The sequence below is a fragment of the Mustela erminea genome, chromosome 14, assembly GCF_009829155.1.
Source record: "Mustela erminea isolate mMusErm1 chromosome 14, mMusErm1.Pri, whole genome shotgun sequence".
In the NCBI taxonomy this organism is placed as follows: Eukaryota; Metazoa; Chordata; class Mammalia; order Carnivora; family Mustelidae; genus Mustela; species Mustela erminea.
In genome coordinates this window covers 61,768,398-61,888,567 of record NC_045627.1, presented here as the reverse complement: position 1 = coordinate 61,888,567, position 120,170 = coordinate 61,768,398, and the positions used below count along the sequence as shown (strand labels likewise).

General features: G+C 47.7%; 6 protein-coding genes across 16 annotated transcripts; 2 read left to right on the top strand and 4 right to left on the bottom strand.

The window, feature by feature from the left end:
• Nucleotides 1-593: 593 nt before the first annotated feature.
• UBTD1 (ubiquitin domain containing 1) lies at nucleotides 594-53,688 on the bottom strand. Of its 2 annotated transcripts, none has more exons than XM_032312493.1 (3): nucleotides 52,921-53,688; nucleotides 3,034-3,261; nucleotides 594-1,706 (listed from the first exon to the last, which is right to left on the bottom strand). In XM_032312493.1, the coding sequence occupies exons 1-3, from the start codon at nucleotides 52,988-52,990 to the stop codon at nucleotides 1,321-1,323; spliced, it is 684 nt and encodes a 227-aa protein (XP_032168384.1). In that variant the 5' UTR covers nucleotides 52,991-53,688; the 3' UTR covers nucleotides 594-1,320. The 2 variants fall into 2 exon arrangements, with proteins under 2 accessions (XP_032168384.1, XP_032168383.1); XM_032312492.1 differs by lacking the exon at nucleotides 52,921-53,688 and adding an exon at nucleotides 9,635-9,969.
• Nucleotides 53,689-53,808: 120 nt separating this feature from the next.
• On the top strand, nucleotides 53,809-87,893 carry MMS19 (MMS19 homolog, cytosolic iron-sulfur assembly component). Of its 4 annotated transcripts, none has more exons than XM_032312477.1 (31): nucleotides 53,809-53,965; nucleotides 67,386-67,434; nucleotides 69,920-70,020; nucleotides 70,755-70,840; nucleotides 71,219-71,293; nucleotides 71,704-71,773; nucleotides 72,151-72,279; nucleotides 72,370-72,431; nucleotides 77,116-77,202; nucleotides 77,663-77,737; nucleotides 78,336-78,413; nucleotides 79,158-79,296; nucleotides 79,549-79,703; nucleotides 79,954-80,032; nucleotides 80,298-80,423; nucleotides 80,804-80,885; nucleotides 81,187-81,284; nucleotides 81,402-81,551; nucleotides 82,662-82,817; nucleotides 83,668-83,767; nucleotides 84,295-84,397; nucleotides 84,719-84,787; nucleotides 85,005-85,131; nucleotides 85,606-85,706; nucleotides 85,850-85,906; nucleotides 86,043-86,229; nucleotides 86,553-86,635; nucleotides 86,764-86,928; nucleotides 87,010-87,069; nucleotides 87,340-87,440; nucleotides 87,520-87,893. In XM_032312477.1, the coding sequence occupies exons 1-31, from the start codon at nucleotides 53,854-53,856 to the stop codon at nucleotides 87,545-87,547; spliced, it is 3,090 nt and encodes a 1,029-aa protein (XP_032168368.1). In that variant the 5' UTR covers nucleotides 53,809-53,853; the 3' UTR covers nucleotides 87,548-87,893. The 4 variants fall into 4 exon arrangements, with proteins under 4 accessions (XP_032168368.1, XP_032168367.1, XP_032168369.1 ...); XM_032312476.1 differs by having other exon boundaries at nucleotides 81,184-81,284; XM_032312478.1 differs by lacking the exon at nucleotides 53,809-53,965 and having other exon boundaries at nucleotides 69,920-69,980; nucleotides 81,184-81,284.
• Nucleotides 87,894-88,129: 236 nt separating this feature from the next.
• ZDHHC16 (zinc finger DHHC-type palmitoyltransferase 16) lies at nucleotides 88,130-97,305 on the bottom strand. Of its 7 annotated transcripts, none has more exons than XM_032312481.1 (12): nucleotides 97,091-97,305; nucleotides 93,808-93,981; nucleotides 93,466-93,713; nucleotides 93,095-93,289; nucleotides 92,861-92,949; nucleotides 92,447-92,475; nucleotides 91,700-91,833; nucleotides 91,518-91,565; nucleotides 90,570-90,655; nucleotides 89,788-89,911; nucleotides 89,517-89,587; nucleotides 88,130-88,718 (listed from the first exon to the last, which is right to left on the bottom strand). In XM_032312481.1, the coding sequence occupies exons 3-12, from the start codon at nucleotides 93,706-93,708 to the stop codon at nucleotides 88,604-88,606; spliced, it is 1,134 nt and encodes a 377-aa protein (XP_032168372.1). In that variant the 5' UTR covers nucleotides 93,709-93,713; nucleotides 93,808-93,981; nucleotides 97,091-97,305; the 3' UTR covers nucleotides 88,130-88,603. The 7 variants fall into 7 exon arrangements, with proteins under 7 accessions (XP_032168372.1, XP_032168374.1, XP_032168378.1 ...); XM_032312483.1 differs by having other exon boundaries at nucleotides 93,808-93,919; XM_032312487.1 differs by lacking the exon at nucleotides 92,447-92,475 and having other exon boundaries at nucleotides 91,700-91,745.
• A 58-nt stretch (nucleotides 97,306-97,363) lies between these two features.
• On the top strand, nucleotides 97,364-109,473 carry EXOSC1 (exosome component 1). Its single transcript, XM_032312496.1, has 9 exons — nucleotides 97,364-97,494; nucleotides 97,599-97,714; nucleotides 100,274-100,348; nucleotides 102,306-102,394; nucleotides 103,990-104,023; nucleotides 104,521-104,571; nucleotides 104,702-104,786; nucleotides 105,099-105,233; nucleotides 108,525-109,473. The coding sequence occupies exons 1-8, from the start codon at nucleotides 97,428-97,430 to the stop codon at nucleotides 105,203-105,205; spliced, it is 624 nt and encodes a 207-aa protein (XP_032168387.1). The 5' UTR covers nucleotides 97,364-97,427; the 3' UTR covers nucleotides 105,206-105,233; nucleotides 108,525-109,473.
• LOC116572969 (60S ribosomal protein L23a-like) lies at nucleotides 101,496-101,979 on the bottom strand. Its single transcript, XM_032312497.1, has one exon. The coding sequence runs from the start codon at nucleotides 101,964-101,966 to the stop codon at nucleotides 101,496-101,498; it is 471 nt and encodes a 156-aa protein (XP_032168388.1). The 5' UTR covers nucleotides 101,967-101,979.
• Nucleotides 109,175-116,088, bottom strand: PGAM1 (phosphoglycerate mutase 1). The gene is made up of 4 exons (XM_032312491.1): nucleotides 115,792-116,088; nucleotides 111,946-112,220; nucleotides 111,228-111,408; nucleotides 109,175-110,286 (listed from the first exon to the last, which is right to left on the bottom strand). The coding sequence occupies exons 1-4, from the start codon at nucleotides 115,928-115,930 to the stop codon at nucleotides 110,117-110,119; spliced, it is 765 nt and encodes a 254-aa protein (XP_032168382.1). The 5' UTR covers nucleotides 115,931-116,088; the 3' UTR covers nucleotides 109,175-110,116.
• Nucleotides 116,089-120,170: the final 4,082 nt, after the last annotated feature.

Genomic DNA, 120,170 nt, shown 5'->3' with positions numbered 1-120,170 from the left:
CGTGCACACAGACGCCACAGTTCGGCAATTCTGTACTGCTCATGCAGCTCGCCCTTAGCTAAAAGAGGTGCCCTTTGGGTGATGTGCACACTTCCCCACAGGAAGGGTAGGCACTGGCTCCTTTTCCTCTCTGGTCCCCTCGCTGCTAAGGGACACATGCTCGCAATCTAAATGTGTCCAAGATTTTGCTTTCACATCCCTGAGGGTGCAGGGTGGCATCTCCAGGATTGGGGTGCATACCTCAGTCCTGAGGGCCTGGGCAGGACCCTCTCGCTTCCAGGAACAGACCCGGCAGGTTACTAAATACCACCTTCCTGGTATGTTGCCTCTGCTTTCAAAGTGCGCTCGTGTCTGTTACCCCATTTAATCCTCCCGGCAACTGAGGAAGAGGCAGGGCAAGTGGCATTGTCTCCACATTAAGGAAAACCAAGTGGGCTCAGAGATTAAGTGTTTTTCCTGAGAACCAACACAGGGCCTGGAACACTAGGAATTCAAGGCTCTCTCCTCTCGGCTGCGACCCACTCCCACACCAGAACTGGTTCTGGGGCTCCACAGAGCAGCCAGGGAGCCCAAAGTCAAAGCTAGGCAAGAGAGAAGGTAGGAGCAAAAGGCTTTATTGATAAATATGCAGATATGTCTGTACACAGGGACCTGTTGTGGGCCATGGCCGGGCTGCAGACCCCCCACCGCTTGGGTTACAGCCAGGAGATGGCCCCATGTAGACCCCTGCCACAATAGAACAGCCATCTGGCCGCCCGCCCCCTCCACCTCTGCCAATTGTGCTGGGGGCAGGGAGAGGCAGAGGCCGGCCTCAGGCTCCCTGCCCCTGGGGCTCACAAGCCATCTCCTCCCCTCCAGAGGAGTGGCACTGGGCCCAGGGCAGAGTCAGGGAGTAGGGGCAGGGGAAGGGGACAGCAGCTGCTTCAGACCCTGAGCAGAAAACCGGAGTGAGCACAGCCGGCAGCACCAGACAACAGATCTGGGCTCTAGGGGCCTCCGGGCTGGCCCCTCGTGGCTCGAACCTGCTGCGGGAGAGAGGCAGGGTGGAGTGCCCCCGTCTGCCTTTTCTCCAACAAGGCTGGCAAAGCCTGTGTGTGGCAGCACTGCTTCCTGGGTGCGGGGCCCTCGTGGCTCCCGGGCCCCCCGGGAGGCAGGGTCCCTTCATGGCTTGCCCAGCAGCCACATGGCAGGCGGCGCCCCTGAAGAAAGTGACAGGCCTCGGAGGCAGCAGCAGGGTGGGGGGACCCAGCGCTCCGCCGGGAGTCCTCTTAGCCCCGCAGAGGCCTCCATGGCCTCTCTTCCCAGGGGTCCGCGGGCTCCTCAGTCCTGGGGCGGCGGGGGCTGGTTGATGATGACCTGGATGACAAAATCTTTCTGGATCTTGGTTTCCTGGAGTCGCGTGCGGTCTGTGAGCAGCTTCCCGGAGAAGAACCACCGCTGCCAGGATGGCTCGATGCCCTCCAGGCTGTGCAGCTGCCTCTTCAGCTGCCCCACCGTGTCGGGCAGGCTGGCGTTGAGCCTCACGTCCTTGCCCGTGGAGAGGCGCACCTTCAGCGGGAACTCGCGGCGCACCCCGGGCGTGGGCTCGGGCGGCTCCAGGCTCTCCTCCTCAGTGTGCTCCAGCAGCAGGTTCACGGGCGGCGACAGGCAGTAGACGGGCAGCTGGTAGCGATTGCCCAGCTCGTCGTAGCATTCACAGAGGGTGCCTGCGTGAGAAGCGGGGTGGTCAGGGTCTGCTCGTAGAGCCCCACAGTTTCTGTCTTGGCCATGGGAAGAGAGGGGCGCATACGCGAGTCAGGGCGGGTAAGGAGGTCATCTGGGTGGGGCACCAATCCAACAGGATTAGTGTCTTTCTAAGAGACACTGGGCCATGCTTTCCCAGTATGTATGGGAGGACGTAGCAAGCAGGCGGCCATTGATAAGCCATGAAGATAGCCCTCACCGAAAACCAAATCAGCTGGCACCTAGATCCTGGGCTTCCCGGCCTCCAGAACTATGAGAAAGAAATCTCAGTTGGGTAATAAGGTACCCTATCTGTGGTATTTTGTTAGAGCAGCCTGAGCAAACCAATACACCTGTTATGGCCATCCCACAGTCCCCGAAACCAACCTACAGTCAGGTCTCTCTGGGACAGACAGCTGGGAGGAGTTCAAGGTGGAATCAGAAACACATGGGGCCGGCATCTTGGCTCTGCCAGGTACTGCAGGTACTGTTCAATGCTGGTGAATTATGTAACTTTCCATTTTTTCATTCGACAACTCTTTCCTGAGCTACATGCTGGGTGCTGGGGTTACCAGGGTAAGTGAGAAGGCACGGGCCCTACTCTCCATAGCTTCTACTCTGGTGGGCCCCAGGGGACTTCCTATACTAGGTATTGCACACAGTAATATATTTGTTGTGTACTGAGCACCTACTCAGTTCCAGGACTGGACTAAAGGTGGTTCTGCATATCTTGCTGAGTCCTAACAACCATCCTGTGAGGTGCATATCTCCGCTTTACAGCTGCAAGTTCCTGAGACTAAAATCGAGAAGCTCCCTGTCAGGGGCGCACTACCAAAAGCAGAGACATTTGTTAAAACCCAGGTCTGTGACTCTACAGTTCCACCGTGACCCTCCACTTCCCATACTTGACCGCATAAGGCTGTTATAAACTTAAATGAGATACTACAGCAGAAGCTTCTAGCTCAGTGCCCAGCCCGTACTAACCCTCAACAGAAGGGTTCTCAGATGCTCTGTGATCCCAGAGTACCCCGGGCAACTCTAGCTTGCTCTCCTCACGCTGCTTTGAGGTTGGCTGGTGCCTTTCTATGCCTTCAGTAGACAAGCGGGGACTGCGTCTCCCTTTGGTTTGTCCCAGCTCCTGGCACATACTCAGTGAGGGTTGCATGAATTAGCAAGCAAAGGGCCACCCTGGCCACCGAGCAGCTTGGATTGAAAACTCCCAGTGTGGGGCCGGCTGCAGGCTCCCTTCCACCCAAAGCGGCCTGGCGGTCCCCAGCCTGGTGGGGACAAAGCCCGGCCCCGCCCGCTCACCGTGAGGCAGGGTGATGCTGGCTCCGTCCAGGATGGCCTGGGCCAACTCATGGTCGTTGGCCTCGGCTGCATAGGCGGCGGCCTTGAGGGCATCCCAGATCTCCTTGCGGCCCTCGAAGGCGGGTGCCGTGTCCCAGAACTCATCCCGTTTGCTCCGCAGCTGCCCGTCGGTCATGGGGTAGTCGCTCTTCCACTTCAGCCGCTCCTTCTTCAGGGGCTCGTTGCGCCCTGCGCCGGACGGAAGGGACAGGCTGAGCACCTCTGAGGCCAGGCTGCACCTGCAGTCTCTCCCCCCACCTGCCCTGCCAGCACCCTCCCACCTCTGCCCTCCCCAGCAGTGGCTCCCAAGTATTCTTCGGGCCTCAAGACCCTTTCCAGCAGCATCAGGGGATTAGTCTGGAAACTCCACACACCCAACCGGGAGACGTAAACAGTTTTTGTCAGCAGAGCATGTATCGCCTCCTCCTTTGATTATAAAGGAGTACACGCGCCGTATCCTTAAAGACCCGGCAAGAATGTCCCTGTGGGAGAATAAGGGCGGCCGTTGGTGGGGCAGGCCGGGCGCTTCAAACCCGCTGCTCCTCTTGTCCACAAAGCCCGGCAGATGGGCCGGCTGTGACCATTAGAGCCTGTCATGTGCCTGAGGCCACACGAGTACGGATTTCACACAAGACTTTGAGTGCTGAGGCCACCCTCTCACTGCTGTCTGTGCCATGCTGCCACCGGGGAAGAAATGACTCCAGAATCCGTCTATTCAGAAATAACCACCGCTGACACCTGAACATATTTCCTTTTCCCCATTTCTCTCAATATAGTTGAGTCCATATTAAGTTTTTTTAAAAAGACTTATTTATTTGGGGGCGCCTGGGTGGCTCAGTTGGTTAAGCGACTGCCTTGAGCTCAGGTCATGATCCCAGGGGCCTGGCACTGAGACCCATATCAGGCTCCCTGCTCAGCGGGAAGCCTGCTTCTCCCTCTCCTGCTCCCCCTGCCTGTTTTCTCTCTCTCGCTGTGTCTGTCAAATAAATAAATAAATAAAATAATAAAATCTTAAAAAAAAAAAAACCAGACTTATTTATTTGAGAGAGAGAGGTCAGAGAGTGAGTGCGCATGCCTGAGGAGGGTTGGGGAGTTGAGAGGGAAAGAGGGAGAGAGACTCCCAGGCAGACACCCAGCTGAGCTCGAAGCCCAAAGCAGGGCTCCTCTCAGGACCCTGAGATGAGGACCTGGGCCAGAATCATGGGTTCGATGCTTCACTGACTGAACCACCCAGGTGCCCCAGTGGAGCTGATACTGTTACATTTATTTTTTTTTTTTAGTCCTTGTTACAGAAAGGACTTCACATTTTTTTCATGCCAATATACAACTTCATTTTATACTTATATTATGTCAATGTACATTCCCATGATGAACAATGATTATTTTTGTACCTACCATGTAGTTACAAAACACATTTTTTGAAAAAAACCATAACCAACCGACCAAAACATCCCTGCAGCATCTGAAGCGGAAAACAATTCTGTTCAATGTCATTTTTCTTGTTACCTGGCCCCAAGTGACTTCCAAGACAAGTGGAGACTGAGGGCAGAAGCATCTCTCAAAGGCTCCAGGAGGCTCAGACCTCTCAGAGCCGAAGGCAGAATAATCCACAGGAGGAAGATTTAAAGCCGGTGGCTTCCACTCAGACTCCGATCCTCCGGGCAAGGGGCAGGACCCAAGCTGGGGTCTGCCAACCAGTCGCCTGGTCCAGCTGGGGCAGGAGAGGAGGCTCCTCAGGGGAACACAACAACACCCACTGCCTACCAGCCTACCCACCGTGTGGAAGAACCCCCGGCAAGCCTTGTATTTCTGTATATGACCCAATCTCCCCTACTTCAGCTTTGCAACAGCCTAAGGCACTAGGTGTTTATAGCTTTTTCACAGATGCTGGGACAGGCAGAGAGATCAAATGACTTGCCCGAGGTCACACAGTAAGTGACAGCATGAAGATTCCACCTCAGCTCAGACTGAATCCACAGACGGCCCTCCTACAGGTCTGCGTGAGCAGGCCAGAAAACTCTCAAAGCCAGACATCTAATTTAAAGAGCTGCTGGGTTAGCAGAAAGAAATGCAAATCCTCTTTGTGGGAAAACAACTTTAAACCAGGCCTCAAAGAATTCCCAGGATAAAGTTCCAAAGAAAATAAATGATAAGGTCATAGTTTTTGGTTTCTCCTTTTTTAAAAAAAATCACAACATACAAGGCAACAAGGCAGTAGGAGCCAGAGCCAGCAAAAACAGCAGTCGGAAGGATCAGACTGACAAAGATTTCAGATAGGGGATTTATCGGACCAGATTATGAAATACCAAGTTTAAGAAATAAGTGAGTCCTGGGGTGCCTGGGTGGCTCGGTCATTAAGCCTCTGTCTTCAGCTCAGGTCATGATCCCAGGGTTCCGAGATCGAGCCCTGCATCGGGCTCCCTGCTCGACGGGAAGCCTGCTTTTCCCTCTTCACTCCCACCCCGCCCGGCTTGTGTTCCCTCTCTCGCTGTCTCCCTCTCAGTCAAATAAATAAATAAAATCTTTAAAAAAAAAAAAAAAAGAAAAAGAAAAGAAAAGAAAGAAAGAAACAAATCTTAACGATATGAACAGGCAAAAAGAGATTATAGAGAATGACCAAGCAGAGGTTAAAAGAACCATATGGGACTTCTAGAAATGAAAAACATAACTGACATTTAAAGGGTCTGAAGTTTTAAGTCAGAATCTCCAGAAGATACAACAGGAAGAATGAGGATGAAACAATATTCAAAGAGATCATAGAAATGTTCATTTTCTAAACTGTCCTATAAATTTAATGCAATTCCACTAAGATTCCTAACTAGGAAGCTTCCCCCTGCCCCTAGCAGGAACCTGAGAAGCCGATTCTAAAGCTTGTGCGGAAGGACAAAGCCACTCCTCGAGTAGAATGAGGTGGGAGAGCCTGCACTACCATTACCTACACAAACTATAAAGCTCTGGTGAGTGTGGTAGTGGAACAGGGACAGACAAATGGGCCAATGGGACAGAACAGAGAGCCCAGAAATAGACCAAGCATATACGGAAATGTAATTAAAATGAGAAGGAACATTGCAGAAGGTGGATGTGAGATATATATATATGTGTGTCTCTGCCCCTGGTTTCTGGTAAAGCCCTTATAATTTCCTGAGTGATAGGAATGTCTGATACAGAGCTCCTAAATCCATTGGAATTTCCTGGGTGATACAAGTGTCTTTTGTTCTAATGAAGTGGCTCTTGGTGGGCTCTATGCTAAGCTTGGAACTTTCAGCCCTGTCCCCCATTCTCTGGTGAGGGGAGAGGGGATGTAAATTGAGTTAATAGCGGGTCAGAGCTATGTGATGAAGCCTCTGCAAAAATCCGAAAAGTATGGGTTTAGAGAGCTTCCAGGTTGGTAAACATATGCATGTTCAGAAGGGTGGTGCACCCCAAGTCCAGGATGAAAGCTCTTGCACTCAGGACACTTCCAGACCTCCCCCCCGCCCATGTATCTCTACATCTGGCTATTCATTTGTATCCTTTAATAAATAAATCCTCGGTAATAAAATAAATCAGCGGTAGTAAGTAAACTGTTTTCCTGGGCTCTATTGAGCTGCTTTACCAAACTATTGAACCCAAGGAGAGGGTCATGGGAACCTCTGATTTGAAGCCAACTCGGACATAAGTTGTGGGTAACCTGGGGACCCACTCACTACTTGAAACTGGAAGCTGGGGGCAGTCTTGGTGGGTGAGCCCTTAACATGTAGGGGTCTGCACTCACTCCAGGTAGTGTCAGAATTGAACAGGATTGTAGGATACCAGCTGGTGTCCGGAGAAAATTGGAGAATTGCTTGGTGTGGGAAAAACACCCATCCAACTGGCACCAGAAGTATTCTGTGTGATCAGTAAATAAGAAACACAGGAGATTTTTCTTAATGGACTACTGATACATGGTGTTAGGGCTATAGTTTCTCCTATAAGGAAAACATGTAACAGAATCCCTCTCTCACACCAGCCACAAACATCAAAACGAGATCAACTGATCAATCAAGGGCTTAAAAGTGTAGAAGAATAAGGATACGTTGGAGAGACAGAAGATTATAGTTTTGTCCAAATGTTTTTTGTGAAAGTTTGTGTTTTTGCATGGATCAAAAAAATAGCTCTGCTTCATGATTTCTCTGGTCCTTCAGCAAGAACTCTGATCAACCGGGGTTCACAGACATGCAGCGACACCCTCAAGGACCTCTGGGTGATACAGGGTTTTTGCCCCTCCACTCGGTGACCTGATCGTCTTTTTAACTTCTTGAGCTGATTTCTGTAGTTTTCCTGTCTCCTTCCTCTTGCCCACATGTCACTTCTTACTGGTTCCGGTCTACCTGTGGCTCCTATGGGCAGAGGTCAGGCCCCCTAACAGGCTTGTAACCCGCTGGGAATTGAGAAAGCTGGTCAGTACTTTTGAAATCGAGAGCATCCGGATTTAAGAAAGAGGCTTCCTAAAGAACAAAGAGACTAGGTTTCAGGATATCTGGATATCTGCTGTTCCTGCTCAGATCCCCCCAACCCCCCACCCATCAGATTGGGTTTGGCTCTGTTCCTGACCACTGAGGATACCTACGTATAACCAGGTACACGTGGCTCTCACTGTCTCCATAAGATAAAAATAGCCCCATCACCTGAAGGGTGCTTTGCTCACATACCTGGCTTTCAGAGTCCCCTCCCCTGCATGTGCACCGCAGAATGCTTTCCAGCTATCAGAGACCCACCCACAGATGGGACACAATGCAAGTGTGCATCTTTAAGTATTAACAGCATCTGCAGTCACCCAGGATACAATGGTGTAAAAATTCCTTTTCCTGTATGCTGGTCCTCTCAGACAGCAAACACTAGAAAATATTAGAATGGAGTGGGGGGGTGGTGGTGGGAACAGAAGTAAGGAAAAGGCTGCAGGAGCCAATAGTTGCCTTTGCAGACGTCATGGCACCTGGCAGCCAGCAGGGGGCAGCCGCAGCACCTCCGGGCCAGGTGCTGGCTCCCTCCAGCTGAACGATACCCAGCAAAATTCTCCCCGCCCAGGACAAGCCTGTGTAAGAGACATGCCAAAATATCTGGATCCCTACACTCTGAGGTGAATAATTTAGGCAAAGGTACAGACGAAAACAGAAAAGGAAGGTTTTAATCCAAACATAAAAGGAAATTGATGAATATTTTAAGTTTCAGTTACTTAAAAAAAAAAAAAAAAACACGATGTTTTATAGTTAGTTGAGTCAAAAACACTGGGCAGTAGAAAGGGTGTGAACACTCTCATATGTTACACAAATTGGTACAAACTTCCGGGAGGGCATTCGGTATGGTACCAAAAAACCCAAAAATGTGCATCTTTTTGGCTCAGACATTTGGTTTCTAAGAATGTATGTGAAGAAAATAATCGCAAGTATATGGCGAGGGTTCATCTATGAAGCTGTTTAACTCGACACGGTTTTAAACAGGGAAAGCCAGAAACAAACTAAATGTACGCCAGCAGGAGAAAGGCTAAATAAAATCTGTGCGTCCGTGGCAGCCTCTGTAAGCTGACTAATGTGGAGAAACGGCCCCAAAACAGTGAAAAAAGGTTACAGAACAGCAAGTGCTCTGTGCTCCAGCTTCTGTTTCTAAAAAAGTATGTGAAATTACATATATTAAAAAGAATGGGTGGCTCAGTGGGTTAAGCCGCTGCCTTCGGCTCAGGTCATGATCTCAGGGTCCTGGGATCGAGTCCCGCATCGGGCTCTCTGCTCAGCAGGGAGCCTGCTTCCTCCTCTCTCTCTGCCTGCCTCTCTGCCTACTTGTGTTCTCTGTCAAATAAATAAATAAAATCTTAAAAAAAAAAAAAAAAAAAGAATGGAAGGATTTACACCAAAATGGTAACAGTGGTTATAGCCGATTGGCAGTTACTGGCGAAAAAAAAAAAATTTTTTTTTTGGATTATATTTTCCAAGTTTTCTACAACAGGCATTTATGACTTCAGCAAGAAGAATAATACAACGGGAGTTGTTAACAAAGAAAAAGGGTACATAAAGTTCAGTTCTACAGCAGCCACAGGAAAGTAAGGAAGAGTTTGGGGAGCTGAGAGTAAGGGGCTTTGTGGGGGGCTGGTGAGCCACAAAGCCCAAGGGTCACAGCCTCTGGGATTTCAGTTGCTGAGAGCTCTGGGCAGCTCTGCAGGCACTGCTGGTTTCTACAGCAGGAGCATCTAGTAGCTTCTACTTATGTCTCTACCTGTCCTAAATATGCTCTAGGTCAAAAAGTAAAACAAATGGTCCTTATCCTTAAGGAAGTTGACAGAAGATAGACTTAAAACACAACAAGAGGGGCGCCTGGGTGGCTCAGTCATTAAGCACCTGCCTTCAGCTCAGGTCATGATCCCAGAGTCCTGGGATCAAGCCCCATGTTGGGCTCCCTGCTTAAGCCAGCTTCTCCCTCTCCCATTCCCCCTGCTTGTGTTCCCTCTCTCGTTGTGTCCCTCTCTGTCAAATAAATAAATAAAAATCTTTAAAAACAAACAAACAAAAACACAGCAAGAGATCATTCTGTAGTCAAGGTCCACACTTGCCTGGGGAAGTACAAAAGGCCCATGAAAACAGCAGGTTTCTGTGATTATGGTAGACGGGAAACAGCAAGAGAGATCTGTGAGCAGAGAATGTAGGTTTCTGAGTACAGCGGCAAAGCTGGAGTCTCAAAGGGTTGTCTAACATACCACCTGTGCTAGGATCTCCTGAGCTGCAGGTTAGAAAGGCAGATGCCAGCGCCCACCCACTCCAGCGGACCCACTGAACCAGAATCACAGGGAACAGGCTGGGCTATGTACGTGATTCTGACAGAAGAACTCCACTTGTAAACACAGCCAACAGATGTGGAATGGCTCATCCACGCCTTAGCATAGGTGAGTTCAATGGCTGCCCCCTGAAGTTGCTGCTGAGAGCTGACCTGGAGAGGAAAGAGGGAGAAGAGCAGGAGGCCGCAGTGTCTGGGCTGGCGGAGGAGAAGGGTGGTGGACGCTGGGGATTGGTCTCCATAATGAAAGGTGTCTGGCGATCCCACGCGCAAGGGAGGGCACTGCAATGAGTGGGAGTGAACAGCAGAAGTCCTTCGCAGTTTACTTGAAGCTAGTGTGCCTCTCTGAGCCCGTGCATGTGTGCACACTACTACCACCTGCCTCCCCTGCTTAATTCAGAATGACGATGCCCAAGAGGTGATTCTCAAGAACCTACAGAACAACAACCGGCCCTGACTGCATTCTGCTAAACACCCCATGGCCTGATAGCATGCTGGCCTGTGCAGGTTTTCAGCAAGTGTCTGCCGAGTTGAAGATGGAGCTGGTGAACGCCCAGTGAATGGGGTGGGAATCCGCTGGAGGAATCCCGGCTGAGAGCAGCTGTGGGCAGGCGGGGGACGCAGGGGAAAGGTCTGCATGAGAGAGAAGCCGGGCAGTCCCTTTGTCTCTTGATATCCTACCTCAAGAGGTCCTTATTGCGGCTCTGGGGACTGGTACAACTGAGTCACTGGGAAGTGACACCAAGTCTGAGGCCAGCCAAGGGAACCAGAGATTTCCCAGGACAGTCGGTCCACCCAAGCCAGGAGACGGCCCTATTTATACCTTCGACAGTCCCCAAGCTCTCTTTCCACACTCGGTTACCAAGCTCCATCCCCAGGCCCCTACTCCAGGGATAGAGCCGACAGTGTCCTCCTCCGAGTACTGATTATGTGGCAAGTCTGGGCTTGCTCCAGCTGGTGGGAGAGAGGAGGCTCCGGGAAGGAGGAGGCGGCAGGGAGACAAGGGTCTCCCTGTCCTAACATCTGGGGCCGCAAGGGCCCTTCAGTCAGACTGCGGACTTGATGAGCTCTTCTTCCCCTCCCACCGCGGTAGTCGCCGCTGGCGCGAAGGGAGCTGGTGAGATGGGGTCAAGGATGGCATCTGGTGGAGGGACAGAGGTCAGAAAGAACATGGGGCTCCAAAAGAAGGATCAGCCCCGCTGGGGAAGGGAGCAGGCAGGGGAAGGGGGGCCCAGGTAATCCCTTCAGGAAGCGTGGTATTTTTAGTTAGACTTAGCCCAGGATGACCCTCCGAGCCAGTAACCTTCCAAGGGAAAGTGCTGGCCCAGCTCTGCTAGCTGGGGCCTCCCCAGCACGGGCCCTTCCTCCCCATTCATTCCCGCAGGCCCTGCTCCAGGGTTCAGGGAGGGAAGAGGGTGGAGCCAGTTGCTAAGTGACGTGCCAGGCTTCCTAAACTGTACTGCCACTTGGGTCATGCAGGTCCCAGGTGGTCCCCGGCAGGGCTGAAGGAACCAAGGCTCCTCTGGGAGCCCTGTACCAGGCTCTGTGGCGACGCCCGGCCCTGCAGTTCTCTGTGATGATCCTGTCTGGTCTCCCCCCCCACCCCGCCCCGCCCAACTGGGACCACCTCCAGTTCATCCCTGGAGTCCTGGGGCAGGCCCAGGGTCTGGCATGCAGCCGGTCTCAAGAACTGTTTGCCCAGTGAGCAAGCAGGCAGTTTAGGAAAAGCTGGGGGCGGGGGGAGCTGGAGAGCAGAGAGGCAGGATCTGAGTTGGGGGAGCAGATGGAGCGGTCTGGAAGAAATTCCCGTAAGCAAGAGAGTTAGTTAGGAAGAAAGGGGGTGGCAGACGGGGGAGTCCAGGAGGGAAGAAACCAGTTCCTGAGGTGCACAGAGAGGAAACCGTTGGAGGAAGAAGGGCTGGATGTCAGAAACCATGACCAGTGAGGGCCTGGAACCTTCCTGGCGACTGGAGAGACGAAAGTGTGGCCAAGAAAAATAAACCTGCCTGGAGGCCCCCCGCTTGGACAGGGGGTGTGGACAAGGGGGGCACACATAACCGCAGGGAACGTACATGTTTGCACACAATGGACACATTTACTGGGGTGAGCTTAGGGGGAGCAGGACCCTTATCTACACTGCCTTGTGCCTCTAGCCCAGGGTCCCCATTGCATGTGGCCAGGCAGGGTGAAAGGTAGCCGCCCAGGGCCGGGCACTGACCAACTCTTCCCCTGGCCCAACCATCCCTCCCCCAACCCCATCCGGTTCCATTCCCTCCTGAGAAACTCCTGGGTTGTCTGATCTCAACTACAAACAGAACTCCCAAACCCTCAGGGTCTACCCTCGGATCTAACACGCCACCCAACCAACAGCTCCTCTTCTGAGGCTGGCTGGGATTCACAAGTACAGTTAAACATTTGAGCATTTGGGAAGTCACTGTACTTCTCCTTGTTTTAGATTCATATGAATTTGAAACAACAACGACCATTCCCCCTCTCCCACCACGCTCCCAGCCAGTGCCCTTCCTGTAGTGAATATATTCCCACCTTCATCACGTAATGATGCTTGTTTCTGGTGCACCAGAGTCCTGGCCTGAACTTGAATGGTTCCACTGCTACCAGCTCTAGGAGCAACCCTGATTGCATGTGTTTTCTGGAAACTGAGTTCACAGAGAATTATGAGGTAAGAGACACATTCACAAACCTTCTCTCTACGGTGTGGCTACTCACTTACATCCGGGCTTCAGATATGGGGCTGGGGTGTTGCTTCAGCGACTGGCTGCCTGTGCGAGCACAGGAGGACAACCTCACCATTCTAACCTCGGCGTTCCCATCTGGAAAGAGGATGTAACCTCTATCTCGCAGGGTTGCTGTAAGGATCACAGACACCACTCTGTCCCATGCTTAAAAGGCAGGACTGTTGTAATTAGCAACCATGCCAAGTCAATAATGCTTATTACCACTATGCAATTAAGAGAATGAAAGGTTACTATCCTTTTTTCCCCCCTTTTCAAGCTGCTGTGATTTGGAAAACTTGGAAAACTCTTGCTGTCTTTCGTAAACTCCTGGTCTCTCCCTCACGGTGCAGGAAGATGGGGGATGGTTAAATGAGGTCACGTCTGACAGGGACAGAGAGTGGGCTCCATGTTTACCTGTTTCCCTGGGCGGCTGCAGAGCCAAGGGTCAGCACTTTCCTTGGGGCAGGAGACGGAGGATAGTGGCTAATAAATAAAACCAAAACTCTCCAGAGGTTGCTAGAAAGGTCTCTGGTATCTGGTCAGGTCCCCTGGCTACCTTGGGACCCCAGGGAAGAGAGACAGGTCAACTCTGCCACTATGCTTTCCACAGGCCTGCTGGCAAGGAGGGTCCACACGGGCTTGGCAGCCAGATGCCTGGAGGCCAAATGGCACAGCCCAACTTCTGACACTGGAGACTCGCTCTCACTGGGTGTCAGGTGCCACAAGCCCTTTACTCAGACGTGTGCCGCTCCATCAGGACAGGTGCCCCAGAGTGGGGCAGAATCCTGAAGCCAGGAGTGACTTTAAAGTCAGTCAGCCTAGCCCCTTCATTTTATAGACCAAGAAACAGGCTCTGAGAGATGAGGTGAACAGTTGCACGTCACACAGCTCTTGCCCTGTGTGTGTGTGTGTGTGTGTGCGCGCGCACGCACGTGTGCATGCGTGTGTGCGCACACAGTGGGAGTGGGAAGCAAATTCTGCCTGTCAAACCACTCCATTGCCAGTGGAAGCAGAGTTATAACTAGACTACTGAAATGTCAGGAGTTTGAGAGCAACCAATACACCAGTGGGAAAGCAGCAAGCAGAACACACATTGGGGCAGGTGGGGAGGAGTCAGAGTCTGCCCGGCCCTCTAGGTCCCACTAGAAATGAATGGAATCTCAGGGCTGGGCCCTCCCGGGACACAATGGCCTAACTGTGCACCCAGGTCTCTAGGAAAACAGCTAATTCTGCATGGCTGGTTGGGGGCTCAGTAATGGAGACCCCCCACCTCCTATCCCACACAACACCCTTGCTGGTGGCAATTCAGTCTCTGTGTGCACTTCTAGAGACGAGGCGGTCATGGTACCAAGAGGAAACCTGTTGCATCGTGAGACAGGGCGAATGGTGAGAAAGTTAATGATCTTACAGTCACCCTTCACTGAGCACTAGTTACGCAGCAGGCAGAAGAGAGAAACACAGAGGCTGAAGGTCCAAAGTTTGGAGTCAGACAGACCCGGGTCTGAACATCAGCTCCATCATAAATGAGCACAGGGACTCTGGGTAAATGACTTCAGCTTTCTAGTCTCCTCTCCTTGGAAGTAGGGAGCGGAGACATCCTAATTCTCAGGAAATTGGGAGGATTAAAGATATATGTGTACATATTAAATTAACTAATAGAGTCAAGAAGATTATATGTAATAAATCCACTACCGAACACTTCTGCTGTGGTCACCCTAGCACCCAGGCCCACCAGGCTCTTGTCTCCTCGCCTGAAGACACACATAACACGTGTGCCGGCACCACACCTGCCACAGAGCAGACACTTACTATGGTCACAGAAATTGTTTTTGCCATTATTATTATTAACGCTCTTCTTTTGACCCCAAATCCATTGGCTCTGTTCTCCGGAACAACACAGAACAAGTCACAACCTCCTTCACGGGGCTGGTGGTTTTCTCCTCCCCGGACTGAAGATCCCTTTTTCGTCTTCTGTGGTTTCTCTCTCTGTGGGTTCTCTGCCATCCCGTTCACTATCCCCTCAACCAACCTAACCTACCGGCCTGAGTGAGGTCTGCCCAGTGCCAAGGCCCTCTGGGGTCCTGCTTTCCTTGATCTGAGCAGCGACCCCTCTGCTTCCACAGCACGCACAGTGACAAGCTCGCCCAGGACTGTTGAAGCTGGAGCTAGAAAAGACCCCCGTCTCAATCCCAGTGTTCACTCACAGTCCAGTTTACCTCGGCGAGCTGGGCCTAGGTCTGTGTCTTAAGTGGGGTGAACCTGGAGTCATGATCCTTCTCTATCATGACCCATGCTGTGTGACCCAGGACATGGCACTTAACCTCTCTGAGCACACCTGCCAAATTCAAATGCCTCTCCTCTTAGCGCCTTACAGAGCCACTGAGATGCTCTGGCGAGTTTCTGTGCAAAGTGCTAAGGTCCAGTGTAACACACACACAGATGCCTGACGTCCCTGAGATCTGGAAGCCCTTTTTAATTTTTTTTAATATTTTATTTATTTATTTGATAGATGGGGATCACAAGTAGGCAGAGCAGCAGGCAGAGAGAGAGAAGGAAGCAGGCTCCCTGCTGAGCAGAGAGTCCGACGTGGGGCTCGATCCCAGGACCCTGGGATCATGACCCGAGCCGAAGGCAGAGGCTTTAACACACTGAGACACCCAGGCGCCCCGGAAGCCCATCTTTTTAAGGCTCACTCACTTCTTCATGTGGCTCAGCTCAAGACCCACAACCCCACAGCACTCTGTCTGTGGATCAACAGAGGACTCGTCTGAGCACGTTCACTCTCCCAAGCCCGGCTCAGGCCTTGCATGCAGCTGTGCCTGACTCACTCTTCCCCCTTCCTCCCCTACAGCCCGTGAATCACCAGCCCTGTCAGGCCAGTGTCCTCCCTGGTTTCCTTCCCGAGCACTGCCTGGTCGCGACCTCTATCCCCCAGGATGCAGGAGGCCAGCCCTCTTCCCACCAGGCCCCACGGGCTCCTCTCCCCTGACCCCGTGGCACGTGAGCATCCCACAGCACCTCTGAGTCACACGGCGCCTCCCTTGCATGTTCCCCATGCACAGCGCGGCCCCTGAAAATCGACTGTCCGTTGCTGGAAGGCAGGCTCTCGAGGGTAATGCAGCACAGTATATGGAAAACATGGTGCCTGGGGCACTGATTTGACTGTACTGGGGCATGGCTTGAGCATCAGGGGGGTTTTAGCGCTCTCCCAGTGATTCTGATATATGGCCGGGCTGAAAAGCACTGATCTGGAACCAGGATGCCCAGCCTGGCTGGCTGCTCCGATTGTTTAATTAGGCCTCTGAGAGAGCCTGGCAGGAGGGTGCTCAGGGAGAACCCCAGACCGGCCTGAGGCCGACCATCTGGACAGTCCTTTCAAGGCTTGGAGCCAGACTGGTCATAAGGCAAAAAGTGGATAGCTCAGGGGACCCTGTGCCTGGGGAAACCCAGCTTCACTGTCCAGAGGATATGGCCTAAGCCCTTGCATGCAGAAGGGACAGGGAAAGCCAAAACAAGAGGCTTGGGAGCCAGACAGCTTGGACTAGCTATCTCACTCTCTTTATTAACAAGGAGGGCCCCCCCCTCCTGACTCTACTCAGCCCGAAGCCTGGTCTCTCATGCCTGCATAGCCAGCACCCAGACACCTCTTCTGTAGACACAGGACTCTTTCCCCAGGGCTGAGCCACAGACTTCTGGATAGAAAATGTGCAGCTCCAAGGCAAGGGGGACAGTGGGAGAGCAGAGGGAGGGAGGGCCTATTTCCTAAGAAAATCTCCCACCCCCTCCCCAGCTGCTCTGGGCAAGAAGAAAGGAAAAATCTGACTCATCAGTGCTGTGTGACTCACAGGCCGACAAAACTTACTTGCCAGACTGGCAGGGAGGAGAGCCTGCTGCTCCCACCACAACCGGGGGCCACGGGCAGGTAAAGCCCTTCCCTCCATCCCTGCTCACCACCAGCTCCAGGCCTGGGTGGCTGGCCTGGCAGGAGTGCCTTGCTCAGCTTGGCGCCCCGACAGCCACGCCCTCCCGTGGTTGGTTTAGTGGCTTACTACCCCAAGGGGCAGGGCTGAGAAAAGTAGAGAACTCAGGTTTGGAACATCTCTGTGTTCCAAACAAAGTGACTTTGTTTTGTTTTTTTTTTTTAAGATTTTTTAAATTTATTTAACAGAGAGAAAGAGAGAGCACAAGTAGGGGGAGCAGCAGGCAGAGGGAAAGGGAGAAGTAGGCTCCCTGCTGAGCACGGAGCCTGATCGAGCACAGGGCTTGATCCCAGTACCCCGAAATCATGGCCTGAGCTGAAGGTGGATACACAATGTCTAAGCCACCCAGGCACCCTGAGAGGTAACTTTGGAATCAGAAGACCTGGTTCTGACTCTTAACTCTATGCCCTCATAGATGGGAGCCCCTTGATCTCAGTTTCCACATCCATAAAATGGGAGCAACAAGTCTTGAAGGACTATGGAGGACTAAACAAGACATTATCTATAACCTCCTAGTACTGTGTGAGGCCAAAGTAGGAGCTCAAAAGTGGCCATGACTATTACTCGGTATTAAGCACCAGATTTAGGATTAGAAAAAGATTTTTTTTTTTTCACATCCTTTCACTTAATCTTTACAGCAACCTTGTATGGCAAATATTACTACTCTCATATCCAGAAGAGACACTGAGTTCCAGGAACCCTGGGGCCATGGCAAGGATCCAGAAAGTGGTTTCAGATCCTCGTTCCCAGCCCAGTGCTTGTCTCGGACCCCACTCCATGCGCCGTCTCCCCTGGGTGCAACACACACACACAGCTCGCAGGCACAGAGGTGGCTCTGCCTCTGGCCCAGGTGGGAGGGCCTAGCTGGCGACACTCCTGACCAGTTCTGCATCAGAATGGCATTGCTGCCAGTCCTGCTGCACCTCCCACCCAGCCTGGCCTGACTTGAGCCCACATGGTGCGTCCGGAAATTCACTCACTGCCGCCTGTGTGCGTGTCAGCCTCCACCCCAGGCTGTGAGCTCCTCAAGGCAGCACCTGGTCCCGCCAGTGTTGGCACCCGAATGCCAGGCCCCTAGCCTAGAGCTGGAGAAGCAGTGCAGTCAGGCTGCCAAAAGCCTCAGATTCCAGACCTGAGATGCGAGGCCACTTATTCGCAGGAGGACTCGGGCATGTTATTTACCTCTGAGAACCTCAGTCTTCTCCTCTGAAAAATGGGGATAATAACAGTCACTGCCTTACAGTTACGATGAGAACTATGGTAATAACTATGGTAATAAGCAGTTACAACTATGGTAATAACAATCCTGGCTAATATTTATTAAATTCTTATGCCAGACACTGTTTCTAAGCTCCACCAAGAATCAAATCGCCTAGCCTGAAGCTCGCACAGCTAGGCTGGTTCCGAAGCCCCCACAAGCTACCACCTCTCCTGAATGTCAAGGGCCTGGTATGTCCTAAGTGCTCAGAACTTAGAAGCTAGTCTAGCGGATGCTCAGGAAGCATTTCTAAGATGAATCAATGAATGAACCGCTTTTGGTCTAATTTCATTTCCATGAGTCCTAATGTGTACACAGACTGAGTTATCTGAAGTTCTATAAAGTATAAAGAACAAATTGAGGAAGAAGAACAAGAACAAGAACAACAACAACAACAAAGCAGCAAGGTTTCCTCACCCCTCTACAGGAGGGTAACAGTATCCAGATTGCTGGAGCAAGAGCCAGTGATCCCAACCCTGGAAGTTCCATGCCCCTCCCCTTTCCTCAGAGAAGGTTCCAGATGGGCGGCCCTAGGCCCCTCAGGAGAAGAGGGGGAGGAAATGGGCAACGGCGCTGGCTATGCCTGGCCTTCTGGGGTGCCACTGGGGGGTGGCTGTGTGGAAGGGCCTTGGAGCCATCCAGGTACCTCACCCACAGCTGTCAATGTTGGCAAAGCCTGAGAGGCACTGGCCCCGGGGGAAGGTGGCTGAGAAGCCTCTAAGAGCTGGCCCTGGTGTCTGTATGGGGAGCAGCGAGAGGCAGGGCCCCCACGTCCTCCCACACAGCACCACCCTCCATCCAGGCCACAAGGACAGGCCCCCAAACTAGACAAGGAGAGGATCTCCTCAGCCAGCTGCAGGGAAGCTCTTTCCTAAGCAGCAAAACGCCTGTTTCAAAGAAAATAGGGAATGGCTTTCAGAGAAGCCCACTTACCACGTGAGCCCAGTAAAGTGGATCTGTTGTGGGGGGTAGGGGTAACACCCACGTGCCCTCCCCTTCCAGCATCTCCCTGCCAGCTCCACCACACCCCAGGCTCCCAGCTGCACTGCCCCCGAGGCCTCTCAGGGACAGGCGCCCTTCACCTCCAGGGCAGCTCTTTCCATGCGGCTAGGAAAGTTGTGTAGCTCAGCCCCTTGACCTGGGACAGCCCCTCACCTGGGAAACCTGTCTATGAAACGAGCAGACTGGACTAAGGGATTCAGGATGCCTTCTAGCCCTTGGACTCAATTCAGATCCACCCTGTGGAAAGGCCAGTGTGGGGCTCCTGAGGGGCACAAAGACAGCTAAGGCAAGACTCCTGCCCTCCAGAACCTCACAGCCCCTGCAGAGGACTGCAAGGCAAACCACATGTGTGATAAAGTAAGCACGTGAGCATGCGCACACACACACACGTGTACACATGAGAGACCTACAGGATTCTTTGTACAAAAAGCTGCCAGAGTTGGAGGGGAGACTCTGACAAACCCATGGGGAACCCACGGGAACCGCTTGGTCTCTCCCAGTCGTGTACCAGTGCGAGGCACGGTGGACACGCAGATGAGCCTTGGCAAGTCCCTGACCAGACGGGCTCAAATGTGGCACAGCGGTCCAGTTTGGTTTTATGACACATTATGTTTGTGCTCACTATTTTGAAAACACTTGAATGTGTAATTAAGAAAACCCTTGTAACCTGTCACTCTGTGGCACATTTAAAAAAATAAACATGCATAATAAATAAGTGATAAATGCAAATTCTGTTCAAAGAACCCCCCCACCCACACCCAGCGCCAAGCAGGGAAACTGCTGCACGCCGGAGCAGAGGTATGTGGAAAGCATATTGGGAACCGACACCCCAACCAACGGGGCCTCTTGTGTATCTGCCAAAGGGGTGGGCGGGAGCCGGGCTACATCCTCTCTGCTGCTTCCAGCTCTGACCATGTGCGACAAGGACTCTGGAAATAAGCAGGCTCCAGCTGGCTGAGGGCAGGCCTGGGGCAAGCCTCACCCTCACTGCCGCATTTCTGACTTCCCACCTCCACCCCCTACCCCCCGCAGACAGCGAACTGCCCCCACTTTGGCCTCTGCTGCTGCTAGAGGAGGCACTTCCCAGCTCCGGGCCTCAGTTTCCCTCTGGGATAATGGCGGTGGCAGGGGACATGAAGCGTCCTGGATGGAGGGTCCAGATTCAAGAGGATGAGCAGACACCGAGCCTCCAGGCTGTCTGTGGAGTCTTCAGCCCCGGTTCTCTCTCTCTCTCCCCCGCCCCTGATGCTGATGGGTTTGGCCCGGAAGCGGCCCTCCCTGGCCCGCACCCAAGCACACAGAACCCTGCCACCCCACCCCCAAGGTAACCCAATTCTTCCCGGTCAAATGACAGCTGGAGGTGGGAGGGAGGGAGCCCAAGGTGGGAAGGACAACGATGACTGGCTCACGGGGTGGTGAGGCCCAGACAAAAGGGTCACGGCCCAGATCCATTTCAACACAATTCCTGAGCACCCACTGTGTTCAAGATCCTGCTCCAAATTCAAGGAAGCTGAGGAAATGAGGAGGACACTGTAATTACCTCAAGCGCGTCTCGAGGTTTAAACAGCACCTCCTCAGAGAGGCCCTCCCTGATAATCTAATGGAAGTGGGCTCCCCTATGCCCCATCGCAGCCTCCTCTCTCCTCAGTGGTCTCTATCCCGGTTCTGCCACGGTTTGTCTACTCATCGCCCCGTCTCCTTGGTAGTACGTCAGCTGCTCAAAGGCAGAGCCCTTGTCTCTCCCCCACCGTGGCACCCAGCGCCTCACACACAGTAGGTCCCTCTGTTAGGTGAGTGAAGGAATGCATGCATGAGCGGATGAAGGACTAGACCACCAGACACGCAGGGAGGGACAGAAACCACGACTCAGAAGTCTGTGGGGACGCAGAGGAGGGAACGGGCTTATCTCCAAGGCTCCGTGGAGGAGATCTAACAAACACCGTGAGCGTGGCTTGCAAAGAGGGTGAGGAAAGAGGAGTCCCGGGTGGAGTCAGAGAAGCCTCACAGATCTGGAGCCATGGGGCAGCAAGACGGGCTGAGGCCCAGGGAATCCCCTGGACCCTGATGGGAGTCCCGCTCCCTGCCCCACCGGCCTCTGAGCCATCACTGGTGTCCACTCTTGATCGACAAAGCCAGGACTCCATAAATGCCTGACAGCTCTGTGGTGTGGTAAGCAGTGGTCACTTCTAGAGTAAACGCAGTCTGTGGCACCCATCGGACTACCTGCCTTCTTCTTTTTTAGCTTTCTTCTTCCCTGGCTGACTGGCTCTGGTTCTGAACATCTGTGCCACCACTAGGTGCCATCCCCCACTAGGGGACTGGAGAGCGACTCCTGACCTTGTCATGACAGAGACGTTTTATTATCCCTCCCCTGCATCCAGGGTCTCAAAAGAACTTCTAATGGCATTTAGATTATATATATATATTTAAAAGGAAAGGCTAAGACAGTCAATTGAAAAGACTGGTCAGTGTATAAAAACCAGAGGTCCACAGCGAGCTGACAGAATGCCAGAGAAGGTATTCTCCTCAACCTGGAAGGTGATGATGTCTCTGTGACTTGGTTTCTCAAGGCCAAGGGATGTGGCAAGAGCAAAGGTAAGAAAAATGGCCAAAGGGAGGAAGAACGAGTGGGAAAACCCAGAGTTCCCCAATCCGTAGATCCAGGTGAGATTTCCTACACTGTACAGGCCTCCTCCCCTCAAGGGAACAGTGGTGGAGGAGGGGACAGCACCATCCTGGCCAACTGAGGCTTTCCATACAGTGTTTTAAATGCTGACTTGGTGGCAGTGGTGGGGAAGGGGGTAGCTGTCAAGGAGGACTAGGAGCTTAACACCACTTCTGCTCTGGGCAGAAGTCTAGGTCTAGAAAACCTGCCAGGGGTCAGATGGTGGCCCTTAGACCTAGAGGCTGTGTGCTTCCCAGGAAAACCAGCAGCTGGAAATGAGCCCAAATTTATACAGACAGGATTAGCATCTGCAAAGGGAAAGTCTGGGGGAATGTACACGGGTCTTTCCACTGGAGGGGTGGGGTGATGGGTGTTTTACTTGCAAGGGTATGTACCTGTGTGTCTAGCATTCTCGCCGAGCACCCCTGCCATACACATCTTTGCAGTGTTTTTGCCACAAACATTTCCACAATGTAACTAACCGGCTGTAAGGCCATTCGGCCGTACAAGATTAAATAACGAAAAATAAAAGAGGGGCATTAAAAAAGACATAATGGAACACCAAAAAACTTAATCAAATTGCCATCAGGCATTTTTGCTGTAAAAGATAAAGTCATGAAAAATTTAAAAAGGGACATTCATTAAAAAGGACATCACAGAACACGAAAAACGAGTAACAAAATTAAAAAGACTATACTGTGAAATACAAAATATTTTCATACATTCAAAATGTGTGTGGAGAGGTGCCTGGCAGGGCTCACTCGATTAAGCGTCTGCCTTCAGCTCAGGTCATGATCCAGGGCCATGGGATCCAGCCCGGCACCGGGCTCACTGCTCAACGGGGAGCCTGCTTCTCCCTCCCCCTTTGCCTGCCGCTCTATTTGTGCTCTTTAACTCTCTATCAAAAAAATAAAATCTTTTTTTTTTTAAATGTGTAGATTCATGGCAATACTATGCAAATAACTGATGTCATATTATGGATTACACCTAAGCACTTGTCTTCAAAGTCTTTTGTTCATATTATTATGCTTTTTTTTTTTAAGCTGAAGTTTCTTCCTTCATTAAGAGAGGTATCAAGGTCCAAATACAGTTGACCCTTGAACAACATGGGTTTGAATTGCACAGGTCCACTTATACGCGGGGTTTATGCATGTGTGTGTGTGTGTGTGTGGTGCAGTACTGTAAACAGATTTTCTCTTTCTTATGATTTTTTTTTTAAGTTCTTCTTCTTATATTTTTTTTTTTACAAAGATTTTATTTATTTGAGAGAGAAAGAGAGAGAGACAGAGAGAGAGCAGGAGCTGGGCAGAGAGGCAGAGGGAGAGGGAGAGGCAGACTTCCCACTGAGCCTGATGTGGGGCTCGATCCCAGGACCCCAAGATCATGACCAGAGCCGAAGGCAGATGCTTAACTAACTGAGCCACCCAGGTGTCCTTAAGTTCTTTTTTAATTCCAGTTAGTTAACACAGAGTGTGACATAGTTTCAGGTATGCAATATAATGATTCAACACTTCTACATATCACACTATGTTCTTCCTTACGACTTTCTTAACGTTGTCTTTTCTCTAACTTATCACAAGAACACAGTATATACATATAATAGAGTACAGTATACAGTATATACATATAATATATATACAATATATATACAATACAGTATATACATATAATAGAGAAAATGTATTAATCGACTATGTTTTCAGTAAAGCTTCTGATGAACAGCAGTTATGATCAGTAGCTTTTAGGGAGTCAAGAGTTATGTGTGGATTACTGACTATGCAGGGGTTCAGCACCCCAAACCCCCACGTTGTTCCAGGGTCAACTGTACTAGGGTGCATAGTTATAACAGAGCTTCGTGTTGTGTTGTGAAAGCCTTCCACACCATTGTTTGTTCTTGGCAGACTGTCCCACGTGTGCTGATAGATGTTCCAAAGTTCTACGGGAAACGTGGAAGAAACGCAAAGGCTGTAACGCTAACATGTTTGTAACCGAACTTGGGTCACTGTAACTGCTGTGCTCGCGTTTCCTGGGGTTGGCTTGTGTGCAGTCTGGCTCTACACTCTGGTCCACACTTCCAGCGAGTTTATCACTGAACCGCCTTGCAGGTCTGTATATGGAGCTGTCATCATCCACTATTTAAGTCCCCACCTCATCTACTCGTCACCACATAGGCCACTAGGAGGGCCAGCTGAGGTTTACATGATATAAAAATGAGACTTTTATCAATGGAGAAATGAAACCAAACTTACAACTAGCTTCAACAGATTAACTCTGCTGAAGGCAGCTGATTCATCAACGAAGAGACTGTCAACCAGTTATTTTATTTTTTTTATGGCAAAACTGCCTTACAGTCAATTAATTACATGATGAGAATGTTTGCTCTGAAAAATGCTGAAAACAAAGAGGTCTATGGCAAAACTATCTGGAACCATGTATCGGTGCATGTACTGACTTAAAAAAAAAATTGTGTGTGTGCACATGTGTGTGTGTTCCTTAAATGCGGTTTGGTGGAAAACTTTATGAACCTTATGGGGAAAGGCAATAAAAATCCTTGTCATGATAAGGCTGAGCCAGGACCGGGGGTGCCTTCTACCCACAAGGCACCTCTAGAGAAAGACTCGAGCCATCCTGGATCCAGTAAAGCTCCCAGGTAAGCCACTCTGAAGGAGTTGTACTGCATATAAGCTGTAAGGGAGGGCAGGGCTGGGCCTTACCCATCTCAGGAGCCCCAGGGCTCCACCAGCCAGAGCCTGGTACACAACAGGTATGCAATAAAGGCTGAGACACCGACCAGGGAATGGATTACATGGGGGAATGGATCACACGTGGGGTGCCCAGAGCTCAGGTGTCCTGGGAAGAGGTGAGGGTGAGAATGGAAAAGGGACGCAACGGCAGGAACCTGCCAGGCAGAAAACAGCAGACTTCTCGTGGAGCCGTCCTCAGGCCCTTGTCTCAGGAAGGCAAGCAGCTGGGTGGCCCGGAAAGGTTGCAGCTGGCCCTGCCTGCAGGGTTTACCAGAGAAGAAGGCTGCAGGCCTGCCCGCTCCGGGACAGCTGAGCCACGGCCCAGCCCGCACCACCTGCCCTCCCTGAGACCAGTCTGACCAGGGCTTAAGATCTGTGTCAAGCAGGAGCTGAGTCAGGCTTGGGGAGGGAGAAGGGGGACTGGCAGGGGGCAGGGAAGACAGGTCAGGCCTCATTCTCTCAGGTGTGCTCCATCAGAGAGGCCAGGCAGAAGCAGCCTCCTCATCCTCCACCCCTACTCCCAGGGCTGGAGAGACAGGCAAGTTCCCATGGCGCCAAAACCCAGGAGAAGGCAAGGCCCTGGGAAGGCTACCTTGCAGACAGGAGACAGCTGATAAATGTGTTAGGAGGAGACCACCTGTTTCGCCCCAAACTCCCCACCCCCCGCCCCTGCCACGGATCCAGGCAGCTGGGCTCAGGCTAGGGTGGGGCAGCCGGGTGATCTGTTTTCAGCATAGCCACCAAACAGACAGGGAGGGAGCCCCTGCTGCTGGAAAAGGCATCCTCTCAGTTTCAATTCAGCCGGAGGTCAAGAACTGCTGAGGCTGGCAGCACAGCATGCGATGTGAGTGAGTGAGCATCTCGTCGCCGTGGCGACCCAGGGCAGCATCAGCCGGGAGCCAGCCCCAAGGCCAGGAGCAGAGCCCTCCCTGCTCTAGCACTGGCCTTGACCTTTCCAGCTGGGAAAACTGATGCAAAACAGTCTACTGTCTTCCCAGACCCGACCATGGCCCATGCAGACTGCAAAGATGCACACGATGCTGTCCCATCCTTGGGAGGACCCAGGACATGCCCAGAAAGAGGAGCAAGTCAGAAAGTGATGAAGGCCACAAGAGGCATGAACAAGGAATCACAGGGCTTTAGAGGAGAAAGAGCTCACCTTGATGGGGAACATAAAGAAGGAAAAGACTCATAAAAGCTTCTGGGGAAAAGAAAGCATTTGACAAAGAGGCAAACACATATCCTCCTGTGGACAACTCCGGCCCCACAAATGGAGAGCACCTTGGTTTGGGGTGCTCCCTCAGGCTAGCTGCTTTTCCTGACCTGGTCAGTCCCCTGCTACCTCGCTCCCCAACCCTCACTGTCCCACTTGGCTGTCTCACCCCACCTCCTGCCCGCCATCACTGACAACCCAGCCACCACTGCCACAATGCCCCTTCTGGCCTTGTCCCCACCTCAGCTCAGCTTTTCTGTCCTAGACCCATCTGGATACTACCTTGTGGTGGCAAATTCTCACCAAAATCCCATCACATTCCCCACCTGGGGGCCTGGAAACCATAAGGCAGTCTGCTTCACACCTAAGAATAGTCCTCAGTGGTTTCTAAGGTCCCCGGAAACCAGCTTCTTGGAACACCGGAATGCTGGGTGTGCAGAAAGGGCCAAAAAGGGTCAGGTTCTGGACCTGGTGCCAAATCAGCCCCAGGAGCCAGCTGAAGGCTGTGGCCCAGAGATTGGCCCCAGGACCCACAGCATCGCACAGTTAAGGCTCCCTATCCAACTGCCCTTCTTGTCATTTTTTATGTGGTTTAAAAGGTGACGGATGCTAAGTGGGGAGAAAAGTAAAAAATAGAAACATAAAAAGAGGGGCACCTGGGTGGTTCAGTTGTTAAGCGTCTGCTTTCAGCTCAGGCCATGATCCCAGGGTCCTGGGATGGAGCCCCGCATCAGGCTCCCTGCTCAGCAGGAAGCCTGCTTCTCCCTCTCCCACTCCCCCTGCTTGTGCACCCTCTCTAGCTGTGCCTCTCTGTCTGTCAAATAAATAGATAAAATCTTAAAAGAAAAAGAAAAAGAAACATAAAAGAAAGATTTAAGTCTCCCAAAACCCGGCTATAACACGTCAGGAGATTTTAGTTATTTTTCTCAATGCACAAACACACTGCTGGGACCACAGAGGGTATACACACCGCCACCATTAGTGTGTCTCTAATCCTATTTTTTATTTTCATCAGATGCCAGCTGCCATTCCAGTGGTTTGCAACCCTTTCTGTTCATCAGATTTACCTGTGGAAGTTCCATGAAAATGCAGATGCCCAGGTTCCACCCCTGGAGATCAACTCAGGAAATAGAGGAAATCCAGAACAAACAAGACACTTAAACACTCCATTGACATGTAGAAACATTCAACAGAGGCGCCTGGGGGGCTCAGTTGTTAAGCATCTACCTTTGGCTCAGGTCATAATCCCAAGGTCCTAGGATCAAGCCCCACATCGGGGTCCGCTCAGCAGTTAGCCTGCTTCTCCCTCTCCCACTCCCCCTGCTTGTGTTCCCCCTCTCTCTCTCTGTGTCTCTCTCTGTCAAATAAACAAAATCTTAAAAAAAAAAAAAGTTCAATAAATATTCATTGAGCACTCACTATTTGCTGGGCACTGTACAGGATACATTTCTTTCTAACAGAAAGCTGCATCACTCATTCACTAATTCATTCATTCATTCATTCATTCAAGAAACATGAGTGGAGCTTCTCCTATGCACAGACCCCAACATGGGGAACAGGGAAACAAAGTCAGTGAGACAGGTCTCAAAGTAAGAGCTACTAAGAAAGAGATGTAAGGAGATAAGAGAAACCAATGCATGAATGTAAGGGCCGTACTCTACAGAGGCTCAAGGGGACACAGGAGATGGGTCTCACCCAGCAGGGTGAGGTCCTAAAGTCTGCTCTGAATCGAAAGCATGAGCAGTGGTGAGTCAGGTGGAGGAAACAATATTAGCAAGACATCAAGGGTCTGGAAACCACGAACAGTGACGGCAGAATGTACTGTTCCCACCATGCAAGGTGGGAAGTGAGCAGGTCACGGAGGACCGTTAGGCCAGTGAGACAGTGTGGATATTAGCCCCTGAGAGATGGCAGGCCCGTGAAAATGTGGAGCAGAAGTTGTAACAGCTCTTTCTGGAACATGTGCATAGGGTGGGTCTCGGGGGCTAGACTGGAGGCAGGAGGGCCACTTAGGGGGGTGCTACATTAACAGAGGGAAGAAAATAAGGACCTGCACTTGGGCTTGGTTGAGTGCCTCTTACGTAGCAGGCAGTTTTAGCGGGGAAGGAGACGAGAGGAGCGGATTTGAGAGGTACTTGAGTTATACACATTTAGATTATTTCTATTTTTTCACACTACGATGAAAGTCTGCATACATACAGCTTTGCACACACTTCAACTCATTTCCCTATGATGAAGTCCTCATGGTAGAATTTCTAGGTCAAAGGTAGGGATTTTTTTTTTTTTTTAAGATTTTATTTATTTATTTGACAGAGAGAGATCACAAGTAGGCAGGCAGACAGAGAGAGGAGGAAGCAGGCTCCCCACCGAGCAGAGAGCCCGATGCGGGACTCGATCCCAGGACCCTGAGATCATGACCTGAGCTGAAGGCAGCGGCTTAACCCACCGAGCCACCCAGGCACCCCAGGTAGGGATATTTTTAAGGTTCTTGGTGTCTATTGCCAAATTGCTTTCCAGAAAGACCATATCAATTTTCACTTCCTCCAGCAGTGCACAATAGTGCTTGTTAGACCCTCTCTGGCCCCCAAAAAGAAAGGCAGCGGTCAGCTCCCATGCACCCCATTGCTAAGGACTAAATCTTCTGCATGGCCCAAACAAAATGACTATGTCCAGGAACAGGCTTTAAGACTGCACAAACAGGGCATCAGGCTGATGGCTATGTTGCTCTGGAGCTGAGCTAAGCCGGGCAAGAGGCACTCTCTCCCTGCTCCAACCCAACTTTCTGCTGTTGCCACCAACTTTCTCAGCAGAGATCACGTTATTCCCCTGCTCAAGAACTTTCCATAGTTCCTCATTACCTACAAAATAAAAGTCAATCTCCTTAGTGTGGAAATCAAGGTTTCCAAAATTGGATTCAGAGTACACGTTTCTGTATACTGATTTATTCATTCAACAAATGCCCGAGTACCTGCTATTTACCAGGCACTCTCTGAAAAGTCCTTGCTCTCATGGAGCTTACACTACAGTGGGAAAGACAAACGATGCACAGGTCAGTAAAGATATAGCACGTGCTTCTTTATTTATTTGAGAGAGCGCAAGCGAGCAAGTGCTCTCAAGTGGGGAAAGGGCAGAGGGAGAGAAAGAGTCCTGAAGCAGACCTGCTGAGCATGGAGCCCACCCTGGGACTTGATCCCAGGACCCAAGACCATGACCTGAGTTGAAATCAAGAGCCTCTCCTCCACCGACTGAGCCACCCAAGTGCCCCTATACCAAGTATTTCTATGTGTTATACTAAGTAAAGCAAGAAAATAAAGTGCTGAGGAACAGACAATGGTAGGAAGGGTGGCCAGGGAAGGCGGGTGCCAGGAGGCAGGTGCAGAGGCCAAGAGGGAGTGAGGGGTAAGCCATGTAGATCTCTCCCAGCATACTCCAGGTCTTTGCTCTGGGTCTCCTCTCCTGAAGACTCCCCTCTCGCTGAAGGGGGAAACCCCTCTGTGCCCAGCTCGAACGCCACCTCTTCTGTAAAGCCCTCCTGACTCCACAAACCAAACCTGCTCCCAGCATGCCACTACTGTCTTCCAGGCTGCACAGCGGCATCTTGAGGCCAGAGTGGCCTCTTAGCCCTTTACCCGCTGTGCCTCACATGCCAGAGCGAGGACTCTCTGTGCTGGCACTTAAAGATGGTCTGGTCTCCCCAACAGCCCCGTCCAGACCACACAGAGCTGCTCAAAGGCAGGAAATGCCTCACGTGGCATCGGGTGCCCCTGTTTGTACAGCCCACAGCCTGCTGGACAGATGTTTGCCAGAGAGGGCGCGGTTACTGAAGAGAGTGCGCACGTTACTGGCAGAGAAACATTCTTCTCTCAGTGCATGCAAATGAAAATAGTCTCACCTTTGTGGTGAGATTTTGAGTTGCCTACCCAAACCCATTCTCCCCCAACCCTGGCGAGTGGCAGCCAGCCGGACTATGTTTCCCAGCCTCCCTTGCAGTCAGGATGGCCATGTGATTATATTCCTGCCAACAGAATGTGAGCTGTAGGGACAGAAGCCAAACTGTAGAGGACCTGGGCCCAAGGACGGTGGGCATGCCTCCTCCACCTTCTCTTTTCCCTTCCACTGGTCGGAACCCAAGTGCTCCAGCAACCCAGCTTCAACTCTGCAGACAATGTCCTGTGATGGTGGACAACCCAAAGGGACTGGGCCCCAGAATGACCACAAGCAGCAGAGCTGCCCCTCACCTAGCCTGTTCAGGTCAGGGATGTCAGGGCCATCACATGAGCCAGAAAAATCAATTTCTTATTCTTTAAGCCACAGGCTCATTAGGTCCCTTGTCACAGCAATACACAGTCTTACTTTAATGAATGCACTCCTGCACAGCAATGGGACCTAAGTCTGTGTCACCCTCAAACATTTTTCTCAGTGCTGACCAGGGAATGGGGAGTTCTGACCCCCAGCCAGCCCAGTAAGACCCAGCAACGTCAGGAGAAGAGGCGAGATGAAGCCATTGTACAAATCAGGACAAAAGTTCCGTAAGAAACGTGTAAGAACCCACTAACGGGTAGAAGAGCACTGTGATGAGAGCAGGAAAAGGCAATAGCAGAGTCCGTGAGAGGGACATGAAAGACAAAACTGGTCCTGGAGGTTTGAAAGCCTGACTCCTCAGGCTCCCTGCTTCTCCCTCTCCCTCTGCCCTTCCCCCTGCTGTGCTCTCCCATCTCTGTAGCAAGTAAACAAATAAAATCTTAAAAAAAAAAAAAAAAAAGCTGACTCCTGTGGGTAAAAAATGGTTTAAGGGATACAAACCCAAGTGTACTCATGTTTGTTCTAGCCCCTCTGTGAATTTCCTCACACTCATCCTGCCGGCTATCGGGCAGAAGGGGAGAATGAATGAGAGAAATGCGGAAGGACCTGGCTCAGGTGGTCGGGGTGTCGGGGGGATCATCTTGCCAACACCATCTCCCAGGAAGGAACCAGGGAACCAGGGAAGTTGTGTCTTCGTCAGCCTCGAAGGCCGCTACAGATCAACAGTCCTGCTGTCATTTCTGAGGCTGCTTCACCCAGCACCACCTAGGCTTTATTCCTCTTCTGGACATCCACCAAGTCACACCTGACCAGAAGGTACAGCCACCACCTTCCTCCAGCGCCCCTGGTTCCTGGAATGGTCTGCCCAGCCATCCCAGCTCTGCTGGGCCTGACAAGCCCCTGACAGCTTGACTTCAATTCCTACAACCAACTCCAGTGAAGAAACAGTGAAAAAGACAGAGACCCAGTGGAGGGCCAGCACAGACCAGGGGGAGGAGCTCGGGCTCTGAGCCATGCAGAACAAGATTCAAATGCTGACCCCGCCCATGGAGCCGCCCTGGGATTCTAAGCAAGCTTTGGTTCTCAAATCTGCACAACAGACGATGCCAGCTCCCAGGGCCGCTGCAAGCAGAAACGAAAGGATGCACACGTTAGGTACTCCACAAACGCCAATTTCCTGCTATTACCCCTGGACATCCTCCTTGCTGGCCGGCCACGATAAAATTCCTACTGTTGGACTTGTCCTTCAGGATTAAGGCACTGTTGTGAAATGTCCCCGTGTAGTAACATGTCCCCCACTGCAAGGGCCAATGACATGTTTTGGGCAGGACGGCCGGCAGGCATCCTGAGTGTCTGGTTGGGGCTCTGATGTCATAGCTCCCAGGTGCAGGCAGGCATCGCTCTGAAGTGGCAGGTACGGTTGCGGAGCCCTGAAGGAGAAGACGTTCTAGAGAAAGATGACGTGTCAAGGACGCTAAAGATTCAGAGCTGGGAATCTCCAGGTGAGCAGAGCTGGAAGGCAGAGCAACTCAAGGGGCCTCGCAAGAAGAAAAACAGGAAAGGCAGAAAAAGGAAAGAGGACAGGTAGGTGAAAGTCCTCCAAAGGAGAATTAGGAAGGAGTCACCGGGGTGGCCCCAGCCCCTGGCAGCCAAGGCACTAAGCCATCAGCCCCTGGCCCTCCTCCAGATCCCTCCTCCGAGCTGCTCTGTCCCGTTCCTGGCACCATATGACTCCTGCGTGTCCATCCCCACCCTCACCCCACCAGCCAGGTATGCTTTCAAGAGGAAGGGAGCCAGAAGCTTTGACCTTGCTATTAGGAAAGTGCTCGCAGAATCTTGCTGTAAAACATGGTTGAGGTCAGAAGAGAGGCAGAAGGCACCGAAGCAGTGAGGGACAAGGTTGAGCATCTCTGGGGCTGTGTTTCCTGCCACATATCTGGGATGACTCGGAGCAGGCCCACGCACCTCTCTTTGACCTTCACCACACTGTAAGAAGGGTCACCAGTGCTCATCGCTGACTCAGATCCCAGGAACAGAAACAGGAAAGCTCCACCAAGGGGCAGCAGACCTGCTCCTGCAGAACTAGCAGGTGGGGGACCCAGAGGAGGCCCGGCTGGCCTCACCTGATCTCACTGAAAGAAGACGTCCCTCAGAGGCCACCGTGATGGGCAGTGAGGCAGCGCCTAGGAATGTGCTCTGTAGAGGGCCAGGCCTACTCAAGGAAGGACTGTCTTCTTGTGAGCACCATCAGAAGCTAGGCTTGCTCAAGGAAACTCGGCCTGAGCCCCTGTGGGTACCGAGTGGAGGGACCCCACACTGCATGAGCAGCCAGACCCCACCGCCTTTCTGGCTCTCCCAGTGCTCATGTCCTGCCATGTGCTCTGGCATTGACAGGGGCATCCCATTGATGTCCTCCAGGGCTCAACGCCAGACAGCGATCCGGCCTGCTCTGACCGCTGACAGCCTTCTGCAGTTTACAAAAGGGCTCCCACCCACATCAACTCACTTGATGTTGTGACGGGGCTCTAGAACCCTGCGGCACCCCACTGCACCCCAGAGCCAGCTGTGACCACGGGAAGTCAGTGAGGCAAAGCAAAATTCAAAGGACAATCAGCATGGTTTTGCAAACCTCTGTAGCCCCAAGTAGCCCAGAGGAAGCACACGCACCCCATCCTGAAGCCCATCTGAGCGCCAGTCTCCAGGCCAGGCTCCCGAGACCTGGTCGGGTAGTTTATGTGGCCCGATCTAAAGAGGGCCGGATAATGCTGCTGCCCAGCTCCTCGTGGAGGAAAGCTGGATCCAGCCCTGTTGCTGGGGCTTCAGGGAGAACAAGGAAATGGGACGCAAAAGATCTGGGCCAGGATGGTCCGGGAAATGTGGCTGCTGCTGCCAGTGCTCGGCTGAGGGTGGGCCTCACAGCTCAGTTCGGAAGAAGCCCTCACCAGGCAAGGGCAAGGGAGCTCCAACTTCTGTAGCCCCCACCGGATCCCACTGGGGCCAGGGGGTCCTGCAGCAGAAGCTGGGCTCTCCAAAGGCAGCCCCTTCTAATTTCAGACTGCTTTTCTTTAGGAAGAGAAATCGCCCTTACAGGGAACAGAAAAACCAGCTCCCTGAAACTTCTGCCCATGAGTGCCAGCTCTATGTTCTGAATTACATGACAAAAGCTCCAGGCAACACTGCGTGGTAGTTAAAACCTCTCCACAGTTATGAGTTTGGGAGCCAGAGGGACCCATTCCAAATCCCAGGTAGGTGATCTTAGGTGGATCATCTGATCTAAACCCCAGTTCCCTCCTTTATTAAGTAGAAATGCTAACGTTCTCCCCCTTTGGATTATCATGCGGACTAAATGAGATCATGTATGTGAGGTCCCCCAGTGCACAGTTGGCACATAGCAGAAGCTCAGTAAACGGTAATAATATCATGACCACGGCTCTTTGGGGATTTAAAGACCACCTTCCTGATCTTCTTATGCTCTGTGTTTTCTTGCTAAGGAGTCCCAGTTCTTCAAGACAAGATTTCAAGTTCCCCAAACACCCTTTAGCTGCTCTGTCATTAGGCCGCTGTGGCACAATGGCAGGGCCTATGCAACAGGACAGAAAACCTGGATTAGAATCCAGAACTGGAACTCTCTAGGACTAGCCCTCGACTCTACATATCACCTTTATCTGGTCTACTGCAGGCAGCGAGTGGTGAGGCCACTGGGTAGGCCACCCAGAGCCCTAAGAGGGTTTGGTTCAACTAAGACAAGACAGGCAGGACCCACCCAAATAGTGCAAACTGTCCCAAGTGCCCTCTAGTAAATACCAAGAGGACCGCAGGACCCAGGAAGACAGGATACTACAGTCCCCTGTGGACGACCTTGTTTCTCAGCCTTTTTAAACACACTCCCCCTTCTGATAAATACCCAGACTTCATATATATACCCCTACCCAAAACGGTGCCATCGCCCACTTGGGAATTACTATCGCATCGGGCAAGAGCTTTATCAAACTCCAATTTCAATATCCTACACTTTAAAAACAGTATATTCCTGCTGAACCTACAATGTGATTATGATACTGAATATGCATTTTCAACTTCATATATACCCCAATTCCCCAGAGACTGTGATTCTTTATCTCTCTCCCTTTCCCATTGACAATGGCCACTCATGGACAAGAATAGAACACAAAGCGCCTACCGCCAAGAGTAGAAATGTTCTAAGTCAATAAAAGACTGGGTAGAAGAGGAACTGTGGGGCATATTCCTAGCGCTCTCAGAATAGAAGGGCAACAGGACCGAAGTGGGAAGAGCATCAGTGGGAAAGTCGAGAGCTTAGGCTATTATTTACTTCTGGTTTTGAAGCTCCTTTATTAGGATAATGTCCAATTAGGACGAGGAAGATATTTTCCCAGCTGTAAAATGGGACGCTGGTCTGGGGGAGTCTACAGCGAAGAGAAATACTGGGACCCCTACTATCTAAAGGTCTTTTCATTGTTTGGGGTATGGAGAAAAGGAAAACAAAGCACAGTTCTAAAAAAGATACCACAAGGGTCGTTCTGTGGACTAGTTACCATTGCAACAGGCAGCTGGAGGAAAGAAGAACCTGAAGCAGACTGTGGGGGTCCCTGTCCCCTGTCCCCCTCCAATCAGAGGCAGACATGTCGCCACAGTAAAGAGATGGGCATGGGCATCAGAGGCATATCAATTCTGGTCTTGTTCTGCCACTGACTCGCTGGTAATGTCAGATTTTCCTGAACTGTGAGAGGATGACAATTCAATTTACCTCACCGGGTGAGTATGAAGATTAAATGAGATAATAAGTGTAAAATGCTTGGCACAGCATCTGGAAAATGGTAAGTGAACACAAAACATATTTATAAATGTTAGCTTTATTATTTGGATTACTATTATTGGTTCCCAGCAGGAATGCAGGCAGCTGGAAGGGCAGCCCAGAGGCACCTGGCAATCCTCTCATTCTCGTTTCCTATTTATTGTCACAAATGACATGACCTCTGTGGTCAAGGACAAGAACAGCTGGGTAGGCCAGCAACATGCACAGCTGCTGCGTTTTAGGAAAAGTAATACTCCAAGGGGCCTGGGTTGGAACAGAGCTGGCAGTGGAATACAGAGTCTGCCTTGGGGTGGGGAGGGGAGGCAACTCCCGCAGGAAACAGCCAAAGGGGCTGGAGGGGGAGGAGGAGAAAGCAGGAGTGAAAGACCCAACCAAAGACAGGTGGGCACAGGAAGCCCCCTTCCCAGAGACTGGAAGCTGCAGGTGAGCCAGAAGAAAGCCAGGAAGATGACAGGATGTGGGCAGTAAGGGGAAGCTGGGCCAGTCGGGAGGGAGGGGCAGATGGAAAGAAAGGACTAGGCTGCTGGGCGCTACTGGGTGAAGAAAGGTTGGGACAGAACAGGAAGGCCACGCAGGCGCTCTCCCGGGTTGACCTTGGGTCCCCTCCTCAAGCTCTCTCTGTTCCCCCAACTCTGCAGGCCCTAGGATTTCAACCAGTGTTAGGTTACTGCCACCACCGACCTTCGCCATCTGGGTCCTCTTCCCTAGGCTGGCGGCAAAACAGGATGCAGGTTTCATTTCCCCTTTTCCTGGGAACTCTGAAACAAGTGCTCTGTGGATTTCCCTACAGGGAAGAGGCCCAGAAGCCCCCCCCTCCCCAGGACAGAAATCACTTGGCAGTTCCACTCTGAAGTATGCAGTATCCGCCTGCCCAGAGCCACCCCCTTCTCCAGCTGCCTCCTCTCCCTCGCTCTCTTGCTCTCTGAAGGAGGGTTCAGCCTCAAGCCTGCCCGTTGGGCTCAGGTTGTACACACACAGCACCCATCAGGGGAATGCTGGGAAGTCAGTGGGGGTGAACTCATCCTAGCCCTTATGAGTCATTCATACCCCCAGACTCAAGTTCCAGAAAGGCAGTGTTCTCGACACTACCCCAGGTGATCTGGAGTCAGGGAGTCTGGGCTGGTTGTGGGGAGCTCGCATTAGGTCACGTCGTCCCAGGGCCAGGAAGGAAGGCTCCCTGACACCCTGGGGGGGTCACCATGCAGGCTGTCACACAAGCAGCAATCATCACAAGTCTGTCTGCATCTTCGTGAGCCTTTCCTGAGCACAAAGCAAGGTCATGTACATAACCTCTGACCTTCCCTACAATACTAGGAGGGGACTAGGAAGATATTGTTCCCATTTTGAAGATGAGGAAGCTGAGGGAACGTGGGCAGGGTCTTAGCTCCTGAGAAGCAGAGCTGGTGGGCCTGGGACCCATTCTCCAGAAGTCTCCTCATTTACCCTGCGACTTCCCTTTCTGCTGTAAATATCCTCACTTCTCCCAACCTAACAATAAGCACTCCAGCAGGGCTGCTGTGTCAGGCTAACAATCTCTCCTTCACAGAGAACTTCACAGACCCCAAGCCGTCCCCAAGCCCCGGTGTGGCCGGGCCCTCCCCAGTGCTCCCACCCCCACTTGCTGCTCGGGCGCTCCCTCTGGTTCAGCCAACTTGTCACCCATAAACTCTCTCTTTAAAGGGGCTTCCGTACCCTTGGCACTTCCACTGCTGACATGCCAGTGCCGACCCTTCCCCTTCTGCCTGAGCACTGCCAGCCTCCCAGTGGGATTCTGTCTTCTGTCCTGCCCCATCCCTTCCCTAGCCATTCTCTTCATCCTTTGAGTCCAGAGTAGAGTGCCCTCTCGAGACCCCAACATCCCTCTGGTCATGCATTCTCAGTGGCTCCCCATCACCTCCACACCGCTGCCCCACGGCTCAGCTTTGAAGGGATCTTACCTCTTACTGCCCCCTCCCCGGAGCACACACCTGCCCCCAGTCCCTCCCTGCATCTTTGCTGGAGCTTAGGCTGGTCTGCTTTCCCAAGACCCTCCTCTCTTCCACCTTTGAGGCTCCACCCTCCAGGGTCCATAAGTGTCCCCTGCCTGCAGGAGACTGTTTCTTAACACCTGTCCCACCCAAAGCCCTGACAGGGTCAGCCTCAAATCCTGTGTGATCGGGCCCTGCACCTGCGACCTATACCTGGGTGGCCCCGCAGCCCAGAGAACCCAATCCACAGGCTGCCAGAACTCGGCACTGGTGTGCTCAGTCATGCAACAAGCAGATGAGTAAGAGGAGAAGGCTGGGTCTACAGAGAGGGAAGCCAAGAGCAGATGCTCAGATGAAAGCAGAGAGGCCACCAGCCCCCGAAAGACAGAGCCGCCTCCATTCCTGACTGCTCTCCAGCCCCAGCTCCCATGAGGCCAGCTGCCTCGTTGTGATCCTGCCAGCAAACCATTTTTTCCTGAGCTAACCTGGAGGATCCTCTGCTCTGTGTGTCTGTCCAAACCAGCTTGGGGAGCCCTGTCTCCTCCCGACAGCCCCCATTGGAGGAGCCATACACTTGGCAACAGCAGGCTCTGCCAAGGGTCACCTCTCTGCTTGTCTCCTGGATGGCTAGTAGATGCTCCACATATGCCTGCTTCCCTCCCGGGGACCAGAGCTCCTCACTAAGGCCTGGAAGAACCGACAGCCTCAGAACTCCCTTGAATTGACAAGGAGTCAGGAATGGCCCCTCCCAGACAGGTCTTGTCACATGTGACCCCCACCCCCTGGCTGGAGCTCAGTGGCCCAAGCTGGAACGACTGAACACAATCCCAAGTCCTGGGAATGTGGACTTGGGGCTGGGAAAACTGAGTCCCTCTGAGTATGGCTGGGACTGTACAGGAGCACTTGAGACTGTATGGGCTGTGGAGACAGGAAGATGACCGAGACATGGAGTTGAGGGGAAAAGATCCTAACGAAGTTTTTCCAATTCCTGCTTAAGGCCTGGCAGCGATCTTGCTGTGGGGTCCTGAACAGCCCCCCGCTGAAACCCTATAATAAATCACCTTTTTTGTTTAAGCTAGATTCCGCTGGTTTCTGTTACTTGCAGTCAAGGGGTCCTAACACAGCTGGGATCTCCCTTATGCTTCTCTAGGAATACCAAGTAGGTGCTCGACAAACAAACTTGCTGAATAAAGAAGGAAAACTGGCCCCAGATCCTGGCTTTCTGATTTCTGCCAAAGGCACCTCCGTGCTCTACAAATTCTCCACATATATAATGTGAAACTCAGCCCCAGGCAACTTAAATTAAATGCACTTTCCTTGCCCGAAGTGCATTATAACCTCATTTTCATCTCTTCTTTGGGACAAACCAGCACTGAAAGGAAGGACAGGCGGGAGCAGGCCAGAGAAAACAGCCTATGGCAAGTCAGACTGGGTCTGTGCTTTCCCCATCTGCCCCACCGGAAACAACTCTCCCCGAGATTTCTGTCCCTATTCCACGGCCCCAGTCTATCCAGGATAACCATCAAAATCTCCAAGAGGTCACAACGTTTGCACCCCTACCAACGAGTCATTCATGCCAGAGGCCATCACAAGGCCAGACCCGTGAATCCTAAGGCTGGAAGAAACCCCAGAGGGTGGTCCTGCCTAGTGGTTTTCAAACTGTGTGTTCTGTAGGACTCCACGACTTCAGTGGAACCTCTTGGGGTCCCCAGTCTCTCTGGCATCAACCAGGGCAGTGCCTATTTGTTACATGTACCAAGCTGAGCGCCATATGACGGAGTTGGGAGGGAACTCTGGCCCCTGGACTCTTCCCACTGCCCCTCTCTCAAGGCTGCTCCCTTAAAGGCTCTTGGACTTGGGTAGGGCCAGAACTCGCTCCTATGTGAGTGAGCACAGGAAACACGGAGGGAGCACTGCAGACACAACGTGGTGCCCATTAGCCAGTGTGGAGTCTGAGGCCACTCTGACTACATGGGCGGAAGGGCAATGCTAAGCAGCCCGGACAGTATGGGGCTGTCCTGATGCCTGTCCTCTGCTATATATAGTTTCTCCCCTGAAATGACCTCACGTAGCAGCAAGGCTTTGTGGTGTGTCAAAACTGGCTATGCATCCCCAACTCCAGGGAAGAGAGCTCTGCTGAAGAAACTGGTGGTAACTAGGAAAGAGAGCGGTCTGTGGCCTAGGGGGATGGTGGGGAGCAAGCCTTCCAGACGACTCAGGAGAAATTCTTTCCCTTGACCCCCATGAGCAAACGGGAGGCTCCTGCGCAGTGGGTGATGAAACAGAGTCCCAAGTCTGGGGTGAGGGGAGCCCCTGCTTCATCAGAGGCTCACAGATGGCGGGGACCCAAAGCCTGTCATTCATCTGCACCGCACAGGCAGGACCAGCAGAGGCCCTCTTTGATCGCAACGTCCCGTTCACTATTCGAGACCTCCCCTAACCTTGGGGTCACAGCCCATTTGATTCTACTGCCTAAAAAAAAACCACAAAAGCAAGCAAGGACAAACACCAAATGGGGATGGGGACTCTCCCAGGGTGGTGGGAGTGTGCAGATTTTCTTCTGCGGGCTCTCTGGTGTTGTTCACACTTTTTACATAAACCCAACTTCTATAATAAGGCAAATCACATTACCTGCTTCTCTCCAACCTGCACTCCTTACTCAAATCACTAACCCTTCTGCAACTCACCTCAGTTACTCTTCATAACTGCCCTATCCCATCTCAACTCTTTCTAAAGTGTCTACACATTGCCTTTGTCTCTGCTCGTCTACACTGTATGTCTTACTTAAAATGGTACCATATCTTAATTTGTCCTTGCTCCTGCCCGAGCCTGCCAGAAGCCATCGTAGATGATAAGACATATGTGTATAATGTGGACATGGGTATGAAGCAAGATGGAAAGAAAAAAAAAACAAGAGAAATGGAATCTGATTTCCTGGGTATGATACCAGCTCCACCTCTGACTGAGCAGGACAGACCACAGACCTGTGGCTTGACCTCCCTGAACCAGTTCTTCCAGCTGAATTCCTTATTAGTGCCAATTCTCTTCTAAAAGGAAGGAAAGATCCTGATCATGCCTACCAACCCCACAGCTTTTTGAAAAATAGATCATTTCATCTCTAAACCTGAGAGGCCCCAGGCCCAGCCTATAAAACAGGTCCCCATCCATCCATACCTAAACTAGCATTGGATGATGGAGAATAGGACCAGTAGGCTGAAATCTCTCCTTGGACACTTCCTGTGGGCCAGGGCCCTTGGCGTAAATGCCCAAGGGGTGGTCAAATGTGGCAGGCGACTTACACATCTCTGTGTAAGGCTGCAGTACGAGGACGTGATGGTCAGCAGTACACAAGACATCCAGGCCCTGGATCTTCCATGGGACACATGTCACAGCAGGACAGAGCTAGGCTCAGCTTCAAAGAGGAGGGGTCAGCTGCAGATGAAAGGGCCCAGTGTAGCTCTCTTTTTACCCACTGACTCCAAAGACTGCCCATCCTGTTCCTCAGGGAGAGGGCCCAGATAACAACGCAGGCACCATGTGGATGTTTTTCAAAAAATTATATGGGGCCTTATAAAAAGCCATAGTAGCAGTAAGTTCCCAGCCAAGTAAGGCCTCCCTTCTCCTCAGGAGCCAGTACAGTACGTGCCACAAACAGGAGTACAATGGTGGGCGAGACCAGGTGAGCTTGTTCCGTGAACCTGCTGTGACAGCAGAGAGGGAAGAAGGACAAAGAGCAAATAGAGACACCAGGGATATAAACCCCGCAGTGCAGAGCATCACCAGCTCCCCATGGACCTTTGGCACTGTGTGCCATGGATCTGCCCACTAGGATGTGGCCAGATGGAAACAGGTTTCGAAAAAAGGAAACCCAATCACAGAAGCTCCAGTATTACTGGGTTCATCACTCCGTGAGCTCATGGAGGAAAGGAACCAACTCTGCTCTGCCTGGTACCTAACCCAGTGCCCAGGACATATACTGAACATTTGGAGGCAATTTCCCATAGTGCTTAAGATATAAGTCCCTGGGATAAAACTAAGAGGATTCAAACAGCAGTTCCTCCACTTTTGTCAGCAAGGGTCTTAACCTCCCTGAGCCTCAGTTTTTTCCTCTGGAAAAATGCAAGTGATTATACCTACCTTATAGGGCTGATGTGAAAATGGAAGATGCTGGTGTCAAAGATCTTATAGGGTGTTGAATGCATGCATGGTAGGTTAATAAATGGTACTGATTTCAATGATGATAATAAATGGTACTGATTCGGTGATGTGAGGTCTTGAGAAATGAAAACACCCATGTCACATGACAGTCTATTTTGGGGGAACACAGTGCATTCACTAAGTAAAAAAATCAATGCCATGAGTGATATCCTACATTAGAGAGGACAGTGTGGTATGTTTCGGAGATAGTGCATGGGGCAAGGGAAAGGAGGCAGGGGGGACAAACGCATAAAGGTTTGGTGGTCCAAAGAAGTGCACTTTCTGGCACATTCAGGGTGTGTAGTGCAGGAACTGGCAGCAGCAGACTATTTGCTACTCATGGGTGGCAATGACATCAATAAACCAGCCACACCTGTTTAGGGCCCAGAGAGCCCTGGGCTGAAATTGACAATGAGGTAGGCATTGCATGGAAGGCACGCCGAGCTGGGAATCTACAACAGTGGTCCGGAATCCCAAATCTTCCATTTCTCACTGTGTGACCCTGCACACAGTAGTTAGTATCACTAAGCCTCTCCCCTAAATTGAGGACAACCTCTCAGTGATTTATCAGGGACACTGGATGAGATGTGTGTAAAAGTACCTACAGCAGTGCCTGCCCCACAATTGGTGCTTAATAAAGTACAGTGTATCATAACTATAAAACACCTGGTTTTTTTTAACCAAGTTGCAGGGCACTGTATATCAAGTGCAGAAAAGGGCTCTGCTGTGGATGTTGATCACTTTCCAAGAAAGTTCACGAAGGAGGTGTCTGCAGTTGACAACGCATATTAGAGAAATGTGCCAGGCTCCAGGAAGGACGCCCCAGCAGACCCAGAGATGTTCTGCCAAGCTGAAGATGAGCCACAGCACACTGAGGGCACTCCCCAGCCTTCACCTACAGAGCAAGGAATGTTTGTATCTGTTTTGAGACAGCCCAGAAAAGTAGGCACTGGGTGTTGCTGGAATCAGCCAGAGTATGTCAGGGGGTGGGTGGAGGGGTGGAGGAAAGAGATTTGTAACTAACAAGAGTTCTCAAGTTTTTGTGAAAGGTTCACATTTTTTAAAAAATGAAGCTAGATTCAAGGCTATCTCTATAATAATATCACTCTTGCGCAACTTGCTTTCAATTTGCTTTCCTGAATAAAAGAGTGGAATTACAAGAATGGTAGATAACCCCGGCATACAGCGGAAGCTAGGTCCTGTGTAGGAACGTCACTGGCCTTGCATCTCAACTTGTGGGGGAAGAGGAAGGTTGGGGACAGTGGCTTACAGGGCCAGGCATGGTGATAATAGTAACTGCCATTTACTGAGTATTTTAATATGTCCCAGGCACCATTCTAAGGATGTTTTGTGCATTAACTCATTTAATCCTCATGACAACTCCACAGAGTAGGTACTGTTATCTTCATTTTACAGATGAGGAAAGTGAGGTCAAAAAACCTGAAATAACTTGCCCAAGGTCACATAATTAATGAGCTGGAGGAGCTGGAATAATGAAATGCAAACGAATATTAAATGAACAAAATACTCGTCATATTGTCCTAATTATCCACTACGAAATGAAAAATGGTATCTTGTAAATGCCCTGTTTAGAAGATCCTAGGTTTTGCAAATCAAAAGAAATTCACGGTCAGGGGGCACCTGGGTGGTTCAGTTAGTTCAGGAGCCAACTCTCGGTTTTCAGCTCAGGTCACAGGCTCAGGGTTGTGAGATGGCTCCCTGCTTAGTGGGGAGTCTGCTTGGGTTTCTCACTCTCTGCCCTTCCCCCACCCGCCTACATAAATCTATGCATGCATGCACACTCTCTCTCTCTGTAAAGTAAAATAAATAAAACTTTTTTTAAAAAACCTCATGGTCAGCCTTTGCTATACACTCCAATTTCAGGGGAAGGGCCACAGAGTGGCCCGAAGCAGATTTCCAAGGTGGGGCAAGGGGAGGCTACATTCTGCTCTTCCCAACACTCTGGGCTGACCAAGAGTCAACAGAATACATGTCCCCAAAGTAACCATGAACTTGGCTTTGGTTATTGTCATTAACAACCCACTGCCATTTGCTGGGTGTGGACACAGTGCTCATCACTTCACACACATCACCACTTGCGTGATGGAGCCCTTGGCTACCCTGAATGACCCTGCTCTTGTCCCCATCTTACAGATGTGGAAGCTGAAGCTTTGAACTGAGGCTTTCTCACCACAGGGAGAAAGCAGTGGAGCCATCACCTCTTGTTGCTTCTACCTCTCAACCACTTACCTGTTAATAACCTTGGGCAGCTCGGCAACCTCACTAAATCTCAATATCCTCACCCACAAAATGAGAAAAATGATTCCCACCCTGCCTACCTAAGAGGATGTTTGCGGGGGAAAAAATCATGTATAATACTTGTGAAAGCACTTTAAAAACTACAAAATGCTGAACAAAGCAAGAAACCACTAGTCTTATTAATTACAAAGAATGACACCTGATCCAGCAAGCACTTTGCTAACAGGGCTCTGGTTCCTCTTTTCCCTTGGGAATCTTGGAATAATTCAAAGTCTACAGAGCCAGGGCATTCTTTTCTTCAAGTCCCTGGCATCTGGGAGTTGGAAAGTAGAAGTTCATTCTGGGAGAAGGAGGAGGAAACAATGGTATTTGCATTCTACTTGTATTTCTCTTTAGGAATGCAATCTTGGCTGAGATTCTACCCCTTCCAGCACACTCAACCCTCAAACAACATTCAACAAAAATTTATTGAGCATCTACTAAGTGCCAAGTGCTTGATCCAGAACAATGGACTCATGTGGCTCTGGGGTAGAGAGGCTGTAGTTTGGGGGATGGGACATTAAAGGAGGAGGGAACAGCAAGGAGAGGGGAGCAGAGTGGCTGCAGTTCTTGGAGCTTTGCAGGCTTTATAGCGGATTTCTGGCTCCTTTTCACAGAGGTGGGTGAAGGCACCACAATAGAATGAGCTCTGAGCACCAGAATTTGAGTCAAACCACTTAATCTGAGTTCTAGCACTGCCTCTCCTCAGCATCAGGAACCACCGGAACTGATTTACTTTCCTGAACATCAACTTTCTCATATGTAAAATGGGTAGAAATATTCCCATAGGTAAAATGGGGACAATCAAATGAGATGATTGCATGACAGGGCCGATAATAAACTCACTTTAAATACAAAAAACATGTGTTCTCTTTCTCCTGCCCAGAGTAGATAAACTACACAAGAGCCAAAAGCTTGCTCCAAGATCAAACCACTTGGGTTCCAGTCCTGGCTCTGCTGTTTTCAACCTGCATGGCCTCAGGCAGGAGACATTACTTTTCTAGGGCTCAATTTCTTCATCTGTAAAAAGGTGATAATAGTGTCCACCCATAGGACAGTGGTGAGGATTAGCCAAGATACTGCAAGTGATGCTCCTGGCACATGGTAAACACCAAGGAAAGGTGAGCTGCTGCCAAGTGTGTCTCTTCTAGCCCTAAAACAACAAAACTCTGAGTCCTCTAAGATCTGGGCCACTTGGTCACCGGCTGGCTGCCTCGGTTGGACTCTGGTGCCAGCCTCCCTGAAAAGACAGGTACAAATGAGAAGCCCTCTTCGTCCCCTCACCCCAAACCCTGCAGAAGATGCTACAGCCCCTTTCCTGACAATAAGGGACATGGGTTGAGGGGCTGGAGATGGTCAGAGGTATGCATGCATACTGAGCTCGGTACCTCTTCCCTCTGGGCTCAGTAAGCAGGGAGATCTTGACCCCAACAGAGAGTTCATGGCTTTGAGCAGCAGACAAACTCCCCATGTTGCCAAGTGACTGCCAACCCTACGAGCTCCCATCTGAACCACAGTCCTACATCTCTCACATGCAAAATGGGGTTAAAAAAAATTGGTGTGCACCCCAAGTAAGACAGTGTCAATATTCTCTGGGAGCCTGATGAATTATAACACAGATCTGCTTCGGTAAACTGGAAGCCCCATCCATCCATCCATCCATCCATCCATCCATCTATCCGTGCCATCGACCATCTAATTAGAAACCCAGAAGTAAACCAAATTCTGACTGACCAAAAAAAAGATGTCAAAGAACCCACCCATCCAAGCTCCTGGACTTCCCTTCCTCTAGGGCCCCTCAGGCTTCACTATGAGCTCATCTACTCCTTCTCTAGGTACAATTCTAACAATCCCAACTGTCTGTTTCCCCAGGAAATGGGAGGGGCTGCTATCTGAGCCCCGTAGATGGAATCTTATGAAGTGACCACTATGATCAGGTGTCACTTCACACCCAATACGATGGCAGGGGCACCTGGGTGGCTCAGTCAAATGTCTGCCTTCAGCTCAGGTCATGATCTGGGGGTCTTGGGATCAAGCCTTGTGTTGGGCTCCCCACTCAGTGGGAAGTCTGTTTCTCCTTCTCTCTCTGCCCCTTCCATTGCTTGTGTTCTCCCTCTCTCAAATAAATAAGTAAAATATATTTTAAAAAAAAAAAAAAAAAAAGCAAGCAAGAAAAAAAAAAAGCAAATGAAACAAAACAAAAACCAGAAAGTAAAAAGCATTTTTGGTGAGGATGTGAAGAGACTGGAACTCTTGTCCACTGCTGGGGGGAATGTATAATGGTACAGCCGCTGAGGAAAACAGAAGGGCAATTCCTCAAAAAATTATACCTAGAGTGAACATGTGATCCAGCAATTCCACTTCTGGATATATACACAACAGAACCGAAAGCAGGCACTCAACCAGATTTGTACACCCGTGTTCACACAGGAGCACTACTCACAACAGCCAAAAGGTGGAAGCAGCCCAAGTGTCCACTGACAGATGAATGAACAAGGTATGGTGGAGACATACAATGGAAAGCTATTCAGCCTTAAAAAGGAAGAGAATTCTGACATGTGCTACATCACGGACAAACCTTGAAGATACCACGCTAGGTGAAATAAGCCTAATGCAGAAGTTCAAATATTGCTTCACTCCACTTACTTGAGGTGCTGAGAGTGGTCAAAGTCATAGAGACAGGAAGCAGACTGGTGGACACTGGGGGCTGGGAGAGGGAAGAATGAGGAGCCTGTGTTTAATGGGGACAGAGTTTCCGCTGGGAAGGAGGAAAAACTTGTAGAGATGGATGGTGGGGATGGCTGCACAGCAGTGTGAAGGTACGAAGTGTGCACAGCGATATACCTGAGTTAACGTCACGTGGATCTAAGCACGTGCTCTTTAAATGGGGAAATGAAAAAAAGAGGTGACTGTTACTAGGGAGAAGACCGATTATAGGTGGAAATGGGAAGCCCGAAAGCACAGCAGCCAGACACCATCTAGTGCAGGGCCCACTGCCCTACAGGTTCAGAAGCCCAGAGGCCTCACCCTGTTGTGAGCACAATTGTGGACCAAGCAGGATGCTGTTCTCATTCAGAGCCCAGAGCGGAATCAAGAACTTCCCCACCCCAGTGCTGCCTGAGACCCTGAGCCGGGCCATGGTGGAATGGGTTCTCCCTCAGCAATTTTCTTCCGTTCACCCTCGCTTCGTTCAGAAATAAAGGCTTTTGACAGAAAGAAGCTTTTGTGGTCCCCACCTCCGCCAAGCAGGTGCTTTGTACATACAGGTCTGAACTCCACACCCCTGAGTCGCAAAGAGGAGGTTATTCATGCTCAGTACACTTTGCTTAGAAGCTTATCATCCGTTTCAGAAAGATTCCCATCCAAAAATAGTTTTTAAACATTTCTTTTATAGTTTTGCTCTTTAAAAAAAAGAGTAAGCTTCAATGATCTGGTGGGGAAAATCACTGGCTATGGTTTTTGTGTGTAAAAATCCTGTGGCTAGGATAATAGAAACTTTAGGAGTTCACAAAATCTCCTTTCATCAGAGCTCACTTGCTTCTTAAACCCTCTCTGGGAGGTGGGCAGGGTAGCAGTCATCCCATTGTATGAACCGGGAAACTGAGGCTCAGATAGATCAAAGTCACACACACAGTTAGGAAGAAGCAGAGAACCAAGGCCTTATTTCCCACCAATGGCAGATGAGGATCTGGGCTGGGGATCTGACATTTGAGCAGACCACACAGTCACGAAAGTAATTTCAAAAACAGCCTTAGTTTATTTTATCCCTATAACATCTTCCTGAAGTAAACTGGAAATACTAACATTTTTTAAAATAGAGAATCAACCGAGCAAAAAACGAGTGACTTGCCCAAGATCACCATTCAGGAAAGGGGCAGAAAGGGGCAGAGAGAATAGACCTCTTCCCTCTTAAACACACTTGACCTTGAGCCCTTCCCTACAATGTCTTGACCCCAACACACTCAAAACTTGAAGAAGCCCATACAGTTCCTATATAGGTTGCACCACATTTCTGTGAACTCGGCAGGGAGTAGATATACCTTTATTCTCTTTTTAATAGCTGGAAAAGAAAAAGAGGTTAAAGAAAACTTTAAGTTCCTTTCAGTTCTAAAATGCTATGATTCTAAAAATTCCTCAGCAAGTTGCTCGGTAGAGAGAGGCCTGGAATCCACAGCACCCACCTTCCTGCTTCCCAGTCTGTTAGACAACCCCATCCCCACAACTAGGAATACCATGTGTGTCTGGGAGAGGGGTCCACTCTCAGATGCATGCAAGGACATAAGACATCAAGAAAGTGCTATTGCCTGGTTAGAGGACTTGACTCTGCTCTGCTGCTCTAGCCCGGGTGTCTCCTAGCAAACCAGAGGGAATTCTGTCCCAGGTATCTGAGACCTTAGCCAGGCCTGGGGTGAGAACGAAGCCAGTGTCAGGAACAGAACACAGCACTGTGAAGTTGCACCGAAGTGCCCTTACTTAGATGCGTGCCCTAACACCCACCGCACAGGACAGCAATCAGGGCTGCTCTTTCCTGCCTTTCTGTAGACCTTCCCAACTCTGCTAGACACAGTAGCTTCATCCAACTAAGACTTATTAAGCACCTATTGTATGTGAGGCACTGCTCTATGTAACAGGGAGCAAACAAATAAAAATCTCTGACCCCTCGGTAGTAGGGAAGGTGGCCAATGCCAGAAGATGGTAACAGCCATGAAGAAAAATAAAATGGGGGAGGAGGGACAGATAATGCTGACAGCAAGTACTATAGGGAATGGGACCCATTTTTCAAAGGATGGCCTCGGAGGGCCTCACTGCAGAGAAAGGCTTGAGGGGATATGGAGGAGGCAGACAAGGGAGGGACCCATTCAGGTATCGGGGGGTGGAACGGGCCATGAAGAGCACAAGGCAGCTTAAAGGTAAGCTGGTGAAATCATATCGTGTCTTGTAGGCCAACACAAGGACTCTGAATGAGATCAGGGACAAAAGAGTAACAAAATCTGACTTACAGTTCGCAGCCTCACTCTGGCTGCTGTGATGAGAACAGTCTGTCGGGAGACAAGAGAGGAAGCAGGAAGGTCAGTTAAGAGGCCGATGGCAGCTTAGGCCAGGGCTAAAGTGGTGAAGATGAAGAGACTCAGGTTCTGGATATATTTAGGGCAAAGCCGATAGGATCTATTGATTAAATGGATGTGGGACTGAGAGAAAGGGGAGGTGTCAGGGATGACTCAAGGTTTTGGGGGCCGGGGTAACTGGAAGGACAAAATCACATTGACAGATGGGAAGACTCAGGGAGGAGCACGGTGGGGGCCGGGGAGTTGCAGGTTCCTTTTGTTCTGGACATGCTAAACTGAGAAGCCCTTTATACATCAAATGTGGTGAGTACCAGCAGAACATACAAGGCTAGAGCTGAAGAGGATGGGTTGAAATTATGAATGTGGGAATCACCAGCTGTATAGCAATACATTGTTGTATGTGTTATCATACAGGATTTCCATGTATGATCACGTGTAACGTGCATGAGTATGGTTATTATCTCCCCCACCCCTAAATTGTAAGCTCCATGTGGCCAAGGACCATGTCTGTTCACAGCCAGCAAGGTGCCTGGCACTCAGTAAATATTTACTGGGCAAATGGAGAAGTTGCTCAATTACTCCCTCAAGAATAGCCACAGCAGCCCACACAATGAGAAGCGACTCTCTTGCAACTACAAAGCCAAGCCCAACCAGCTCAAAACAGGGCCCTGGGTCTGTCCGCACCAGGCTTGAGATTCCAGAACGTAAGTGGATACTCCTGGCACATCGCAGAGTCAGATAGTTGGGTTTCAGCCCTGCCACATTCTCAAAGGGTGGAGCTGGGCAAGAGACTTGCCTGTTCTACCACCTCGCTTTCTCCCTGGGGTGACTGGGGGAGGGCCTGCCTTACCCATGGCAGGGGCAAAGATAGATCTACTCAGGGTATATGTGCCGGCGGGTGGGGAGACCCCTAAATGAGTAAATCCCCAAGTATTCTTTGAAGCATGTAAGGGCCACCCAGCACCTGAAGGGGGAACATAGTCCTTCTGGGGATACACTAGGAATAACAGTTAAAAAATAAAAAAGAGGAGTGCCTGGGTGGCTCAATGTGTTAAAGCCTCTGCCTTCAGCTCAGGTCATGATCTCAGGGTCCTGGGATCAAGCCCCGCATTGGGCTCTCTGCTCAGCAAGGAGCCTGCTCCCCCCGCCCCCACGCCCCCCCCGCCGCCTACTTGTGATCTCTGTCAAATAAATAAATAAAATCTTTAAAAAAGAAAAAAGAAAAAAGAATGATAATCACAAACTTTCTAGCTAGGCTAGATGCCCTGACTAATGGGCATCATGTCTCCACTTTACCTGCCAAGTGACTAGGAAGACATAACTAAGGCCAAAAGGTGACATAACAGGGCACAGGATTTCAACTCAATAACTTCGCAGTTTTGAACAGTTGTCTTTGTGAAGATGATGAAACAGCTCTGATGATCTAGTACAAGTCCACCCCTTTCTGAGATACTGAAAGTGTGACCCGAGAGAGGTTTGCGGACTTGCCCAGGGTCACCCAACCACAGACCCGGGACTAGAACTCAAGTTCTAGGTCTCTATTGGTGGTTTCTTCCCATTACACCAGCGGCAAAGGAAAGGTAAGAGTTACCAGGGGAGCTGGGGATTTTTAGGCATTAGTGTTACAACATCAAACTATGTCTTTGTCAAAGGGTAAGCTGCAGATGTTATAGGAATGCCAGGTGCACGCTGTGAAGTTAAGAAGGATTCCTTCCCTCATACCAAACTTGTCATCCTACAGAGTTCCCCTTGGCTTTGGACTTTATGAATAAAGCTATTCATAGGGGACCTATGGAACTGAAAAAATGATACACTAGCAGGAAAAAAAAATGCAGATATATACTTCAGTAAAATATTTACATGAAAAATTCAGATGCTGGGGTGCCTGGGTGGCTCAGTGGGTTAAAGCCTCTGCCTTCGGCTCAGGTCATGATCCCAGGGTCCTGGGATCGAGCCCCACATCGGGCTCTCTGCTCAGCGGGGAGCCTGCTTCCTCCTCTCTCTCTCTCTCTCTGCCTACTTGTGATCTCTGTCTGTCAAATAAATAAATAAAATCTTAAAAAAAAAAAAAGAAAAATTCAGATGCTAAGATATAGTCGGGTTAACGTTCAACAAATATTGAGTGCTTCCTCTGTATAAGTCATTGTGCTAAGTACTGAGTGTGTGTGTATGCATGAGCATATGTGTACATGTACGGCTAGATGAGCGAGTGTGAGAGACAGACACCTAAGGATAAGACAGAACCCAGGTCCTCAAGGCTTGCAGGGTAGTTGCTGATACAAGACTGTAAACATCAAAGAAATGACTAATAATATGGAGAAGATAATTGTTAAGTAAGTGGCATAATGTGTCTGCAGGAGTTCTCAGAAAGGGGGGAGTTGGAATTGTAAGGCAATGTGCTTCTGGAAAGATACGGGATTTGAGACGAACCTTGAAAGGAAGAAAGGCTCTTGATAAGAAGGGGGGGGGAATGGCAAAGTGCAAACACTGGTGGCCTTAATTCAGGGAACAGAAAGAAATCACCCCTTAAAAAAGGACTGACCAAACTGAACAGCCTTGAAAGTTAAAGTTCTTACAGAACTGGAGAGGTGTGAAAAGATTTCTAAACAGGGGCACAAGGCTGGCTCAGTCAGTAGAACACACAACTCTTGATCTTGCGGTTATGAGTTCAAGCCCCATGCTGGGTGTAGAATTTACTTAAAAAAAAAAAAAAAAAAAAAAAAGACTGTTAAAAAAAATTCCTAAACATAGAATTATAGGGCTCAAAACAGGTTAATTTAACAAACATCTTCGGGGAGGGGGGGAACAGTGTGCAGGCATTAGGTGAATGACTGAAGATGAACTTGCCTTTTGTGGGAAACTAAGTTCAGCTTGGGAGGTGAGTTGAACTTGAGATGACAAGGGAGTGAAGCAGAGTGGAAGGGGCGGGTTTGTACAACTTTCCAAGGAAGAATCAGCAGGTCCTAGTGGCTGATGGGCTGGGAGGCAGAGAAAGCCAGCAGAAAGACATCTCCAAAGTATCAAGTTAGGCAGCTGCAAGAATGGAAGAGTAAAGGGAAGTTGGCTGAGGGGAGAGATGCAGAGCTTGCTTTTAGAAGTGTTGAATCTGAGAATAACTACATCAGCGTGTCCAGTGGGCATTTACTGATGCGAGTCTGGAGTTTGACAGATAATAGTTGAAGATACAGCGTACAGGTCTTCCCAGTGGATATAGTTGTGGGACTGAATATAATTTCTCTGGGAGGCAGTAAGAGAGGGGGGAAAAAAAAGAATGTCAAACTGAACCATGGGTGTGTACACAGCTAGGAGGTGATGTGATAGTGAGCTGCAGTGATCAGAGAAAACAAAACAAAACCAAACCAGGATAATCAAACATAGAGAAAGGAAGGGGGGGGCAGTTTCAAGTATGAGAGAGTTGTCACCAGTGAAAAATGCTACAAAATCAATCATGTGGACTGAGCACATAAATAATAAATAAGTCATTGAATAAATGAATGAATGAAAGAAAGAAAGCCCTTGGGTCTAAGAATCAACTTTCCTCAGAATGGCCAGGGCTGCCAAAAGGTTTTCCAGTGTTAAATTTACCTCCTCCCTCCACCCCCAGAAAAACATGTTTCTTCTTCCACAAGTCATCCTGTCCACCACACAGACATCCTTCTCTGCTTCCCCCATTTTTCCCCTCATCTTCCTTCCCAGTGTCCACAACCCAAGCAACACACCTTCGGTGTCAAAGGACACAGGAAATTCCAACTAGAGTTTCCACTTCATTAACAACTATGCCTGTGGCTCCTCTTACATAAAAGGATATGTAGCAACTGAATGGAAGAGGAGACTGCGATCTAGCCCCAGCTACACTACTAACTAGCTGTGTGTCTTTGGGCAAGTTGTTCAACCTCTCTGTATCAGGGCTTCTACAAAGAGAGGAGGAGTTAGGTCTATCTGGACTCCTGATCTATCTGGACAAATTTTGAAGGTCCCTTTCAACTCTAAAGTATACGATTTTTATCGTTCTCAGAAGGTCCTTGCAACATCCTCAGAGAAGGAAGTGAGTACAAGACCCGGGGAAACAAACGCCAGACCTCTTCCCAGGGCGAAGCGCCAGTATTGGAGGAGTGTACCAAGAAAGTGAGAAGACGCTGCCCGGCCCTCGCGGATCACCAAGGAGCAGATCCCATCCCCAAGGCTGGGAAGGATCCCAACAAACCCAAGCGCGATTCCCACCCCACACCCCACCTTTTCTAGACTCTAGACAGCCGGGAGGCTCTAAAAAGCCCTGCGGGAAAAATAAAGATTTCTTTCCCAGAGTCCTGCGCTGCTTTTGCCAGTTGGATTCCGGCAGACACGATCTGCAGCCCGATAATGACACAGACAGTCTCTGGAAGAGCGACAGTTCTCGCTCGCTCCGAGTTCTGGGGACGACTGGCCGCCCGCGCCGTGCCCCGACGGGCCAGCCTCCGACCCCGACCCGGCTGCCAGACCAGCGGCGCCCCCGTCCCGGGCCCCCCTCCCCTCCGCCAGCCCCGCTGCGGTCTGCAAACATTTCCTGCCCCCGCCCCCACCCCCACTCGGAGCTTCCCAGTTGGAGCGAGTTGGGCTCGCAGCCGGGTCAGCTCTCGCAGTTGCCCCAACTCGGCTCCCCCGGCCACCAGGGCTGGGGAGCGGGCCCCCGTCTGGCTCCAGAACAGCCATCTGGGAAACCCAGGCGCCAGGAGCCGTGGGAGGTCGCTTGGGAAGCCCAGCGCTCGGGCGAGGAGGGGGACAACTGGCGAGGCGCCCGTGGCCCTGCTCCCTTCCTCGTCGTTACCTGCTCGCTTGCGGGGGTGTCCCGGGGCGGCCGGCCTCTCCCGGCGCTGTCTCCCCACGCAGTTGCCCATGCTGGCTCTTCAGTCGGGCCCCATGCACCGGAGGCGGCGGGCTGGTCGGCTGCTCCGCGCTTCTGCCCCGGACGGCGACGTCCCGGGTCAACGGCTCCTGCCTCCCCGCATCGGGCGCTCCTCGATCTTCCCCCCGGGGGCGCGCTCTGCCCGGGCGCCGGCTTTGCCACAAACTTTGCGGGCGAGGGGAGTTAGGGAGGGGGCCGATTCCCCAGCACAGTCCCAGGTGGCCGGGCCAGGGGGGCCCGCGACGGTGCCCGGCCGGAGACCAGCTCCGCTGGAGGGGCGGAGAGAGGGGGCGGGCACCTCCGCAGCTACTCCCTGCTCGCTCGGGGCTCCCAGCTGGGGCCGGCCCCCCGGAGCCTGTCACTCACCTGCCTAACCCCGCCCCAGCCCGGCCCCGCTCCCGGCCGCCTGCTCGCTGTGCCCGCGCCTCCGCCGCCACCCGCCCCAGGTGCGCATGTGACCGACAGCACCGCCCCCTCGGGCCGGGCCTGATTTTCTCATTGGCTTCCCCCAGGGTATGTACCGCCCCTTGGCCCCACCCAGCCAGGTACCCGCCCCGCCACCCGTCTCCCGGGTAGCCCGGCCGGGAATTATTCGCCCTCAATGGCCCCCGGCTGCGTGCCCAGCAGCCGCCTTCCCTGCCCGCGCCACCGCCCCGACTCCAAGCCCCGCCCCTCGGGGAGGGACCGTTCCATCCCTCCCTGGAACTGCCTGGCCAGGAGCCGGCAGGCACGTGATCCAGGGAAGCGCCCCGCCTCTTTAACCTTAGCCAGGCGATTGGCTCAGGAGGCGCGTGCGCTCAGAGGCCCATCCCGTGCCACCGCCCACTTCCCCTCCCACGGTCTCTGGTTCGCGTCATGGCCGCCGCCGCCGCTCTGGAGGCGGTGGCGCCTACGGGCGCACTGTGGGGCCTCGTGCACGACTTCGTCATGGGTCAGCAGGAGGGCCCCGCTGACCAAGTGGCTGCAGGTATGGCGGACGGCGCCGCGCGGCTTCCGCATGGGGCCGACAAGAGGGGGCGGCCTCAGTACAGCCGCCGGGCGGAAGGGAGTGAGGAACGCGGTGACTTTGAGAGATGGGTCTGGGGCTGGTTGTGAGCACCGCATGCTTAAGAGCCGTAACAAATGGAGAGTCGCTTGCATCTTCCTTAAAGTGCCTTTACGCCACTCATCTTAGTAGACAGTCACTCTATGCTCCAGCTGGGGTTAGAGAGTCATTACCGAGTCACAGATGAGGAAACTGAAGCCCGGAGAGGGCAAGAGACTCGCACATCAGGCAGGGGGTGCAGCTGGGACTCAGCTTCAGGTCCTCCGGTCCAGATCCTGGTACTCCCGCCGCTAAACCACATTGTTTGGCGGAGGTTGACGTGAGAAGCAGCGTCTTCCGCGGCATCAGCTCTAGTCGCGTGGCATGTTGGGGGTGGCCGCGCGGCGCGATCTCTGACTGGCTGTCAGAGGAAAGAGGAGGGGAGAAGCCAGTCTTGGGTGGGGGGGGGGCAGTTTGAGATGTCTAGTGTATGCTCCTTAAGACTTTCCCTCCGTTTCTTGGTAAAGTTCTTGATTAATTTGCTTCGTGACTTTTTTATGTGGTGTTTGTTTTTATCTTTTCCCCGATCTCCAGTTTCCTGCTTTTGACCAGTTCAGGGATCTCTCAGTTCTCACAGCTTAATCTAGGATTTGACTAAAACAAATTCCAGATTTCCTTGGGAGTCAGAGACTTCACTCTTTTAGGGGAAAAAAAAAAATCTAAAAAGTTGAGTGTTAAGAGGCCTTCAGACTTGTTTACGTAATAGAATACGAAATTATCTCGTGAATACAAATGCGTTTTGTCTGTTTTTGGAAATTTTGCGTGCTTGGGAAAAAGTAAAAGACATTTCTCTTGAAAATTGAACATCTTAACTTTTAGAAATGTGAGAAATGAATAAAGTGAATCTGTGAGACAATACAGTACTATGGTCCTTAGCAGTTCCACTTTCATTCAGTCATCCCACCATTATTGAACACATATTTTTCTCCAAACACGATGCAAAGCAATAGGAATATAAATACAGATCAGACTCGATCTGTGCCCACCAAGAACTTTTACTGTGGTGGGAAAGTCAACCATGCAAACAAATAGTATTATCACATCTAAAAAGGGGTTGTATGGGATATGTGCAAGGTGGCAAGGAAGCATCAAAGAGCAAAAGCCTGATGCTGTCATTCTACCAAATTTTAACTTCTTACAGCTTTATATAGTACGTTATCAATGCCATTTTCCCCAGTGTTTTATTTTGAAAATTTTCAAACATACAGCAGAGAATTTCATAACAGGCACACCTACACACACCACCTAAACTACCATTAACATTTTAATATAACTTGCTTTGTCGGATATCTTTCCGTCTATTTAGATTGCGGATATCAGTACACTTCCTCCTAAATGCTTTGGTAGGCGTATTATTAACTAGAGCTTGTTTATAGTTTATTTTGGTGTACAATTTATATTCAGTGAAGTGTACAATCTTAAGTGTAACGTTCACTGATTTTGAAAAATGCACCCGCCTACCCCCTACTGTTATAGCAATGCCATTTGTAACTATTCTTTCACATTTATACATTATGAACAATAATTTTGGAATTTTCAAATTCAAAACACACTTGACAGCATGGATAAGGACTGCCAAGTACTATAAATACCTTTGTAAAATTTATATTTTTTTATGCCTGAAAAAAATGACCTAAACTGTTGTCTAGTTTAAATTTAACTCAGCTCAACTAAGACTGTAACATTAGCCCTGTTGTAATTTAGCCCTCTTGACTAGAAAAGGAGGTTGGTAGTAACATAAAGTTGAAAAGGTTTGGTGGAGTTGGATTATGCATAACCTTGGATTCCAGGCAGAGGGATTTGAATGAGCTATTGTAGGTAATAAAAATCATTGTAGATCCTTGCACAAGGGAGTCATATAATGAAAGCAAATTTGAGAAGGATTAAATTGATTTTCTCAATCTGAGATCACAGCCCTAGTTAAGGTTTTGAAGGCTGACAGAGTTTTGAATCATTCCCAGAATAAGATGTGCTTTCTAATCCAGCATGAGTCTAGTTTTGTTAGCACTAAAGCGACCAGCTTTCTATTCAGCCTCTCAAAGCAGCAGCGTGTCCTACAAATTGTAAATGCAGAAGGAACACCCTGTAATCACAGGCAGCTATGACCAACTTTGTTTTGCACCTTTGCTGTGAAATTCCTGAAGAAAGTAGGTGTCAGGTGTAAAGGTACAAATGATGGAAGAGAAATGACCCAGTAGGCTAAGGGTTAAAGACATAAGAAAAAAATTTTTTTTATTTATTTGACAGAGCATAAGCAGGTGGAGTGGCAGTCAGAGGGAGAAGAGAAGCAGACTCTCCGCTGAGCAGGGAGCCCAATGCCAGGCTTGATGCTGGGCCCGATCCCAGCACCCTGGGATCATGACCTGAATCTAAGACAGAGGCTTAACCAACTGAGCTACCCAGGGGTCTCAGGGTTTAAGACTTTTCATTCTAGAATTCAAAGGTTGCCACTACCTGGCCCCAGCCCTTATTCTCACCAGTGCCCTCCTGGACCTTCAGTGCCAGGCAGCTGCCTGGATTTGCTATTCCCTGAGTGTTTTCCTTCCCACTTCTTTTGCTAACTCCATCTTACTAAAGTTAGACCTCAGATTCAAGACCCAGCTTGAGAGCTCACTGCCTGCCTCCCAAGTGTTTCTGGTTTACTCTAGCCAGACATCATCTCACACTTAAAAATCTTTGTATTTATTTCTCAACCACTCATTTATTAGCACTTATTAGCAGACTTATTCATAAGCCCTCATTTATTAGAAGACTTGTTTAGTAGCTTTTCTGTATCTCTCTCCATATCCTATCCTATGCCTACCACCCAAGTCTCCTGGAGACTAACATAAGTAAGTATGCAGTAAAAAGCTGTGTAAGTGAATGGAATGAGAGATGTTGAAGGAAGAATCTGTGGAATTTGAGGCCTAAGTAGTTACAGGGCTTGAAGGAGGAGGAGGACTCCAAGATGACCCCAAGCTTTTGAGCCTAAGGATGAGCAAAAGAGAAGTTCTTTGTCCAAAAATGGAGGTTGGGAAGGAAGCTGATTTTGAAGAGTGTGAGGTTTGGACATCTTGAGGGATATAAATTTTCTTCCTTTCCTTTTCCTTATTTGGATTTTCCTTCGTTTTGGTCTTTATTGTATTTTCCCACTTTCGTGGGAGACCACTATTCCTGAAACCAAAAGACTGTTAAGCAACAATAAAACAGTTCTGAGAAATGTCTGTGGCATCCTCAGCAGAAAAGGCATTTTTGAGAGCTTGATTAGAACTGATTGGGATTTTTCTGTCTCCTGCTCCTTCACATCCTTCCCCCTTCCTCCTTTGGCTGCTCCAGATTCTCAAGAGGCTGCAACTCCATCAGACAGAGGTCTGATTGTGCATTCGTCAGTCTCATATAAATACTTCTTTGATGACTCCTCAGTGTTCCACATGAACTAGTGCCCTGCTGAGGGAAGTGTGGGTAGTTAGGAGGTGCTGGTAGCTCCATTTTTAAAGTAAATCTTGGACACGCTGGAAAAACTTAGGTGTACTTATGTAGGGAAAGGAACTTACGCTTGTTTTTCCTTAATGCCAGTGAGACTACCTTTAGGAAAATTAACTCCTTATTAGCTTCTTTTATCCCAGGAGTCCAAGTGCATAATTAACGATATTTCCAGATATTCAGGTATTTTTTTATTTGGGAGAACTTACAGTGTTAAGAGAATGAATCACTTAAAGTTAGTGATGGATGGTTCATAAATCCAGGAATTTTATTCCTTTTTTATGCTAACTAAGTCTCTGTTTATATCACTATGGTAACACCGAGCTTGTTAATGCTATGATTGTTTTAAAGGTCTTTCTGCTGGGTTCCTTATGAGCTCTCTGTCTGTATTTCTGTCTCCGGGCCTAACCCAGTACCTGATTTATAATAGGTGCTTAATAAATGTTGAATGAATAAATGAAAACAAATACACATGACAGTTTTGTTAAAGTTAAGGAGAAACACAGTAGGGTATTATTTGATTTTTGAGAACCAAGGAGGGCTTCACAAAAGAGTTAACATTTTAGCTGGGTCTTGAAAAATTGAATTTTGACAAAGCCCGGAAAGAGGCATTTCAAACCATGCGAACATTTACAGGATTAAGGATATGGAAGAGCTTGATATGTTGGGACATGTGACTGAATGATAGAAGTCATGACAAAAGGTGAAGCTAGAGGTGATTTGGGGGCTAAATTGTGAAGGACATCAAGCCAGGGATTCAGGTCTTAGGCAGTAAGGAGCAAAAGGAGATTGGTGGGCAGAGAAGTAATTGTGCATTTTAGGGAGGTAATTCTAGGTAGAATGTGGATGAATTAAAAGGCCTTTTTAAAAAATTGAGGTAATGGGGCACCTGGGTGGCTCAGTGGGTTGGGCCTCTGCCTTCGGCCCAGGTCATGATCCCAGGTACTGGCATCGAGCCCTGCATCGGGCTCTCTGCTCAGCAGGGAGCCTGCTTCTCCCTCTCTCTCTACCTGCCTCTTTGCCTACTTGTGATCTCTCTCTCTCTGTGAAATTAAAAAAAAAATTAAAAATTGAGGTAAAATTCACTTTAACCATAAGACTACAGTTAATTGGCTTTTAACATTCATGATGTTCCACAACCATCACTGGTATCTATAAATTCCAGGACATTTTTTTTTAGTACTCCAAAAAGCAGAGGATTGTTGTTATATAGTCTTTTTATAAGGATGAAAGGGAAGGGTCATATTTAAAAGACATTTCTGAGGCACCTGGGTGGTGCAGTTGGTTGAGTGCCTGACTCTTTGTGGCTCAGGTCCTGATCTCAGGGTCATTAGACTAAGTCCCACATCTAGCCCTACGCTTAGCACAGAGTCCACTTGAGACTCTCCCTTTCTCTTTGCCCCTCCTCCCTGCATGCACACGTGCATAATAAATGAATTCTTCAAATAAATAAATCTTTAAAAAAAAAAAAGACATTTCTTAGGTAGAGTCAACAGAACTAGAATAAAGTGTTATATTTAGTTACCTTTGTGAAAACATCTTCAGAATACTGATTGTAGTTTTTTGCCACCATACTCACCATTTTCCTTTCTCTCATTTATTATTCTGTAACAGCTATACAGCTAATACAATAGCTCTTCATTTTTTCCTAATTTTATATTACTTTTATACTTCATTTGTCTTTTATGTTTGTGCTGCATTAATTCAAGACAGGATCCTTATAAAAAGTGCAGACCAAAGGTTCTGCCAGGAGGGTTCACCCATGTACTGGGATTCGAGGAATCATATACAGATGGGGGTTTATTTGTAATTAAAAGCAGCCTGTTGGGGCGCCTGGGTGGCTCACTGGGTTGGGCCTCTGCCTTCAGCTCCGGTCATGGTGTCGGGGTCCTGGGATCGAGCCCCACATCGGGCTCTCTGCTTGGTGGGGAGCCTGCTTCCCCCTCTCTCGCTGCCTACTTGTGATCTCTCTCTCTCTCTCTGTCAAATAAATAAATAAATAAATAAATAATTTTTTTTTTTAAAAAGGCAGCCTGTTTCATAGTACTGTATACTTCATGATGAAGAAGTCTTTTATTTATCAAATTTGAGGTAATCTGTAGGAGAGGAAATTGACTAGTAAGGGATGTGGGGGAACTTTGTCCAGTAGTGAAAATAGTTCACATCTTGATTGGGGTATTGATTACTCAGGGTGTATGTTTGCTAAAACTCATCGAGTTATACTGTTAATATCTGTGCATTTCACTATATGTAAATTATACCTCATTTTTAATGAAAAAATTAGGGGCAACTGAGTGGGGCTTATTAGTCAGGTCCTTGTTTTATAGCACTTAGGTATTTCCAACAGTGGACACTAGACCAGCATCCACAAAAGACTTTGCTGGAGAACAATGATGATTCAGTGATGTTCTTTGCTAGTAACAGTTGTCAGTCCTCTATAGCTTCCTATGCACAATTGCTACCTCTGTGGCCACTACTGAAATTTAGTGTTTAGATAGGGTTTTCAGTAGAGTTTCTTGCACTTTGTTTGGCCAAGACATTCCAAAAGATACCCTTTTCCACCTTCCTAAATTGTGCAAAACTTTTTTATAGTGTATAACCCAGAAATGAGTATCTCCATTCACTTCAATGTTGCCATTAAGGAATTGGGTACAGAGCCCAACTGTCAGTTCCTTGGTTTATCCTGTTAGTCTGGCTGTTTTCCCTTCCCCCACCCTAAAGCCTGCACATTTTTTCCCTTGGCTCTTTCTCAGGAGCAGGGGCAGCAGCTGGGCCTTCCACACCCTGGCACGAGCAGGGCTAAGAGTGCCTGATGTCTAAATTGGTGCCAGTCACGAGCTATGAATCCTGACTAGACAGCACTCCTTCTCTCAGTCGGTTTGGACTTACTCTAGTACTAGAGTGAGCCTCTACCCAGTTCTGCTCGCAGCTTTGTTCTGAGACCACAGACTTAAGGAGTTTTCTCAAGCCTCTTGACTCTAGCTAAAGTCTGGTGTTGGTGAGAGGTAACTTATTAAGCCCAGCATTTGGAGTTAGGTGGGCCCGGGACCCAGCAAAGGCTGCTGGAAGTAATTCCCTGATTGCCACACCTTATTGAGCTAGAACTCCTCTATTTTAGTCAAACCCTTAGGAAGATTGCTAACCTTTTATTCTTTGTTTCTTTCTTGAGAATATATCCTAAGATGGTCCTGGTGGATCTATGTGAATTATTGTTGTATTGTTAAAAATGTATTTATTTATTTATTTGACAGAGAAAGAGAGATCACAAGTAGGCAGAGAGGCAGGCAGAGAGAGAGGGACAAGCAGGCTCCCTGCTGAGCAGTGAGCCCGACATGGGGCTTGATCCCAGCACCCTGAGATCATGACCGAGCTGAAGGCAGAGGCATAACCGACTGAGCCACCCAGGTACCCCTAAAAATGTATTTTAAAGGGATGCCTGGATAGCTCAGTCTGTTAAGCATCTGACTCTTGATCTCAGCTCAGGTCTTGATCTCAGGGTCGTGAGCTCAAGCCCCACACTGGGCTCCACACTGGGCACGGAGCCTACTTTTTAAAAAAATGTATTTAAAAAATAAATAATATGGGACACCTGGGTGGCTCAGTCAGTTAAGCGTCTGCCTTCGGCTCAGGCTATGATCCTGGGGTCCTGGGATCAGGCCTGCATCAGCCTCATTGCTCAGTGGGGAGTCTGCTTCTCCCTCTGTCCCTCCCCACTGCTCATGCTCTCTCTCACTCTCTTGCTCAGGTGTACTCTTTCTCAAATAAATAAATAAAATCTTAAAAAAAATAAGTAATATATTCACATGGTGCAACATTTAAAAGGTACAAAAGGATACACAGAGAAGTCTCCCTTCTGTCTCAACGTGGAATGCAGACTGTGACAAATGAATCTACTGTATTACTAATATCTAATGTATCCTCACTAAAGGCAGGAAACTGTAAGGCTAAAGACAAATGCTGCACTCTACTTCTAAATCTGTTTCTCACAGAGGTTGACAATTGAAAATAATTTATAGCTATACTAGGTTGAAAAACGAATAAAAGGTAGATAATAGGAACCAGATTTCTCACTGTCAGAGAAAAAAATTACAAATAAGATAGAAAAGAAGTAAGGAGGGAGGCTAGAATGGACCCTGTGGTCCTGAATTAGAGCTGGAGACTTTAATATGATTTTATGTTTACTTTAATATATATGGATAGGGGCACCTCGGTGGCTCAGTGGGTTAAAGCCTCTGCCTTCGGCTCAGGTCATGCATGATCCCAGGGTCCTGGGATCGAGTCCTGCATCGGGCTCTCTGCTCAGTGGGGAGCCTGCTTCCTCCTCTCTCTCTGACTGCCTACTTGTGATCGGTCAAATAAATAAATAAAAATCTTAAAAAAAAAAAACTGATCTCGCTCTTCCCACATATTAAAAAAAAACATATATATATATATGGATAGAAAAATAATGAAAGATACTTATGTAAACATAGGTTAATATGTATATATATATCCCAGCTCTCTCTAAGGAGGGCCTAGGAGCAGTGGTATCCCAAGCACACCCAGATCTTGGTTTGTAATACTATTTCCCAATAAAAGGAACTAAGGCTTCTTGAAGAAAAGTGAATTCTACAGCTGAATCAAAGAAATTACAGGATGAGCCAGTAGTATTTTGTAGTGCTAAAAAAATAAGAAAGTACTTAAAAAATAAAATGATAAGGCATCTGGCTGGCTTAGTTGGTAGAGCATGTGACTCCAGATCTCGGGGTCATGAATTAAATAAAGCCCCATGCTAGGTGCAGAGATTACTTTAAAGAAAAAGAAAGAAAGATAGATAGATAGATAGATAATGGGCTGGCTGCATTTCAATAAAACTTTATAAAAATAAACAAATAAAAGGATGGGACAAGAGACAACCTAAAAAACCTACCCATTAAAGATCGAATGATTTTGGACAGTAAAATAACCTCATATTGGATTATAACCTGAAGTGTAAATATACATTAGTCTATGCTGATGTAAAATAAATGAGTGAATAAATAAATGGGGAAAAGAAATGAATCTTCCTTACGGAATAACTCCACATAATGTAGGTAGGTAAATAGATACTTTTAGGAAGTGGAGCTTAACTTCTGCTTCCCCTGTGAGTGTTAAGTGGGGCTAAGTGACTCCCTTCCAAAGAAGAGAGCCTGAGAAGGGCACCTGGGTGGCTCATTGGTTAAGACTCATATCATGATCTCAGGGTTTGGGGATCAAGCCCCACATCGGGCTCTCTGTCCAGCAGGGAGCCTGCTTCCTCCTCTTTCTCTGCCTACTTGTGATCTTTCTCCCTCTCTCTGTCAAATAAACAAATAAAATCTTTTTTAAAAAAAGCATGAGAAAGGAATAATAACTATAATAAAATAATAACTATATAGTGCAGAGACGTGGCTGACACTACCTTGACCAAACGATCAGAGTTAAAATTACCAGTAAGTCTTACTGATATTTTGTACTCCTGGTATGGTATGATATAAGATGAGAAGGGCACTTCACCTCTTTGCTATTCTTCTCGAAACGCATGATCCCAGTCTAAACATGAGGAAGAAATCCAATACACCCAAATTCAGGGACATTCCGTAAAGTACTTCTTTGGGATATCAAGGTCATAAAGAAAAAGACTGAACAACTTTCACAGACCAGAGGAGACCAAAAATTTATGATGGCTAATTGCAATGTGGTATCCTTAACTGGATCCTGAGACAGAAAAATGACATAAGTGGAAAAACTGGTAAAATCTAAATACAGGGGCGCCTGGGTGGCTCAGTGGGTTGAGCCGCTACCTTCAGCTCAGGTCATGATCTCAGGGTCCTGGGATCGAGTCCCGCATCGGGCTCTCTGCTCAGCAGGGAGCCTGCTTCCCTCTTTCTCTCTCTGCCTGCCTCTCCATCTACTTGTGATTTCTCTCTGTCAAATAAATAAAATCTTAAAAAAAAAAAATCTAAATACAGCCTAGAGTTTAATAGTCATATACCAATGCTAATCTCTAATTCTAAAATTATTCCATAATCAAACATCTGTTTTTTAAAAAAGAAACCTCTCAGCCCCCTAGCTATTCAATGTCCCTCCTTAGAGACAACCAATATTACTAGTTCCTTTTATCTTCTAAGTGAATGAATGAATGAATGAATGCAAATAGAAACAACCCTCCCTCCCATTAAAAACAATGCTGCGCACTTAGTAATATATATATACTATTAATGTACACTGCCCTACCTTTAGACATGTCCCATTATCAGTGTGTGCACACACACACATTCAGTCGTTCATAGGTTATTTTTCTATCTGTCTGCAAAGAATTCCATTGTATTGATATACTATAATTTATCTAACCCTTCCTTCCTTCCAAGATTACCTACTTATTCATTTATTTATTTGAGAGAGACAGAGTGAACGAGAACACAAGCAGGGTGAGGGGCAGAGGGAGAAGCAGACTCCTTGCTAAGCAGGGAGCCGGATGTGGTGCTCCATTCTGAGACTCCGGGATCATGACTGGAGCAAAAGGCAGATGCTCAACCAAGTGAGCCACCCAAGCACCCCTATTTAACTGGTTTCTTACTGATGGCCATTTGTTGTTTGAAGTTATTTGCTATTATAAGTAACTCTGTAATGAATAACCTTGTACATGCATTATTTTGCACTTTTACAAGTATATGGGATAAATTTTTAGAAGATTCCCTGGATTAAAGCATATGTACCCTTGTAATTTTTATTAAAGACATTGTCAAATTGCCCTCCATAAAGGGTTTGTGCCAGTTTATACTCTACCTGCAATATAGAAGACTGCCTATTTCTGCATACCTTCACAAAACATGGGTGTGTTACAAAGTTTTTATTTATTTATTTTTTATTTTTTATTTTTATTTTTATTTTTTTTAAGATTTTATTTATTTATTTGACAGAGATCACAAGTAGGCAGAGAAGCAGGCAGAGAGAGGGGGGGAGGCAGGCTCCCTGCTGAGCAGAGAACCCAATGCGGGGCTTGATCCCAGGACCCTGGGATCATGACCAGAGCCGAAAGCAGAGGCTTTAACCCACTGAGCCACCCAGGCGCCCCTCAAAGTTATTTTTTTTTTTAATCTCTGCCAGTCTAGTATGTTAAATACAAAGTTTTTATATAGTTTAATTTGCATTTCTGGGGTGAATATGAGTATCTTCTGTAGAAAGCAGGTTCATTTTTTTTTGGTCCATTTTTAAATTCCTTTTAAAATATATAGTATGTTCTTAGTTTCAGAGGTAGAGTTCAAGTAATTCATATTCGCTGGGTTTATAATACCCAGTGCTCATTATATCACATGCCCTCCCTACTGCCTATCACCAAAGTCACCCCATCCCACCACCCTTTTCCTCTCCAGCAACCCTCACGTGGTTTCTTTTCTTTTCTTTTTTTTAAGATTTTATTTATTTATTTGAGACAGAACACGAGCTGGGGAGAGGGGCAGAGGGAGAGGGCGAAGAAGCACACTCCCCACTGAGCAGGGAACCTGAAGAGGAGCTCAATTCCAGGACCTTGGGATCATGACCTAAGTGGAAGGCAGATGCTTAACTGAGCAACCCAGGCGCCCCTCTCTATTTCCTATAATTAAGAGTCTCTTAGGGTTTATCCCCCTCTCTGATTTTTTGTTTTATTTTTCTCTCCCTTCCCCTGCTCTTCTGTTTTCTTTCTTAAATTCCACAAGTGAGTGAAATCATATAATTGTCTTTCTCTGATTGACTTACGTTGCTTAGCACAATACCCTCTAGTTGCATCCATGTCATTGCAATTGGCAAGGTTTCGTTTTTTGATGGCTGAGTAATATTCCTGTGTGTGTGTGAGAGAGAGAGACATCTTTATTCATTCATCTCCTTGTTGATCTTTTTCTCATTGATTTGTAGAAGCTCTTTATATGTTGTCAAAAAAGCCCTTTGTTACAAGAATTGCAAATACGTTTTCCCAGTTGGTCTTATGTTGTATTTTTGTTTGTTTGTTTTTGCCCTGCAGAAAGTCCACTTTGTTTTTAATGTAGCTGATTTTAACTAGTCTTTTTTTTTTTTTTTCTTAATTAAGGCTTCTGAGTTCTATGTTATACTTGAGAATTTTCTCATATCTTTTTTTTAATCCATTTGAAAAGTTTACTTTGATGAATGATTTTTTTTTTAAGATTTTATTTCTTTATATATTTGACAGAGAGAGAGAGATTGCAAGTAGGCAGAGAGGCAGGCAGAGAGAGGAGAGGAAGCAGGCTCCCTGCGGAGTAGAGAGCCTCATGCGGGGCTCGATCCCAGGACCCTGGGATCATGACCTGAGCCGAAGGCAGAGGCTTTAACCCACTGAGCCACCCAAGTGCCCTGATGAATTATTTTTAGCCAAAATTTTTTTCCCAAATATTTAGCCAATCATTCCAGCACCATTGGTTGAATAGTCTGTTTTTTCTATTAATTGAAATAGGATTGAATAGAACTGAAATAGGAAAAATATACATTTGTATCTCTTTCTGGACTTTATTCTATTTCTGTACCATTGATTTCTTTGTTTAAATATGAACTCATACTATACTGGTTGTCTTTTGTTTTTTTACTTTTGCTCTAGAAATCTTCAAGTATATTCAAAAGTACCCACACAAAAAAGTACACACTAATTTAGTTATTGTGACTTTATAACAATTTTTTAGTATCTGGAGGCTCCACCTTCCCTCCTGCCCCCATCACTCTTTCAGAATTTGCCTAATTATATTATTTTTTGCACTTTAACTTTAGAATAAGCTTATCTAGTCCCTCCCAAAATAAAACTTCTACCAGTATTTTTACAGGGATTATCTTAAAATTATTTTGGGAGGTATATCATCTTGGAGTCTTTCATGAATAGGACATGCTTTTGATTTGTTCAAATTTTCTTTTGTTAATCTTCACTGGTGCTTTACGGGGCGCCTGGGTGGCTCAGTGGGTTAAGCCGCTGCCTTCAGCTCAGGTCATGATCCCAGGGTCATGGGATCGAGCCCCGCATCGGGCTCTCTGCTCAGCGGGGAGCCTGCTTCCTCCTCTCTCTCTGCCTGCCTCTCTGCCTGCTTGTGATCTCTCTCTGTCAAATAAATAAATAAAATCTTTTTTTTTTTTTTTTTAAAGATTTTATTTATTTATTTGACAGAGAGAGAAATCACAAGTAGGCGGAGAGTCAGGCAGAGAGAGAGAGAGAAGCAGGCTCCTGCTGAGCAAAGAGCCCGATGCGGGGCTCGATCCCAGGACACTGAGATCATGACCTGAGCCGAAGGCAGCGGCTTAATCCACTGAGCCACCCAGGCGCCCCAAATAAAATCTTTTTGAAAAAAAAAATCTTCACTGGTGCTTTAAAGTTTTCACTATTCAGATCTTTTTTTTTTTTTTTTTAGTTTATATTTAGGTGTTTTTCTCACTGCTCCCCTCCTTTTTTTTTTTTTTTTTTTTTTTTTTTTTTGCTAAGGTTGTTTTTTTTTTTTTTTCTTGAGACCATTTTACAGGGTATTGTGTGTATATATGTATATGTGAGGGTTCTTAATTTCAGAATATTAATTTTGTACCCAGCTACCCTTTTGAATTATTTTACTTGTTTCAATTATTTCTCCTGGATTTTCAAGGTATACAATCATATCTACAAATGATATATTTATTTCCTTTTTAGTTTTTACAGTTAAAGTGGCATGTTTGAAGTGTTTTAGTAATACCTCTCATGTAGAAGGGGCTCTTGGCAAGGAAGAATAGTTGGCCCCAAGGTACAAACCCTAGGGTAGGCGGAAACATTGGTAATTAGAGCCTTTGAACCCTAAGACTGCTTTTTGTTTTTTCATGTTTTTTCTTTCGTTTCCTCTAGATGTGAAATCTGGAAGCTATACAGTGTTGCAAGTGGTGGAAGCCCTTGGGTAAGAGCCTCTGTTGTTGAGCGCCCTTCTCTAACCCTGCCTGTGCACTCTGAAAGGTTATTTTGTACACTCCTGCTTTCCTGGGGCTGGTCCTGAATTTCTCCTCTGTAGGCCAACACCCCCCTTTATTATCAGTACTTCAATCTAAGCTTGTGTTTGTCCTGAAATAAGTTTTATGCCACCTGACTAAAGTTCCTGAGGAAGTGTTGAAAGTTTCTGGATCAGCCCACAGGTGTGGGGTGAGATGGGTGGTTGAAGGCCATCAACTGTTAAGTAGAGCTGGGATTCCTCCTGTGCTTCTCAGAAGACCCACCTGCCCCATGGGATTCTGGTCAGCATGGCTCTGACTCAGAGCTGCTCCTTGGCTCTGCCTGGGGAGTTGCCAGGAAGCTGACTTTGCCCCAGATCCTCACTGTAGGAAAAGCATTGGGGAAACAGCTGGAAAATCAGGATTAAAACCAGATATCCAAATACCAGAGGAAGTATGTTCTTGTAGTCTGATGTCTGCTTTTCTCCTATTTTATACTTGGTAGATCATCTAAATTGACAAGTCTTGTTTGCAAACGTTGTTAACTGTCACAGCCAGCTTGTCTTCTGAAGCAGAAAACTAGAAAATTGGGATGGTGGGGTGGAATGTAGGTCACTATTATGCATCTTTCCCACATAAGAGACCACTTGGCCTTTCTGCACACGTGTTCTTGGTCCATTTAAAAAAAAAACAGCTTTATATATATGATATATATAATTTGAATATGTAATTCATATCAATTTTTATATATGATATATAGAATTCATATATTACAAAGTTCATTTTTTGTGTATTGACAGATTTGTGCAACCCTTACTTCAATCAATTTTAGAACATTTTCATTGCCTCAGAAAGAAACTCCATGGCCATTAGCAGTCAGTATTCCCTCCTCAGCTCAGCCCCTGGCAACCACTAATTTACTTTCTACCTCTGTGGATTTGCCAGTTTTCAAAATTTCATATAAACAGAAACATACAACATGTAATCTTTGTGACTGGTTACTTTAACTTAGCATAATGTTTTCAGAGTTTATCCCTGTTGTATCTCTTGTGAGTACTTCATTTCTTGCTGAAAAATAATCTGTTAGATGAATATACCACATTTTGTTCAACAGTTCATCCAGTGCTAGTTATGGGTTGTTTCCAAATTTGGGGTATTCTGAATAATGCTGCTATTAGCATTTGTGTACCTTGGTCTTTTTTTTTTTTTTTTTCTTAATTTTTAAAAAAGATTTTATTTATTTATTTGAGAGAGAATGAGTGAGAGAGAGTACGAGAGAGGAGAAGTTCAGAGGGAGAAGCAGACTCCCCAAGGAGCTGGGAGCCCGATGCGGGACTCGATCCTGGAAGTCTGGGATCCTTGCTCCATTTTCAAATGCACAGTTTTCTACTTCTGAACAGGGTCCTTTCGACAAGATCCTATTCTAGGGATCCTGTCCAGGGTGATTTTATTTTTGCCCCTTTATCTCTAGTTACAGATATCCTTATCCTTGAGATTTCAGTCAAATGTCCTGGTCTGCTCTCTTTCAGAGATCTTCTACTACATACAATTACAGTTAGATTTCTTCTAGTATGTTTAAATATAATCTATATAAGAGCTATTTTAAAATAAATCACCTTATTGACTCAGTCCAGGTTTTCCCATTCAACAATCTTAAATAGTTAAAACCTTTATTCTGAGCATCTTACTTTATAAACTAACAGTTATAAAGAATTTTTTTTCCCCTAAGACCTTGGTTGCTGTCAGCATTTTTCCCTTAGCAGTAATGTATTTATTCTCTGTTTTGGTATAAGTTGCAGCTGCCCATCATCTGTTGAGCTCTGTGGGTAGCTGCTAAGCTCTGTCTCAGAGGAATGTCACTATCGTGTAAGAGTAAGCCCAATGCCCAGTCAGTGCCTAGAGGTGGATCCTTCTGTTGGCTGTGGTGTCAGATGAGCCTTAATGAATGCCAGCTCAATCTGAGGATTGGCTCTTTAGGCTCTGGCTTTACTATTATCTGTAACACTAGGCACCTACAGAATACCTTCCTGGGCTGGCTTCTATGCCCAAAGGATGAGTGTGACTAATTTCAAAATACTTACTCCTTCAAAAGTTTGGTGGGGCACCTGGGTAGCTCAGTTGAGTATCCGACTCTTGATCTCAGCTCAGGTTGTGATCTCAGTGTTTTGAGTTCAGGTGCTGTGTTGGGCTCCACCTACTTAAAAAACAAACAAACATGGGGCTCCTCTGTGGCTCTGTCAATTGAACGTCTGACTCTTGATTTCAGTTCAGGTCATGATCTCAGGGTGGTGAGGCTGAGCTCTATGTCAGATTCCATGCTTAGCAGGGAGTTAGCTTAAGATTCTCCTCTCATTTGCCCTCTCCCCCCACTCGTATGTGTGCGTACTCTCTCTCTCCCCTAAATAAATAAAATAATTTTTTTTTAATCAGGCTCTCTCTACCCTTACTTTCCCCCAGGTCTTCTCTAGAAAATCCAGAACCCCGAACTCGGGCACGAGGAATCCAGCTTCTGTCACAGGTGCTACTCCAGTGTCAGTCCTTGCTCCTGGAGAAGGAAGGTACTGGTATCACTAGTAGGAGTGTCTTCCTGGATTGCTGAGCCAAGGCCTTCCTTGTCTATTCAAGCCAACTTTACAGGGAGGGAGGGAAGAAGGGAGGACACAAGGAATCTGTGGACTACTAATTCAGCATCTTCATTCCTCACTGGTATATGTGGCAGAAATGATAAGAATTGGGACTGAAGACACTGGGATTTCAAATGTAGCCTTGGACATATTTTCAGTGTATTTTTCCCTCTCTGTAAAATGGACAAAATAGTGCTTCTTAGATGGAGTGGAAAAATATGTAATGCTTTGAAGTCTCAAGGAAAAAAGCCAACTACTTAGTTTTCTATAGCATAGTAGGCAAACCACAACCTGTTTTTATAAATAAAGTTTTATTAGCCTATAGCTGCACCCATTTATTTACCTCCTGTTTATGTTGCTTTTATGTTACAGCAAATTGAGTGGTTGTGACTGATATTTACTCTCTGACCCTTTGAGAAGGTTTGCCAATTCCAGTCCTGTAGAAAGGAAGTTCTGGGGTAAAAGTGGGTTCAACTGTGGACTTACATGAGAATGGATAATAAAAGATGTTCCCATATTTTCCTAACCAAGCCACCTTCTAATGGGAGGGCAGGGACCTATCTGTTAGTGAAGGAGAAAATTTGTAGTGAAGCCCAAACAGGAACAGCCTTTACAGACTTTAGAAAGGAGTCTGTGTAAAATAATGGCTACATTTCTGGTCTGTGCAGTGGTACACCTGATCCTGTTTTATGAGAACCGGCTGAAGGACCATCATCTTGTGATCCCATCTGTCCTGCAAGGTTTGAGGGCACTTGTGAGTTCTCCTTTTTCATTACATACTTTGTTTGCAGAATCCCTTTTCCAGTGAATTCTGTCCTTGTCCTTTTGGGGGTGAGACTCCCAAGTGCTGAGGAGCAAATGCCCAAATGTGGGACTAAACTAGTGTCAGCTAACTTCACTTCTGTTTATAGTCTAGAGAGTAAAAATATTCTGGGGGGACTGGAATTCAGAACCAGAGTGGAAGGAGCTGCAGAGAACTAATCAGATTGAGAAAAGGGACCACATTTCACACTCTTAGCACGGTTTCCTAAACCTGGATGTTGTGTTTCCCACTGTAGCTAATTAGACCTCTTTTGGGATTGTCTTCAAGGCTAGAATTCCCTCCATGCTCACACATCTCTTCTCTCCCCAGAGCCTGTGCGTGGCCCTGCCTCCAGGGCTGGCTGTCTCTGTGCTTAAAGCTATCTTCCAGGAAGTCCACGTCCAGGTGAGTGAAGACAGTCACTTTTATATTCTCTGTCTTCCAGCTCTGACATATATGATAAGGATTAGGTGGCAAAAAACTGCCTTCTAAGTTCTGAACTTTTTAAGGTCTTTGACCAGGTTTACATGCTAGTCCTTGTTACTCTATGTAGAGAAGGAGCCAGGCCATTATGTCTGACCTGTGTCCTCTCACACATGAAGAAAGTAAAGCAGACAGATTTTGGTTATTGGCCCCACTGCTGTAACTGCTAGGCCAATAGCCATACCCTTTCTCTGCATTTCTTCTTAGGTTCATCTTCTGTTTGTATAAAGAACACTGTCCACTTAGAGATTGTGAAGCAGGAAGTAGTTTTGTCCGCTTAGATATTCTTTGAGCACTTTCTTTACTTAGTTCCGGTCTCTTCCACCCCCAAGTCTCTGCTGCAGGTGGACCGACACACAGTCTACAGTATCATCACCAACTTCATGCAAACCCGTGAAGAAGGTAAGAGGCAGGGCTCTTTGGCAAGTCTGAAAAACAAGCACATCCTTTTTCACCCCATTACCAGGACTCATGTTTAGCCTGGAAGTCATATAGGAGACCTAACACTCTGAAAAGAATGAAGGGAAACTGAGAGGTCCACTCATTCCCAAGTAAAGGAATGGTAGAGTTTGGGCTAATATTTTAAATTCTTACTTCTAACAGTTATATATTGATACAGATCTCTTCTTTACTGTGTGCTCTTGGAATAGGAAAACAGAAAATGTCTGCTGTGGGAGGCAGCAAAGGTGGGATAGCGATAGTAGAGGGAGAACACAAGCCAGAAGAAAGCCCAGCTTTCTATCTCAAGGGAGGGTAGTGACCTGTTCTTTCCTCCCCAGAGCTGAAGGGCCTTGGAGCTGACTTCACCTTTGGCTTCATCCAGGTAATGGATGGGGAAAAGGATCCTCGAAATCTTCTGGTGGCTTTCCGCATCGTCCATGACCTCATCTCCAGGGACTATAGCCTGGGTACGTCCATATAGCCTTGAATTAGCTGGTTAGGACATGTCAGATGAGTGAAAATTATAAGTTGATCTCATTGTTTCTCTGTTACCTTAGGGCCCTTTGTGGAGGAGTTGTTTGAAGTGACGTCGTGTTACTTCCCTATTGATTTTACCCCTGTAAGTAGCCCCTTTTATTCGTTCATTCCTTTGTTCATTGATTCATTTGAGTATCCTTGAGTCCTCCTGTGAGTTAGATCCAGTTATCTAGGCACTGAAGGAACAGCAATGAACAAAGGAGACAATCCCTGCCCTTGTGAGGTTACGTTTTAGTAAACTGGGCACTGGAGAAGCATTTGCCATCGGAGGAAGGATTCAATTCAGTGGGTATCTGGGGGCTCCTTAAACTCCTTAACAGTGTGCTTAGTGGTGAGGGCTACAGGATTGTAAAATGTGGCTCCTGCTCTTAAAGACTGAAACATTTAAGTAAAAATACAGGATTTGGGACCAAAACGAGTGGTGGTATAGCTGTTCAGAGAAGACCGAGTTCAGTGTGAGCTAGAGTAGTCAGGAAGGACTTCACAGATACGAAGGGATTTCATTTGGTTTCCGAGGAATGGCAGGATATAATCCTGGAGTCTGAGGGATGATCTCAGGCAGAAGAAACAAATTGACAAAACAAAGAAGACCCAGTTGAGCGCAGCATATACAGCATGCTCTGACCCCCTTGGGTCTTCCTCCCACTCTGCATCTTGATATCCCTTCTGCTTTCAAAAACTCAAGAGTCTCACCACTGTATGGATAGGCATGGGTATGTGTACTGCAAGCGTTAGTGGTTTCAAAGAAATGAAAGGAGTTAAATCACAGCATACCAAATAACATCTGAGTATTGACTTTTAGTGTTTTTAAAGTTACACAGCCATCTTTGCCGCAGGGAATTGCTTCCCAGCTTATTCCAGGTGACATCATGGTTGTTGGGGCCACCTGTCTTCTAAAATTCTCTTCATCTCTTCTGTCGTGGTCTTCACTACTTCTAACTCAGAAGAACTTATGTCTTTTGAAATCTCGAAAGCTCTTTATCAGGGCACCAGGTTTCTCTGTTCTTGCTTTTATGTTTGTTTTGAAAAGATAATACGTTTATAGGATCCAAAATCTAAATGGTGTAAAAAGGTGAAAAATATATCTACCGTCATTTCATTCTCTGTTGTCAACCAGTTTTTATCAATTATGTCTGTATTTTATAGAGCTTTTCATCCATATAAAAGCAAATGTTTCCCTACCCTTCCCAGTGGCAGCATATGAATACACTTCTGTACTTGGCCTTTTTTACTTTAGTATACCTTGAGAGAGTACTCTGTATCAGTAAATAAATTAGTTCTTTATTCATTATGACTGCATAGTATTCCTTTCAGTGGGAATACCTAATTAATTTCACTAGTCCTCTGTGGAATAAATGTTACTAATCTTGTGTTACAGGCAATGCAATTTACATACCCTAATGTATCATTTCACATATATATGCAGTGTATATATGAAGGACAGATTCCTAAAGTGGAGTTGCTGGTTTAGGGCAGGAAAGAGTATGTCATTCACTTTTTTGAAAGGTAATAGAGTGAGCATGATTCAACATGTAAAGGATAGGGACGTGAAGCCTTTTTATACCCCTTTTCTGCCGCCACCCATTTTCCTTTTAGAGCTCATCACTGCACCCAACTGCTTATGCATTTTCTCAGATACTCCAGGCAAAAAAAAGAAGTTAGAGAATGATAGGACAATTTCTCTTATTCAAGCAGATTTTTTTTTTTTTAGCTCACTATTCCGAGATCAAGCATCGCATGCTCTACCTGAGCCAGCCAGGTGCATCTCAAGCAGATTTTTGTATGTTCTTCTGCACTTCAGACTATATGGGAAGCAGGAAGCTCTTACCAACTAAAATGACACACCTGGCTTTAGTGTAACTCTTTGTTATACTGAGAAAGTATTCTTTATGGTCCTGTCAATCCCTTTTAGCCACATGCCATCATCATAGTGGGTCGTATCAGTGTAAGTGATGGTTCCTTTGATTTTCACTATGCATATGTGCTCACTGTAGCAGGGGCGGGCATATTTTATGTAAAGGACCAGATAGTGACTATTTTAGACTTTGCAATTTGTATCTTTTCCATCTCAACTCTTCAACTCTGCTGTTCTAACACAAACAGCCATAGACGCTGGAATATTGTAGTGTCTGTATTGTCAATAAAACTATAGGCATGAAAATTTATTGTTTTTTATTTTTATTTTTATTTTTTAGAGATTTTATTTATTTATTGGACAGACAGAGATCACAAGCAGGCAGAGAGGCAGGCAGAGAGAGAGGTGGGAAAGCAGGCTTCCTGCTGAGCAGAGAGCCCGATGCAGGGCTTAATCCCAGGACCCTGAGATCATGACCTGAGCCGAAGGCAGAGGCTTAACCCACTGAGCCACCCAGGCACCCCAAAAATTTACTGTTTTTTAAAGATTTTATTTATTTGACAGAGATCACAAGTAGGCAGAGGCAGGCAGAGAGAGGGGGGAAAGCAGGCTCCCTGCTGAGCAGAGAGCCCGATGCAGGGCTTGATCCCAGGACCCTGAGATCATGACCTGAGCTGAAGGCAGAGGCTTAACCCACTGAGCCACCCAGGCACCCCTAGGCATGGAAATTTAAATGTCATATAATTTTTATGTGTCACAAGGTAGTATTCTTTTGGGGGCGCCTGGGTGGCTTAGTTGTTTAAGCATCTGCCTCCGGCTTGGGTTGTGATCTCAGGGTCCTGGGATTGAGCACCATGTCAGGCTCTGCATTCAACAGGGAGTCTGCTTCTCTCTCTCTCCCTCGGCCCCTACCCCCCTCCACTCATATTCTCTTTCTCTCTCTCTCAAATAAAATCTTACCAAAAAAAAAAAGTGCTTTTGATTTTTTTCCCCGAAACCATTTAAAAATGTAAAAATCAGAGGACCGAGAGTACACTTATCTTGATGAGCACCAAGTAATATATAGAATCACTGAATCACTGTATTGTACACCTGAAACTAATTTAACACTGCAAGCTACACTGGAATTAAAAAAATGTAAAAACCATGCTTAACCATACATATAGTCTCAACTGGTTGCTTCCTACTCCTAGTGCAAAGGAGATACTGAATCTTCCTTCTTCATCATCCTTGGGATTCCTTTATCCTTTCTTTCGGATCAGGAACCCTATTTCCTCAGGCCCTCTACTGTACTTTTATCTCTAAGATTAGAGATGTTTGTCATACCTTCCCCCCAAAATTAAACCTCCAGATTCTGCCAGAGAAAAGGAGGAGGTGGGAAGCAATCTAGGTGGTCAGATTTGCTTCTCTAACTCCAATCCCAACTCCAAAGGTACCTGTTACTGCCAATTGCAAAGCTTTCTTTTCTTTTTTTTTTTTTTTTTTAATATTTTATGTATTTATTTGACAGAGAGAAATCACAAGTAGATGGAGAGGTAGGCAGAGAGAGAGAGAGGGAAGCAGGCTCCCTGCTGAGCAGAGAGCCCGATGCGGGACTCGATCCCAGGACCCTGAGATCATGACCTGAGCCAAAGGCAGCGGCTTAACCCACTGAGCCATCCAGGCGCCCCAATTGCAAAGCTTTTTGACATCTAAAGTGTATACAGGTAGTTACTCAGCTTTATCCAAGCCTACTGAGGATTTTGTTGTCTTGGCTCTGTTGAGTCATTTTCTTACCCATCTGCTTTTCAGCTTCTAAAATTTTATTAACCTATTTTCTTCAACCTATAGCTTTATGTCTTTTCTTTTTAACTTTTAATTAATTTTTTTTTTTTAAAGTAATCTCTGTACCCAGTGTGGGGCTTGCACTCACAACACCAAGATCAAGAGTTGCATGCTCTACCAACTGACCCAGACAGGTGTCCCTAGCTTTATGTTTTGTTTTAGTAATATATTTTTTAGATTTTATTTATTTATTTGAGAGAGAGCACAAGCCAGGGGGAGGGGGAGAGGGAAAAGCAGCCTCCATGCTAAGCAAGGAGCCCAGTGCAGGACTCGATCCCAGGACCCTGGGATCAGGTCATGACCTGAGCTTTACAGACTGAGCCACCCAGGTACCCTGGCTTTATGTCTTAAAAGAAAATCCCTTTGCTGTATTTTTGGTGTTGCTTCTGAAGAAGAAAAGGAAAATGTGATAAATGTTTTCAGTCTGGCTTTTTGACACAGAAACCGTCAATGCTTTTTTATAAGGGTGAAAAAATAGAAATGTCCATAAAAGGGGAATTATTTAAGTAAATTTTGGCTCAACTATACAATGAAATAGTATCAGCCACTAAACCTAAAGTTGTGAAAGAATAGTTTAATACCATAGAAAAATTGACCTAATATATTAAGTAGGAAAAAAGATCATAAATCATGTGTTCAAAACCATCCAGGCACTGGGTGTTGTACATAAACAATGAATCTTGGAACACTGTATCAAAAACTAATGATATATTTTATGGTGACTAACGTAACACAAGAAAAATAAGTAAATAATAAAAAAAAATAAGCTGTATATATATTTTAAAGAGAAAATAGTGTCTACTAACATATAGTCACAATATATATAGAGAGAAGAAAATAATGTACCAGAAAGTCAGGGTGCTTCTCTCTTGAGTGGCAAGATGATAGATCGGATAGAAAATAAATGCCCAACAGACAGAAATTCCCAAGGAGTGTGTAAGCATGTCTTCCTGCTGGGGCCTCCTGTCACACTGTTCTGTCGATTGAGTGTAAATATCACCTATTCTTCAGGATTGCTGGGTTGAATCCTGTGTCCAAGGGTGGTCTGAAGAGTTGTACAGACCCTTGGCCCTCCTTTCTTTTCCAGCCACCTAATGATCCCCATGGTATCCAGAGAGAAGATCTCATCCTGAGTCTTCGAGCTGTGCTGGCTTCTACACCACGATTTGCTGAGGTGGGTCTAGCCAAGGTTAGGTATGTAGCCTCTACCCAGAGAAGGTTCTGAAGAAAGAACAGTAAGAACATGGGGAAAAAAGAAAGATCCAGAATACATTTTTAGGGTATGGGATCCTGCAAGTGTCTTCAGGCTTATGTGGCACATATTTTCAGATCTTCAAAGTTGAAACCTGTACCATTATTTGTTTAAAATAATAATCCAATCCCTATATGGCACTACATTCTAAAGTCCTATAGTGTTGCCAACTAGCTCATTTTTCAGGTTAACTGGGAATCTGGCCACAGCTTGGCAGGAGGGTTGGTTTATAGTCACAACTCCTGACTCAACTCTTTGTAGCTCTTTCATGTAGCCCCTAGCTCCTGGGGACTGGTGGTAGTAAAGATGTAGTTGACCTTGGTTCCTTGGAGTGGCTAAGATACACCTGCCTCAAGCTTCAGTTCTTCCTTCTCTCCCACAGTTCCTGCTGCCCCTGCTGATTGAGAAGGTGGATTCTGAGATTCTGAGTGCCAAGCTGGATTCTCTACAGACTCTGGTGAGGGATTTCTCTTTTTCCAGGGTCCAGCTGCCTTTAGACAATATAGAGGTACTAAACAAGTGTAGACACGGTCAGGGAGTAGTTCAGTGGCCCTCATGAGAGGGATCCCAGCATCTAGGGCTAAATGTTGACCCAATGCCCTCCCAGCTACTTACTGTCTAGTCCAACAGTAACTGAGTGGCAGCTGAGGAAAGGCTGATGAGAGCTCCTTTTAAAAAAAAAAAAAAAAAAAAAAAAGATTGTATTTATTCCGTTTGAGGGAGAGAGAGAGCAGACTCCCCCAGACTCCCCACTAAGCAGGAAGCCCGATGTGGGGCTCAATCCCAGGACCCTGAGATCATGACCGGAGCCGAAGGCTGACATTTAACCATCTGAGCCACCCAGGTGCCCCAGGGCTCCTTCTTTATGCTTGTTTTCCATCAGTCAGGTGATGTGGGTGATGAATTCCCATTTTTCTGTGACCTGATTGGAGTCTTAGGAAATTCTGCTGGTTCTGCTCAGAGCCATGCTCCTTCAGGTGCCATTATGCTGAGGTAACCGCATGTCCTTGAAGTCTGATGGTGTAGCTAGCTGATACCTACACTTTCCTTGGCAGAATGCTTGTTGTGCAGTGTACGGACAGAAGGAGCTAAAGGACTTCCTCCCTAGCCTTTGGGCTTCTATCCGCAGAGAGGTGAGTGTTAATTAGATTAACTCACTTCTATTAACTCCTAGTTGTCAGGCATGAGGGGAACTAACACCCTGTCCTTTTCGCTGTTGCAGGCCAGTAAGGGGGCATACTTCTAGTTGAATGCCAGGGGAGAAAGTCACTACAGACGGTCAGCTGTTTGGTGATGGCACACAGTCACTTTTTTTTTTTTTTTTTTTAAGATTTTATTTATTTATTTGACAGACAGAAATCACAAGTAGGCAGAGAGGCAGGCACAGAGAGAGGGGGAGGCAGGCTCCCTGCCGATCAGAGAGCCTGATGCGGGGCTCGATCCCAGGATCCTGGGATCATGACCTAAGCCGAAGGCAGAGGCTTTAACCCACTGAGCCACCCAGGCGCCCCCACACAGTCCCTTTTGCGTAGTGCCCACTTCTGTCCTTCCATGGTAAGGAGCATAGGTCATGGTGCCTCTGGCACCATACTTAATAAGGGGGGAGGGCAAAGGAAGAGACTTAGGAAAGGGGATCCCAGCAGCCACTGCTCCACGTTGCTATCCTGTTTCTTAAAAAATACATGTATCAATTCTAGTGGGACTAAGGACTTGGTGAAAAGACACCCACTGAGAAGAAACTCACTGTAGGTGTTAATTTCCATTGCTCTGCCCTAAAGGCTTTCAAAGCCCATGTCCCAAAGGAAATAGGCAGTGGGTGGGTGGGCTCTCACCTGGTGCAGGCTCACCTCAGTAGCCATGGGATCCCTCCCTGACAGGTGTTCCAGACGGCAAGTGAGCGGGTGGAGGCCGATGGCCTGGCGGCCCTCCACTCTCTGACTGCGTGTTTGTCTCGCTCTGTGCTGAGAGCAGATGCTGAGGACCTCCTTGACTCCTTCCTTAGCAACATTCTACAGGGTAATGGGGCCATGGCAGCCAGAAAGGGGGTTGAGCACAACAGAAAGAAGTTCCTTAAGGCCAATGACCTTTTATGAGTAGCCGTCCATGTTCAGTGACTTGGGTGCTAGAGCCCTACTTTGAAGTGAAAACACTTTGAGTGGTAACTGCTAGCAAACTGTCCCAGATCTCAGTCTTCAATGTGTGTGGTCTGCCAGGGAGTCAGGTAGCATTCAGCCTGCTCCCCAGGTCTGTGACCTGCTGCCTCTCTAGACTGCAGGCACCATCTGTGTGAACCGGACATGAAACTGGTGTGGCCTAGTGCCAAACTATTGCAGGCAGCTGCAGGTGCATCTGCCCGGGCCTGTGACCACATCACCAGCAATGTGTTGCCTTTACTGCTGGAACAGTTCCACAAGCATGGTCAGGTAAGGAAACAGAATCTTTTGAAGGAATGATGGGACCTCTGCTAGGATCCCTTTCACAGGAAGAGCTAATTGTTGAGCTTGTCCCAGATAGTGGATATTGGGTTTTGCTCTGATCGGTTGTTGCTGGTACCCTTGTTCACTCTCTTTCTGACACACTTACATAAAAGGGTAATTCTCCCTGCTTCGAGAGGAGCAGGACTGAAATCCTTTAAAATATTCTTTGACCCCCACACACCTTAAAACATTACAGAGCAACCAGCGACGGACAATCCTTGAAATGATCCTGGGTTTCTTGAAGCTGCACCAGAAATGGAGCTATGAAGACAAGGGTGAGATACCTTCCAGGTGTGGTGTCCTGCGCTGAGCACTGTATTCCTGTAAAGGATGGTAGGCAAAGAATGCTACAGAGAAGTACTCTAGGACCTGAGGTTGTAGCACAAGAGAACACTCACCAGATGAGGCCTGTTTATTTTTTCCCAGTGTACCTCCTGGAGACACCCAGTGGATTAAGTTCTTTGAATCTTGCCCCAAGTTGTCTTTGTATCACTGCTGAGTCAGGGCTCCCCTCTAACCTGGACTCTTGTCTGTCCCTAGATGAAAGGCCGCTGAATGGCTTCAAGGACCAGCTGTGCTCATTGGTGTTCATGGCTCTGACAGACCCCAGCACCCAGCTTCAGCTTGTTGGCATCCGTACATTCGCAGTCTTGGGTGCCCAGCCAGGTACACTTAAGAGAAAGATAAAAGGAAGGGTATTGGTTGTTCCTTGCAATTTTCTGTCTTCAGTGAAGAGCAACCTTAATTCCCTGGTTCTCAATGTAACTGTAGGTGATTTGAAAAAATTTTTTTTTCTTTTTTAAGATTTGAGAGTGCATAAGCAGGGGGAGGGGCAGAGAGACCAGCAGATACCCTGCTGAGCGGTGAGCCCCTCAACACAGGGCTCCATCCCAGGACCCTGAGATCATTACCTAAGCCAAAGCCCACAGCTAAACCTACTGAACCATCCAGGCGCCTCATAGTTTAGGATTTCTTATAAGACTTTGGGAAGGGTTGTGGTGGCTACAGAGGAAGAATGATGAGGTTTGTGTTTCTTTCTAAAACAGATCTCCTCTCTTCCGGAGACTTGGAGCTGGCAGTGGGTCACTTGTACAGACTGAGCTTCCTGGAGGAGGACTCCCAGAGTTGGTGAGAATCAAACGCAGTGAGAAGAGCAAGCTGTTCCAGGGCTCTGTGCTTCTGCTTGAGTGTCCCTAGGGGAGGTGGGCCCTCTGTTTGACTCTGGCTACCAACTGATTGGAGATATGCCAGACTTCTTTCTTCTGAGGCCATTAAAAAGTCCTGTCCAACTTGGTGTAGGTGCTTGAGTCCTGCTCTTTAGCAAGGCAGGCTTGGGAGCCCGCACCCCTGAATTTGTCTAGTGGCAGGCTGAGGCAAGAAACTATAGGCCAGGCCTCAGCTTTTGCCCATTTGCCCTGTGCCCCAGCAGGGTGGCAGCACTGGAAGCATCAGGAGCCCTGGCCGCTCTCTATCCCATAGCCTTCAGTAGCCACCTGGTGCCCAAGCTTGCGGAGGAACTGCACAAAGGTATATGTCTCGGACCCTCTGTGGCTCACCCCTTCCCAGGGATGTTTGGGGCCTTCATGCGTGCCATCACACAGTGAGATTTCACTCCTGGGTTGCTTTCTCCTGGGTTGGTTTCAGGGGAGTTAGATTTGTCTAGAGGGGATGAGCCCACCAAACAGTCCCGGCATCTACGCTGTTTGCAAGCCTTGTCGGCTATATCAACACATCCCAGTATTGTCAAGGAGACCCTGCCTCTGCTGCTACAGCATCTCTGCCGGATGAACAAAGGTAACGACCGGGAATAATCATCAAGGGGCTGGGCTGAATGGGGAACCGTAGGCAGCTTTGGAGTTGATTCCTCTAAGCCAGTGGTCCCATTGGTGGCTATATTAAAAATGTTGATGCCTGGGCTCTCAGTTCAACTGAGTCAGTCTCTGAGGAGGGATGGGGCTTGAACAACAGGAATTGTTGAGAGTTCTGGTGATTTCAGCGTGAAGTCAGAATTGAAAAGCACCACTCTAGGGCCATGCTACTCAAAATGTGTTCCATCAACCAGCAGCCTGGGCACCATCTGGGAACTTGGTAGAAGTGCAGAATCTCAGGCCCTACTGATGAAAATTTGAGCAGGGTCTCCAACTAACTCCTGTGCACCACTGCTCCAGGCGTAAGTGACAGCAGCTGTTGCTGCTGTGAACCTATGCAAGACCACCATGGGCCCTCACTAATTTGCTAAGCTCTCACCTTTGCACTGGCCAGCTTTTCGTGGCAGAGCCAGTTGGTGTTCCAGCAGCCATTACGTAGCAGAAGGAGTATGGCCAGGGTTTGACTCCTAACTTTGCACTTACTGTGACCCTGGGAAACCACTGGTAGTTTCATTTAGCCTCCACGTCCTCCTCTGTGAAATGGGGGAAATGATATTCTCCGGGGGTTGTGAAAACTAAAGGAGAAAATGTATGCGTGCTTCTCCTGCAGAGTTGACCTCCAGTTCTGATCCAAAATCAGAGTAGGTGAAAAGAGCAGGCAAGAGAATACGGTTACTCGGCTCTTTATAAGATGCTCTTGGACTCTTTAGTCACTCATCTTTGGTTATTTTTCCCATAGTCTGTATCTGAAACACCTGGAAGTGCTTTTAAGAAAACTTGACAGAGGGGTGCCTGGGTGGCTCAGTGGGTTAAATCCTCTGCCTTCGGCTCAGGTCATGATCCCAGATCCTGGGATCAAGCCCCGCATCAGGCTCCCTGCTCAGCCGGGAGCCTGCTACCTCCTCTCTCTCTGCCTGACTCTCTGCCTACTTGTGATCTCTGTCTGTCAAATAAATAAATAAAATCTTTTTAAAAAAAAAAAAAAGAAAGAAAGAAAGAAAGAAAAAACTTGACAGAATATTTTCTTATCACACAGGGACTGTGGTTGCAGAAACCAGTGAAGTTATTGCCGTCTGTCAGAGCCTCCAGCAGGTGGCAGAAAAATGCCAACAGGACCCCGAGAGCTGCTGGTATTTCCATCAGACAGCTGTACCTTGCCTGCTTGCCTTGGCTGTGCAGGCTTCCATGCCAGGTGACTTTTCTGCAGCCCAGACTTGGAGCTAGCCCGCCTCTAGACCTCAGCTTTCCACTAGTGTTGAGCAGCACTGTCACCCTGAGGCTATCGCTGGTATTACATTCTGTACCAGCAGAGGCTTCTTTTGAATGCTTTGTCCCCAAAGTGAAATTTCACTTCAAGCAAAGGGTGCCAACCTGACCAGTGTTAGCAACACCAGAACAATGCATACCTTTTTTCTCTGTAATTGCTATGTGATTAGTTTAGTTAAAAATTAGGCCTTGGAGTTAAGCTGACCTGGTTGGCCAGCTTTAACTCCACCTCTTGTTAACTTAAGTGAAGATACTTAGCCTTTGTATGCCTCTGTTCCCTTGCTTATAAGGGGAAGGTAAAGAGTAGTATCTGTGTCACAGGGTAGTTAGGATTAAATAAAAATGTGTGGTGCCTGGCAATGTAGTACATAGTATATACCTATGGGGGCTCCCTATAGGTAGCTGCTGTGATAATGAGGACCCGTGATGATAAATACGTGTGACCTTTAAGTTTGGGAAAAACTAAAATATTCCTGAAGTTAAGAAGATTGTGATAGTTAACTCTAGTTAATTCTCCACATTGCCAGCCTAAGGATAGCACAGAATATTCAAGAACTTGTGGCCCACGTTAGCCACTCCGGCTTCTGGGGTTGTGCTGGTGCTCAGGGCTGCTGGGGACCTTAGCACCACTAGAGGACAGGGTAGAAACTGCTGCCATTTTGACTAGAACTGTGGTGATGACAGGGCCTAATCTGAACCACAGTCATGGCATGGTGATGGTGATGGTGATGGGGTGTGTGTGTGTATGTGTGTGTGTGTGTGTGTTGATTTTTCAGAGAAGGAACACTCAGTTCTGAGAAAAGTACTGTTGGAAGATGAGGTCTTGGCTGCCATGGTGTCTGTCATTGGCACTGCCACTACCCACTTGAGCCCTGAGTGAGTATAATCATTGATGTGGCTTGATCCTAGGCAGGAGGATAACAGTCTTGAAGAGAAGCCGCAGATAGCTGCCTTCGGAACTGTCCTTTTACCCAGAATCAAATGTGGAGGGAGTTGTTTTGCTGGCAAAGTAAAAGGAAGGGGCTTTTTTAGCACCATGGGTTATGAGGGTGGGGGAAGCATGGGCTAATGTTTCTTAGCTACAGATGTGCATAAGAATCACCTGTGGAGCATTTTTGTTTGTTTATTTTTTAATTTATGTATTTATTTATTTTGGAAATATACACTGAGTTCTCTGACTAGATTATAAGCTCCAGGAGAACGGGGATTTAATCTACCTGGTTCACTGCTAAATCACCAGGGCCTAAAATGGGAATGGTTCTTAGCACATAATATATGCTAAATTAATACTTGTTGAATGCGTGAAAGATCATGATTTGGCCCATTGACCCAGTGACGCTCATGTGAACTGAGGGTACTTCAGAACCCTGGCTCCTTGGTGATACGTAGTCTTCTCTCCCCAGCTTAGCTGCCCAGAGTGTCGCCCACATTGTGCCCCTTTTCTTGGATGGCAACATTTCCTTTCTGCCTGAAAACAGCTTTCCTTGCAGATTCCAGCCATTCCAGGTAAGAATCTAATGGACCAGAAGGGAAAGAATCTTGGACTTCTTTTTTTTAAGATTGTATTTATTTGGGAGAGTGTGTGCACAAGAGAGCATAAGCGGTGGAGGAGAAGCAAACTCTGCTGAGCAGGGAGCCCGATGTGGGGCTTGATCCCAGGACCCTGGGTCATAACCTAAGCCGAAGGCAGATGTTTAACCAACTGAGCCACCCAGGCGTCCCAGGACTCCTTTCCTTCAAATTTTTAGGGCTAATATGGGATGGGTTTGGGGACAGACAAGCCTAGTGCTGCAAGACAGGCTTGCTAGAGCACTTCTTCTTTTATAGGATGGTTCCTCAGGGCAGAGGCGGCTGGTTGCACTGCTTATGGCCTTTGTGTGCTCCTTACCTCGAAATGTGAGTACATTCGGGGAGTACCCTAGTTTAACCCTGACAAGGGGAGGCAGCTCCCAAGTGACTTCCGGTCAGAAACTTGCCGTAGGCTAAGCTGATCTATTTTCCTCATTGGAGAATTTAGTTCTCATCCATTCTGGCCCCTGCTGCCACTTTCTACTGGGTATCTCTTGGAGTGCAAGTGTTCTCTTCGTGCATCACATGGTCAGGTTTTGTGTAGGTGGAAATCCCTCAGCTGAACCAACTCATGCGGGAGCTTGTGGAGCTGAGCTGCTGCCCCAGCTGCCCGTTCTCCTCCACCGCCGCTGCCAAGTGCTTTGCAGGACTCCTCAACAAGCTCCCTGCAGGTACTGAGATGAGGCTGGGGGTGGGAGCCTCCTGGAAGCAATTACTGATGAAATCTTGGAAGTTAAGCCTTTACAAAAATAATATAATAGGGACTAATAATATAATAGGGACTCCCAAGGGACAGTGCTTGGGACAAGAGTCAAGACCAAAGTTGGGCAAAACTTACGGGACATAAGAAGATAAGAGGGTTCAAGCAGAGTGCTCTGTCTAGGTCTGTCGTCCTACTCCCCACAGGGTGCTATTAGAGATCATTTTTTTCTAGAAGTAGACCGCTCTTTCTGAATACTAGTACCCCTGTGTTATGAGATACCAGGCTCTCATGCTGGTGTCCTAGAGCTGAGTGGGCCAAGTCAGCTAGATTGATAATATTCTCTTCTAAAGTGTTCTCAGAGAGCCCTGCATTTAAGCGATTTATATCCTTTGTTGTTAAAGGAGAAATGTGTAGCCTCTGCATCAGTGTTCCTTATTTTTAGGGCAACAGGTGGATGAATTCCTGCAGCTAGCTGTGGACAAAGTAGAGGCTGGCCTGAGCCCTGGGCCCTGTCGAAGTCAGGCCTTCACACTGCTTCTCTGGGTAAGGAGCCAGAATGGATTCTGATTAGACAGAGACAGTTCTGTCTGGTTAAATGAAATTTCTCCATTTGACCTTGAACCATAAGCATGCTTCTTGGGGTTCTGGGGTTCGAGTGTCGTGCTCTGTTCTCTTTCTGATTACAGGTAACAAAGGCCCTGGTACTCAGATATCACCCTCTCAGCTCCTGCCTTACAGACCGGGTAAGTCTGTTCTGGAGACAGGAGAGCCGAGGACCTAAACGGGAGTTTCCTTGTTTATCATCCTAGAAATGACAGTCATCCTCCTCTTGAGTATTTAAGATTCATTCTTCTCTTCTGGTGCACCTCTTTTCTGCAGCTCACAGGCCTTCTGAGTGATCCAGAGCTAGGCCCAGCAGCAGCCGACGGCTTCTCTCTGCTCATGTCTGACTGCACAGATGTGCTGACACGCGCTGCCCATGCTGAGGTGCGGCTCATGTTCCGCCAGCGCTTCTTCACAGATAATGTGCCTGCTTTGGTGCAGGGCTTCCATGCTGCTTCCCAAGGTGAGAGGGGTCTAAAAGAAAGGCCCCGAATATATAGACCTTTCCTTTGCTCAGGGCACATTCTCTCAAATAATTTGGGACCTGAGTGCTGCTTTAGAGCTGTAGTGTCGCCTGTACCTGAAAGGCTAAAATTTCCAAATGCTTGTTCCACTTTTTTTCCTTTAATGAGTCTCTCTGCCTTTTCTGAGCTTGAAGGTTTGGTGAAGGGGGGGTTCCCAACCTTTTGCTCGGCTGATGTCCCAGCTTCATCAGAGATTGAAGTTGAATTCCCAAGCCCTATGTCTGAGACCAGTTTCTGCCTAAGCTTTTCCATGTTTTTACAGATGTGAAGCCAAATTACCTGAAGGGCCTGTCTCATGTACTTAATAGGCTGCCTAAGCCTGTGCTCTTGCCAGAGTTGCCCACGGTAAGCCCTGCAGTCAGAGCCTCAGACGGGGACACTAAGGCAGTGTCCCCAGCCGGGGCATAATGAGGTGGAGGAAAAGCGGGCTTATCACATACATGATCGTGCCTGCCTTCTCTGTGGCCGTTTAGCTGCTTTCCTTGCTGCTGGAGGCCCTGTCCTGCTCTGACTGTGTAGTACAGCTCTCCACCCTCAGCTGCCTTCAGCCTCTTCTGTTGGAAGCACCCCAGGTCATGAGTCTTCATGTGGACACCCTCGTCACCAAGTTTCTGAACCTCAGCTCTAGCCCTTCCATGGTGCGTTAAGCCCCCACAACTCTTTGGCATCTGTGTGTCTCCTTCATGGGTCTCCTCTCACCCTCTGGGATTGTGTTCCAGGCGGTCCGGATTGCTGCGCTGCGGTGTATGCACGCTCTTACTCGTCTGCCCACCCCTGTGGTAAGTACCTCTTTGGCCTGGACCCTTCTTAGAAGAGCCAGAGGAGTACCTTTTTGCCTTAACAAGCAGGACTGGCCACCCTGCTGTGTGACCGCTGTGAGGTACGCACAGGCAGGCATATACCTGACCGCCCTGTGATGGAACGGCCATCCTGCCACAGAGCACCCTCTGGAATCGCTAAAGAAGAGGAAGACATTAGTTGTAGAGTCAGAGAAGCAGCCCTTTCAGTTGCTTTGGTTGAGCGAAGCTGTGGCTCTTCTAACTCCACAGCTGCTGCCATACAAACCACAGGTGATCCGAGCTTTAGCCAAGCCCCTGGATGACAAGAAGAGACTGGTGCGCAAGGAGGCAGTATCAGCCAGGGGAGAATGGTGAGTTTCTAGGTCATGGGCAAGATGGAATTGAAATGAGCCTCATTGCTGATGCTGCCAACATTCTTTCTGCCTACAGGTTTCTGCTGGGGAGCCCTGGCAGCTGAGCCCTCAGTCCCAGCCTAGGCTGTTCCAACAGACAATCTAACTTGGAATTACTAACTATCAAGCCATCTTGCCCAAGGCAGGGAGACCACTGGCCTCTGATTGCCTCTCCGTGGGCCACTGTTGCTGGCTGTTTAACATAGGAATCCTGACTTCTAAGGCTTTGTGAAGTAACTGAGTGTGAGGCCACTTGTGTTTGAAGAAAATCTTGGTCTTAGGGCTCTTCCATTTACCTGTCAGAAGAAGGAAGATATGCTGCTGTGGGGCGAATGCAGATGAATGTGGCTTTGAGGACCAGGATGATGGATGTGTGTGTCCCTACTGGAGAATAAAGGTTTCTTTTGGTAATGGGGCTGTCAGATATTTTCCCCCTCCCCATGTATGTCTCTGTGGCACCTACCTAGAGCACCACTGCACTGCATAAGCTAGAGGAACACTAACAACAGGAACTTGCCAGTAATTCTTGGGGGCATCCGCCTCTTGAAGTAGAGCACAGGAAGCATGACCCCAAAACACATACTCACCAGGCGCTGACTCTGACTTCTCCCTTCCTCACCCTCTAGTAAAAGCAAAAGGAAGCTACGTATCTTTAAAAATCAGATACCTTTATTTTTCACCTTCAGCAGCATGTGAGAAGTGGCAGTGACCTCAGCAGTAGGCATGGTGTCTTGCCCTGTTGAGAAGCCAGAATCTCCGCTCTACTGTTCAGGTGTTTCCTCAGACAGCAAGTGGAAGAGGAGGTGGCCAACCCCAGTGCTGGAACCTGGAGGAGGTTGGGGTCAGCACCTGGCAAGGTTGCTAGCTGCCTAATCTCCAGTCTGGGGCTGGAAGTTCAGTTTGCCTGAGCTGAGTAAAGGAACATCAGTCCTAGGATTTTTCCACATCGTGCCTTGTTTCTGCAGTAGCCAGGAGATTGGTCCTTGAGTTGTCCCTGCATAGTACTCTAAGGCAGGGCCACTGACATTTTTGCCCAAGGATCCCAAGAAGCTATCCTTGGAGGCCCTTGAGACAACATAGGAAGCAGGGTGGTGCTCAAGCTGTGACTGACACAATCCAGCTCACACTGCCATCACAGAGGCCGAGTGAGCAGTCACCCAGGGAGGGGGGTCCCAGCTCATTCCATTCCCATGGGGCAGATGACTGGAAGGTAACAGCACCCGAGTAAGCCAGTGTCTGTAAGAGAAGACAGAATGTCTGAGTTCCAAGAGTTCCTGGTCTTCCTTCCTGATCCTCAGTCCTCAGCAAGGATTCAAGGTATCCTCAAGCTATGTTGGCATTAATCCCAAAGGTAACAAAAGTTCTAATTTGTCCCATGTGCCCTCTGGTGTCTTGAGGGCCTTTAGAGGTTTCAAGCGAAACTTCTAAGGGGCCACTCCAAGCAGTGACAGGCAGGACTGCAATGAGGGCAGGTACTTCTGGTCTCCTGGTTACTACTGTCTTGGGAGTTGCAATTTGAAAAGTGGTTTACCCTTGTCTCTTGGGCTCAGGGAGGGAACTTCATTTTTTTGTCCTAGGACTTGTGTTACAAACAGATGACTACAATCTCACATGTTGCTGGCCTGAACTCCAGGCACTGGCATACAAATGGGAGGAGGCTGGTGGTCACTGTGTCCTACCTAGAGGTCCCTTCTTGACAGTAGCTCTCTCAGGGCTCTGCTGTGGTCATCTGTAAGCCACATATGCATGTACACCACACAGCTTTGGCCTTAAGCCCCTTTGGCTCAATGGAACAGTGATCTCTACTCCGAGTCTAGATCTGCAGTGGTCCAGTATGGGAGCCACTAGCCACATGTGCCTATTTAAATTAGTGATAATTAAATTGAAAATATAACTTGTGGGTGCATTAGCCACATTTCAAGTGTTCAGCAACCATATGTGGCTAGTGGCTAATATCTTACACAACATAGGTACAGAAAATTTTTATCACAGTGAATTCTACTGGATGGCACTGGACTAGCTGGTATACTTTACCTTCCTGTATCCACACCCAGGAAAACCTTCCAGTTGTCCAGGCAGCCATAGTTGTAATGATTCCTAAAAACCTAGAGCCAAGAAAAACCGGTTTTTACAAACCCTTTTTTACTTAATTCCCTCCTAATTTTAAAGTCTAAATTGGCTAAGCTAAGGCTCAGCTAGGCAAGTTCTGACCTATGAGGCCTGCCCTTATTGGCCCTGGCCATGGCTTCTGTTTCCAGGACAGCAGGTTCAGTTACCCTCCACCCCAAGCCCTCGCCCTACTCACTCTGCCCTTGGCCTGCAGCCGACGTCTCTCCTTCTTGTTGATGTGCCTTTCGATACTAGTCTCACCTCGACTGATGAGAACGGCATGCCATATAGTTAGGGCACCCAAGGCAAGTGCTACGGAACTAAGAAAAGAGGGGCCGAGATTGGTGGGGAGCTTTGAGGAGGGGGAGGCTACAAGTAGGTCTGAATTCGAAACTGAGCTGAGCAATGATCCCCTGGAAACCTCTCTAAGTCTTGTCTCCCAGCCTATGTCGTAGGTCAGTTGTTGCTTCGCTATGTCTATTAAAAACATCAATGAAGAAGCATCAACATGGGCAAAGAATAAATTATGTGGAAAGAAGGATGGGGAAACAAGTGTGCGTTGCAAATAAAAATGGTCCATATTTCCTAAAATACCCACGCTTAGGAAACAGCAGCAGGTACTGAAAGCACCAGGTTTAGAACAGGCAGCACACATTTCTGATTCCGGCTCTCCCATTCCTAGCTGTGATCACACAGCAACTCACTTCACCCTCTCATCTTCAGTTCTCCTCATCTGGAAATTTTACTGTCCTACCCTGAGGTAGAAGCTTAACTTACCTTGGCACGTAACACTCAGTGCTAGCATCCTTAGTCCCTGCCCCAAAACACTGAAGAAAATGAAGCACTGACTCTTTGCCAAGCTAAGTCACACTAAGAACAGCAGCACATGACAGGTGGGTCCCTGCCCACACATGGGCACTGGAACGGTTTTCCTCTAGCTGCCCCCAACTTAAACTGTCAAAAATGAGTGTTTGATACCTGCACAGGAACCAGAGGTAGACAAGACTCTTGTGAGTCACCCTTTCTCGGAAGGAGAAGGTGGGTGGTGGGGTCTGGTGATACGTCTAGAAAAAGAAGAGCAGGGTGGTTCATTTGCTCTGTTGGTCTCTACTACAGCCCCCAGGACCTGCAGGCAGGGAAGTGACCAAAGCCCAGGGTGAGAAAGTAGGGAGTCAAGCCACAGAGAACTCAGGGCAGCAGCCAGATGGGTGGGCCAAGCCCGGTGGCGGCATCATGTGGACACATACTGGGCAGAGCGGGTCTGGACAGGATGGCAAAGCACAGGAGGAGCCGACCCTGAGCCTTCAGATTTGACAACACAAATGGGGCTCCAGGGGAAGCCACTCCACTTCCCAGCGAGAACACCCTCACTATGTAGCTGCAATCCTCAAGAGAGGAGGCCAGGCCCACACCCAGAATATAAGCACAAGCAGGGAGAACTGAGCTCCGCTGAGGGCTGAAAGGGCAGCAGAGGTTAAGTGGTACAGTCATGATCCAAGACCTCTCAGAATTAGGGGTCCTAAAAGGCCCAGGAGAAGCAATGATCCTGACAACGGATGCAGAAAGACCAGGAACAAAGGGTGATCAGACTGGCCCAGCCTGATCTCTGTCCCCTGGAACCCCATTACACAGACTAACACAGACTCCTTGCTGCTCAGGCCATCACCAAGGCAGAGTCCTTGCTCGGCCCAAAGAAGGTGATAATGGGATAGAGAGCCCAAAACTGTCACAAACCAGGGATTTTAGTTTACCCCAGGCCACAGAGCCTGCCCATGGCAGACAGCCTTCCAGAATACCCCTGATCCAGTCTTGAGAGGCCCCTCAGCCAGCCTCTACAACTGCACTAGCAGGTGGGCCCCCGCTGCCTCAGCAACTCTATACCCCCTGGCCTGAGCAGCAGGAGGCAGTGGGGTGGGGACAGCCCACCTGGTTGGCAACCGCCTGTAGTTTGTTCTTGTCGAGCTGTTTCATTTTCTAAGGGGATGGAAAACAGTGCTGGTTATACTCTTAGGCCTCTAGGATGGAGGTGCTACCAGCCCCACTCCTTAGGGACAAATTCCATGCCCCCAAATTCTACTGAGCTATCCTGCTCCTAACCATGGGCTCACCTCGATGGCAGCATAAGCTTCCCGGAAAAGGTCCCAACTTCCGTAGCTGCAGTAGACACAGCCCAGAGTCATGAAAAAGCAGAAAGAGAAGAAGTACCGATGGTTATAGTGGCCCACACAGTTGTTTAGCCAGGCTGGTGGGGGAAGGATTAAGGATAAGACCAAACGCAGCTTCTGGTCTCTGGTTCATCCCTGCTTCATAAAGACATCATCCAAACACAGGGCTTCCAGTTACCAAGAACTATATCCCAAAGGCAGGAAAACATAGGACTGTTCCCAGAGGTTAAAGTTTTTCAGAGCCTTCACCAGTCCCACTGGGAAATTGTGAAAACTGAAATCCTTCTGCAAAATGAATCTGCCAATACTTCAACCTAGCTTAGGTTAACCAGTCACCTGCAAGGGACAGTACCAAGATACCAGTGGTTCCATCTGGCACGCCCAGTGGACACCATGAAGCCCAAACAACTCCTAACATCCCACAAATGATAGCATGACAGTCTACAAAAGAAAACTATTAGAATAGATCCTCTGCTCCACGAAGATCTGTCCCAGAGCTGGTAAGCCTCCTGCTTCTCCCCCGCCAGCCCTGGCCCCAGAGATGGCCAGTCCCCACCACTCCTCTTCTACTAACTTTCATGAGCCCAGTGTTCTTGGGAGGGATGATGCCTTGGTTGTGGCCCATAACCCAGTGTGGGGCTCTGGAGCTAAAGGAACAGGCCTCAGGCAGAAGAGACCATAAAAGGATACGGCAGTGGTGATCCATCTTCAGCACACACCTGTGAGGGAGGGACACAGGCTCTGTTACGGTGGCCAAGGTTCTTGAGAGGTCAGTGCCCATCCTTTCCTACAAGGCCCAGCATCCTGCTGAGGTGGAAAGGGCACAGACTTTGAAGAGAGCCAGGCCTCGCTTCCAAACCCTGCTTCACTGGCTACATGATCCTGGACAAGGTTAACTCCTCTCTGAAGCTCAGTGTCCACAGTGGTGACAATGCCTAACCCAGGACCATCCTGAGGACCAGGTGTCACGATGTGAGGGCACACTGCCTGGTATATGACGGGCGCTTCGTGAACGTCTTCTCAAACTTTAGGTCTAAATTTTGCCCTAGGGTTTCAGCAGAACGGCCAAAGCCGGGGTTCACAGCAAGCAAAGCCAAGACCCACCTATTGCAGATGCTGCAGTGGTGTGTTCGGGCTGGCTTGGGGTAAATGCACTTCTTACAAATGGAGACTGTTGCAATGTCATTCCTGCCCTGTGCAGAGGGAGAAAAGCATCATGACAACGGCAGCAGCACAGCTGACCTCAGAAGGTACCAAGGCACTCTCCCTCCCCACTCCTGGAGCTGGCTCCCACAGCCTGCAGCTCTATCCCTCCCACATGGCCCTGTGGGGACCGACCTGCGGTGGGTATCCAGGTGGAGTGGTGATGGCCTGGTAGTAATGGAAGACGATAAGGATCAGATTCCAGTGGCTGTAGAAGAAGTGCCAGCAGAGCCGTGGCACTGAGTACGTTCGGAGGATGAGAGGCAGGACGCACAGGTAGGCAATGGCCACGATGGAGCTGGTCAGCACAATCACCAACACCACGAACACCTGCCCACACCAGTGAGGTTGTGGAGACACAGAGTTTGCCAACACCAAGGGCAGACTCGGGAATTTCCCTGGGGTAGGGGGTTGGTGTGGGTCCCAAACCCAATGTGGGTCCACCAGACACATGTCCTTCTACTACCCCAAAACAGCCCTTTTCCTGCTCCCTGGGCATCACTCACCACCCCACACCAGCGGATCACGTTGTCCACCAGCCAGTAGATAGGCTCAAAGGCAGCATCGACAGCGGTGTCACTGCCCCCAAAGGAGTTGTAGAGCAGGGAGCGCAGGCAGACCTTGCCATAGCGCCAGCGCTGTACCAGGCCCCGGAGCAGAGGTGGGCAGCGGCGCCTGTAGCCCAGGAGCAGAAGCAGGCGCAGGCAGAGGCGGGCGGGCCCCAGCAGCAGGCTCCGCTGGCCCCGCATGGCTCCTAGGAGAGCACACCATTGTGAGGAGCTGGTCAGGTCCCGTCCCTCCCTATCCCGCCAGGGAGGAGGGGGCAAAGACCTCAAAATGAGGCCCACCTGTGCCAGTCACCAGCTGTGGCAAGTAGGAAGGTCACTTCACTTCTCTGCAGAATAGGTGGCACCAGTGTCCCAACCAGATTACATTGGGTAGGGTCTGGAGGTTCTGAACCTGCAGAAATCCTACTTCTATTATACCACATGGGTACAGAGCAAATCCAAGATGAGGCACACCTAGAGTAAAGAGCCACAGTAAAGGGCTCGGGGAGAGGCAGGCAGCTCCAAGCAAGGCAGGGTCTTCGGAGTTGTCTGTGTAGACAGAGCACTGGGTGGAGCACAGCGGACAAGCACCACACCTCTGTGGGCAGGGCCATCACAGGGGAGGATTCCCAGGGTCTCCTGCCTGCTCTAGCCCACCCACCCACCTCCAAACAATTGTTCTTCACCATGGAATGGCCACTGGGGGAGTAAGCGCGTAGCATGTGGGACCTACATCTAGATCTGCCCTGGTGCTGAATCTCTGCAGAAGATACTCATCTTTCCTCCTTCCTCTGGGCTAATGTTACAAGCCACCAGACCCAGCCTGGTAGCCTGAGAGTTCCTGTCTCCTGTCAGGACACCTCAGCTACCCTACATGACATCAGATGCTTTGTCTCCAATTCCAGTCCCAGCCCCACCCCAAGGATACAAAAGCCAAGACAACTTCAGGTGTTCACAGCAGAACACCACCACAGGAAGGAGACCGTGGCAGTGGGAGGGGGGCCTTCATGCTGTGGCTCATGAAGACCACAGAGCCTGTCCTCTGTGATGAGTCCCCACTGGCCAGTTCTAGCTGGACACTCATGAGTCTTCTCTGCAGCTGCTGCCCTTGCCCCCAAGCTTCCCAACCAGACTTCCCACCTCTGAAAGTACCTTCATTCCTCTATGTGAGTTCAACCTCACTCAACAGCCATGGGAGGTCAGCTGCCCGGGCAATGTCCAGAACAGAAGTCATGGGCTCCTTCAATGCTAGTCTCATCAATTCCGCAGATCAAAGCCCTTACCAGAAGAGAAATTATCTGATTTTCCCCTAGGGCTACTATGTCCTCAGCAACTTCACTGACTTATTTAACAGGCAGCTCAAAACCCAACAGAAACTGGAGGAGGCTGCTCCACTGTAGTGACGGTTTCAGTTCAGTAACTGGAGCAAGGTGCTCTCCTTGCACACTGGCTTATCACTAGACGCCTTTCAAAACAAAAACAAAAACATTTCATTACCTTCTTCCACAAGCCCTATAATGACTTACGGCAAAAAAGAATCCGGCAGACAAGGCCAGCAAAAGAGTAGACAATTCAGTAAGGATCTACTCTGCATCAGGATAAAGAAACTGGCCATTCCCATCACTCCCAGGAGCTAAGAGACTTAAGAAGTAGTGTAGAAATGAGAGAAAGGAAAAATCAGCCTTCCTCCTTCCTCTTGAGTTGGAGTCCTATTGCTCAGAACCATGATTTGGCTTGAAGTATGAATTTTCAAAATAGTATATGGCCATAGTTAAATGTAAGAGACAAACGTTTTACCCCACAACAAATCCAAGTGACTCAGATTGTCCACATCACTGTTCATTCCCTTACTGTGGCTAATGGAGAGTTTCCTATTTGCTAAAATACTCTTTATAGCAACAGCTCACCAGTCTACAAAAAAGCCCAGAAATATTCTTTTTCAGATTCTCCACCTTTCAAACTGTCCTCAACCACCTCTGGTATTCCAGAGCTCTACAGGAAATGCCTGCCTCCAGGACTAGACTTACTCTCATCTACCCCATAACTTGACTAGGGTTCCATTCTGCACTTAAGTAGTTCTGTGACCTTGGGCAAATCACCAAACCTCCTTGTGTTCTCATTCAGTGACAGGGTAGGGTTAAATGCTACGTTCTCTTCCAGCTCTAACCCTCTATCGTTCTATATATACACTTGGTTAAGATATAAATGAAATATTTACAAAATGCTTAACATGATACCTGGCTCACAGAAGGACTCAATAAAAGCTTGTTAAAGAACAGAGGACACAGAAGTGGTGAGGCTGGTCCAACGTCTATCTGTGCTACAAATAATAGCGAGTGCACTCCTGCCAAAGTAATAACATTAAAAAAAAAAGTGTCTGATGCTATCATTCTTTATGGTCAGTGAAAAGGAAACCATGGTTAGAATCATAGTACTTAAGAGCAAGAAAGGATTTTGGAAAACATGTCCAACCAGAAATCAACCCAAACATGTAAGCTGAAAGCTTGTAGATGCAGAGCTACACATCAGATTTGAGCAACTCATTTTAGCTACTGGGGTTTAGGGGGTACAGGGATGGCAGGGAAGAGAGACTGTGGTCCATGGGATCACACCTGAACATACAGAGTTCCTTCCTTCTCAGGAAATTGAGGTAAAACAGATTTGGAAAAAACTGTGTGTGTGTGTACATTGTGGTGGGGTGCAAAGAATGAGAGTGAACACAGGAGGAAACAGCAAAGCTGAGCTTCACTATCACCCCAAGCACAAGCCTTTAGCTCTCTGATCCCTCAGTAGCAACCACGGGCCATAGTGACGTCTGCCACCAGATTAGAGGGGATTGAAGTCAGCCACAGCACTCCCCTCTTTCCAAGGCTCTAAGTCACCATCTGTTTTCCAAGGGGAAACTGGAGTGGTGGGGGCTGGAGGATTTGCACGGGGAGGGATATATTCCAAAGCCACCAGAAGGCAAGGGAAACTGAGATGAAAGTTGTAGCAAATCTCATCTGGACAAAGATGCTGCTCTCAGGACGTTTGCTGTGTTAGGAAGTAGTTGTCAGTCATCAGTAAGAACAGCATTCTGCTCAAGTGCAGACTTCTCTTCCGGACTAACAGGCTTGAAAGAGAAAAACTTAAGCACGGGCCCACACGACCTGAGATCCGCTTGAGAGGATCCAACTGCAAGATCTGAAGTTGCAGTCACAAAAACCCGGAGAAGGTTTTACTTCTGAATGGGGTGGCGTGGTCACTGTGGGATGGACTGGAAGTGGGGGGGGGGGACAAAAAACTTGGGTTCCGGTTTGGGCTCTACCTTGAACTATCTTTGAGCCACCAGACAAGTCAAATCCCGTCTCTGGATCTGAGTTTCCAAATCTGTAAAATGGGCAACTTGAGTTGGCTGACCTCCTTCCAGCTCCGCGCATTACAGCTCCCCAAGGGTGCACTCCGCCAGTCTTGTGCTGGGCAAGGCCGTGCAGGGCGGAGCAAGGAGAGAACAGGAACCGGGCTCAGGAAAAGGCCCCGAACAGGGCCCGACCCTAGAAAAAAGGGCAGCACTGGGGAGCAAAGGCCGCGGCTCCGCTCTTACCTGCCGCCCGCCGACTCCCCAGTCAGCCAAATGGAACCCCCGCAGCCTCCGCCGCCGTTCACTGCCACCCCCTCCAGCTCTGCAACCCGGCCGGGCCCGGCTCAGTCCAACCAACCATCGCCCGCCACTCGCAGCACCAGCCCGCAGCCTGGGACCCGCCGCCAGCCCATCCTGGACCACAGGCGCACGCGCAAGCGTGCCGGAGCCCCGCCCCCAGACTGGTTCTGGGGCAACCTGGGAAATAAAGTTTCCCGGAGGAGAGGCTCCTGACGAACACGTGATAAATCACACCAATTGGCGCGTTTCTTACTCTAGCACCGCTCCTGAATTTTGGCCAATGAGAAGTCGACGTCGTTTCCCTCCACTAGCAGTCATGGCGCCACCCGTGAGGTACTGCATTCCCGGTAAGTGTGAGGGGTCCATAGCGAATTCTGGATAGGATAGAGCAGGAAGCCTGGATGGCCGGCACCTTATGGGCACCCGTGACTGATGCAGCGTTTTTCTTCAGGCGAACGTCTGTGTAACTTGGAGGAGGGCAGCCCGGGCAGCGGCACTTACACCCGACACGGCTACATCTTTTCTTCGCTGGCTGGCTGCCTGACGAAGAGCAGCGAGAACGGCGCGGTAAAGGGGCAGCTTCCCGTTTCCCCCTTCTCTTCCTTTCTTTTAGGCAGCTTTTGGTTTCGCGATCGTTAGGCAGGGGCACTACGGACGCGTCTTTAGTGCCTCAGCAGTAGAACAGCTGGTCTCCACTGCTGGGCATTTTAGCCACCACAGACCGGATGTCTTGCTCTCGCTTGATTAAATTGCTGACACTCGGGGAAGGAAGTTAGGGAACGAGCAGAGGCAGACTCAGCCCTGCAGTGAGCTTCATCTTGTCCGAATGTCTCCTGTCTCCGGTTTCATCTTGCTTCGCTATTCCCACCTCACTCTGCAGTCTTGTCACACAGGCTTCTTTCACTGTCGCTGGTAGGGTAAGCTCTCTCTTCCCACAGAGCCTTTGTACACAAACGGTTTGTTTGGAACACGGTCATCTCCTTAGCGTGTTTAATTCTTTAATGTCTTTCAGATAGCTTCTCTAGTATCACTTTATCTGAGAAGCCATGCTAGACCCACTAGTCAAGGAAAGGAGTTTTTTTTTTTTTTTTAAAGATTTTATTTATTTATCAGGGGGGGGGGGAGAGAGCGAGCACAGGCAGACAGAATGGCAGGCAGAGGCAGAGGGAGAAGCAGGCTCCCTGCTGAGCAAGGAGCCCGATGCGGGACTCGATCCCAGGACGCTGGGATCATGACCTGAGCTGAAGGCAGCTGCCTAACCAACTGAGCCACCCAGGCGTCCCAAGGAAAGGAGTTTTATGAGCTTTTATTTTTTGTTTTGTTAAACTCTCACAAGGAACTACATTTCTTTCCTTCCCTGTGCTCAGCTTTGCAAATAATTAAACATTCAGTTACATGTTCCCCCTTGACTCTTCCCTTACTAAACTCTTTAAGTTCCACGGAAGCAAACCTTGCCACCATACCTTTGGTGCCAAGCACAAGGGCCTGTGCTCAGTAAATTTTGTTGAGTGCCTAACACTGTCCTCTCTAGTTCCAGAGGCTGATCCAGGAGTAGCCCAGGATCAGATAAGCAGTCTTTGAAGGAGCAGCTTAAAGATAGAGGATATAGTAGAAAGAGAATTCAGAATTAAAACATTTAGGTACTGGCTAACTAGGCCGTGTTTCTGCTTCATGTTAGAAACTTGATCTCTGGTTTTAGGTTTTTCCTCATATGTAAAATGAGAGGCTTTTTTTTTCAGTCAATTTTGGGAATGTCTTTAACATATCTAAGTTTATTCATTTCATATATTTATTGAGCATTTTCATGTGCCAGGCACAAAGCTGATCTCTAGAGATATGGTAGTAAGCCAAATACACATGGTCCCTGCTGTCAGGGACAAACATAAATTGTAAACAAGTAAGTGCTCAAATTAGCGTATTGCTACAAATGTGATGACTACTTTGAAAGAATATTACAGGTTACTGTGAGAACATGTAAAAGACAAACCCACTGTGGTCAGCAGAAATGACACTGAACCTGAATCTAAAGGATAAATAAGCATTGGGTTGGTGGGGAGAGCACAGTCCTGGCAGAAAGAACAGGTTGAACACAAATTTTGAGATAGGAAGATGTTTAATGAGTTAGTGAAACTGAAAGGCGGCCAGGGAGCTGAAGCACAGTAAACAAGGAAGAGATAAATCAAAGATGAGTTTCGAAATATCTGTCTTGGGGTGCCTGAGTGGCTTGGTCAGTTGAGTAGCTGACTCTGGATTTTAGCTCCGGTCATGATCTCAGATTCTTGGGATTGAGCCTTATGTCAGGACCCCCCAACAAGTGGGGAATCTGCTTGGGATTCTCTTCCTCTCTCTCCCACTGTCCCTCTCCCTGTTTGCGGATGCACGCACTCTCTAAAATAAATAAATCTTTTAGGGGCGTCTGGGTGGCTCAGTGGGTTAAAGCCTCTGCCTTCCGCTCAGGTCATGATCCCAGGGTCCTGGTATCGAGTCCCGCATCGGGCTCTCTGCTTGGCAGGGAGCCTGCTTCCCTCTCTCTCTGTCTGCCTCTCTGCCTACTTGTGATCTCTGTCTGTCAAATAAATAAATAAAAATCTTTTAAAAACAAACAAACAAACAAATAAATAAATACAAATAAATAAATAAATAAATTTAAAAATGTATCTGTCTTACACCAACAGCCAATACCTTGCTCAAAGAGAAAACTACAAGTATTCCCTTAAAATAGAAGAAATCAAGTATGGCCATTATTATATAATTTTTATTTGGAAATTCTAGCCGGTACAATAAAGTGAGAAACAGAGGGAAGTAGTATAACTTTGAAGGAGTCAAATTATGCATGATGATAGACGATGGTTATACACCAAGAAATCCAAGAAAATCACCAAAAACTTGCATAGGACTCATCTGAAATGATTAGATTATGTGTTCTAGTAGCATTCTTCCCTTTAAGAATGGTCCCTTGACCTTCCTATTGTCTAGAATTTCTAAGGCTGTCTCCTCTGGGCACTTATGTCTGTAAGTCCTTGTGATCTCAGCTATGGACCAAAGAATTACTACATTACTCTTAAGCCACAGATACCTTTATGCGAGGCTTAGTCAGGATCTTACATTTTATTGTTTTCTCTATAGCTTCCAGTCATTTCTGTAATGAGAGAAACAGAATCCCAACTACTACCGGATGTGGGGGCTATTGTAACCTGTAAGGTAAGTTGGTTTTAACCTCCCTGCTTAAGACACTTGTTCAATGGCGAAATCATGATCATTGTGGAACTGCACTGTCAAATACCATAGCCACTAGCCATATTGGCCATTTAATTGAAATGAATTAAAATTAAACAAAATTAAAAGTTCATTTCAGGGATGCCTGGGTGGCTCAGTTGGTTAAGCGGCTGCCTTCGGCTCGGGTCATGATCCCAGCGTCCTGGGATCGAGTCCCACATCGGGCTTCTTGCTCAGCAGGAAGCCTGCTTCTCCCTCTGCCTGCCACTCTGTCTGCCTGTGCTCACTCTCTCTGACCAAAAAAAAAAAAAGTTCATTTCATCAGTCCACTAGCAACATTTCAAGTGCTGCCCTGTTGGCCAGCAAAGAACATTTCTATCATCTCAGGGTTACGGGACTGTGCTGGCCTGGAAAGTTCTGGGTTAGTGATCAAGGCAGCCTGCTTCAGCAGTCATAGTTCTTTCACTGAGCTGAGTCTCTAAGTATGCAGTTTGCAAAACAGGGGTGTCAAAGGGTAATAAGGAGGCCTATTTTTTAATATCTAGAAGCTAGATCTTATTCTGCAGGGAAGCAAAAGAGCTTATATTCTAGCATTCCTTTTAAATCTTGTCTTTTAGAGTATTCCAGGGGAAGTACAAATTAAGGTTGCCGTGATCAATTAATGTAATATATCCTTACTCCCTGCCCATCCCCACCTTCTTTTTTTTTTCTTTTTTTCTTTTTTTTAAGATTTTATTTATTTATTTGAGAGAGAATGAGTGAGAGAGAGCATGAGAGAGGAGAAGGTCATAGGGAGAAGCAGACTTCCCAAGTTGCTGGGAGCCCGATGCGGGACTCGATCCTGGAAGTCCGGGATCATGACCTGAGCTGAAGGCAGTCAGTCACTCAACCAACATCGCTACCTTCTGCCAGGTTAAATTAACTTGTAGCTTTTAGTTTGTCTCTTTATAAATTGTTCCAACAGAAAATCTGTGTGTTATTCTCAAAACAACTGAAGTCGCAGTGATCCAAATATTATACAGTACCTCAAATGTAAACTTAAATTCTGTTCACTCTACGGGGCTTTTTTTTTTTTTTTTTTTTTTTTGTATCATGAAAAAACTGTATTTAGATTTAGCCAGCTGGACTCAGTTTAGATGATCCCAATTTTGTTGGCAACATCCAAAGCATCATAGTCAGGGGCCAGCCGAACGTATGCCTTCTTCTCTACATCAGGCCTGATTAAGGTGTTGACCTTGGCTACATCAATGTCATAGAGCTTCTTCACAGCCTGTTTGATCTGGTGCTTGTTGGCCTTGACATCCACAATGAACACAAGTGTGTTGTTGTCTTCTATTTTCTTCATGGCTGACTCAGTAGTCAGGGGGAACTTGATGATGGCATAGTGGTCAAGCTTGTTTCTCCTGGGGGCGCTCTTTCGAGAGTATTTGGGTTGCCTTCGGAGACACAGAGTCTTGGGTCGTCGGAACGTAGGTGATGTGCGGATCTTCTTTTTTTTGTCACTGTGGACGCCTTTCAGCACCTCTTTCTTGGCTTTCAGAGCCTTTGCTTTGGCTTCGGCTTTGGGAGGGGCAGGGGCTTCCTTCTTAGCTTTCGGCGCCATCTTCGTAAAAAGGCTCTACGGGGCTTTTAGCAAGATGTGCTGAAGGTCCAGATTTGCTGTAATATCCTGTGTCTATTTATGTTAGGTTTCTGTATTTTTCAAGATCTCCTCCATATTATTTCATTGGATGCCTACAGTAACTTTATTAGTTGGCCAGAGTTACTCTCATTCCACTTGACATGTATCGTTTATGCAAAGTTAAGTAGGAGTTAACTTGGCTTAAATTCTATAATTAATGGGGTTGCTTGGACTAAAATCCTGGTAATTCCTACTTTCTTGCTGCCTCCTTGAGCTTACAACTGCTACTATTCTAATGCTGATCTTTTCTCTGTTTCACAGGTCTCTAGCATCAATTCACGCTTTGCCAAAGTGCACATCCTGTATGTAGGGTCCACACCACTTAAGAACTCTTTTCGAGGAACTATCCGGTAAGAAGTGTTCATGTCTTTGCCTTGGCCTCCACACCTGAGTATAGAAGAGGGGACTGGAATTTTTAGGAACAATTACAGTTCCTATACCTGCCTCTCTGGCTCCCATCTTTGTGTTCTGATTCTGTCCAGGTGGTGTCCAAAGGAAAGGTTATAATGTATGAGCTAAGACAAAAGGAAAATAGTGACAAGATTGGGCTTTAAAGTAAAATGAAAAGAACTGAGCTAAGCTGGAGACTAGTGATGCACAATGACTCATATGAAACAAAGCAGAAGACATTTTAGGAAATACCTTCCTTTCTTTTATTTAATATAGTTTACTTTTTTAAAAAGATTTTATTTATTTATTTATTTGACAGAGAGAGAGAGAGAGAGAGATCACAAGTAGGCAGAGAGGCAGGCAGGGGGGTGGGGGGAAGCAGGCTCCCCGCCAAGCAGAGAACCCGATGTGGGGCTCAATCCCAGGAACCTGAGATCATGACCTGAGCCGAAGGCAGAGGCTTAACCCACTGAGCCACCCAAGCGCCCCTATTTAATATAGTTTAAACCCAAGGATTTGAGACATTAAAAAGGTTAGTGTGGGAGGGGTACCTGGCTCAACCGGTAAAGCATGGATAAGTCTTGATCTTGGGGTTGTGAGTTCAAGCCCCATGTTAGGTATAGAGATTACTTAAAAATAAAACCTTAGGGGCACCTGGGTGGCTCAGTGGGTTAAGCCTCTGCCTTCAGCTTAGGTCTTGATCTCAGGGTCCTGGGAATGAGCCACACATCGGGCTCTCTGCTCGGCAGGGAGCTTTCTTATCCCTCCCCCCCCCCCAGCCCTGGCCAAGCCACCTACTTGTGATCGCTCTCTGTGTGTCAAATAAAACAAAATCTTTTTAAAAATAAATAAATAAAATCTTAGGAGCACCTGGATGTCTCGGTTGAGCAGCTGATTTGCCATTTCAGCTCTGGTCATGATCTCATGGGTCATGAGGTTGAGCCTGTGTTGGGCTCTGCTCAGTGGGAAGACTACTAGAGACTCTCTCCCTCTGTGAAATAGAGTGCATACTCCCTCCACTCATATATGCCTGTGCTGTCTCTCTCTCTCTAAGATAGATAAATAAATAAATCTTAAAAAAATAAAATACTTTTAAAAAATGGTTAGTAGGTGAAATGGTAGTTGAGTGTGTTTTGTTTTTTGGTTTTTGTTTTTTTTGTTTCCCTGTGGGTTCTTTGAGAAGGGATTAACAGTTCTTGTGAGCCAGATAATTTAACTTCTGGGTCCCATTCCACTCTCAGGATGCTGTGTCGTTCTATAATGCTTTTCTTCAAGCTCTACTAAGGCAGCAAAGTTCCTTAATTTTTCCTGCCCAATCTGTTCTGCTTTTCTGTACTCAGAGGTATTGATACTGCTGCTCTGTGTGACCCAAGAATGGGAATGTGGTTTTCTCCTCCGGCTGAGGACTTGGAATGCTTCTCTACCCCACTTCTCTCATGGCATCTAGGTCCCCATTATGACTTGTTCTCTCTACTCTTGTAGCTCTTTGTCTATGATTCTGCAGAATAATTCTTTCTCACCGATAATTAATCTTTCTGTTAATTCTTTTTTATAGCAAGGAAGATGTCCGAGCTACTGAAAAAGACAAGGTTGTTGGTTGGTCCTTTTTCTTTTTTTCCTTATGACTTTAGGAATCTCAATCCTTTTAAATTATTCCAGTGAATTTCAAACATCTATAGAAACGTAGATCCAAAGATCCAAGGAATTTTAAGATGTTTCCTACTAGAAAGTGTGGAATTCACCTCCCTGTCCTATTCCTCTCCCTTAGGATTTTTGACGGGGATTAGTTTACTCCTTGCCTTTGAAGCCAGGTGTTTATTCTTTGCTGTTCCGATTTACTCTGGATCCTTTCAGAGCCAGCTATAGTAACTTTTGTCCAAGTCAGATTCCTGATCAGGTTACTGAATTAAAAATCTTTGCTTTATATAATGATGCTGTAGAAGCAATAGAAGTTGTTGATTGGCTTGACTAATGAAGACTTTTCACCCTATGGGGTTAAAAAGTAGATTGGGTCTACAGAGGAGTAATAGTTTCATGTAGATCTGATTTAGAGCTTTCACTTAACAATCCTGTTCTTTTCTTACAGGTAGAGATTTATAAGAGTTTCCGCCCAGGTGACATTGTCTTGGCCAAAGTGGTATCCTTTATTCCCAGGAGTGTTGTGGTCCTTTGTCAAAACAAAAAATAGAAGTAGAAAACAACTCAAGTGGTTATAGGAGGGAAGACTTATCACCCATCATTTTCCTTTACCAGTGTTGTGTGACTAGATCTCCCTGGGTGACGCACAATCCAACTACCTCCTGACCACTGCCGAGAACGAGCTCGGGGTGGTGGTGGCCCACAGTGAATCGGGTAAGTCCATGCATCCATGTGCTCACCTTTCCCTGGGAGCTATGGTTTGGGATTAATCCACTGTTTGCTCTTGTTACCCTTGTTTTTTTAAATATCTAGGAAGCAATATGAGTGTCAGTACTTACTACTGAGATTAGAATGATTCTCCTTATATAATTGTAATGGGGGACTCACTGTGTTAAGTCAGTGGCATATGAGGTGAGGTTCACTAGGCTGTTTGGTGATACTTCAGTTCATAACCAGCCTTGAAAGGGAAGGGTCTTTGGTAAACATTTGGGGTTTCCAGCTCCAACACCAGCTCTTTCCTTTCAGGTGTCCAGATGGTTCCCATTAGTTGGTGTGAGATGCAGTGCCCTAAGACCCACACTAAAGAATTCCGGAAAGTGGCCCGAGTGCAGCCTGAATTCCTGCAGACCTAAGAAGCCACATTTTACCCCATGGAGAGGGGTAAGCCGTTTATCTAAGAGTACGTGTATGAATCCAACATCAAGATGCCATTGTCTTTATTCAGACGCCTGGGTTTGGCCAATAACCACCTTTAGAAAAATCTACCAGCAACTTATACTTTAGGTGGAATATTTTTCTTATGAACCTTTCAGTGGATTTCATTTTCTGGAGTGATCAATTTCTCTTTTTTTGGAGGTGCCAACAAACTGTACAATGTTGGAAGAAACCTGTTCCCTCTAACAGTCTTAAAAATACACATTTTTTGCTGAGACAAAACATGTTTTACTAAAAAGATTTTATGGCTTTCGTTGTCTTGAGTAGGGAAGCATCTAAAAAGCATCATGACATTCAGAGGAGGGATTTGCCTGGTTGCTGACACCCATTACAGACATGTGGGAAGTGCTTGCTTACTCTGGAAAAGCCTAATCTCCAATCTTTCTTATATTTTCTATGTTCTAAGCACTTCCACTTACTGAGTACTTGCTATATACCAGGCACTGAGTCAAGCACTTTATATATATCTCATTGAGAGACAGTACAGTTTAGTGAAAATTAAAGAACACATGGTGATTCAGGGTACATGTGAGTAGTTCTGAAAGTAATTAGATGAAATTAGTATTACTAATTTAGTGGGTACCCCAGCACACATTTGTTAAACCTGAACTGAAAAGAGGGAAAGAACACGGTCATGGGAGACCAGGGAAGGATGTGTGAAATAAAAGGAACTGAAGAACTTGACTAAGTGGAATGAAAATATTCAAGGCAGACAAAGGAGCCTGAACAAAGTGCAGAAGGAATGGACATCCAAGTTTGGGAATGAGGAAGGGATAAGGGTTAAGCGTGGAGAAGCTGCCAAGGGACCGGAAGGAAAGAATTCGAGATGTCAGTTCTTGAGATGTTCTTCAAGGAGCCCTATCTTTTAGGTGTACCGACAGTGGTTACCTGTGAACTCCGGAGTCAGCCCACCTGGGTTTATATCCTCTAGCTACTAGCCTTGAATAGGTTAGGTTGGCTTTTTAATAGAAAACAGAATCGAGGGCGCCTGGGTGGCTCAGTGGGTTAAAGCCTCTGCCTTCGGCTCAGGTCATGACCTCAGGGTCCTGGGATCAAGTCCCGCATCGGGCTCTCTGCTCACCGGGGAGCCTGCTTCCTCCTCTCTCTCTCTGCCTGCCTCTCTGCCTACTTGTGATCTGTCAAATAAATAAATATCTTTATATAAAAAAAGTGTTTAAAAAAAAAAAAGGGGGCGCCTGGGTGGCTCAGTGGGTTAAGCCTCTGCCTTCAGCTCAGGTCATGATCTCAGGGTCCTGGGATCAAGGCCCACATCAGGCTCTCTGCTCAGCAGGGAGCCTGCTTCCCTCTCTCTCTCTCTCTGCCTGCCTCTCTGTCTACTTGTGATCTCTCTTTGTCAAATAAATAAATAAAATCTTTAAAAAAAAAAAAACAGAATTGAGATCAATAGCTCCCCATGCAGTTTTAAGAAATAGTAAGAGATTCCTGGTACACTTTGCCCATTTTTCCCCCAATGGTAACACTGTACAAATTATAGTATACTAAAATAATCAGATGTTGAACATTGATAGTAGTGCAAGTTATTTTTGTTTAAGTCTCTTTCCTCGTCTGGCATAGTATGATCTCATGGGTTATTGTGAGGAAGAAATACCTAAGTTCCAGTACATACCAGTATTGTTATTGTTATTACAGATCTGGTTGCCTTCTATCAAGGATCTGTCAAATTCCAGGCCTTACGTTACAATGTAGTTTAAGTAGTCCCCTTACTGACAGAGGTTTTAAAACTTTACAGATTTTCCTTTTTTATAGGCAATGCTACCAAGAAAACCCCTATCCTACATATCCTTGTGCATGCCTAAGTTCTGTGGCAAAACAGAGTCCTAGAAGTGGAACACTGGGTCAAAGAATGTGTATTTTTAAAATTTTGGTTAGGTGTTCCCATATTGCCTTGCAAGAAGATGCTACCATTTGATTCTCTCTACAGCATTAACCACTTTAGCCACTTTATTTACCTCTGAACTTCCCAGTAGCCCTGGAATGTTCTGATCGTTTCTACATTTTACAGATAAGTAAACTGAGGCTTAGGAAAATCAGTTAACTTGCCCTAAGTCACAAAGACATCAAGTGGCAGAGCATTAGAGCATTATTCAAACTTAGGTCTGTCTTAAAAAGCCAAAATTTTTTCTTCTATACCATGGTGCCTTTTTCTAAATATTGATTGAACCTTGGGCATGAAATTAAAGGCTCTCCAAATTAGCAATGGTTCATTAATTGAGTATGTGTTGGGACTTCATTCAGTAAACATATACTGAGCAGCTAGGAGTTAAAACAGTGAACGACAGAATCCCTTCTTTGTAGAGCTTACATTCTAATGAGGAAAGACAGGTGATATGTAAACAAACATTCTAATAAAGTGTCAGAAAGAACATTTGAAGCAGCTAATAACAGCGCTCTCAGATCTGCAGAGCAGGATGGATTTTCTCCATTAACCATCCAGTATTGTATTACATGTGCCTGTCTCCCCTAATAGCCTGAGCTTTTAGGGCACGAATCTCTTTGAATCTTCAGTGCCTGATACTGTGACTAAACATAGCAAAAGCGCAACAAAAATTTTTTTGAGTGTTCTCATAGCTGACTCAACAGCTATGCCCAAATAGTGATGTTTAGTGATGATATCTGCTAATCTACAACTGGTTCTAAGAGATGAGGAGGATACTGGTTTCTGTGCCTTGGAATAGTGATTCTCAGCCTGGGTGAGGTGAATTTCAAAACTGCCTGCAAATCGCAACAACCCCCCCATCACCACCACCACTAGATGATGATGCTTAGGTAGCTACCCTAGCTAAGCAGGGTCTTGGAAGGATGCTAGTTGTTAGCCTCCTGGTGGTGTTGGTAGATAATGCAGGCTTTCTGTTACTTTCCTGCCTGTAAGAGTTCTAGTCAGTGAGTGAAGACTGCCATAAATTCAGATGATGTCAAGACACAGAGTAAGAGTAATCTAAGCTGATCCAGTCTGACTTGGGTGAAGAGCCTTGATCAAAGGATTATCAACTTTCAGTCTAAGATTCAGTACAGGCTAAGTAAATTTAACATTCCACCAGACTGTTGGGAGACTTGAATTACTAAAGCTCATCCTAGAGTTACTGTACAGATCAAGTGAAAAACTCGAGATGATGATTCAAGTATTTAAACTGAGAACAAGGACTTTAGTTGAACATCTTTTCTCTGGGTTCCAGTACTTGGTAGCATATATTTGACCAGTTTCTGCATCTTTTTCAGCCTGTTTCTTCTGTAAACTGGGGATAGCAGCCCTTTCAGAGGTGATGAAGATTAGAGACTGTGTATGTTAACATGCCTCAGCCAATGGCCGGCACAGAGGAGCTTCGTGAGAGCTTCCCAGACAGAGGCCCCTATTACCTCCTGCTAGAAGAAAGGCATTAAGAGCTTTTTCTTGCCTTGGAGTCTCTCTTATGATCCCACAATGTTTTCAAAGACCTTAGAGAGAAGGTAAATGTGAGCCATGCCCCTTCCTAATTATTTATATAATGTAATCAACTTCTTTTCTCCTGCATCATTTTTATAAAGTTGTATGTAATTTCTGAGGATGAAAAGTGAATCAAGTTTATAGATTTCTAATAGAAAAATATTAGCTTTTTAATGTAAACAAGTCTTTACCTTACTCAAAAGGTATAATGGGGTTTCAGAATTTCATTTTCCACTCAAGTGGTACTCAGTAACCAGCATCACTGAACAAGAGCTGTAGAGGCAATAGGAATGGAGAGTTCAGCTAAGATGACCTGCTCCCCCACACCTCAGCTCCCCAACCTAAGATGGAAAACCTAGTAAGATATACCGTATGTGGACCGGGCTGTGTAAACTGACTGGTTGTCCTAAAGTTCTAGAGGGATCACTATATCACACAGAAGATATTGCACATCACTCCTTTATTATACTGATCTGGAAAAAAGATTTAGTACGGTTACACTCAAAATGAGTACTGAGCCCATGGTGGGGCCAAGCAACTGGAACATAATCAGAAACAGATACAGTGAAAGACACACTTGGACACGATCAAGAGGCATCTCACTGCCATAAAACATTAAGGCAGGGGAGGGATTCTAAAACACACAGCAGAATGAACTCCTAGGCCTCAGAAGTCAAGGAGTTTATCCCACACTGGTGTGAGGAATGGCTTATTTTTGGATGATCACATGTGGGAATATTTCAACCGCCACTAGAAACCCCAGAAGGGTTTTCGTTTTGTATTTTTATATATATATATATATATATGTACTTCTTTTTTTTCTTGTAAAAGTAAATGCAACATGTAAAACATTCAGATTGATCCCAATCTTCTGGAGCCAGCTCTTCTAGGGTCAGAGGGGAAATGACTATTTTCATCACCATGCAGGTTACGTTCATCTTCCACTGGAATGACTAGAGCACCCCCTGCTCCACCTGTACAGAACAGTACAGGACTTGCTCGTGGGAACACACACAGGCTCTTTTGCTTCTCATTGGTCACACCTAGCATGGTTCCTCCCTATCCCTATTGCAAGCAGGTCCTCAATTATAAAACAGTAGCAAAACCCCCAGCATTACTAATTCCCTACTCTTGGGTAAGCGTCTTCTCTCAGCTTGGACTGAGAACCCATGCCCCAGAAGTGCCATTCTGACTAGAATATATGAAGAGAGTGGGTGCAAGAAACAAAATGGCTAAATGAAATTAGGAGCCACTGGTCCTCATCTGCAGCTAAAACTTAAGATGCCTACAGATACGGTCAGTGTGACATGTGCAGGGAAGAAGTGCAGAGGAGTGGGATGGACAGGGAGGGGAGGTATCCTTGGGGAAGTAGTCTGCCTGCTTCCCTTCACTTTTTGGCCTTGCCCTGGGCAGCCACAGCTTCCATGGCTTTACGCACGGTCTCTTCATCCCCCAGGAACTGCATGGGCTTGATGGGCTTCAAGTTCTTGTCCAATTCATAGACTATGGGAATGCCTGTTGGAAGGTTCAGTTCCATGATAGCCTCTTCGGAAAGACCTGAAAATACACACCATGATTAGCCATGCAAGACATAAATCCATGTCACCCCTGCAGGTGACAAAGGACTTCAGTAGGAATTAAATAAAACAAGACACGCTTTCTGGTATTTGTAGTAACAGTAATGATCTGTATTACAGATCAGTCACCCAAAGAATACACTCAATACTTATCTCTCAGCCACTGAAAAACAAAAAGAATGTATGAAAGGTGTGTACCACAGATCTCTCTCCCAAAGTAGGGTCAGGACCATCCACATCACAAATGTCCTATGTGATCCATCCAGCCTACCAAAAATCAGCAAATCTGTCCCTCTAGGCCTTCAGGTAAAGCAATTTATTTATTTATTTCTTTAAAAAAGATTTTATTTATTTATTTATTTGACAGACAGAGATCACAAGTAGGCAGAGAGGCAGGCAGAAAGAGAGAGAGGAGGAAGCAGGCTCTCCGCGGAGCAGACAGCCCGATGCGGGGCTCGATCCCAGGACCCTGGGATCATGACCTGAGCCGAAGGCAGAGGCTTTAACCCACTGAGCCACCCAGACGCCCCCAGGTAAAGCAATTTAGAATGCAAATCGCAATTCATGTGTGAAGTTGTACCAGGTTGTGATTAAGGAGGATTTTACCAGTTTAAACTGGCAATCAAAATCTAAAGGTGAGCATCTCAAATTATAAAGTGTATGTGAGTAACAGATGGCAGCTTCTGCATCAGGTCTGAAGGGGAACCTAAAGTTCTGCTTATATAGTAAGCACCCAGTGAGTCTGTCTACAATGCTTTGAGGAAACAAGGGTAGAGGGTGACCAGGAGTCAATCTAGACTATCTCCAAGGCTCTCAATGTCTAACCTTTTCCCGAAGGTCTCCTTTGCATGAAATAAGTCCCTAATTAGTGGCAATTTTGCTGTATGCCTCCTTGAGGGTTCCCCTGAAAAATACACATACCCTCCAGATGCTTGACAATGCCCCGAAGGCTGTTGCCATGGGCTGCAATCAGTACTCGTTTCCCCTCCTTAATCTGGGGAACTATTTCTTCATTCCAAAAGGGCAGAGCTCTGGCAATTGTGTCCTTCAGACTCTCACAGGAGGGTAGCTGATCTTCAGTGAGGTCTGCATACCTTCGATCCTAAACAACAACAACAAAATCAAATTCACCAATTAGTAGTAGCTGCATCTATTCTGCCCACTCCTCATCCCCTAATTAAAGTGATGAATCAAAATCTCTCACCAGCGCACAGAATAGAGCTGAGAGCTTGGCAAAGGGGCTAATTATTACCTTGCAGCTCTTCCTACCACCACTGCCCGCTACTGGGAAGATTAATTTTTCAAAGAAACTTAGAAAAGAAGGGAGGGAAAGTAAGTATATCACTTAATCTCCCACTTGTCATAGAAGGGCCCTACAACTATGGATAGGTTTTATGAAGTATGTCGAAGAAAGAAAAAAAGGAGATATATTTTTAGAGAAGTAACTACCAACTAAATCTTTTAACAAGTGAAGGTCATTCCTTAGAGAAGGATAATTGAAAGAATTAAGAATTTATTATAAATTATAAACTCAATGGGACTAGGCAGACACTAATAAAAGGCTAAGAAAGAGTGAGGCCAGAAACCATAACCTGTGGTCCTCCTAAGTGGGGTTGAGCCAAACCCCATTTTACCATACCTTACTGATGTTGCTGTAGAAGGGATGGTCAGGTTCCATTGGAGGTGGTGGGACATCATAGGAACGCCTCCAGATCTTCACCTGGGCCTCGCCATGCTTGGCAGCAGTTTCTGCTTTGTTCAGACCAGTCAGACCCCCATAGTGCCGCTCATTGAGGCGCCAAGTCCTCACTACTGGCAGCCACATTTGGTCAATGGCATCCAGCACTGTCCAGAGAGTCCGAATTGCTCTCTTCTGCACTGAGGTGAAGCATATGTCAAACTCATAGCCAGCATCTGGGAATCAGAAATTCAAAGTGATAAGCTAATAAGATCCACTCTGGAACCAGAATTTTCTTACATATAAATTTAGCTAGTTTGTATACTCTAGCAGAAAGACAATCTTCTGCCTTCACAAAAGATAAAATTTGTTATTTTATAGTTGACAACATGATTCCCCAATAATTCATCTAACCCAAGACCTAAACATATTGTCAAGTAGCTACTGTGTACTATCTGTGTGGCTTATCCTAAACCACACAGTGCTGTAATTAAGCCATTTTAAGAACTTATTTCTCCAATTCTTTCAAGAAAAAGATGCTTAAAAACTTGGAATCTCTTAATATATAATAATAGCCAATACGTATAGAGGGCTTGCCATCTGTCAAGCACTGGACTATTCTGTGTGTTTTGTCTTCATAACCATCCCTCTAACCCATGCTAGAGGAGTTGAGCAAATTATTCAAGGTCACAGCTTATTCGTGAGAGATTAAAATCCAGGCTGTGTGACTCCAAAATCCAATTCATAACCACCATCTCTAGCTCCCTCTATATTTTCCTAACTCCTAAGGATCTGGATGTTTGTATTTTAGTTAAAACAGTAACTTTTGACCAATGATTACTAATGTATTTCAGTTCTAACTTCTTATCTAGGGAAAGTGGATTTTAAACCCCAAACAATCAGGACACAGCAAGAGCTCTTAGAGGATGCTGATTAAAACTTAAATTTGTTGCTTGAAATTGTATGTCCACTATGGAGTGGAAATCGCATCACAATTTCTTTATCCAGTTTCTTTTTACAGTTATGTGCCAGCCTGTACCTCCCTAGGTCGATGGTTAGACCAAGGTTTAGGAGAAGCCACTCCCTGGAGAAAGAGCAAAAAGAGCAAATGCTATGCACTGATTCATTTATAAATGAATCTCTCCTCCACACTCGTTAGTTCTTAAAGGGGGGTAATCAAGAGTTATGCTGCCCCAACCAACAGGCTACAATCATATTTCATGAAAGATTATCCCCCCTCCCACTTTAATAAAGGAGATGGCCCTTTCTTCATGTAGTGTTTTCCTCCATGAGGCTACAAGTCCCTCCTTGAAATTCAGCACAAACTTTCCTGGATATTGCCTCATATGGAGGTTGCCAACAGTAATTAATGCAATGTGAAGTGAATACTCCCGTCAGTCATTCAGCTGAGAATGAGGCCAGTAAGAACTATGCTGATGGAGGAAGGGAGGATTAATCACCAGGAAACCCACTACTACACTACCCGCAAGGGAAAAGATGATGAATCTCATCAGTGAGCCTCAGGACAAGTCCTAGTAGACTTCATTACCATCTCCTCCCTAACTCTAAGGAAGGGATGGCTCCCCAGTAAAAGGCTGAGTCACCAGGAAGCAACCATCCATAGTGCAAACGTCATCTCCCATGCTGCAAAGCTACTGGCTGTTTCACAGCAATTATTTCCATTCTCAATGGAGTGCCTACCTTTGGATATCCAAATAGGCCCCCAAGAAGAAAAGTAGTTCCCCTGAGGGCTCTTAACAGAGAACTCTAGGGCCTCTTTCTTTAACTTTCCCATTAGCATAGCCCAGGGGCGGGGTAAATGGTATGGTGTGGACCTCATCCTCCCCCAGAAGAAAGACTGCATGGGGGAACTCAGTTCTCACTGGCTTTCTCCTGAAACAATTCAAGAGTTTATAAACCTTGGGGTCCCCGGGTGGCTCAGTCATTAAGCATCTTCCTTTGGCTCAGGTCGTGATCCCAGGGTGCTGGAATCAAGCCCCACATCGACTCTCTGCTCAGCGGGAAGCCTGCTTCTCCCTCTCCCACTCTCCCTGCTTGTGTTCCCTCTCTCGCTGTGCCTCTGTCAGATAAGTAAAATATTAAAAAAGAAAAAAATTGTTTATTAACCCTACTATGATTGAAAGCTCTGAAGAATTTAAAATTTACTCATGTATTTACTTTAGGTTTCTTGCAATATTCATAATGGTCTTCACCATTCAGATTTCTGCTTTCAGTCTTTTTTAATATAATCATGAGTGATGCCCATAACAGATATTAAGATCTTAAATGAAATTTTTCTAACTAATGCTACCAACATTTATTTACAAACTGAAATAGGGGGGTGCCTGGCTGACTTAGTCACAAGTGGATGTGACTCTTGCTTGATCTTGGGGTCATGAGTTTGAGCCCCACATTGAGTGCAGAGATTACTGAAATTAAGCAAGTTAAAAAAATAATAATAATAAACAACTGAAACAGGATCTGTTAAAGAGAAATTCCAAGTTTGACCATTTGATCAGTCTTTTAGGGTACAGCTGCAATTACCTTTGTCCTGGGTTAGTCTCAGCAAACCACCACAGACCCATACAGGTCTTCATGCCAGACAGGAGAGAAAATGGCCTCCTTTACCAGCACTTTCCCTTTCCCAGCCTCTCCTAATGTAAGTCACACCAGACCATCCCAAAGCGTTCACACACACAGCCAGCAGGATTACATTTCCCACTTTCCAAACCTGTGCTTCATTTCAAAGAATCTACAGTGAAGGCAAGACGCTAGAGTAACCTGAGGCCAAATACCTCTTCCACATCAGGCATCAATGACCCTTTTAAATGGCTCCTTCTAAGTCCAAAGTAGAAAGGAGCAAGGCAGGATCTGCCCTAATCATCAAAGGAACACCTTCTCAGACCAGAGAGTGTCTCTGAGTTGCTGACAGCTGGGAATGGTTCCTTATAAAAAGCATTCCAAAACCACGGAGAGCTACCCCCCCGGGTGGGGCAAGCCTGGGTAGATGAGTTTATCTCACTGCCACTTCCACCTTTGCCCACCTGTTACTCAACCCAAACTGGAGCAAGCGAGATGGACTAGGAATAGAAAGATACGACCTTGAACAAGTCATCTATGCAATCTTCACTTTTCCCAACTATGAAAGAGGGCCAGGAAAGGATAGAAAAGAGGGGGTTAAAATCTGTCTATGGAATCTGCACAGGATCAACTCAAATCCTTCATTCATTCATTCGCTCAATTACATTTGAAGATGGGATTTTGGACACAGAATTTGTGGGATGCTGCTGAACAGCAAAGGCCTACGTAAGCACGTGGGTTTCTGAGGCCCGCTGCCTACCCGCGCCCCCCCCCCGGGCCGCGTTACTCCCCCACAGCCAGAGACCCGCGTGTGGCCTGACGTTTCATTAGAATCGCAGCGACCTCCTGAAAGGCGTGGTTACGGCTGCTGGAAGGCAACGGGCATCCCTTGTAATAACCCGTCCCCAACTTACTAAATGCTCAGACTAGAAAATGGGAGAATTTCGCAAGGTGGTGTAGTGGAGAACGCAATGGGTTACGAGGCGACCGCCCTCGGCCCTCTTCCTGGCGCTGCCCCTCACTCCACTGGATGACCTTGAGCAAGTCGACCCCCCCCCAACCTGCGCCCATTTCGTCAGTTGTAAAATAAATTGCTGGAAAGCTGAAGCTCAAGGTCAGCCCTCTCTGGGATGGCACGGGGGCGAGCCAGGCGGCGGCCCTTACCGTGAGGCGCCCGCCCGGGCCTCCGCAGCCCCCACCCACAGCCCAGCCCGGCCCGCTCCGCACCTCGCAGCGCCTGCCCGCCGCGCTTCGCCTCCTCGTGCCCGGCCGGGCTCAGATCGGCGTCGTACCAGCCGCTGAAGCGGTTCTCCAGGTTCCAAGCGCTCTCGCCGTGCCGGATCAGCACCAGCTTATAGGCAGCCATGGCGGCGGCTCCGGGTGCGACACACACTGGGACTAGCAGAGATTCCGGAGTTGCTGCCTGGACCCAGTCGCGCCTGCGCGCTCACAAGCCACCACCGGGATCCCGCGCACTGGGTCGTCCAAAATCTTTCCACTGACTGGGGGCCGCCCTCCGCCCGCCCGGTGTGCGCATGCGCCCCGTGCCCGCGCTGCGGCCGTCGTGGGGGAGGGGCGCGCTCGAGGGCGCCAGAGCGCATGCGGTCTGGGCCGCCGGCCCCTCGTCTGTCGCGGCGGTCACGGAGCGCACGTAAGCGCCGAAAGGCGGCGGGACTTTTGGGCACCGCAGGGGTGTGGGTGCCCGAGGGGGCGTTCGAGAGCCACCCTGCTGTCCTAGCATTTCTGTTATTCATAAGCCTTTGTTCTAATAAAGTGTCCGTTATCATTTGAACAGGGCTTAGCTGCGCCAGGTCACTTTTCCATCCTTAAGCAGAGTTTGAGTTCACACACCTGCGTTCGAATCTTCACTCTTCCTTTTTATTGCTTTATATCTTTGGGCAGGTGGCTTAACCTCGCCCAACCTCATTCGTGAATGGTCATAATAAATACTTAGCTGGTGCCAGTCTATCTGCAAGGTGTTCAGTCAATAGCCCTTACGAGGGCTTTCTCATTTTAGAGGATATTCATATCCTATTTTACACGTAAGAGAACTGGCCCTGACTGCTGGTTCCAAAGTCCTGCGCTTCCCAGAAACATTGAGCCGTTTATCCCACCTCTTCGGGTGCCTCCCACTCTCTCGAGTCGGTGCCACCTGGTCCTCCAACAGTGAGGCAAACTCAGGACCCCTTCAAACATTCCAGAAAAAGGAGAGTCACTGCCTGTTCTTCCGCCTACACCCAATCAGCAGTTTAGTATCTGCTTGTCTGGACAGCTCTCCACTACCCTTGCCACCGACTCCTGGTTTATTTCAAACTAGCCACTTCATTGAGCACCAAACCAGGAGTCAGTGGGCTAGGGCCAAAGATGGGTTGAATGTGTTTTCTGCCCTTCACAGCAAGTGGAGTGCCAATAAGACCCACAGGTAAATAGTTAACAATGAAACTGTGCTGTGTGCTATATTTAACAGATTCTAGAAAAGTTTTTAACATGCTCTCAAAAAAAAAAAAAGGCAAAAAAAAACCCTCTGTACCAAACAGTGTTATAAGTGCTTTACAAACATTAACTCATTTAATCTTCATATACTCATAATGGTCCTATGAGGCAGGTATTCTATTTCCTTATTTACTGATGAGGAAAATGAGGGATGAAGTAAACTGCCTAAGGTTACAGGGCTCGGCATTCAAGCTGAGGCTGGTTCCGGAATCCCTGTATGCCCAGACTCAGAGAACTAAGTTGTCGGAATTCACAGCCCTGCCCTGAGTGTCAGGGCTGAGAGAGGTCTTGAAAATTCTCCACTGCAACTCCCCACCTCCTGCTACCCCCGGTTCACATGTAACAGAAGAGGAAAGTGACCTGAACCATTCAAAAAGAGCAGACTAGTGGAGGACTCAGGTGATCCCACAGGGAAGGGCCCCAAAGTTGGGACTTGCAGTGTCAGTAAGGGAGGCAGCAGCCTGGAGAGATCCAGAGAGGGGGAGAGCTTGGGGGATGGGAAGCACTGTGGGAAGAAGACCTTGATGGCTTGCTTTTGCAGCTGGAAGCCAGAATTCCTGGGCAGAGATGGGGATTCACTCAGCTTCAATCACAAATCTGGGAAGAAGCTTAGAGCCTATCAAACCAAGGTGATTTCTCAAATGTCAGTCAAAAATCAGTGGGGTTTGTCCTCAACTACTTTTTTTTTTTTTAAACTTAAGTGTTATCTCTACTGAACACACAGCACAGAGACATTTGTCAGGGTTGATTCCCTGCTCAAAGTGGGGCACCACGTGGATACGGAAAAGAATTCACACATCCTGAGAACAAAGGATGAGTGAGGCGGGCTGATTTCAGCTGGATTCCAGCTCTAGGAGCAACCTGAGGGACCGACTTCACAGCTCCTAACCGGGTCACAGCCCTCACTTCTTGCCCTGCAGGGGGCAACTGCGGCCCATTAAGTCCCTCTTCCTGCCTGGAGTGTGGGGTGGGGATCTAAGCTCCGAGCCCTCATCTCTCCCTGAGGCCTCCAGCCAGCCTCAAAACCCCAAACTCTTAGAGCAGACAGCTTCTCTTCCAGCAGAATGCTTTAATTCATTCCCCAGACCCAGGGAAAATCTCAGGACTCTAACAGCTTTCAACCAACCAGCTTATCGGTTAAGCTGTTACAAAAACTCGGATAAGGATAATCAGAAGGCACAGCCCTATTACCCTCCACTGTTCATTAAAACAGTAAAGCCCTCTCTCAGCCTTCCCTCTCCGTTTATGTTTTCCACAGAAGCACAACACCGTTATCAAGCACTGAACATTCAGTGCAGGACCCGAATTGAAGTGAGGCAAGCCAAGTTCTCTGCAGGGTTGAAGGAGGGGCAGCTGCCATTTGGCCCACAGGGATCCCTGCCAGGACACCCTGGGTCCTTACTTGGGGAACATCTTGTGAATCCACAGCCTGCTGTTCACACGAGCCCGCTATCGGTGCTGCTGTCTGAGGAAGACAGGATTTCTGTCTGGAAGAGAGAGTGAGCCCAAGTGATTGTAGCTAATGCCTCAGGACTCTGGGCTTGTAGAGGAAGAGTGCTTTAAGGAGGCCTGAAAGACCCGCTCCAGCCCTCTACGGTCGCCATCTGAGGATAAACAGCGGGAATGAGTGTCACTGGAAAAGAGAAAGGACAACACTGCTGTGTACTGGTGGCTTCCTACAACTCCCCTGGCAACATCCTTCCTTCTCTGTCCTCAGAACCCAGCCTGGGACTTGAGTGTCTGGCCCAGCGATAGTACAAGCCCTTCTCTCTGGATCCTGGAGCTCTTCCGGTCTCTAAAAAGAAACCACCCTCTGCCTCTATGCCCTGCATGTCATAACTATGATGATAAAACTGCTCAAAGTGGGGCAATAAGCAAACCTTTTTGACTCCTCTACTTTCCTTCACATAAAACTGTTTTCTGGGACCCGGGTGGCTCAGTGGGTTAAGCCTCTGCCTTCGGCTCAGGTCATGATCTCGGGGTCCTGGGATCGAGCCCTGCATCGGGCTCTCTGCTCAGCAGGGAGTCCCCCTCTCTCTGCCTCTTGTGATTTCTGTCTGTCAAGTAAATAAATACAATCTTAAAAAAAAAAAAGTTTCCTTACATTATTTCTTTAGATGAAATTCTAAGTACAAAACAGGCAGACACTTTTGTTATTTGGGAACGGTGTAGTGAGGGACTGAGAGATTAGTGGTATAAATTAGTACAGGATTTCTGAGAAGCAATTGCCTAGCAGGATTTGCATTAGGGGAAATGCCTGAGACAGGAAATGGGAGGGTGACAGGCTGACAGAGTACGTGTGACCCAAGTGAAAGAAGGATTAAAGGAAGGTTGAGCAGGTGGAACGTTTCTGAGGAAATTCAGGAAGAAGGTTGAGGAATCCTCAAGCCAAGATCACTCTTCAGAGCAGGCCTTGCCTTCGCCTCCTTGGCACAGGGATACTAAGTCAGCGGTGAGCAGCCTGTGGGCAGCACGGCCTCTGACTGAATGCTTTGAGGGATTTCAGAGTGACACAGTGGGAGCCCCGGGTCAACCAGCTGTGTGAGATTTGGGGGATGGATTCTCATGGTCGTGCACGTACATTCAATAGATTAGTCAGAAATGTTTTTATGTCTGTTTTATGTCAGTGACTACTTACTGACTGACGGAGGGAGGTTATCCAAGTTGCCTGTCAGCCAACGGCAAGGTGGTCAACCAGGTTTCTAACAGGCCTGCTAAGGATTTTGCGGAGGGCAGAGCAGGGGAGCTGGTGGCTGTCCTATATCTGAACGCAGTGAAGGAAATGCCTGTCTCCCAGAGGTGATAACAGGAGCCCGTTCAGGGTTGTCCAGCCTAAGACATGTGCACAAGAAAGAACAACAATCAGAAACCCTCATGAGGGCGCCTGGGTGGCTCAGTGGGTTAAGCCGCTGCCTTCGGCTCAGGTCATGATCTCAGGGTCCTGGGATCGAGTCCCGCATCGGGCTCTCTGCTCAGCAGGGAGTCTGCTTCCTCCTCTCTCTCTCTCTGCCTGCCTCTCTGCCTACTTGTGATCTCTCTCTGTCAAATAAATAAATAAAATCTTAAAAAAAAAAATTTAAAAAAAAAAAAAAAAAGAAACCCTCATGAGTTTC

Excerpts from the sequence above, each read along its gene's own strand:
- MMS19 (XM_032312476.1), top strand. The coding sequence starts at position 53,854 with ATGGCCGCCGCCGCCGCTCTGGAGGCGGTGGCGCCTACGGGCGCACTG. Across the intron at positions 72,280-72,369 it reads CTCCAGGGACTATAGCCTGG|GGCCCTTTGTGGAGGAGTTG; the intron begins GTACGTCCATAT and ends CTGTTACCTTAG. Across the intron at positions 83,768-84,294 it reads ACTACCCACTTGAGCCCTGA|CTTAGCTGCCCAGAGTGTCG; the intron begins GTGAGTATAATC and ends TTCTCTCCCCAG.
- PGAM1 (XM_032312491.1), bottom strand. The coding sequence starts at position 115,930 with ATGGCTGCCTATAAGCTGGTGCTGATCCGGCACGGCGAGAGCGCTTGG. Across the intron at positions 112,221-115,791 it reads CGGCGGGCAGGCGCTGCGAG|ATGCTGGCTATGAGTTTGAC; the intron begins GTGCGGAGCGGG and ends TCTGATTCCCAG. Across the intron at positions 111,409-111,945 it reads TCTACAGCAACATCAGTAAG|GATCGAAGGTATGCAGACCT; the intron begins GTATGGTAAAAT and ends GTTGTTGTTTAG.
- UBTD1 (XM_032312492.1), bottom strand. The coding sequence starts at position 9,776 with ATGTTAGACAACCCTTTGAGACTCCAGCTTTGCCGCTGTACTCAGAAA. Across the intron at positions 3,262-9,634 it reads GGCCTTTTGTACTTCCCCAG|GGCGCAACGAGCCCCTGAAG; the intron begins GCAAGTGTGGAC and ends CGTCCGGCGCAG. Across the intron at positions 1,707-3,033 it reads CAGCATCACCCTGCCTCACG|GCACCCTCTGTGAATGCTAC; the intron begins GTGAGCGGGCGG and ends CTTCTCACGCAG.
- LOC116572969 (XM_032312497.1), bottom strand. The coding sequence starts at position 101,966 with ATGGCGCCGAAAGCTAAGAAGGAAGCCCCTGCCCCTCCCAAAGCCGAA.
- EXOSC1 (XM_032312496.1), top strand. The coding sequence starts at position 97,428 with ATGAGAAGTCGACGTCGTTTCCCTCCACTAGCAGTCATGGCGCCACCC. Across the intron at positions 100,349-102,305 it reads GGGCTATTGTAACCTGTAAG|GTCTCTAGCATCAATTCACG; the intron begins GTAAGTTGGTTT and ends TCTGTTTCACAG. Across the intron at positions 104,024-104,520 it reads GAGCTACTGAAAAAGACAAG|GTAGAGATTTATAAGAGTTT; the intron begins GTTGTTGGTTGG and ends CTTTTCTTACAG.
- ZDHHC16 (XM_032312481.1), bottom strand. The coding sequence starts at position 93,708 with ATGCGGGGCCAGCGGAGCCTGCTGCTGGGGCCCGCCCGCCTCTGCCTG. Across the intron at positions 92,476-92,860 it reads CACTGCAGCATCTGCAATAG|GTGTGTGCTGAAGATGGATC; the intron begins GTGGGTCTTGGC and ends CCTCCCTCACAG. Across the intron at positions 89,912-90,569 it reads TACCTCTGGTTCCTGTGCAG|TTCCGTAGCACTTGCCTTGG; the intron begins GTATCAAACACT and ends CTCTTTTCTTAG.